Source organism: Rhinatrema bivittatum, chromosome 16 (assembly GCF_901001135.1).
Source record: "Rhinatrema bivittatum chromosome 16, aRhiBiv1.1, whole genome shotgun sequence".
Lineage (NCBI taxonomy): Eukaryota > Metazoa > Chordata > Amphibia > Gymnophiona > Rhinatrematidae > Rhinatrema > Rhinatrema bivittatum.
Genome location: NC_042630.1, coordinates 11,645,048 through 11,789,226, shown reverse-complemented (window position 1 = coordinate 11,789,226; position 144,179 = coordinate 11,645,048). Strand labels below are relative to the sequence as shown.

The following is a 144,179-nucleotide window of genomic DNA, read 5'->3' as shown; positions in this document are numbered from 1 at the left end:
TATGAAACATTAAATCATTAAAACATTAAGGCAAGTCACACTTTGCTGCCTAACCTTAGGGAGATATTTTGTAAAAGCTCACATAAGTTTTTCAGGCTGTTATATGCATGCTTTACAACAGTTTTCAAAGTAAACATATCCTCACAGTGGATAATGCCCTGACTTTGTGTGGGTAAACTTGGGCGTGCCTGGACATGTACACATGCAAGTTTTAACAGATTTGAGTTTTCTCGGGGGTCCAGGTGATGTTAAAATGAATGAATGCAAAATATACCCAAAGTTTGGGTTTAATTTTCAAAGCACTTATGCGTGTAAAATTTGCACATACGTGGATTGTAATCACTATTTTCTAAACATCACAATTATGCTGTGATATGGAGCATGCTAGGGTGGGCATGAGTTACATGCATAAGTGGCTGTTTTATAAGAGAGTTATATGCATACATCTGGCAGCTTACATAATTTTTACACCTGCAAATCATGTTGTATAATTTTCATCAGATTTGTTTACTGTGTACTACTGGTGGTAGTTCTGGTTAAACTGGGGGGAGTTCTCGATGACCTGGAGAAGGACTGGGCGAAATGGTGGTGGAATCTGAAAACGTTAATTTCAATTATGTGCACATTTTCTAAAATATACTGACTTCCATACATAAATCGGGTTTTATTTGAGCAAGTGCCACTTTTTTTCACATGTAAAATATAGGTGCATATATATTTTAAATTGGTAAAAAAAAAATGTGCGTTCAACCTATTGAAATACTCACTTTCAATGCATTGCATGTATGCATGCATAAGCATACATATGTATATTTTATAATATGCACATATCTGACACACGTGGGTTTTAAAATACTATTGTATATCTCCATGAGGCCATATATGCGCATATACTGTATGCAGCCACGCCGAGTTGTTTGAAAGTTATCTGCCCTCTGTACACAATTGAAAGTCTGTGAGGGCAGTTTATTTTTTAGAGGTTTTATAGGCTATCATTCCATGTGAGAATCACTAGATCACAATGGTTTACAGGTTAAAACATTCATAATTATAGTTCTTTAAGGATAATATTTTAAATAATTTATGCAAGTATGTTCACCGAGAAAACTGGTGTAGCTTATGCACGTATTTGCTGGCAATCTTTTGCGAGTTGTTACCCTGACAGAAGGCAAGTTTCAAAGACACATGCCTGGGTAAAAGGCATTTTACATGGGGCAAATTAATTAGCTCTCTAATAATATCTCCCCATCCATGTGGCTAGAAGTGTGCAAGCCGTCGCACAACACACAAATGTTCAGCCATATTTAGTGGCAGCACTCCCGTGAGCATGTTTAGATCAGGGAAGGAAAATTGCACATGAGGATTGCATTTCCAGATCTAGCAATGTGATTTTTCACGAAAAAAGTAGCCACACCGGGAATACATTTCCCTTATAAAAGTAACCACAAAAGAGTTTGAAAATTGGCCGTAGTGTTTCAGAGGAATTTTTTTTTTTTTATCACTAAGACAAGCCTACTCCCAGTCCTTCCCTCTCCATCTTCATAATTTAAATTTTGATACTGTACCTATGATAAGTTTTGTCGCCTGTTCAGGGTCAGCCAGTGCAGAGGAACATATTGCTGTGGAACAATAGTACGGACAATTGTAAATTACAGTCAGATGATACAGGTGCAGAGGAAGTCATAGTAGCATTAAGATTATTCTTAAATTTTGTCATCACTGGGAGTTAGGGAGCTTAGTCGTGGGCACAAGGGATCCACAATGGTTTGCTCTTAAGTATCAGGATTTTTTAAGTATCAGGATTTTTTAGCAAATCTAGTAAGGTTGAACAGACAATTTTCTGCTGTTTTGTTTTGATTTGTTAAATAAAACAATTACATTTTTCCCGGTTATTGAAAACTGAGATGACTGGAAGATGGTGACATACCCCTGAGGCAGGGTCATTGGTTTCGAAATGCAGGCAAAGGGTCATGCAAGTGACTATGTGGAAGAATCAAGAAGCAAGAAATGGAATAAGATTTTTGCTAAGTATCTCTTAATTTGCAATACAAAATGTAGCCGTATGATTATAATGAGGCAATTATCCTATGTGTTAAGTGATTAGCTGTATATGCAGCTCTCCTTGCCATGCACTTTATTTATTGTTGATATTTGTCCCTTTGAAGTTTTCTAAATTTGATAGTAGAGTGATCTACTATTGATTTTTTTTTGTTCTTTACTTGTATCATTTGTTTTTTAAATTTTAGCGTACTCCTACTTTTTAGTTGCACTACAATCCAACTATTGTGTGTTAACATGAATTGGTGCGGACAAAAATTTATTTTAGTGCAAATTGGTGCCAAACTTGCTGTCTGAAATGCAGTGATCTATAAAGCATTAAAGAAGAAGGTCTCCGATTCCCCTGACGCAGATTTGAACTTGGCCCATGTTGGGATTATGGACTATAAAATTACAGGGAAGAATGACAACAAAAAAGTAAATTCTAAGGGGTAAATTTTAAAAGCCTGATGCACGCCAAAGCCGGGAGATATGCATAGAAGTCAGGCTGGGGGGCGCTGCGCGGATTTTAAAAGGCATCTGCTTGTGCACATATCTTCGCACGCACAAAATGTTTGTTACGAAAAAGGGGCAGGGCATGGGCATAATATGGGCAGGGCATGGGTGATCCGGGATTTATGAATGAAACATATACTTACGCCCACAAGTGCACATCGGGGTCCCCTACTGCTTAACTTTTCTTCTGCTATGGTTCGCGTGTAGGTCCTAAAACAAACAAAAAAAAAAAAAAGCAAGGCTAGTCAGTGGGGTTTTAAGGGTAGGAGCTAAAAGGATAAAAGGGAGGCTGTTTAACTAGCGGGGGGGGGGGGGGGGGGGGTTAGAGAGACCTATCCTTTATCTGAGCAAATGAACTGGGGACAGTGGTAATTGTGTCGGGACGCAAGTATACTAAAATCTCCCCACTTACACAGCCAAGGAGGTATTTGCACACACATGCGTGCATCCATATAAAATTGTGCGCAAATATACGCACATACAGCCTATTTATACCATGTGAGCATATATTATAAAATGGCCCCATCCTTGGCGTGTGCTGGCATACAGACATACATGTGTGCCTATGTGAAGGTATAAAAGTTACCGTGCAAGGGTTTTATGTGAAAATATATATAAAAAAAAATAAAACATTTTAAAAATTTTGGAACTGATATTGGACTGATGATTATTGAAAAAGCAAAGAAGGTTGAATAACTGGTAGTGCTTAGTATAATGGTCCATCCAATAGTTATTTACCTATTGCATAATTTTTATTGTGTGGGTGGGATCTGACAAAAATAATAAGACGCTTTTACATTGGTATATACTTGCGAATAATCACATAGGCATCTTTCCTATGATGATAAGTTTGAAACAACGGCATGGGAGCCCATGTGCATGCATCTGCTGGCTCATGTGTGGCATAAAATAGGCTGAACGTGCGCACATGTGCGTGCAATTTTAAGGAGGCGTACGCATATGCGCGCAAATACCGCCTCTTCTGTGTAAGCAGGGAGAATTTAATAGAAACACTCCCCGATGCAATTACCAATTAAACCACTTCATTCCCAGTTTGCCCAGCTAAGGGTTAAGACTTTTTTGTTTCAGGACTTACGCGCCATCCACAGCAGAAGTAAAGTTACGCGGTAGGGGACCCCAGCGGGTACCTGTGCATGTATTTATGCACACATTTCTTGGACTTCTCTCGTCAAGTCCATGCCCTGCCCCTTTTGGGACTTTTTCATTTGTCCACATACTGGGAGACATGCGCGTACACAGGCAGCTTTTAAAATACACTCGACATACCGGCCCGATATACTCGCATATCTCACAGTCTTGGTAAGTGTTGGGCTTTTAAAATTCACCCTTATGTTTTTAAAAGCGCAAAAGTTGTAAAAATGTCAGTGTTGGGTCTACGGCAGCACTCTGGGTCAATCAATCCCAGCTTCTCACAGCCTTTTGAGTCTGGCTGCTGACAGAGGTGCAAAATAAGTGAATGCAGATCTGTAGGGAGGAGTGACAAATGTAAATGAAGCATCTACACTGGTTCCTCCTCTGATTCCCTCCAAAAATCTTTTTCTTTTTTTTTTTTAGGCAAAACCTAGCTTGATGAACTCTCAACCTAACTGCAATCAAGCTGGGTAGACAGAACATGGTACAAATCTTCTCTTCTTTCACCTTCCATCCCCCCAAACCACATTAAATCTTCACAGATGGTAACTGTGCTGTTTGTACATCTCACTGTGCAGGTTAAACTGCCCACTAAACCCCAACTACCCCACAAACCTCACCCCGAATTATTAGTGCCGCCTCTTATAGAGATATAAAAAGGTTACTTTTATGTGAGTCTCTACAGAGGCACTCTCTCGCACTCTCTTTTTTCTTTCTTTCTTTTCTGTCTCTCTGCCCAAAATGCGATAAAAGCCTGTCCAGGCACTTCACAGTCTGCGATGTGAAAATATTGCGGGTGCGGAAAAATTAACTCACGTTGCAATAATTAAAAAAATTACCTTAACCATGTCCCTTTTTCTATCACGGGTATTATTCTAGTGAAATTTATAGCAAAATTATGAATATAGGCCTAAGTCCCTTATTAATGATTTAATAAAAAGAGAGGCCCAGTCACTATTCACCCAGTTCTGGGAAGGAGGAAGCCGAGCCTACCTTCAAGGTAACAGAGATCTTTCTCAGGTTTCTTCTTCTGTAATTTATTGTTATTGAATTTGCTGTCAAAGAGTTCACTGCTCACGAATGCTCCAAGCAAGGGGTATCCAGCCTCATGGGGGGTGAACTGAAACCAGGTTCCTGGGAACACACATGAAATATCCATGGAAGGGATTTACTTTGAACTGTTGAAAAAAACATATCCTTCAAAGCAATAATCTGACAACAGGAATATAAGTGGTCTTGAAAGTCCACATGCTACAACATCTTCATAAGAACATAAGATGGGTCAATCCAAAGGTCTATCAAGCACCAGCAGGGATCTTCTTAGTGTAGTGAAATTTATTATCATAACCTATGAAGCATTCTGCTTTTTCCAGTATCGATACAGCTGCTCAAACTCCTGCCAGTCTTACAATTATCAGGTGCAATGTGTTCAGTCCTGGCTTCCTTCACTTGCTATTCTACATATTTTAAATCACAAAAGAAGATATTCACAGTAACACCTTCAAAATAAATATGCATAATAAACATGCAGGTGCAAACTGTATATCACAAAATGATTTTCTGGTTAGGTTGTACAATGACCTCCTCAGTTCTTTTAATGTGAAAAACCACTAAAATTCTTTCAAAGGAAGATAAATAAGAAAATAAAAACCAAGATGAATTTATCAATAAAGAAGTTAAGCAGAAGGAAATGGGGACCAATGCTAAAATAATATTGAGTGATTATTTTTTTTAATGTCATCCCAAACTATTCTGTGGTACAGAGCAAAATCCAGACTTCATCAGTATGAGTTAGAAATGGAGATTGAACTAAATGTCTCTTGAATGGCAAGGAGTTAGGGTGATGGTTTGTGCACACTCAGTAACTATCCAGATCAGAGCCATGCACTCAATGAGTAACTAGTTAAAAAAAAATCACAACTCTAGATGCATCACGAACCGACTCTAGAAGGTTCGTGATGCATCAGGTCGGAGTTGAACAGACTCTAGGTCTACAAGTATATCAAACCCAATGCTAACCAGCTTGTATATCCCTAAAACATAAACAAGTGCTATTCCTTTCATTTTCAATTGCTTTTACAAATATACATCCTCAGACATAAGATGTATGCTAAAGTTAAATGGATAAATATTTGTTTCATGGATATTACTTGAATGTTCTAGTATGTTACCCTACCTCCTCTCACGTCCCACTATAAAATAAAATAACAGGTGACCTTGTGTTTTACCTGCATTATTCCTGCCTTTGATATTCAATTGTTGTTTGTCAGCAGCGGAATAAATGGGATACGGGACACTTCCACTTTCACAGAGAGCCCGGTGACTGGATATCCCGTTCTCAATAATCTGGCAAGGAACACAGTGCATGACAACTCTGCATCCTAATCTCATAACAGTATCAAGAAAAAGGTCGCAGTGTAAATAGGAATGAGCCGAATGGCTTGAGGCATTCAGTCTCCACAAAGGAGAGTATATTATGCTCTTGATTTTCAAATCCTGCCCTTTAAAAAGTGAATTATATATGTCAGGGTACAATTTACTGTGCATACACACTGCTTGGACTCATGAAAAGAATTAGGACCGAAGGTGAATCTCAAGAAAATCTTTCCGTTCTTGCTTTGAGCATGTTTTTGCCTGCAGAATTACTGTTTTCATAATTTTTAACCATAATGGAAAATGTATGCATCGCTCAGATGTGCACAGTTTCAAAATTCTGCTGGTGAGCAGGTTTGCAGTTTTGGGGAGTCTACAGAGAAACGAAGGTCAACCAATATGAAACAGCAGCGAGGCTTTGATTATGTCATGAGCAACAATTGGGGGAAGGCGGCACATTTTCTAACTTGGGCCGCAGGCTGACCTCGCCACACTTCCCAGTGAGAGAAAGAAAGAGCATAAAAGAACAAGAGAGGACATTTGGATAGCTTCAATACTGAGGGTCCAAGGACTGGCAGCCATATTTTGCTGTCATCAGCACAAACAAGGGCCTAATTTACAGGCTGGGGAAGAGTCTGATAGAGGCAGGATAAAATGTTCCACTTCTAAAACATCATCCACTAGGTGCTAAGACTTTTTTGTAACCAAAATCCCAATACAGCTGCAAGGAGCATTCCTGTTTCCTCACCAACCATTAAGGGCTATTATATTGGAAAGACAAATGCTTCCTACTAGTGCCATAAACAAAATCAATTTACATGGTACAAGCTGAATAGATGGGGTTTATACTGTATGACGCTAACTTTCATACCGGTGCACAGGCTTACATGTGCGGTGCGTTCCTTGGCCCGAGCCCAGGGAGGAGGCCATTTTATAACATACATGCGCATATGTGCACATGCTATAAAATAGCCATGCCCTGCACGCAAATCCTGTTTCAACCATGTAAGTGGGGGCTTTTAAAAGGGACACACAGGTTTGCTTTACCGGTAAAACTGGTTCATCCACAGTTCACCCAGTTAGCAGCTATCTTCGTGAAACCCCCTAGTCTGAATGTCTTTACTCCCCCCCCCCCCACACACACACACACTTAGCCCTAACCCTTCAGACCACACACATTTGCCTAGTCTTTTATTTTTTTAAACTAACACAACATCCATAGCAGTAGTAAAGTTATGCATCAGGGGGCCTCGGCGCGCACCGTATTGCGTAAGAATTTATGCACGCACATTTTTGGTTCCTGCCCCGAAATTCCCATGCCCTGCCCCTTTATGAAAACCTCTCTAATTAATGCACACATCAGGCTTTCAAAATTGACCTTTATGTGTTTCTGAGAAACAAGAAGCATTAAAGAGACCATGCCCCACTTACTTCTTTAGTAGTGTAGTTAACAATACCATAGGCCCAGAAGTGTGTTAAAGAGTAGTTGTCCTGCTCAGCTGCTTCTAGGAGTTTCTCCAGACCTTTTTTGGCATCAAAACTGAGGCTAGCCAACTTGTCACACATCTCTGTGGCAATAGAATCCAGGTTCTGTGTCCAGTCACCCTTTTCGTAGAGTGATGCCATACACCTGCAAACCAGGCAGAGGTATAGAACAAAAGGTCATGTTAAGTCACTCATACAACAAGCTAGCCACATTGATGTCAATTGAACGCTTAAAATGTTTTCCAAAACTCCTTGGGAGATGTCATATATTTTTTGTTGACAGACCCAATAATTTTTAACTTCAACAATTGTGATGGTAGGAGAAACCACATAATTAGCTTGACGCTGCATAATTGACAACCTGCCACAGAATCAACCTTCCTGAAGATTTCCCACCTCTTAATTCAACCTTTTCAAGAAAGCTAAAGAGTGCCTGCTTTCAGTCTTATCTCTCTCAACTGCTGATCAAGCCATTCTCCTGATAAACAGCCTACAGGGAAGAGGAATGGTGATGCTAACGTTGAAGTAGATGAAAGAAGAGACATTCTGCTCCCTAATCCAGCCCCATTTCTCCCTCATCCTTCTCCAGTCCTGAAGGGAACAAGGAAGGGAAGGGTGAAGTTAGAGTGAAAAGAGAAAGCAATAAAAATATTTGATCACTCAAAGATCTTTTAAATCAAACCAAAGATGATTTTGATACAATTCCTGGATGGAGTATTGCCCCTTTAAAAGGATTTCATCTATATGCAAAAATTATTGCACTTGTATATGTGGCCAATCTTACACCATCTGCAGAAATCTTGATGTATTTTGTGGAGGTCTGCAACTGGTGTCACACAGCTGGCAGAGTGAACATTAATTTAAATTCATAGAAGCCTTGATAACTGGCACTATTGTTGACAAGTCTCAAACTGGTTAATTCAACCTTTTTATGTCTGCTACCATGTGTCTGATAAATGCTTACATGTATTTCTGTAAAATTAACAGCATGTCAAATTGTTGATATTGAGGGTATTTTAGCATACCTAAGCTTATATATTAAGAAAGATGTCAAGGACTTTCTCAAGAAAATATGAAAAGGATGGTTGCACTATCATAAGTCATGAGAAAAGTAACATTTCACTGAAAAATGTTTGTAATATATCTTATCGTGATAAATTGTTCATGTTTGCAGTTGGCACATTTTCTATTTGTATATAGTTTGAATATTGTTTAAGAACAAATAATACAAATGTTTTCTTTAAGAAAAATTGACTTTTTTAGCACAGTCAGGGCTGTGAAACTTTATACAAAATTATGCAAATTTGCCCCAAAATTGCCATAGTATTTCGAAAAAATCTGCCACAGAATTTGTTAACTCTTGCTGCAGAATCTTGAAAAATCTGCCATAGAAAACCAGGGTCTCTGGGTTATTTAATTGATTTATAAAGAAATTTAAGAAAACAAGTTCAGACTTCCTTCTACCAATCACCTTGAGCAAATCTCTTCCAGGCTATTTGCTTTTGTTTCAATCATTGTTCTGCAATTTATATGAAGAAAATCACTGGGATAATTTATGAAGGCAAAGAGTTTTGTGCTTAAATCTAAAGTTATGTGTGTAATGTTAGTCATTCCTGACTATAAATTTGCCTCAATCAGATTCTTAGGATATGCTTTTGGAAGAGAAGACACAAGTCCTGCAGATGAGAGGGGCTTATCCACAACTAATGACAATATGGACTGAGGTTCCTCAGGGCTCATACCTTTCACTCTTGGTTTTTTTTTTTTTTTTTTTTAATATTTGTATGCATCCTACAGCTGTTTTATTTTTCAGGGACTGGGTGTCACTGCACATATTTATGCAAACGACATCCAGTTTCTGGTGCCTATTGATTGAAATGCAGCTGAAAATATTGATCTGTTTAGTAGTTATTTGACAAAGATTTATTTTTGGGTGAATGCTAGTAAATTGGTTTTGAATAAGGCCAAAATATACATTTTGGAAATAGGGAGGTTGTTTGAAGGCTTGTACCATTAAATGGTACACTCTGTATTGGATGGCCCTATTAAAGAGATTTTAGAGAGTGTTAAAAGCTCGGGGTCAAGTTAGGCTCCAGTTTTTCATTGGTACCTTGTGTTTCTTAGTTGGCACGGTGAGCTTTATGGGTGGTCACACAAATGAAACTCTACTTAGATAATTTTGCTTTCTGGACAGTGGTTTCATCTTTAATACTTGGGGTATTAGTCTACTGTAATGTTTTACTGATAGGGAAGACAATTATAGTGATCAAGAAGTCCAATGTATTCAAGATAGTTTGGTTAAGCTAATTTGTGGAAAGATTAGAAGTGAGAGTATACTGCTCTATTATAAGTTTACCGTCATTAGTTATCTTTGTACATAAGAACATAAGAAATTGCCATGCTGGGTCAGACCAAGGGTCCATCAAGCCCAGCATCCTGTTTCCAACATAGGCCAAACCAGGCCACAAGAACCTGGCAATTACCCAAAAACCTAGAAGTTTTAGGAGAGAATAAAGTTTAAATTAGTAACTCTGGTTTTTTGCTATTTGTGGAGTAATGGCCCAAACATCCTAGATGGATGTTGGAATGATATGTTCCAGGTCACGCCTTGCAGTCTTCACAGGGCTTTTTACTGTCAACTTCAGCAAAATATGGATCCAGACTGCAGCATTTTCATAAAAGTGCTTTTACAAGCATTTTTCCACCATTATTTATTTATTTATTTATTTATTTATTTAAAGTCTCTTCTATACCGATAGCCGTTCGCACATCGCATCGGTTTACAAAAAACAAGAACTTTTGGGCAGAGCCCTTACATATAACCGATAGAAATACAATTAACAGGGAGAGTAGATAATACTGAAAGGCAACGCAAATTAATAAATCAATAAATAGATAGATAAAGAACTATGAACATGAGTAACAATGTACAATAATCAGTGGTCATAAAGCATAAGGCATAAATCGGTGGTCATAAGGCATTCCTAGTCATAGAGCATTTTTAATCGTAGATCGAAGAATAGTTTACAGAGGAGTTTTATGAGGTGGGCGGTATCATGGGGTAGGCTTGCTGGAAGAGCCAGGTTTTCAGTTTTTTCTTGAATTTGGGAGTGTAGGTCTCCATGCGTATGTCATGAGGCAAGGAGTTCCATACGGAGGGGCCGGCGAGAGAATTATGGAATATGTTGCCAAATTTGAGTACTATCAGAGTTGAAAATGATCAAAAATTCCAGAAAAATATCAAGGCTTTTCTGTTCCCTAGTGTCAGAGTGGGTGGAGCAGTAGGGGTACATGGTTTAGCAGTAAAGAGGATAATCATGTTTGTTTTAATATTTTTATGGATGTTATTCTATTGTAAACTAGGGATGTGAATCGTTTTTTGACGATTTAAAATATCGTCCGATATATTTTAAATCATCAAAAATCGTTAGAGCCGCGATACAATAACAATTCCCCCGATTTATCGTCAAAAAATTGTAAATCGGGGGAAGGGGGAGGGCGAAAAAACCGGCACACTAAAAAAACCCTAAAACCCACCCTGACCCTTTAAAATAAATCCCCCACCCTCCCGAACCCCCCCAAAATGCCTTAAATTACCTGGGGTCCAGAGGAAGGGTCCCGCTGTGATCTTCCACTCTCGGACCTCCGGTGCTTGTAGAAATGGCGCCGGCGCTACCTTTGGTTTTTCCATACGGAAAAACGATTCGCGGCAGGAGATCGCTCCCGGACCCCCGCTGGACCCCCAGGGACTTTTGGCCAGCTTGGGGGGGCCTCCTGACCCCCACAAGACTTGCCAAAAGTCCAGCGGGGGTCCGGAACGACCTCCTGCAGTCAAATCGTGTTGTCTACGGCCAGCGCCATTTTGCGCAAATTTTAAATAGCCAGGAAGGACGCGCGTACATCTGAAAAGGAGTTTGGTGCATCTCAACCAGAAAGATCCAATGGATTTTTGCAAGTCCTATAAGGGAATTAGTTTTTATCCATCCCTGGTGGGAGGAGAAATTTGATTTGGTATTAGACATGGGGCACCTGTCTGGTGTGGATCAGAACATCATATGGATGTTAAAGAGAAGGGGACTAAGTACTCTCCGCATGCCAGTGAAGACTGAGAGGATACATGATGAAAAAGGAATAACATAATTGGCACATCTGGATAAATGAATGAGAATGGGAAATTGAAGTACCATATTTCAGAGAGAGAGAGTCCCATCCATCAATTTTGGGAGGGAGCTCGAAAACTAACCCTAGATTTGGAAGGGATAAAGAACAGAAGATCAATTTGAATAAGATTGTGGCGTTGCAAATTAATTGAAGAATTAAGACTGTACAAACATTTGTTAATAAACATTTTCAGCAGTTGCACTTAATTATCAGTAACGTTAAGTTGAACCACTATCAATCATCAGTCGGATTTTTGCTGCACTTTATAAACTGTCTTAACAATCAATGTTCAGGGCCTTGGGAAGACGTCTTTTCTCTCCTACCCTCCCCCTCCCCACTCCCCCCCCCCCACCCCTGACAGGGAATCCTGGACTGTGAGCAAATATAAAGGTGCCCTATGGATTCCTAGGGAGGACATTAGCCCAGGGGTTACAAAAATAACGTGATGAACTTTTTGGGCTTTGGCCACTACTGTTTTGGTTTTTTTTTAAAATGAGGGTAAGGGCACCCATTTCTGCTTTACTGTTGAGGGCTGGCAGCGCATTGTTAGGGTTCTAGCACCGAGTCACATCCCACCCCTCAACTAATTTGTTAATTTTATGTGGTATTCTGAACCATGAAACAGGGAACCTTGGATATAGTCTCCTTACTCACCACTTGCATGAGATCTTAGACAATTCACTGATGCCTCCCTGTGATCCAGATTAGATTGCAGACTCTTTAGAGAAAATGCCATGCTATGGATTATCTTGTGTATCACTTTGTGTGCTGATGATTCATTTTTAAATAGCATTGTGAACGCAATACCTCAAGCACATACCATATTGATCCTGAGCATCCAGGCAGATAAGTTACAGCATCCAAGAGGTTTTGGTTTTTAAGTTCCCACAAGCTCCCCAGGGTACCAAGTGATGCAGTCAAACCTCCACCAGACAGCAGAACAGCAATTTGTGGAACATTGTTCTGGTGAATAAAAATCAGATGGAAAGTTAGACTGTGTCAACAGATAATGACCTAAAGACCCTTGTTCTTACCAATTTTCCTTATCTGCTGCAGTATAGCAGAAGTTACTCCATCTCTGGTTTATTCTAACACCGCTCCCAAATGAAGAATCCTCCTGTGTTTGTCCCATACTTTTTTGTATTCTACTACTAAAGCACTGTTTTATCCCAGATGTCCCTTTAAAAATTACCCCAAATAAAGGAAAAAGCTTGACCTGACCTGAGACATTAGGAAAGCCAATACCAACAGTCCCAATTGTAAAAAAAAAACACCCCCCCCCCCCAAAAAAAATGTCAAATATTCCTCCAAAGAAAAGCAGCGAAGGAAGCTGGTAAAGTAAATGAGCGCACAACTTTATGAAAAACAAAAAAGTATGCGCATCAAGATCCTTCCAGAGAAATCTGAGTGCAACGAACAGATGAATCCTTCCTCCTAGAACCATGTTATGATATTACTATAATTAGGTAATGGTACCGGATCCACTTTCAATCCAAGATTTCTGAGGCAGGCAGACGCTTTTGCCTTCCTGTTTTCGATGGCCTTCTTTTCGCCATCCGAGAGATCTGAGGAAAACCGTATTCCTTCACTCCTGAAAGTCAAGGCAGTTGCTTGTCAAATGCTGACCCTCTGGATATGATTAAAAGCAAATTAACTTCTAAAAATGGAATAAAGTGGACATTCTGAACCATGCTAGAAAATTGTTTTATTGCTTCCTAATTTAAAATCCTGGTTCAGATGGGGGGGGGGGGGGGGGGAATAATGTGCTCTGATGAAATCAGAATCAAAAAGAAATTTAACTCTGACTTTGGAAAAATAATCATTTAGAGGCCAGTGGAATAAGGTGCATTGCAGTTCATAAAGGCATTAACGTGTACAAATAAGAGCAAATAATGTGCACTATTATTTGCAAAGTGTTGCACATATTAAAGCTTTCATACAAAATTGGGGCATTTTTGTATACAGTGTAATGAAATTTAAGTGCAATTTTTCTATGTATGCGAATAATATTTCCTGAAAATTGTGTACAAAATTCCATTATGCTAAATTTTGCAAATCTCTCCCTTCCAAAACTCAAAAGACTCACTGAAACATTTGTTGGATAGTTTTTGCCTCCAACCAGCAGAGGACCTCAGAGGGCCTTGTGGTCTGCCATCTTAGACCTCCCAGCTCTGGACTGCTACCCTAGACAATTCTGGCTGGTTTCCCCACTCTATGGCCTGTACTTCCTGCAGGTGGCCATGCTGTTCCTGTTTGGTTTAAATGTTTTCTGTCTTCACAGTCTGCACTCTGCCAGAGTTTTGCTCTACTCATGGCCTGTCTGTATTGCCTTATGTCATATCCTTATTCCTGACTCTGGCCTTGTCGCTCTAATCTGTTGCCTTACATTGGTTCTCCACTTAGTACCTTGTGTTCTATTTTTATTGTGTCTCTTTTTCTGGTTTCTTAGTCTTGCTCTTGTTCTCTTGCCTTATGGCCCTAATTTCAGGCTTTACGTTGGTACCACTTTAGGTCCTCATGTTCTGTGTCTTTATTTTGTCCTGTTTTGCTCCTGTTTCTGTCTGATCCCATTTATGTTTTTTTTGTTTTCTGAGTGTTGTTTTGTTTATTGGGTACCTTTCTGATCCCGACATCTTTTAGTTCCTGGGGTGAGTGTTCCCTGTCTAAGTGTTCCCTGTTGACCTCCAACACCTGAAGGCTCAACCCAAGGGGAAGACGGCAATTACAGGCCGCAGACTCCCTGTTCTACTCTAACCTACCTCTCGTCTGCATTCAATCTCTTCCTGTTTCTGGGTCATAATAGTAGACATAAACTCTGACATCATGTTCAAATATTCCAACATGTACAGACAAAAGAAAATTTAAAAAAAAAATGTTTTCGGAACATTAATAATTTTTTGCCTTTCCCCTTTGTCAGAAACATTATCAATTTTGGGGGGGGGGCAGGGATTTGTGTTTTTGTTCTTAATATTCAGGGCAGGAGAGCCTGAAAATGTTGGAAACATAGTTCATTGTAGTAAAACAGTGAATGATTAGCAGCAGTACAACATATAGTAAGAAATGTCAATGAAAATTTAAATATACAAAGGAAAGAAAAAGTTCAGATGCTTGCCCAGATGTTGATCCACCTGTAGAATTTCCGCCTGGAAACTGAAAAAAAATAAATTGCAATGCAATATTATTAATTCAGAACATTGGATTGATCTGAGCACAGTTCATTCAGCGGGAAATTGGCGATGCAGTTTACTCAGGTAAAGAAATGTCTAGATGGATTGATTGGCCTGGCTTAAGATTGTGCCCCCTGACAGCACACACATTATTCATTTAAGGTCACACATGGATCTATCCCCAGGAAAAAGGGTATTCCTGGGTTCAGGGGTTGCGGGGAGTTTTAATCAAGGGAGCAAAAAAGCCCTCGTTCATTTGATTTTCAAATATAAATGCCACCTGCACAAATAGCAGTTAATTATATGCCGGAACTTGTGATGTCTGTAGCTTGTAGCCAATTTTCCAAGGGAATTTTGCAATGAAGTAAATCACCTTCAGCTATCAATGAAAAGGTATGCACCAAATACACAATCAATCAATCAATCAAGAACCCCTGATAGTTTCCCTTGTAAAATTGTTTGAAAGATACAGGCGATAAAAGTGCCCGCCTACATCCTGAAACACCACAGCCTATTTCAAAATTGCCCCAACAGCTTCTGGAAAATTTCCTGTTTCACAAACATTGGCTGTTTTTGGGATGTTTGTTTCTTTTGTAAAAGGAATTTCGCCTAATGACAGCAGTAATTCCATTCTCATTTATTGTCAGCTAACGTCCCGCCTGCACTCCTTCCGCTTCGCCTCTGACTTGCTCTCCTTCACCAGAGGCAGTGGTGATTTTTCTGCCAACCCCGAATCATTAGGCCTTTGACCTGCAACCTTTACAATTTGCTTCCTTTTTCTCATTGGGGAAAAAGTGCAAGGTGGAGGCTGCAGCTGATCCTAAGCCGGTATCCTCTTTTGTTCTTTTTTTGTTTTCTTAAAGAAAATTACCACCGAGCCGAGGATTATATTACCAGCAGCTTCTTTATCCTTAGAGTTTTAAGCCATGTCCTGTGTGTAAAAGTCAAGGACTTAATTTTATCCAACATATAATCGAATAATGATTCCCCAGGTTAGTTCATCAGCTCTGAAGTGAGATCCGTGTACATCATGATGCAGCGGTGCATTTGTGCACTATCTGGGTCAGTTGAGGTAATCAACAACAATGTCCATGACTGAATAAATGATTCATTTCTTTCCAACTACTTTGGTTCCTATTTAACAAATCTCACACCCTTACCACTACTATTACTACTTTTAAGGCTAATAAGAATAAGAATAAATACCAGGAAAGATGTCATTTTTGCTCATAGTTGTTCCTGATACAGGATTTGTTTACTTTTCTAATAGAGAATCTGTCCAACAAAATGAAAATCAAACTGTTAAAGTGCAGTGAGAATTCAAGTAGCAAAATATTCTATATTGATTTTCTTTTCAATCAGTTCTATGATATATTTTGTCGCTAACTTATCGCTTGGATTTCCTGTGCATATCAAAGGCTATATTTCGTACAAGGTGGCTCTCAACTGTTAGTTTATGAAGGAAAAAATGATTTCTGCCATTCTAATCTTGTAACAGTAATTAACATCTGGAATTCCTACTTAGATCATTATAATGCAGTTAAGAATTTCACAACCTAGTTAGTTGTGAGATATGTTTTCAAAGCAACAAGCTAAGCATCTAAGTGGGGTTAGATGGCCAAAGATAGAAAACCACAAAAGTGGGAGTCTTCAAAATATGAAAGCAGTCATGCATCTTTCAATATATTGGATATGAAATTGTCCAATGTCCACAGGTCACTGTACCATATATTTAGCCATCTAACTAACCACCCTCATATGGTTGTCTAATAGAATTTTTCACAGAACTAAACAGACTAAATCCATCTAAACTGGAACTCCTCTGGCTCAACTGCCAAGATCACCCCTTACAAGTGCTTCCCTCATTAGCAGGTACCAACTTACATCCTGAAACCTCATATTGGAACTCCACATATCAAAAGTAGTAAACTACTCCTGCATCAGATCCACCAACTATGTAATTTCCTGGATAAATGCAATCTTGCTACTGTAATCTATGAGTTAATCACCAGACAGAAATGGAAAAGCATTGGGGATAATGTTAAGAAAGGCAGCTAGTAGACAAATTACCCAACTAGAGTTAGCCAGATAACTTCAATTACTTCTGGGGGAGGGGAGAAAGTGAGATTTTATATTTAGCAGGGAGGAAAGGGGAAGGCTGGAGGGTAAGACCCGGTAGTGCTGCTATTTATTTTAAACATTTGAAGGGATTGGGACTATCCTTGCCAATAGATATGTTTTTGTGCTGGGAGGTAGGAATTAGACTGGAAAGCCTGTGACAGGTTGTTTTTTTGTTGTTGTTTTTTTTAATGGAGAACTACTAACCTGGTCATTATTTAGGTATTCCCCTAACAGGAGTGGTACAGGACTTCAGAACAGAACAGGGCAAGGTCTTCCGCCTGGCCAGCCTCCTCTCCTTTGGGTTAAACATTCAGGTTCTGGGGGCCAGCAGGTCTTTCTTGTCATAGTACATACATGATAGTGGCCAGGCAGGACAGGAATTGGAGACAACACTGGAGAAGAAGGCAGGGCTAGAACTGAGGACCAGGACTGGAACTGGAGTCAGACAGGAGCTGGAGATGAGAGCTGAATCAGGAGGTGAAGCTTGCAACTGGAGACTGGAACTAGAGGTCCCTGGGAAGCAGGAAGCCACAGGGAGAACCAGGCAGGAGAAGACAAGGTCTTGACAAAACAAGAACTGGACAGGACAAAGCTAGGACTGGGCAGAACTACAGGAATAGGTCAAGGGGAAATACAGGCACAGGTAACCAGGAACTAAGCAAACAAGGAAGCAACTAAAAAGGAGGTCTAAACAGGATATAGAGAATGGTACAGCGAGACTAGAAGGCTCAAAGAACACAAGGCAAGACAAGATGTACAAGGAGGCCACAGGACAAGGGGAGAAGGCTGAGAATGGCACTGGACAAAGCAAAAAGGCCAAGGAGGCCACAAGGCAAGACATGGAGACCAAGGATTCCACAGGACAAGGTGAAGCAAGAAGGCCACAGAAGCCATGCAATAGCAAGGCAAGGCAAAGTGGGCCAATGCAAGGAGCCAAGTTGATTCGATGAAGAGGCAGCGAGTTGTGGGAGAGGTAGGGCTAAATAGGACTAGCCTTGCTGCATCAGGGTAAAATCAAGGAGGTGGCTAGAGCTGTGAGGACCTCTGGTGTTGGGGAGACTGCCTAGTAGCCAGGATCTTTATACCAGGATATTTTTTGAAGATATCCAGATAAGTAGCAAGATATCTGGCCACACAAGGCCAGACAACTTAACCGGTTATAGTTGAAAATTGACTAAGATAGCCAGATAACTTTCTTCCCCAAAATAACTTCAGACCACTTCTTTTTATCCTGCTAGAGTTTAGTTATAACCTAGCCGAATAGGGAGCTGACTAAGAAAACCTTGCCATTTAGATGGATAACTAAGTTATTCGCCTAAATGGCATTGACCTCACTGAAATTTCCTGCTTATACAAAAAAATGTTTAAGCCATCTATAGACAGACAAAGCACTCCTATTACATGGTGCTGTAGGAGTCCCAGGTTTCCTAAAATGTTGCTTCACATGTTTTTCAAATTCTTGACTCTTTACAGAAGCTTTCTCATTAGTCACACCTGAAATAAAATAAGAAGCTAGAACTCACACAGTCAATGGATCACCAGCATATAAAGAGAAGAGGCCGGGATTTAAAAATAAATGGTATATAAATGTGAGTTTAAGACTGTGCATTTACATACAAAATCAAGATTTATTATTGTATATTATCAGTTGTAAATCTGATTCATGAAAGGTGTTACTTCAACAGGTAAATTTAGCACAGATTAATGGACGAGCGTTTAAAACTATAAATAGCTTTCAGTTTAAATTAATTTACAAACCTTTAAATGAAGTCTCTTGTTTCTTTCTTTAAAATTATTTCTATTCCATTTCCGGGCTCCAGAACTGAGATGCGTCAATTGCTGATCAGATAAGTAAATTCTATCCTTCCGGATTTATGCCCCAAATTCTATTCTGGAACGTGCTGCTTGTCATAGTAGGAACTTGATGTTTGATGTCTTGGCTTTCTCTTCCAGGTGTCCAGGAATTCCGCCATTTCTTCTCTGACGTGAGTATCCAGTTTTGTGTGCTTACTTCATCAGTGTATCTAGATTGGGTTCAAATTAATCATCTTTATAATCTGTCTGGCCCTATTTAAGTTGTTTCATCCTTCCCATGGCAGGCGCCCATGCATGCACGGTTCCCAGAGTCACCATGCGCATGTTATAAAATCGGCTACCCGTGCATACATGCGCACCTGATTTTATCTCAGTACGTAAATGTGCACGTGGATGCTGACTCAAGCCTGCAAGGGATGGGGGGGGGGGAGGTTTGTTTAAAACACGCAGCGATGCAATTGGGCCTTTGCCCAATTCCCTCCCAGTCCACTCCAATAAAGGAACAGACTGGGAGGGAACTTTCCTATCCCCCTAACTCACCTTCCTCCCTTTTCTCCTCTCTATCTCGACCCCTAAACCCACCCTAACTAACCTATTTTTTTGTTGTTGTGGAACTTACTTCGTCTGAAGAGCTGAAGTAACTTCCACATGCTGGACAGCTGCCAGCGCGTGCTTCACAAAATGGTACTGCCTCCACCACGGGCCCTCCCCCAGGCCGCCCCTTTTTAAAAGCCCGGCATTTCTGCGTATACTGGGAGATAACGTGCTTGGCTGGGCTGTTTTGAAAATGCACTTGTACTGCCCAGCTTTTAAAATCAGTCCCTGTCAACTTGATTAATAGCAGTTAATGGCCTTCTGCTCCAAGAATTTATCCAAACTTTTTTTAAACCCGGCTACACTAACTTTTCTAACCACATCCTCTGGCAACAAATTCCAGAGCTTAATTATTCATGGAGTGATAGAATTTTCTCCAATTTGTTTTAAATGTGCTAATTGCTAACTTCATGGTGTCCCCTAATCCTTCTATTATCCAAAAGAGTAAATAACCAAGTCACATTTACCCATTCTAGAAATCTCATGATTATATAGACTTCTATAGTATCCCCCATCAGCCGTCTCTTCTCCAAGCTGAACAGTCCTAACCTCTTTAGCTTTTCCTCATAGGGAAGCTGTTCCATCCCCTTTATCATTTTGGTAGCCCTTCTCCATCGCAATTATATCTTTTTTGAGATGCGGCAGCCAAAATTGTACACAGTATTCAAGGTGCGGTCTCACCATGGAGCGATACAGAGGTATTATGACATTTTCCATTTTATTAACCATTCCCTTCCTAATAATTCCTATCATTCTGTTTGCTTTTTTGACTGCTGCAGCACACTGAGCCGACGATTTCAATGTATTATCCACTATGATGCCTAGATCTTTTTCCTGGGTGGTAGCTCCTAATATGGAACCTAACATTGTGTAACTACTACATGGGTTATTTTTTCCTTTATGCATCTCATTGCATTTCTCCACATTAAATTTCATCTGCCTTTTGGATGCCCAATCTTCCAGTCTTGGAAGGTCCTCCTGCAATTTATCACAATCCGCTTGTGATTTATCCACTCTGAATAATTTTGTATCATCTGCAAATGTGATTACTTCACTCATCATATTCCTTTCCAGATCATTTATAAATAGATTTCAAAGCACCGGTCCCAATACAGATCCCTGAGGCACTCCACTGTTTACCCTTTTCCACTGAGAAAATTGACCACTGAATTCTCTCTGTTTCCTGTCTTTGAGCTAGCTTGTAATGGATGAAAGCACTTCGCCTCCTGTTCCCCATTCAGTTCTAAGGCTCATATTTTGCAGTGAATTGAGGATGCTCCTTTATATAACTTGAGGAACGTTCAGTGTGATCACACTGATCACACCATCAGTCAACCATCACACACTGTAAAGTGCAAATCTGACGTTCTTACTTGCAAGCACTGGTCAATTCATGAAGATATTCAAGTATTTCCTGAGGCAGGAAGATTCTGAAACATGGCTCATGTTGGGGACATTTTCAACAAGATAAGTGATTCTTTATTCATCTGGTATTTGTTAGTTTCAACATCCTCAGTGAGGTTATGTTCAACAATAATTTTCAGCTCACAATGGTTTCACTGGTTTGACGCACATATTTCTTCAGCGTTGGTTAGATACATATGAATCTTCAGCATATAAGTTTCACTTACCACTTGGGTTATCTTAATTGCAACTTTCAAATACAGAAAAAAATGACAAAGCTCTATGTTATGGGACCGATGATTAAATTTGAGGGCTAGTAACTATGTGTTATGTTGAGAGCTTTTAGGAATGCGATTAGCCCATTGTTATGAGGTTCCCATACTCAATCTTTAAGTTTGACTATGATATGTGTGACTGATTATTATACTACGATACATAAGGTGGTCATGGATATTACAGTTGTGGTATTATAACGCTAGAGGACTTATTTTTGTCTTTGATATATTATTTTTAGGGATGCCGTAATGACATGTTGTTTTGTTTTGCTTCACATCCAAAACAACACACATAAATTTCTGCATTTTAGAAAGTGCCATGCATCAGCTCATCCTGTCAACCCATGAATACATTTATTTAGAGAGTTTTAAAGCTAGAAAAAACCTTACAATTTATGTATTGTCACAACTTAGAAGCAAGGCTCAGCAGAAGTCATCTACGGTTTATCTGAGATTCAACAAACATTCTTTTCAAGCCTTTGTGTAAATTCTAAAACAGCAGATCAATAGGATGCCAATATCTTTATTTGATTAGAACCCTTCCATGGCAATAAACAATGACCCTCTCTAATGGAGAGATGCAATAAATGATAACCACAAGTTGTACAAGTAAGATTGGTAATGAAGATTCCTGTTTTGTGCACAATTACAATCTAAAAATCTGATTTATTAGGCTTTTTTTTCCCCCCCGTTCTGTCTTTATGGGAAGAAAAAGCTTAACAAATCAAGCCTTAAGCCAGATAAAAGGGAGATCTAGAAGGGACATGAATAATTACAGGAATGGTTTTGGCACATATCAGAAATGTTAAGCTTTTTCTTTCTTCAAACTTACTTTTATAACATGCTGCCCCCGGTACAGTCTAATCATTGCATTAGACATGAAACGTTAGAAGTGCCCCCAAAGCATGAAGGCTAATGCTGGTTGTTCTAATCTGAGAAGGATCAACAGCTACCAGATTCAGGGATTTGTTCCCTTTTCAGCCCTTTGGGTCAGGAAGGATTATTATTATTTTTTAATGTTTACCAAGGGAACAGAGGTGATTGAAATTCCTATGAGTTTCCTGCTACCCTCGGCATATCCATCAATGCTTGAATTTAAAGGGTTGCTGCCAGATTTTTGTTGTTTTACCTTAACATATGTAACTATATTCAGACGTTTAGTATATTATGTAAATGTGCATTTATTTGCAATGTGTGACAAAATAAATGGGATAGATTTTAAAAAGGTGCGCGAGGGCATACATGTGCGCGCGCCACCCGGTGCGCGCACATGTACACCCGATTTTATAACTTGCGCGCACAGGTTATAAAATCAAGGGTCAGCACGTGCAAGGGGGTGCACAGTTATGCAACTTGCATGTGCTGAGCCACGCTGTCTTCCCCCATTCCCTCCCAGGCTGCTCCGAAATCAGAGCGGCCTGAGAGGAAACCTCCCTTCCCCCTAGCCTGACCTTCCCACCTCTTCCCCCCAGCCCTACTCTAACCCCCCCGATCTTTATTTTACCTTTGGCGCCTGCCTCTGAGCAGGCGCAAGTTGCGTGTGCCAGCCGATTGTCGGCACACGATCTCTGTCACAGCGGCAAATAGCCGCTGTGCCAGGAGCCGCTGATGCCGCCCCTGCCCCACCCACGCCCCTTTTTTCAAGCCCCGGGACTTGCACGCATCCCGGGGCTTTACGCGTGCCGCTGGGCCTTTTGAAAATAGGCCCGGCGCGCATAGGTCTTTGAAAATCTGCCCCAATATTTGTAACTATATATGCTGCTGTTTGTAAAATTATGTAGGAATAAGCATATACCCCTACATATTTTTGTACGTGTCCATATATCCACATAGAGTATGTACAACATTTTTTCTAGGTATGCGCATCTATGTGAGTCATGTAATCTTCATGTATGTAGTGAGGGGAGCGAGAGAGGTCAACTGAAGTCCATGGTACTGCACCAGAAATGAAACTGACAAAGACTAGGTGGGCCTTTGGGTCCTTCTGTGCCATCTGATTCTCAGCTTCTATGTGTGATGAGTCACGAGGGGAAAGAGGAGAGTGCTGGACACAAAACGTAAGCTAAAAACTTTAAAACATGTTGAGGAATGAGTGTTAAAATCAAGTTTGAGGTGGCAGCTGACAGATGGGACTTCACCTGAACCAGATGGTCTGTCAGACATCAAAACCAATGAAAGTAGTAATTAAACAATATGGAGGGGATTTTTCTTAAAGAGGCTTTCAACATTGTATGGCTATAAATAATTAGTTTGTATCTTCTAGCGAGTCCTTTCCTTTGAGAATTAATGAACGGAGTGAGCATTAAGAAAAAGGTTGCTGTTTCCAATTTTTCTACTGTGGGAGAAAACTTTCCAAGAAGGAAGCAATAGGTTTTTGCAAATAAAACTAGCTATGTCTGACATTTTAGGTTCTGATCTTGGAATTCAAGAGCGATATGGCAAGATTTCGGCCTGGTAGGGGTTTGAACAAAATCCACTTATCTCCCCTGAAAGTTTCAAAGTTTCCCCACAGATTTCAGGGAAATCTGCTCCAAATCTACAGAAATACCAGGCAGCTCTACAAATCCTGCCAAATTTACCAGTGCCCATGTCAGGATTTGCTAGCAGAAGGTCTTTCTTTTTAAAAGAGGGATTTTTTTTTTGTCAGAATGGTTGAAAAACGTATTTACAGTATTTTCCCCATCCCGACTACTTCTTTGTATTTCTCAGAATGTATGTAGGCAAACCAGAAGAAATAATGCAGAGTAAAAGGCTTTGGTCGAGACAGTAAGGAGGAACATTTTTACTTTAAAGAAGCTGAAAAATAATTTGAAAGCAGGAAGATCTACATTTTCACACCATGCATGCAAAGATCTCGTGAAAGAATTTGTTACTAAAACATCAGGGGCTTTGGGGTTCTTTTTTTCCATAAGCTATGGAACGATTTGGAGAGGTCCAAACCAATTAGTACTTTTGACATTTCTTCTGAATTGCGTCCTTGATTTTCTGGATGTTGTTGCTTACGTTCTTCCTGGACACATCTATCAGGGCGTTGACTTCCTCCTTGGAGTATTGCAGGCGGAAAAACTTAAACTGGAAATTCTGCTGCTTTACTTTACCTAATCAGATAGAAACAAGCAAGCAACAAGAGCATGAGAAACTTTGAATCAGCAGTGATCAGATTCCTGTGTCTTTTGACCATGGTGGGGAAGGTTGCAGAATACTGTAAAAATTGGCAAAACTGGTTCAGGCGTACATCCACTTCACAAAAGAAGCATTTTAGGAAAATCTCAGTTATGGGGAAATTAAACTGATGGAGCCTACCAAGTGGAAATTTTGTCAAAGATAAGTTGCTGTGTGTCTAATTTTCCCAATATTTATAGGCTCGCCTTATGTCTAACAGAGTAATGCATCCTGATAAGCTTGCACAAGACAATTGGAATAAAAAGGAGGACTTGTGTGAGTGTTATCAAAAGCTCATCTGATTCAAATAAAGTTATCACACATCCTGCAGAGGTCAGAATTCCTTCAGGAAATTAATTTTCTTGTAGGACACAGTAAATCACGGTACCAAAGAGCTAACCTTCTTATCAAACTATAAAACACAATTGAGTAAACTAGGTGTCCTGCAAAGTATGACAGTTTTATTCATCAATATGGTGGAGAATTGAGTTTGGCATTCATATTTTGGTTAAAATCTGCTTTTGGACAATGACATTCCATAGATACTAGTTTTTAAACCTTGTCGGCTAAGTTACGATGTATATTCATAGCCCTGGCTATGGGGCTGAATACATGCATATAACTGAGTGCTTACCTGGATAAGTCTAACTGGCTAAGATTAGATCTGCTCTTTGGCACGTCTAGCTTAGCCGTACAACATATGCGGCTAAGTCCGAATAACGGGAGTTAACCGCATAAGTTGTACAGCTAACTTAGTTCACTCCGATCTGCCTACTGCCTGCCCATAACTTATGCGGCTAACCTTTTAGCCATATAAGTGACTTATACAGCTAAGCGGTGGCTGCTGAACACAGGCGCATATTGAGGGGCTGTTACTTAGCTGCAGAAGTCCTGCTTATCTGGCTAAATAGCTTTGACTATTGAGCTCAGTGATTTTAGATATATCATCAACACAATAAAAAGTATACATATTTACTGACACCCCCTCATATATACATGCAAAGATGAAAATAATAATATTCAAAACTTGTTTACAGCAATAAAATAAACCTAGTTTGTAATCCATCCTGTGTATGATATGGAAGTGGCAGAATATACATTTTTTCAAATAAATAAGCAAGCAAATAAATAAATACCGTATATACTCATTTTTAGGTCAAGAAATTTATGCCAGACAGCACAAGAAAGCTGGCTCAATGCATGTGTACTATACTGTATTTGTGCACAGCTCCCCCACCCTCCCAATCCCCCAAGACTCACCAAAAGTCCCTAGTGGACCAGCGGGGGGCCCAGGAGTGTTCTCCCGCTCCCGAGCCATTGGCTGCCAGTAATCAAAATGATGCCGGTGGCCCTTTGCCCCTACCATGTGACAGGGGCTTGTCAATGGCACCGGTAGCCTCTGTCACATGGTAAGGGCAAAGGGCCACCGGCACCATTTTGATTACTGGCAGCCGATGTCCTGAGAGTGATCTCCCGCTCCAAGGCCCTCTGCTGGACCATCAGGGACTTTGGGTGGGTCTAGATGTTAATAGTAAACAGATTTGTTTATAGCATCTCAGAGTACACATCTTTTTTCCCTATGGCATGACATGATTATTACAACTTGAAAAATATGAACAGGAAAGGATTTTGGAAAAAAGCTCATGACAAGAGAAAGGGGAAATTTTTCTATAAATTCACTATTGTGCAGAGATCCTTAGAATAAATGAGAACAAACCTTCACTGGTGACCCTATTGAAGAGAGGAATGTGGATTACAGTTGGGACGTTTTCACCTTCAAAAATGTAACAATCTTTGGGATTAGACTTGTCATCTGGATTTATCTCAATCTTGGGAAAGGGTATGTTATGTGTTTTGCAGTAAACTGCAGTTTCCTTAATATTCTGAAGGAATGAAACAGGGAGAAGCAGATGTTAGAACAAGTCTTTCACAGCTATCATTTGAAAAATGGATTAATGAGGATGCCACACCATAAGGAAAAAGAAGAAGCAATCTTGGTTTTGGAGAGGCCTGGGAGGGAACGGATGAAGGCCATGTGCATCGGCGCCCGCAAGATGCACTAGTGTGCACCCCTTTGCGTGCGCCGACCCCTGATTTTATAACATGTGCACACCTGCGTGCACATGTTATAAAATCGGGCGTCCATGTGTTCATGCCGAGTAGTGCGTACACATGGACATCCGCGTGTATCTTTTAAAATTTACCCTTAAGGTTCAGCTGGCCCATTCCTGCTGAAAATCTGATTTACTGTTTATACTTTATGGTAGGAATTCTAACATTTGCCCATTACCAAAAAAGGATCCGAGAATTCAAGAGAGATGATGATTTGCACATTTTGCCCTTTTCTTAGAATGCAAGGATACGGTAAATTGATTGCATATCCTCCATCAATAAAATACCGGATTTCCTTATCTGTGATGTCACTGGGCATGGATCCATCTAAAATAAATAAATAAAATTGTTTGATAGAAAATTCAGTCTTAAAGTGATGACTGTTTTGTAGTAGGCTTTAGGGATGTGAATCGTGTCCTCGATCGTCTTAACGATCGATTTCGGCTGGGAGGGGGAGGGAATCGTATTGTTGCCGTTTGGGGGGGTAAAATATCGTGAAAAATCGTTAAAAATCGTTAAAAATCGAAAAATATCGAAAAATCGAAAAACCGGCACATTAAAACCCCCTAAAACCCACCCCCGACCCTTTAAATTAAATCCCCCACCAAATAACTTAAATAACCTGCGGGTCCAGCGGCGGTCCGGAACGGCAGCGGTCCGGAACGGGCTCCTGCTCTGAATCTTGTCGTCTTCAGCCGGCGCCATTTTCCAAAATGGCGCCGAAAATGGCGTCGGCCATAGACGAAAAAGATTGGACGGCAGGAGGTCCTTCCGGACCCCCGCTGGACTTTTGGCAAGTCTCGTGGGGGTCAGGAGGCCCCCCACAAGCTGGCCAAAAGTTCCTGGAGGTCCAGCGGGGGTCAGGGAGCGATTTCCCGCCGCGAAGCGTTTTCGTACGGAAAATGGCGCCGGCCATACGCGTATGGCCGGCGCCATTTTCCGTACGGAAAATGGCGCCGGCAGGAGATCGACTGCAGGAGGTCGTTCAGCGAGGCGCCGGAACCCTCGCTGAACGACCTCCTGCAGTCGATCTCCTGCCGGCGCCATTTTCCGTACGAAAACGATTCGCGGCGGGAAATCGCTCCCTGACCCCCGCTGGACCTCCAGGAACTTTTGGCCAGCTTGTGGGGGGCCTCCTGACCCCCACGAGACTTGCCAAAAGTCCAGCGGGGGTCCGGAAGGACCTCCTGCCGTCCAATCTTTTTCGTCTATGGCCGCCGCCATTTTCGGCGCCATTTTGGAAAATGGCGCCGGCTGAAGACGACAAGATTCAGAGCAGGAGCCCGTTCCGGACCGCTGCCGTTCCGGACCGCCGCTGGACCCGCAGGTTATTTAAGTTATTTGGGGGGGGGTTCGGGAGGGTGGGGGATTTAATTTAAAGGGTCGGGGGTGGGTTTTAGGGGGTTTTAGTGTGCCGGCTCACGATTCTAACGATTTATAACGATAAATCGTTAGAATCTGTATTGTATTGTGTTCCATAACGGTTTAAGACGATATTAAAATTATCGGACGATAATTTTAATCGTCCTAAAACGATTCACATCCCTAGTAGGCTTATTTAGTAGAGCACCCAAAAGCTGACAGAATAACTCTACTATCAGGTAATCAACTAATCAAGGCAATGCATCTACTAAATGTAGATGACTGGAAACTATCTTAAACACAGTCAGAAAATATCATATCTCTAAGAAGAAGAATTGTAATCATGGCTATAGAACATTTCTCTGGATCATCATCTAAAATGTAAATACTGAATGGATATTTATTTATTTATTTATTTGGAACTTTTTTATACCGACATGTACAAAAGAACATATCAGATCAGTTTACAGAGAAACGAAAAACAGCATAAAGCGAATGCATTACATCGAACAAGGGATACAGGTAACTGGGAACAAGGGGAACAGATAAATATTGAGCTCCTCCAGAGAGTGAGTAACTGTTAAAAAACTGTTATAAAACACCAAACAAAGTCACATTTCTCTGAAATCTAACTTGGAAAACCAAAGCTAACTTCGCTAGAAGATGATGTCGGAGTGAACAAAACCAATGAAAAACTGGGTGGTGATGGACCAAAGCGTGAAATTAGGGGGGGGGGGGGGGGGGGGGTGAAAAGGAGAGAAGACAATAAAACAGAGGTGGAGGTAGAACTAAAAGTTTAAAATTACAATTAAAGATTAAAATTAAAATTAAAATTAAAGTAAAATTAAAAAATTAAAACTAAACCTGTCTGCGACGCTATGTCTGGTTCAGAGGACCGAGACGTAAAAACTGAGAGCTGGTCCGGAAGTTAGCGTGTCTAGAAGGAAGGATGGGTCATCTGAGAATGAGGAAAGGCTTGACTGAATAGCCACGTTTTGAGTCTTTTTTTGAAGGTTGTCGTGCATCGTTCTTGCTGGAGATCCAGCGGGAGTGCATTCCATTGCGGAGGACCAGCTGTAGAAAGGGCTCGTTTCCTAAGAGCGGATTTGGCAGGAGGGGTGTAGAGCGTGTTACTGTATGCATATCTAACCGGTCTGGAGGGTGTGTAGGGATGAAGAGGGATGTTAAGATCGAGTGGAGTGAGATTGTGCATGGCTTTGTGTATAACCAAATTAACCATTAGGACTTTGTACAGAATTCTAAATTTGATAGGAAGCCAATGAAGGAAGGTTCCGCAGGATAGCTGTTATGTGCTCGCTTTTGTTGATTTTGGTCAAAATCCTGGCCGTGGCATTCTGCAACATCTGCAAGGGTTTGATGGTGTTAGCTGGGAGCCCGAGAAGAAGCGAGTTGCAGTAGTCAATTTTAGAAAAGATGATGGATTGAAGAACTGTCCGGAAGTCTTGGAAGTGTAGGAGGGGTCTCAGCCATTTTAGGACTTGTAATTTGAAAAAACAATCCTTTGTAGTGTTATTGATGAATTTCTTTAGGTTCAGATGATTGTCTACGATGATGCCGAGGTTTCTCACTTGGGAGGAGAAGGTTAGTTGGGCGGTGAGGTGATTGTTGGCTGTTACGTAGTTGTCGTCCTGGGAGATGAGGAGGAGTTCTGTCTTGTTGGTGTTAAGTATTAAGTTGAGGCTTGTGAGAAGGAGGTTGATAGATTGTAAGCAGGTGTTCCAGAAGCAGAGGGTTTTGGGAAGTGAGTCCTTAATCAGGATGAGTATTTGCACATCATCGGCATATATGTAGTGAGTTAAATTTAGATTCTAAAGGAGCTGGCAGAGTGGGAGGAGGTAAATGTTGAAGAGGGTAGGGGATAATGAGGAACCTTGAGGGACTCCCAGGGTTGAGCTGACAGGGTGGGATTCTTTGTTGTTGATTCTGACCTTATAGGATCTGTTGCTAAGGAAAGACTTGAACCAACAAAGTGTGGTACCCTTGATGCCGATGTCCGCTAGCCGATCCATTAGAATTAAGTGGTTCACCGTGTCGAATGCGGCTGATAAGTTGAGGAGAATGAGAAGACAAGGTTGTTTTTTTTCCAGACTTAGGAGAATGGTGTCTGAGAGAGAAGTTAAGAGGGCTTCTGTGTTTAGAGACTTGCGGAAGCTGAACTGAGAAGGAGCTAAGATTTTATTTTCGTCCAGATATTCCGCAAGTTGCTTATTGACTATTTTTTCCAATAGTTTAGAGATTACTGGAAGGTTAGCTATAGGGCGGAAGTTAGCTGGATCGGCAGGGGACAGATTAGGTTTTTTCAGTAGAGGTTTGAGAATGGCAAGTTTTAGGGCGTCTGGAACTAGGCCCTGAGCTAAGGCGCAGTTAATGATCTCCGCAATAGGCTTGGCGATGGTTTTTGGGATGGTCCTGAGGAGATTTGAGGGGATCTGGTCCGATGGGTGAGAAGCCGGTTTGTGCTTCTTGAGTAAGGTTTCAATCTCTAGAGATGAAGAAGGCTCAAATGTTTCGAGGCTAGAGCTTTGTTGTAGAGAAGCCGAATAAGAGGGAGGAGGCTGTCCATTTTTGTATATTAGTGGGGATAACAGGTTGGTGATTTTTTTCTTGAAGTACAAGGCGAGCTCTGAGGCTTTGCTGGCAGCTTGATCATCCGGAATAGATGGGGGAGATGATTTGGTGAGGGACGAGACATATGAAAACAATGCTTTGGAGTCGAATATGAAATGGTGTTTTTTTTGCGAAGAAATCTCTCTTAGTTCGGAGGATGGAGATCCTGTAGCAGTGCATAAGGGATTTGTACGTGGCCAGATTTCTTGATGAAGGGTTTTTTCGCCAGGTGTGTTCTACTCTTCTTAATTCTTGCTTGAGAGATTTAAGTTCTGGGGAGTACCAAGGTTTCCTTTTGTCTGGGTTCGAGTGTAGAACTTTAGTCGTTATGGGCAGGTTAGGTCAGCTACTTTATTAGTGATTTGGAACCATGAGGAGGTAGCCGAGTCTGCATCTGAAAGGTCTAGCTTGACAAATTCTTTGGTTAGATGTGAGCTGAGGTTGTCCGGGTTGCACAGTTTCCTGAATTGGACTGTGGTTTTATGTGGCGGTTAGGGAGTGGCTTGATTGATTTTCAAGACTGTGGTGATCATATTGTGATCAGACCATGGGATCGGTGAGCAAGTTGGAATGGAGGAAGGAGTGAGGCCTTCATTTAAGAAAATTAGGTCCAAAGTGTGTCCTGCTTTGTGTGTAGGACCGTTAATGATTTGTTTGAATCCCATATAATTAAGCGTGGTGAGAAACATTTCGCAGTTGGAAGAGTGAGGAGACGAATCGACGTGAAGGTTGAAGTCTCCCAATATTATAGCATGGATATCTGTGTTGATGTATTTGGCTATGTGTTCAATTAGTGGGGAAGGGTCTGATTCAAGGCGCCCTGGAGGGGCGTAGGTTAGGCCGATTTGCAGAAGCTTAGATTTGAATACGGCGAATTCCAGAGTAGAAGTTGAGGTTGAATATTGAAGAGTTAATCCTAGCTCTTTATTTGCAGCTAATAGAAGACCGCCGCCTCTTTCTTTGAGTCTGGGGATAGAAAAGATAGAATCGGGAGTTGGCTGATTAACGCTGTGTCCTCGGGTTTCAGCCAGGATTCGGTAATTGCACATAAGTCTGGTTTGGTTTCTAGTAGATAGTCATGGAGGAGGTGAGTTTTTTTCGAAAGGGATTGTGCATTGAGAAGGGTTAAAGAGAAGAGCGTGAGGCCCAAAAGTTGATTCAGTGGTAAAATCATGATAGGAATTAGCCTTTTGTGTTGAATGATGGGAAAGGAGGTGTTATTTGAGAGGGTTCTACAGAGGTTGTTGATGATGGGAATTGCGAAGGTGCACATACTTAGGTCTTATTGGAGGTGTGGTTAGCGGGGAGAGAAGAGGGGGTGCCCAGTCGAAAGGAGGTGGAGAAGTAGAAAGGAACAGACCTGAGGTAGCTGGGATGAGCGCCAAATTGTAGATTTTAGATTACGATTGCCAATGACTGCACTAAAGTGCTGCACTAAGGGGAGCACAAAGGGGCAGGCCCCTTTGTCGTGCTCCTTCAGCACGTGACGCCCTGCGCATGATGCCCGGCGCACGACGCCGGGTAGATGGGCTGGGGATTTAAATCCCCTGCCCGTCTCTCTTTGATGATGCAGGAAGCACGCCCTGTCCTGATTTTCTGCTGCTGTGAGGTTACTAGTGGAGCAGTCTGTGGTAAGTGCGGCTAATTTAAGAAGGCCTTACCCCCGACGGGCTTCAGCGCTGGTTGCGCAGGCCTCGGCTGCCGCTTCCGTCCCTGTCGTCTGCGGTCCATTCGGGGAGTGCGAGAGGTGAAGAAAGGACGCCAGGATATTTGTTTAACTTGTAGGTGCTGAAAAAGCGCAGGGTCAGGCAACAAAATGATTAAAGGATTTAATAGACTCTCTTAGGAAGACCTGATAAAGGTTTTCAAAATCATGGGTGGTGTGGAGCAAGTTGATAGGGAACAGTAATATACTTTTTCCTGTAGTACACAGACTAGGGTATGCTCTATGAAACTAAATAGAAGCAGATTAAAAAAATAATCCTAGAAAGTACTTTTTCAGTCAACTCATATGGAATTTGTTGCCAGAGAATGTGGTTAAGCCAAGTAATTTAGCTGAAATTAGAAACATTTTATTTTTTTTATTTATTTTATTTGTATATTTTTATATACCGTTGTTTGGTACTGGCCTTCACAACGGTTTAGATGTATAACAACAAAACATATAAAGTTTTACATGTGTAACGATAGAACATATAGAGGATTACAATCTGTGATTGATACAGTGGTTTACAGCTAGAAGACCTTGGAAATTTACAAATTGTGAAATAGCAATAAAACAAAAAATAAATAATACAAAGGTAATATATAGTATTATGCAGTGACTATAAAATAGGATCCTTGTGAATGACTCAGAGAAGGTAAGGTGAAAGAGAAAGTAAGGGGAGACTAGAATAATCATCTGTTTTCCTGGGTAATAAGGGGAAAAGAGAATCGGATCTTCAAGAAACAAAAGATCACTAAGAATCTTAGAACTTTTTTACTATATACAGTAAAGATCTGGCTTGTTCGAAGGACTGAGGATGGAGGGTGTGTTAGTTGGTAATTGTATTCATGCAGTTTATCCTATGCCATCTCTATAAGTTTGTTGGAACAGCCATGTTTTGAGGAGTTGTTAAAAAAGTTTTATATTGCTCTGCAGCCTTAGGTTTTCGGGTAGTGTATTCCATAGGGTCGGGCCAGCCAGTAAGATTGCTCTCTCTCCCATATCATAGTGAGTTTGGCTGCTGTGACTGTGGAGATTACTAATAAGGCCTTATTTGCTGATCTTGTGCTACACCGTGCCGTGTGTAACTGGATTACATCATTTAGCCATTCGACTTCCTTCCCATATATAGTTTTGTGAAGAATGGATAGTACTTTGAACTCTATCCATTTGTCGATGGGAAACCAGTGAAGTGCTTTTAGGATGGGGGTGATGTGTTCCATTTTTTTATGAGCAGTTAGGATTCTAGCTGCTGCATTCTGTAAAATTTGGAGGGATCATGTAGTTGATTTGGGTAGACCTAACATCAGCGAGTTACAGTAGTCAAAGCTTGTAAAGATCAGGGATTGTAGTATGGTTCTAAAGTCAGTTTGGTTTAGCAGTGGTTTTAATCATTTCAGTATTAAACGTTTGTTGAAGCCTTCTTTAATCTTTGTGGATATGTGTTTTTTGAGATTTAATTCTGGGTCTATCCATATACCAAGATCCTTCACTTTATCACTTAGTTTGATGATAGTATTGTCGATTTGTATGATGTTGTCTGTGTTGGGTGTAGAAGTTTTTCTTTGCAGGAGTATGCATTCAGTCTTGTCCATGTTGAGACAGTCTCATTTGGTTTAGGAGTTTTTTTATGTCATTGAGATATGAGGCTGAGAGTTTGAATGCTTTCTCTAGTGTGTCTGTCACCGGTATGATAGGTTGGATGTCATCGGCATAAATAAAGTATGTGATGCCGAGACTAGAGAGGAGTTGACATAATGGGAGGAGATAGATATTAAACAGTGTGGCTGATAATGCTGAGCCTTGTGGGACTCCGGTTTCTAATGGTATTGACTCTGATTTGGAGTTATTAATATTTACTTGAAATGATCTGTTATGGAGAAAGGATATGAACCAGTCTAATGTTGTCCCAGCCAGGCCAATTTCAGCTAATCTATGTATCAGACATTTATTTATTTATTTTATTTATGAACTTTTTATATACCGGCATTCATAGGACACATCATGTCGGTTTGCAAGTAACTTAGAAGAAGGAAATTACAATGAATGAGGAAAGGGGGCTGGCGATAAAGGGTAACCAAGTTAATAGGAAGAGAGAATGAAGGGTAACCAAGTTAATTACAAAAAATCAAAAGACACAACACATGCAAAGTGCATGTCATTACTGGGTTAACAGTATACACATATGTACAAAGTGCAAGTTATAACTGGGTTAACAGTATACACATTTATGTATACACAGTATACACATTTATGGTAGACCGTGTCGAAGGCCACAGATAGATCTAGCAATATGAGGATGTAGCATTGGCCATTATTGAAGCCTCTTATAATTGTATCTGATAGGGTGAGGAGTAAGGTTTCTGTGCTAAAGTTTTCCGGAAACCATGTTGCACTAGGTATAGTATGTTATTCTGTTCTAAATGCTCATTGAGTTGTTTAAGTACTACCTTTTCGGTTATTTTGGCGAGAAGGGATAAATTTGAGATGGGCCGATAATTATTAAGCTCTGTAGGATTAAGGTTCTTTTTTTTAAAAATAGGTTTGATTATAGCGATTTTAGACTGTCTGGAAATGCTCCTTCTTCCAAAGATTTGTTTATGATGTTTGTGATTACTGGGTGATGGTATGGGACATTTCTTTTAGGGTGCATATTGGGATGTTATCAAGATCATGGTTGGCAGGGTTTAGGGATTTAATTAGACCTTCTATTTCTGTGGTCGAGACATATTTAAATGTGGACCATGGGATTACGTCTTTCCTGAATAGAGCTGAGGTTTTGAATACAATTTTGAGAAGATGGATCAAGTAAATATTATGTAGCCAGGTAACATTAGGTGTCTCCATCTCCTGCTTATGACAAGAGCAGCATGGAATGGGATTTCCTATTTGGGATTTGATGGGTATTACGAGTGACCCAGAATAACCACGGTTAGAGGCAGAATGCTGGGATCAATGGACCATTGCTCTGACACAACTTGGCAATTTTTCTGTCTCATCTGTCAACCTTCCATTAAACATATCTGTTGGTATATTATTATTAATATTATTAAAAAATGCATTACCCACATGCTCTACAATTCATATAGTCAGTGCAGTTTCCATTAGAACTATATTCCTCATCTATATGACTAAAATTTAGGCAGATGTAATTATGGGGGGATGACTATTGTTAATGAGAATATTTTTGTGTGTAGGGCTTCTAACTTACTCCAGGTCAACCAAGAGTCTGATTGGGTTATGGTTTTGCAATTACCATCTGATTCTCATAAGAAAAATATGACTACATTTCTATGCATCTAATGGTGACAAAAGTGGTGCTCTTTGTCCTTGTTCCCTGATATTCATTCCTGAGCCTCACCCAGCTAACCTGATTAAGTGTTGCAAACCCAATCCTTTGGCTGCCAACCGCTCTCTATTCTCTATGCAGGCACCGCAAATATTTTCAATGCTCACTGCCAACACGGGCAGTCCAGAGCAAGTCAGAAGCCAAGGGACGAGCTTCCTCTGCTTCCCCTGGTGATCTTGGAGAAAGGATTGGAAGGAGAGAAAAGGGCAAAGACCCTTTTTCAGTTCCAGCCCTTATAAGTGATCATTGATTGCTGGTGAGCTTGGTTACAGTGCAGAAGTCTGGATTGGGCAGCATGGTTTGTTGCATGTCTGACCATTTGAAAGGTATGCTACATGGCCATGCACCTTATAGAGAAGTCTGCTGTGCCAGATATCCAGGTTATTTTTGGTCTCTGGGGAGTGGAATGAGAAAATGGGAAAATCTTAGAATCTGGTGAATAGCAGCTTTCAAAAAATTAAATGTTCATGAGAAAAACAAGAAAGATGCTTGTTATTGTTGCCTCTGTGCTTCACCTTTCAGGGCTTTCAAATTAATTCAATATCTGTTGAGAGAGTTCTATGATTTAAAATATATAAGATACATGAGTTCTAGAATGTACCATCTGGATAAGGAGTGGTTTATGTTAACTTGACCTTTCATTAAAATATCCATTCCATAGAGAATATTCATTCCCTGGAAAAGAAAGGAGGTGAAACCTATAATGGTCAATAAACACAAGGAGGTCCATATCCAGAGACATTTAGCCAGATAAATCACTAGTTATCTGGCTAAATGAATATTTGGGCACCTTTCTAGCTAATGTTTAGCCAGTTATATTACTATCTGACTGAAATTTTGCCAGGTCATTTCAGGAGCAATTTGGGGAGAAGTTACATTAGCCGGATAACTATCTGGACAGTGATTGAATAGTTATCATTTCTTCAATGTCAGGACGCTTTTAAAATTTATTAAAAACCATTTGTAACCTGTCTACCATTCTGGAAGTGGACACAGGGGCAATCTGGAAGGGCCATGGACAATACAAGGCCCCCATGACCTCTCGGGATTCCCATTCAGGAGGGAAAGTGCACAGTTCAGGGCCTTTATGGTTTGTACTCACGGGGCTCTTCCTGATCGCCAGTGAAGCACTTCAAAAAAGACCATGTCCGCACCGGCTCTGTTGTTGAAAAAAAAAAATGTTTACTGACTGATGGCTAGGAAATCAAAATCTGAACAAGATACACTTAGAGAAGAGCTCCACAATAGTAAATCAATCCAAGAAAAATCACAAAAATAAGTGCATTCTCTTTCAACTCTTCACACATTTTTCCTCAAAACAGATTAGTTCTTTTGGATGGGTATCCCTAGGGATGTACAGAGGGATGCCATACGTTGCATTCGGGATTCGTATTTGTCGGGGGCAGATACGTTGCATTCGGCAAGGGGGTCCCTGATACGTTTATACGTTAATTCCTATTCATTTCCCCACTAAAATTAAATTAACTACAACCCCCCCAAAGACTTGCCAAAAGTCCTTGGTGGTCCAGGAGGGGTCTGGGAGTGATCTCCTGCACTCGGGCCGTCGGCTGCCAGTAATCAAAATGGCGCCGATAGCCTTTACCCTTACTATGTCACAGGGGCTACCGGTGCCATTGGTCAGCCCCTGTCACATGGTAGGAGCAGAAGATGGTACTGATGGCCATGTGACAGGGGCTGACCAATGGCACCGGTAGCCCCTGTGACATAGTAGGTCAAAGGCTATCAGCACCATTTTGAAACCGGCAGTCGAGGGTGTGAGTGCAGGAGATGGTTCCCAGACCCCCACCTGGACCACCAGGGAATTTTGGTAAGTCTTGGGGGGGTCAGGAGGGTGAGGGGTTTGTTTAAATTGGCTCCTTTAGATGGCCGAATAATTTGGCAAAGATTCATTGTATTCGTGGGGAATCACGATACGTTTCACTTCCCCACGAATACAACGAATAGGGCCCTATACATTGCGGATTCCCAATTCATAGGGAATGAATGCACACCCCAGGTACCCCTTCCACCTAGGGCCCTCCTGTACCTGTTTGGTAGGTATAATATTCTCTCTGTTTCTGTTGAGTCTCGGGCTGATTGCAGCTGAACCAGTCTTTGATTCTGATGAACTTTCTCAGGCAGGTTTGCCCTTCCTCTGGCACCACCCAGCCCACCAACTCTCCAGGTAAATTCTCTTTCACCTTAGTGCTCCCTCTTCACTCTATCAGACTTTTCCACATGGGGTGTCCTTTCTCTGACTGTCCTTAGCACTGACATCTCGAGTTTCCTGAACCCACTCCATCAACTCCACGACTTCCAGGAACTCCTCACCTCAAATACGTCTCCTCCACTCCCATAGGACTCCAATGCTTAGAATCCCCTCTTCACTCCCCAGGCCATTCCAGTGAAGAGATAATGTCCCTCAGGTGCCCTCCACCAGGACAGATTCCTGCTCCCTCAGCAATAAGATAAAGCTTATTCCTGACTCAATATCTCACAAAAGCTCAGGGATTTGTTGGATTTGAAACCTCTCCCAGTGGAGAATGGTATACTACACTAATACGTTTACATGTACACTGATCACACTTATAGAGGCAGGGTCTAGATGAAGATCTCTGTCTCACTCTGCTGGCAGGATGACCTGCTAAGGCCATAATTTCCATTCTAGAAAAGGGAAAACACAGTTACAGGGGATAAAATTTGACAATCTGGTATATCGTTATGACTGGATGTTTGTATGACTGATGTTTCTCCCAGCTGCACATTTTCTCATCTCTAGCAACAACTAAAACCCACCAGGAAGCAGTAAATATGCAGGCAGCTTTCTGATCATTGCCATTTACACTAAGTTCTTGCATATAGAATACATAAATACCGTTCCAGCCACCACACCGCTGAAGACCATGCAGCATATCATACTGCTGATACTACTGGGTTTCTGAATGGTGGCTTTGGTCTGCAGGTAGTTACTGAATGGTTGCTGTATAAGTCAAACGTTGGTGTATAGAAACTTGTAATCCTATAAAGAGAAGTGAAGGTGCCTACCCAGCCTCCCCCAACCAAGAATTCAATGGGATTCTTGGATGAATTTGGACTTCTGTAAATAAGCACTGTCCTCACTTAAACAGCAGTGCCCCTATCTTGAAAAGTAAAGTCAAGGACAATAAATGTACAAAAAGCATGGTGAAACAGTTAGATACAGATTTTACTTACTGCTCCTGTAGAGGAAGTTATCTGTGGTTCCCCAGATCCAACCGCACAAGCATATCACTGTTTTAATCAGTAGCTTAGATACAGGTATCAAAAGACCTGTGAAGAGAGATAAAAAAATGAAAAAAAAAAACCCCCAACTCTACCATTTCAGATTTCCAAAAAGATAAAGTGCAGGAAGACTGAAAGAACAAAAGACAGTGGTAAATCTATGGCAACTGGGAAAAAAAGATTATAATAAAAGCTATGTAAAATAATAATTGTGCACCCCATATTCAGTAAGCCAGTTAGTGGAGAAGTTATCTGGCTATGGTTAGCAGGATAGCTTGTCCAGTATCGGCAGCATGATAAATGCCCTGTAGTTATCTGGCTAAAGTTAGCTGGATAGCTTGTCGTGTGTATTTAACGGATGAACATCCCACTGAATACTCTGCTTAAAGTTATTCAAGTAACTGTAGTCGGGAAAATTAAAAACACCCTCCCCCCCCACCCCCCCCCCAGCACTTTCAATGATACCTCTGCAAGCAGCAGTGCTGGAAGTGCTGGGAGCAGAGAGAAATGGGCACCTCGCTCCCAGTAGGGGTATCGGGGAGGGCCCGAGGGAAGCAGGATTGTGAGAATATTTGGACTGCAGGTGGGTTTGTTGGCAGAGGTGGACCTGATCTGCGACACCTGGCATCATTTTTTGTTATTCAGGTGGGGTTGGGGGTGAAGGATGAATGGCTCAATGGGGCCAGTAGAGATTTTATTAGGGATGTTGGGGATTATGCCAATATCTTTACTATTTTTTGCTATTAACAGTGGTACTTACCCAGATATGTTTTGATGATGTCCGGGTAAATAAATAGGAAGTTATCCAGCTAACCTAGCTGGATATATGTGATATTCAGCTAGATTAGCCAGATAACTCAACCTATCGCTGGAACAACACCCCTTTATTATCTGTCAATATTATGTCTGATAAGTCATTATTTGGCTTTCATTTAGCTGGATAAGTGGCTGAAAATGCTAATTTGTCATTTACATGGAAAACATTTCAGTTATCTGTTGGTTCAGTTTGCTGTGGCAGTCAAAAAAGCAAACTGAATGTTGGGAATTATTAGAAAGGGAATGGAGAATAAAACGGAAAATGTCATAATGCCTCTGTATCGCTCCATGGTGAGACCGCACCTTGAATACTGTGGACAATTCTGGTCACCGCATCTCAAAAAAGATATAGTTGCAATGGAGAAGGTACAGAGAAGGGCAACCAAAATGATAAAAGGGATGGAACAGCTTCCCTATGAGGAAAGGCTGAAGAGGTTAGGGCTGTTCAGCTTGGAGAAGAGACGGCTGAGGGGGGATATGATAGAGGTGTTTAAAATCATGAGAGGTCTAAAATGGGTAAATGTGAATTGGTTATTTACTCTTTCGGATAATAGAAGGACTAGGGGGCACTCCATGAAGTTAGCATGTGGCACATTTAAAACTAATCGGAGAAAGTTATTTTTCACTCAGCGCACAATTAAACTCTGGAATTTGTTGCCAGGGGATGTGGTTAGTGCAGTTTGTGTAACTGTGTTTAAAAAAGGATTGGATAAGTTCTTGGAGGAGAAATCCATTATCTGCTATTAATTAAGTTGAATTAGAAAATAGTGCTGTAGATCTCAGAAGACTAGGGATGTGCAGAGGGACGCCATATGTTGCATTCAGGATTTGTATTCATTGGGGGGCAGATACGTTGCATTCGGCTAGGGGGGCCCCCGATACGTTTATACGTTAATTCTTATTCATTTCCCGGCTAAAATTAAATTAACTACAATCCCCCCACCCTCCTGAACCCCCCAAGACTTACCAAAACTCCCTGGTGGTCCAGCGGGGGGTCCAGGAGCAGGAATCCCCCCTGTGACATAGTGAGGGCAGGAATCCCCCCTGTGACATAGTGAGGGCAAAGGCTATCAGCGCCATTTTGATTACTGGCAGCCAACGGCTCGAGTGCAGGAGGTCGTTCCCGGACTCCTGCTGGACTTTTGGCAAGTCTTGTGGGGGTCAGGAGGGTCCCCCAAGACTTGCCAGGTCCCTGGTGGTCCGGGAGCGATCTACTGCACTCGGGCCATCGGCTGCCAGTAATCAAAATGGCGCTGATAGACTTTGCCCTTAATATGTCACAGGGGCTACCGGTGCCATTGGTCAGCCCCTGTGACATAGTAGGTCAAAGGCTATCGGCGCCATTTTGAATACCGGCAGCCGAGGGTGTGAGTGTAGGAGATGGCTTCCAGACCCCCCCACTGGACCACCAGGGAGTTTTGGTAAGTCTTGGGGGGGGGGGGGTCAGGAGGGTGGGGGGGGGGTTGTTTAAATTGGCTCCTTTAGACGGCCGAATAATTCAGCAAAGATTAGTTGTATTCGTGGGGAATCGTGATACGTTTCACTTCCCCACGAATACAACGAATATGGCCCTATACGTTGCGGATCACCAATTTGTAGGGAACGAATGCACACTCCTACAGAAGACTATGCACCATGATCCAAAAATTCATATGGAGGGGGAGGAGGGCTCGCCTCAGCTATGCCACGTTGATGTGCCCTAAGGAGCGGGGAGGATATGGCTTGCCAGATTTTCGGCTTTATAATGCCGCCTGCCAGTTGCACTTCATGGGGGAGTGGCTTACTGACACTTATCACTACTGTGAGCCAGGGCTGCTGTGCTGTATGACTGCCCCTTGGTCCCCCTTGAGCCTTCTCTAGATGCCCGAGAGGGCGTGGCGAGTGTTGGCCTTCCCCAGGGTACTGTTGCACCCCTGCCTTCGCGCCTGGCGGTGGTTATGCTTGTAGGGAGGTATGGCAGGGTTAACCTCGATGCTGATGCCATTTTTTGGAAATGTGGGGTTTACGCCGGGAAGGGATTATAGCACTCTCTTCCACTTGTGGGTCCACAGGGGGGAGATGTATGCTTTCCATTCTTATGACCACGAAACGCATATATTGTTGCACTATGCTACTTTGGCTGCTAATTATCAATTACCTCACAAACATTTTTTTGCCTATTTGCAAGCAAGGCATTATTTGACCTCTTTCCAGTGGACACCGGAGGTCTGGATGGCGGAATCTGCATTTGCTACCAAGGTGTTCGACACGGCTCTCCTCACCAATACTATATCCGGATGGGTCAAGCTTGGTCAGGCCTTGCGAATGGAAAGTCGACTGGCTCATTTGGCGACCAAATGGTCTACGGAGCTCGCCATGCCCCGCACCCCGCAATACCTGGAACAGTGTTTTACAGCAATGCACAGACAGGTTCCAGACATTGGTCTTCGGAAAGTCCAGTTTAAACTCTTGCATCATATTTACTGCACTGATGTTCGTCGCTTCCAGATGGGGTGTATGGATTCCCCTCTCTATATAAAGTGCAGGACTGATGAGGGCACGCTTCTACATCGCCTCTTTCATTGCCAGACCCTGACCGGTTTCTGGGGGTCAGTGGCGGATGTCATTTTGCAGTCCGTTACCCTACTGCCTGACACTGGACAATTTCTGTTGTCCAGCCCCCAGGCCTGTTCTACTAAAAAATGTTGCTCAAAAGACAGATTTAGCAGAGTGGCTGTCCTTCTGGCACGTCACACGATCCTCTTTGACTGGGCAGCCCCTGATTTATCTCCATCTGTCTTGGCCTGGTCTCAATGGATGGCTTCATTTCTCCAACTTGAACGCTTGGACTTTGTTTTGGGCAAGCGGAAGCCCGACAAACTGTACTGGGCCTACTGGAAAGCCTGTATTCCCCTGTTGCCGGCAGCTGTTCAGGAAGGATTATATGCCGGTGGCTATGTATCCGATTAGTGCAACTCCGGGTTTCTGTAGGGGGAGGGAGGGGGGTAAGAGAGTGGTGGTATGAATGGAGTGTGGTGTGCATGGGGATGAGTGGGTTGAAGGTGTTGGAAAGTTTGGTGGGGAAGGGGCCTGTGGGGGAAAATGGTAAAATGAGTTGGGATTGAGACGTGATGGAGATTTCATTGTTTGTATTGTGTAATGCATAATTTTGTACCGTATTGGTTGTTACGTATACTGGCTATGCTTGTTGTAGTGCGGGATTCCATGTTTGTTCTTGTTTCATCCCAATAAAAATTATTTTGAAAAAAAATAGAAAATAGCCACTGCTATTACTAGCAACAGTAACATGGGATAGACTTAGTTTTGGGGAACTTGCCAGATTCTTATGGCCTGGATTGGCCACTGTTGGAGACAGGATGCTGGGCTTGATGGACCCTTGGTCTGACCCAGTATGGCATGTCTTATGTTCTTAAATGGCTTTTGAATATGTATCTCATAGTTTATCCAAGATCAAATGGGTTGCTAAGAAGTCTGTATCATGATGAGGATGTCATAGGACAGCTTGACAAAGCAGATGCAGCATAAACTCAGTTTAACTTCTATTTTTAAAAGGAACTCCAAAATAAAAAATAAATTCCATATTTAATTTTTTTTAAACATTTATAGCCTGCCTTTTTCAGCAATGCTGTACAAGGTGGATGACATTATTAAAACATCAAGCAACGGATAATTAGACTTACAATATTTATTTATTTATTTATTTTTAATTTTTATATACCGGAATTCCTGTATACAATACAAATCAGTCCGGTTTACATGGAACGAAAAGATAGCCCTGGTCTGGGAAGTCAGATCAGGGTTTTTTTACAAAGAACATTGAACAATAACAATAAATCCTTAAATATTGCATATATGCATGGGAGAAAAATAATAAAGTAAGATAACTATACAGTAAAACTAAACAGGAAAAGAATGGTTAGCATCTAACCCAATGACAACCATGAGAAACCATGTTCTTATTCAGTGGTGAAGCTTATTTTCCCAATTAAACTGTGCATGTACTTCAATTGGATTAGATTTTGGGATAAGCTGCCAGTGCACTATGTGCAAAGGTCCATGAAGCTGGAAACGTGCTTTTATGCTCCCACTAACCTTTAAACTCCACATGAAGAAGGAGGTTCAGTATGGAAGCCAGATTTGTCTTTTCTTGCCCATCATTTAAACTCCATCTATTATTCATCAGTTTCACCAGTAGGTAGGAAGCTTTATTCTTTACCACTATTGAAACAAAATCCACAGTGAATTGAGATGGGAGCAAGGACACACGGCATTAATGTTTTGCTTGAAATTAGGCTAAGCCTCCTACCACTCAGGAAGTCAGCAGATTCTCTAGCACAGCCTTGCTGTCATCTGAGCCTTCATTAATAACCTTCTGCAGATTCGAGGCAGATGAAAAAACTTCAGCATGTTTTTCTACGAGTGTAAAGAAAAGTAATCCATGTTGGTTAGCGTTTCAAATATAAGTCAAGATGAAGCTATAATGCTATTAAATCTATTCATGGGGGCGGGGTCCATAAAGAGTGACATCATTACCCCAACCATGACCACCTTTTCTTCTCATATCACTCTCATCATTGCCATTGAAAGCACCATGTCCATCTTCACTGCCTTGAACATCATTAGCATCAATATAATTGACTTGAATCTCCAACTATTGCCATATTTCGAGCATAAGTGAATGTGGGAGCTACCAGTATCTTCTATTAAAATATCAATAATGGGCATCTCTCTCACTGTTATTGAATGATATCTACTGAGGGTTCCTAAGATGCAGACTTTGTAAAGTTTGTTTTGGCATCCTACACATTTCAGAATCCCGGTCGGGCAGCAACCCTTGACTGCAGGAAAGATTCTTTTTCCCTACCTTGAGAAATTTCTACTATAATTACAGCAGATTGATTGATCTCATGCAATAAATGTTTAAAAGCGAACTAAGAGTGAAATATATTGCCTTCTAAATTAGCATAATATATAAATGATATAAGAACATACCAGGCACTTCTGACGAAAGACCAGCATCCAGTTTTGGAGGTGGTATATACGGAGTTACCACGCGTTCGTAAAGTTTTTCTTTAAAATGAATATAAACAATAAATTTATTAAAAGATAAATCCAATCCTTCTCTCCATCTGTAACAACTACAGAGAATAGAGATGTGCAGCCAAAAAGATTTCGTTGCATCCGTGATACATGTTCGTGGGGGGTCAATTCTGTTTCATGCGGAACTATGGAGAATTCCATAAGTTGTCGATCTGTAAATACGTTACTACGGCGAGTTAAATTAGTGTCCCAGCTAAAATTAAAATTAACTACAACCCCCCACCCTCCTGACCCCCCCAAGACTTACCAAAACTCCCTGGTGGTCCAGCGGTGGGGTCCGGGAACTCACTCACACCCTCGGTGCTAGTTTCATCATGGCGCCGATAGCCTTTGCCACAGGGGCTACCGATGCCATTGGTCAGCCCCTGTCACATGGTCATCGGCGCCATCTTGTGCTCCTACCATGTGACAGGGGCTGACCAATGGCACCGGTAGCCCCTGTGACATAGTATGGGCAAAGGCTATCGGCTCCATTTTGAGTCCTGGCATCGGATGGCAGGTCGCTCCGGGACCCCCGTTGGACCCACAGGGACTTTTGGCCAGCTTGGGGGGGCCTCCTGACCCCCACAAGACTTGCCAAAAGTCCAGCGGGGGTCCGGGAGTGACCTCCTTGCACGCCAGCCGTCTGATGCCAATACTCAAAATGGCGCCGATCGCCTTTCCCCTCACTATGACACACATAGTGAGGGCAAAGGCGATCGGCGCCATTTTGAGACTCAAAATCGCTGTCCGATGCCAATACTCAAAATGGCACCGATCGCCGTCATAGTGAGGGCAAAGGGAGTCTATTAAACTAGGGTGGGGGTTAGGTCCTATTCCTTAACTGGTTGAACTGGGAACACTGGTAATGGTGTCATCGTGCATGATTTGTAAAATCCGCCCACTTACGTGGTAAACGCATCATTTGCGCACCTAGGCGTGCGGCCACTTAAAATTGGTCAAACATGTCCATTCGGTCAGGCTATTTTATAACATGCACGCATATACGCGCATATGTTATAAAGTAGCCATGTCCCTGGGCGCGGGCCGATGAACGCACACACAAGTGCACTTGCGCCTGTTTAAAAGTTACCGTCCTTCCATACATGTACCTGTTTTATAATACTCGCATATCTGATACATGTGGGTTCCAAAATACTATTGTAGATCTCCGTGCGGCCGTATACACGCATAAATGCAAGCATATGGAGTTGTTTGAAAGTTAGTTGCTGTCTATAAATATGTGTGGGTAGTTTTTTGGTGAAAATTTTCTAAGCAACTTATATTCATATTGGCGGGCTATCATACGCAGGCCATTACCATGACCAAGGGCAAAATTGATAGCCACATGTCTGGGTAAAAGACATTTTTACATGAAAAAACTAATTAGCTCTCTGATAATTACCCTCCCTCTTTGTGGTTAAAAGTGTGCTCGTATTCGCACAACTCTATACACGGTATTCTCCATGAAAAAAGTATCCACAAAAAAAAAAAAGCAAGGGCATAATCCATTGATCACTTGTACCTGCAGCAAATCTCAAAGCAAAAGAATGGGAGTACATTCCCTCTGAAACTTGATAGAAACTCCTGTGGTTAAAGGTTCCCACAAACTTTCTTCCAATGCAGAGAGTTTGAAAATCGGTCCATGTGTGTCAGAGGAAATTTAATTATGTTTTATCACTAAGACAACCCTACTCCCAGTCCTTCCCTCTACATCTTCATAATTTAAATTTTGATACTGTACCTATCATAAGTTTCATCGCCTGTTCAGGGTCAGCCAGTGCAGTGGAACATATTGCTGAAAATAGTGACAACAGTACAGGACACATGTAAATTACAGGCAGATAAAACATGCACACACACACAGTGGCATATGATACGGTTTGGCAATATAGGAGTGGAGGAAGACACAGGTGCATTAAGATTATTCTTAAATTTTGCCATCACGGGGAGTTAGTGTGCTCACCCTCAGGTAGATGGGATCAACAATGATTTACTCTAAGTATCATGATTTTTTTTAGCAAATTTACTAAAGTTCTGCAGTCAGACAATTTCCGGCTGTTTAAATTCGGTTTGTTAAAAAATATATTTTGTTGGTTCCTTTTTTGGCAGGTAATTGAAAACTGAGATGACTCCAAGATAGTGAGGCACCTCTAAAGCAGGGTCATTGGTTTTGAAATGCGGGCTCTGAATTGGTTTTCATGGTTTTATGCAAGCGATTGCATCAAAGAGTCAATAGAAGTATAAAGACAATAATACGATTCTTGATAAGTACCTTTTAAATTGCAATAGAAAAACTTTTTTTTGAAAAATAGCATTTGTAGAAGCAGTAGACATGATTATAATTAGGCTTTTATCACATGTGTTAAGTGATTAGCCATATATGGAGCTCTCACTGATATGAAATTTATTTATTGTTGACATTTGTCCCTTGGAAGTTTCCAAGTTCAGCAATGGAGTGGTCAATGTTTGTATTTTGTTTGATGGTTCCTTATTTTTTTCTTTAGCATTTAGCACACATTTAATACTTTAGAGCACTACAAACCAATCATTATGCATTAACATGAATTAGTGCACACTAAATTAATTTAGGGCATGCTAATTCAAAATAGCGCATGCCGATATTTTTTGTGCATGTGGAGTTCACTCATTTTTCTGAACTGAAAAAAGCATGCACATCATTTAAATGTATATTTGTGAATAATTACATAAAAAACTTTTCTCTGTTTTTAAATGTTCTAAAGTTGTAAAAGTGTCAGAATCACTGCTGCAGGAAATATTGGAGGTCATGCAGCTATAGCAGCATTCTTGGCCAATTTATGCCAACTTCTCATGGCCTTTTTAATCTGGCTGCTGTCAGAGATGAAAAATTAGAGAATGGGTGTTCATATGTAGATTTGTGTGGAGGAGTGACAAGTGCTTAAAGGAGCATCTACCCTGGTTCCTCCTCCGATTCCCTCCAAATATCTTTTCTGTTCAGGCTGTGACAAATAATTTTCTTTTTCTTTTGTTCAGTGAATATTGCCCAAATATCAGCTGATATGATAATTGCTATTTGATTTAGCGCACAAATGCCCATAGTCTGGGCAATAAAATCCCAGACCTACAGGCTTTAATGGTAGAAGTGGATTTGGATATTGTTATTGTTACAGAAACATGGTTTACTGAGTCTCATGATTGGGTTCACTGAGTCTCATGATTGGGATACGGTCATCCCTGGCTATAACTTGTTTAGGAAGGACAGAAATGACCAAAAAGGTGGAGGAGTAGTAGCTCTTTATGTTAGAAACAATATCCAAGCAACTGAAATACAAGGGACATGGAGTAGGGAAGAAGCATTATGGGCTGTCCTAAAAAAAGAAGATGGTGTTTCCATTTATATCAGTGTGGTCTACAGGCCTCTGTCTCAAACAGAAGACCAGGACAGAAATCTGGTTGAAGTCATCCAAAAAGTGGGAAAGAAGGGAGAAGTGTTGCTCACTGGCGATATTAATTTGCCGGACATAGACTGGATAATCCCTTCTGTGGAATCTTCAAGAAATAGAGAGATAGTGGATGCTTGTCAAGGGGCTCTGCTCAAACAAATGGTTACAGAATTCACGAGGGAGGATGTGATACTTGACTTGATGCTCACAGATAGGGATAATATCTCAAATGTCTGAGTAGGTGCCCACCTGAGTATCAGTGATTATCAGACGCTATGGTTTGATATCACACATAGGATACAGAGAAGGCACACGAAGACTTGAGTTTTGAATTTCACAAATACAGATTTTGTCAAAATGGGAATGTTCCTAGAGGGAGAACTGGGAGACTGGGAGAAAATGGCTGAGGTGGAAGAACAGTGGGCGAAATTGAAAAGAGATATTACAAAAGCAACAAACCTATATGTTAAAAAAGTAAATGAGTAAGAGATATAAGAAACTAATCTGGTTCTCAACGGAAGTTGCTAAAAAAAAATAAAGGCAAAACCCCCCCAGCATTCAAGAAGTATAAAGGATCCCAAAAAGAGGAACACAAGAAAGAATACCTTTTGTTTTTTGTTTTTGTTTTTGTTATTAATGTCATATTGTTTTATTGTATTTCCCGCCTGAGTTCATTGTAAACCGGCATGATGTGCTTCACGAATGTCGGTAAATAAAAGTTAATAAATAAATAAATTAAATAAATAAATACCTGGTGAAATATAGGGAAATGAAAAAAGAAATCAGGAAAGCAAAGTGTCAAGTGGAAGAAAGAATTGCCAAAGAGCTAAAGAGAGGTGACAAAACATGTTTCATATATAACAGAGAAAGAAGGAAGATCCTAAGCGGTATAGTGAAATTGAAAGGTGACAAAGAACAATATGTGGACAGAGACGAAGAAATGGCAGAAATATTAAACAAATATTTCAGTTCAGTGTTCACTAAAGAAGACTCTGGAGAAGAACCATTGCTGATAAACAAGAATGTAGATGGGGAGAGAGTAGATGAAACTCTGTTTACAGAACAGAATGAATGGGAAGAGCTAGGCAAACTGAAAGTGGACAAGGCCATGGGGCCAGATGAGGTACATCCCAAGATACTGAGGGAGTTCAGATACGTGCTGGTGAGTCTGCTAAAGGACCTTTTCAATAGATCCCTGGAAACAGGAGTGGTGCCGTAGGGATTGGAGAAAGGCGGTAGTGATCCCGCTTCACAAGACTGGTAGCAGAGAGGATGCTGGAAACTACAGGCTGGTTAGCCTCACCTCGGTGGTGGGAAAATTAATGTAGATGCTGCTGAAGGAAAGGATAGTGAAGTATGTATAATATGGTGGGTTGCTGGACCTGAGGCATGGATTCATTAGGGGAATTTTGATTTGCTGATTTACTTTTTTGATTGGGTGACTAGAGAATTGGATCAAGAAAGAGCACTTGATGTGATTTACTTGGATTTCAGCAAAGCTTTTGATACAGTCCCACACAGGAGGCTTGTGAATGAAATAAGAAGCTTGTGAGTGAGCGCCAAGGTAGTGGCATGGATTACAAACTGGCTGACTGATAGGAGACAGCATGTAATGGTAAATGGAATCTACATTGAAGAGAGAGCCATGTTAAGCGGAGTGCCACAGGGATCAGTATTGGAACCAGTTCTGTTGAATATCTTTGTGAGCGACATTGCGGAAGGGATACAAGGTAAAGTATATCTAATTGTGCATGATAATAAGATCTGCAAGAGAGCGGACATGCCTGAAGGATTAGAGAGAATGAGAAGTGATTTTAAAAAGCTTGGTCAAAGATTTGGCAGTTGGGATTCAATGCCAAGAAGTTCCAAGTCATGCATCTGGGATGCAGTATTCCAAAAGAGCTGTATGTGATGGGGCTTGAAAGACTGATGTGCATGGCCCAAGAGAGGGCTCTTGGGGTGATAGTGTCTGGGAATCTGAAGATAGTGAAGCAATGTGACAAGGTGATAGCTAAGCTGGGATGCATAGAGAGAGGAAAAACCGTAAGAAAAAGGAGGTGATGCGATGATGGCCTTGTACAAGTCCTTGGTGAGGCCTTCACCTGGAGTATTGTGTGCAGTTCTGGAGCCTAAATCTCAAAAAGGATAGAAACAGGATGGAGGCAGTCCAAAGACAGGTGATGAAAATGGTGTGAGGTCTGTATCGGAAGACCTATGAGGAGAGGCTGAAGAATCTGAATATGTATGCTCTGGAAGAGAGGAGGTGCAAAGGAGATATGATACAGACCTTCATATACTTAAAAGGGTTTAATGATGTTTGACTTCAAATCTTTTCCACTGGAAAGAAAACAATAGGACTAGGGGTCATGAAATGAAACACTAGGGGGGTCAACTCAGAACCAACATCAGAAAATATTTTCTTCATGGAGAGGTGATGGAGGCTTCGAATGCCCTTCCAGAGGAGGTAGTAAAAAAGAGAACAGTCAAAGAATTCCAAGCAGCATGGGATAAATACTGTGGATCTCTAAAGGCTAGAGGATGAAAATGAGATAAGCATACGGGGGGGGGGGGGGGGGTTTACTTGCTGGTATGTTGGTTACTACCCTTAGCAGAAGGTATAGATATTACTACCCTTCACTGTAATGCTCTGATGCTTTAAATGCAACTGCAACATTACTCCCGACTTAGACAGTGGGGGAAAAGAGGAATTGGATTCAGAAGACAACCAAGGTCCCCGACTTCCATGGTGTGGGATACTGATATGCCAGACGTAAGGGAATAAGCACAGGACTGCTTCTACGGCCAAGTCTTAAAGGAAACGAAGAAAGCATGCATTGGGGTTAACTTCCTGGTGTGGCGGTTACTATCCTTAACCCATAAGCCTGGATACTTTTGACAGATCTCCAACATTTGCTCTCTGTTTCAATGGTACGGAAAAAAAGTATTTGGATATAGACAGCAGCCAGTGAGGGCCCCGACTTTTACGGTTTGAGAAACTGATAAGCATGGAAGTAACCTGAACAGAGCAGCGGTTACTACCCTTAACCAATAAGCCTTGATACTTTTGATGCAACTGTAACATCGCTCTCTGCTTCAAAGTAAGGGGGTGGGGGTGGAGGGAAAGAGAAATTTGGATCCAGGGACAACCAACACGAGCCATGACTTTTCCACAGTCTGGGGTACTGATGCGCAGACATCAAGGAAAAAAAACACAGGACTGCTTCTAAGGCCAAGTCCATAAGCTTAGCATGTCAAATAGCATTGACTTATACATGGGGGTAACATGCATGGCACAGCAGATACTACCATGGGAAGCTTGCTCGGCAGACTGAATGGACCTTTGATCCTTTTTGGCCATCATTTCTATGTTTCTATAATGTTTTGGTGGGGGTGGAGGGAGTGAGTAGGGAACAGGTTCATGACCCACAGAAAATTGGAATGAATCAAGTTCATTGTTACTTTCCCTAACTCAAAGGGTTTGCAGTTGAAGTCCCTCATTAGTAATTTAATAACTAGCAGGGCTCAATCACCATTCACCCAAATCTGGGTGGAAGGAAACCCTTCTTACCTTCAAGATAGCAGAGATCTTTCTCAGGTTCCTTCTTCACTAATTTACTGTTATTGAATTTGCTGTCAAAGAGTTCACTGCTCACGAATGCTCCAAGCAAGGGGTATCCAGCCTCATGGGGAGTGAACTGAAACCAGGCTCCTGGGAACACACATGAAATGTCCATAGAGAAGATTTACTTTATACTGGTAAGAAAACATATTCCTTAAAACAATAATATGACAGTGAACTAAGTGATCTTAATAGTCTATATGCTACATCTTCATAAGAACATAAGCTTTTCCATGCGGGACCAGACCAAAAGTCCATTAAACATAACAGGGCTCTTAATTTAGTGAAATTTATTATCATAACCTATGAAGCATTCTGCTTTCTCCAGGATTGATACGGCTGCTCAAACTCCTGCCAATCTTACAATTGTCAGGTGCAATGTAACACTGCCAAAATGCGTTCAAGACCTGTTGTTCCAGTCCTGGCTTCCTTCACTTGATAGTCTACATTTTTTAAGTCACAAAAGAACATATCCTCAGCCACAGCTTCTGTATAAACACATATAACAAATAAGCAGGTGCAAACTGTATGGCACAAAATATGTGTGTGTTAGTTTACACAATCTCTGATAAACCATTTTGAGTTCTTTTAGTATGAAAAACCACTAACATTCTGAAGGAATCAACACAAAAGAAGACAAACAGGAAAAGAGAAAACAAGATCAAGGTATCAGTAAAGAAGCAGAGTAGAAGAACATGAAGAGCAATGCTAAAAGAATATTGAGGGATTGTTGTTTCTTTTTAATTTCAACCCAAGCTATACCGCGATACAAAGCAAAACCTCAACTTCATTAGTATTAGGTTTTGTTGACCCAAATGGTAGAGCAACAGTCTTTCCTGACTCAGCCCGGGAAAGAGGTAGTCCTGGTGTTCCCGAAGATAGTCTAGGTGCCCCCATAGGCGGAGAAGCAGACAATGGGAATCCAAAGGCAGTCCAAATCAGAAGGCAGGCAGCAAGTAAGGGTAATTCAAAGGCAATCCAGGTAACAAGGCAGGCGGCAGACAACGGGAATCCAAAGCAGTCCAAATCAGAAGCAAGGCAACGAACTCCGGACAGCACCAGCACAAGTGAGCCTGTAGCTAAGGTAAGTGACTTGTGCTGGGCTGTCAGTTTAAATACTGCACTTTTCCCATGCTGGGCGCGGGGGTTGCCAAGAAGGATGCTTATAAAAGGAGAGGAGCAAGGCTGTGTCAGCTTGCACAGTGCGTCGCGGCGCGCAACCTCGCCGGGAACAGCCATGATCACAGCGAGGTACAGCAGCACAAGGGCACAGGTTTATCTCCTAACAGTACCCCCTCCGTAAGGCCCTCTCCCCAGTTTCTGAGGCCTGGGCTTCTGAGGAAAGCATGAATGAAACTCACAAATTAATTGAGGAGCTTGGATGTTCTTAAGTGGTTCCCAAGAGTTTTCCTCCAGACCAAAGTTTTTCCAAGAAATTAAATATTGAAATGTTCGTCCCTTTCGTCTGATGTCCAAAATCTCAACTTCGTATTGTGTGTCTTCCTCCGCTATGAGGGATGAATCCTGCTTAAGTTTTCTGGTCGGCCAGGATGATATTGCTGGTTTCAAGAGGGATATGTGAAATACATCATGAATATGGAGTATGGGGGAAGACGCAATTTGTAGGTGACCTCCCCGATCTGCTTATCAATGGGAAAGGGTCCCACAAAACGAGGAGTGAACTTCAGAGATGGCATACGTAATCGAAGGTTGCAGGTACTTAACCAAACTAAATCTCCAGGATGGACTTGGGGAGCTGGTCTTCGTTTCTTATCCACCTGTCTCTTAGCTTTAATTCCTGCCTGCTGTAAGAGGGCACGGGTGTCTCTCCACAATTTTTTCTGGTCTTGGATGGCCAGCTCCACAGCAGGGCAGATGGAGGATATATTAATTGGTAACGGTATCTGAGGATATCGCCCAAAGACCACATAAAAGGGTGAGGACCCATTGGCCTGACTATGATGATTATTATGGCAGAACTCTGCCCAGGGAAGCAGCAGGGACTAGTTGTCCTGTCGTTGGTTTACATAACAAAGTAAAAAGGTTTTAAGGGACTGATTAATATGTTCTGCCAGACCATTGGCCTGGGGATGGTAAGCTGGGGAAAATTCAAGTTTTATCCCAAAGTTTTTGCATAGGTTCTTCCAATATCGGGCTGTGAATTGTATACCTCTATCTGAGAGGATGTGTTGAAGTAGTCCATGAATTCGGAATATGTGTTGAACGAAAAGCTGGGCTAATTTTGAAGCCCAAGGTAGACCAGGAAGAGGGATAAAATGTGCCATTTTAGAAAACCTGTCTACTATGACCCAGATGGTGTTATTACCTTCAGATAGAGGCAGATCTGTGATAATGTTGGTAGCAATGTGAGTCCAGGGTTTGTCAGGTATAGGTAAGGGTTGAAGTAGACCCCAAAGTTTAATCTGAGGAGTCTTGTGAGCAGTGAAAATGGGGCAAGACTCAACAAATCTTTTGGTATCCTGTTTCCAATGTGGCCACCAATAATGGCAGGCCAGGAGTTCCTTGGTGCAATGAACCCCTGGATGGCCTGCCAACAAGACTCATGGGCCCAGCATAAAACCCTTTTCTCTCAAACGCTTGGGGACCACTGTTTTTCCAGGAGGAATAGAAAAGGTAGTGGCAATCATAATTTGGGCAGGGTCGATTATGTACTGAGGCAGTTCTGGAGTGTCATTGGGCAAAAAGCTTCTTGATAGGGCATCTGCTCTTAAATTTTCTTTGGCTGGACGAAAAATAATTTTGAAATTAAATCAACTAAAGTTTAGAGCCCAGCAGGCTTGTCGTGGATTCAGTCATTGTGCATGTGTGAGATATGCCAAATTCTTATGGTCTGTATAGATGGTAATGGTGTGTTTTGCGCCCTCCAGCAGGTGCTGCCATTCCTCTAGTGCCAATTAAATGGCCAGAAGTTCCTTATCCCCGATGGCATAATTCTCAGCTGGTGAAAATGTTTTTGAAAAGTAAGCACAAGTGACAAAATCTTCATCCTGTAGTTGTGGTAAAAGGATGGCTCTGATGCCCAGGGCAGAGGCATTCCACTTCCATAAAAAATGGTTTTGTAGAATCTGGACATTGCAAACATGGGTCCTTTATGAAGCTTTCTTTCAACAGTTGAAAGGCTTGAATGACCTCTAGACCCAAGTTGCGGATCTCTGCCCCTTTTCTTGTCATGGCCGTGAGGGACGCCACTAAGGTTGAGTAACCAGGAATTAATTGTCGGTAATAGTTTGAGAACCCTAGGAATCGTTGTAAGGCTTTCAATCCTACTGGTTGCGGCCAGTCCAGAATTGCCTTAAGCTTTTCAGGATCTATTTGTAAACCATCCTGAGAAATGATGAAGCCTAAGAAGGAGAGCTCTGTCTTATGTAACATACATTTCTCTAATTTTGCAAATAACTTATTTTCTCAAAGGCGTTGGAGGACCTGTCGGACATGGAAAATGTGTTGGTCCATGGATTTGGAAAATATAAGAATGTCATCTAAGTAAACTAGGACCTGAGAATAAAAAAGGTCTCGAAAAATATCATTGATCATGGTCTGAAAAACTACAGGGGCATTACATAGTCCAAAGGGCATAACCAAACATTCATATCACCTGTCATGTGTATTAAAAGCTGTTTTCCATTCATCCCCTTCTCAAGGTTGTAGGCTCCTCGAAGGTCTAATTTTGTAAAAGTGTTGGCACCTTTAAGCTGATTGAATAATTCCGTGATAAGAGGAATTGGGTATCGATTTTTTCGAGTGATGGCAATTAGGCCTCGATAGTCAGTACATGGTCGCAGAGACCCATCTTTCTTCTTAACAAAAAAGAACCCTGCCCCTGCTAGATTCTCTTGAATGTATTGATTCATTGCCTCTGTCTTGGGCTCTGAAAGCATGTAAACTCTTCCACGGGGAGGAGTTTTCCCTGGAAGAAGGTCAATACCACAGTCGTAATCATGATGAGGAGGCAGCCTCTCAGCCTGCTGTTTACTAAAAACATCCATGAAGTCTGCATATTGATTAGGCAGTCTGGATAAGGTAGATTTCATGCAGAAGAGATTGCTGGAGGGGGGTTTTATGGAAGACAAACAGTTTTTATGACCTTCTGAACTCCAGCTGGCTAGTTGTAAAGTCTCCCAGTCTATTCTAGTTTGGTGCAGTCTCAACCAAGGCAGGCCCAAAATAACTTGATTGACTGAGGAGGGTAGTACATAAAGATGGATAGTCTCATTGTATTTATTTATTTATTTATTTATAGAGTTTTATATACCATCGTTCGGTATTGCCATCACAACAGTTTACAATTTTATCATTTATTTAACATGGTTAGCGATTTTTCATAGGCAGAGTGTTCAATTAGTGGGATGGGTTAGTTCGTGTGATATACCTGGGATGGTGTTAACTAGAGTAAGAGGAGAGGATTAAACAACAAAATTAGTAGGAAATACATTATAACGATAAATTTTCAAGGGCAACAAAGGTATATATATAGAACAACAAATTAGTAGGAAATACAGTATAATGTTAAATTTTCAAGGATAACAAAGGTATAAATATAGAACATGGCTTCTATTATAGGTACAGTCATGTAGCATGAATATTTGTGATCTTTCAGAATGGTGTAGGGGAGGGGGAAGATAGTGTCAGTGTGAGTCTTGGTAGGCTTTGGTGAACAGCCATGTTTTCAGTTCTTTCTTGAAGGGTTTCTGGCTGGGTTGTAGTCTTAGTTCAGTCAGTAGTGTATTCCATAGTTGGGGGCTTACGAGGGAGATGGCACGGTCATATACTGATGTCAGTTGTGTGGTGCAGCGGGAGTGGGGGGGGGGGGGGGGGGGGGTGGATTGCCAGGAGTCCTTTGTTGGCAGAACGAAGGTTTCTGTGTGGTTCGTGTGGTTTAATCACGTCGCTTAACCAGTCGGTTCATTCCTCATGTATGTGTTTGTGTACAATGGTTTTGTGCTTTGTAATATTTATAATAATATTTGTAATAGTAAATGAAGCTTTGTGCTTCATTTACTATTTTTTCTTTTACGTTTTCTGTTAAGTAACCTTTTTTCAAGTTCCTACCTTATGCCTTTGTTAACAATTTTATTATAAATGTTCTCTGTATTTGACAATGGAAATATTTTTTCCTGCTTTTTCTGTTTTATGTAAACTGGTATGATTTGCATTTTAATGTAAGAATGTCGGTATATAAAAATTATAAATAAATAAATAATATTTTGTAGTCAATTCAGTATTTTATTGGCAGCCAGTGTAGGGATGTAAGAATTGGGGTTATGTGTTTGTGTTTTTTGGTTCCAGTAAGTAGTCTGGCTGCTGAATTTAGTAGAATTTGGAGGGGGTGGATGGTGGAGAGAGGTAGCCCAAGAAATAGAGAGTTGCAGTAGTCAAGAATGGAGAGAATGAGTAGTTGTAATACTGTTCTGAAGTCCTCTTGAGTTAGGAAGGGTTTTATGCATCTCAGGGTTAATAGTTTTAGGTATCCTCTTATTTTTGTTGTGATGTGATTTTTAAATGATAATTCGTTGTCTAAGATGACTCCAAGATTGCGTGCATGTGAGATCAGGGAGATTACAGTTATTTGATTCTCTATTATTAGGGGTGATGGAGGTGTTGATCTGATTTTTCTGTCAAGAATTATTATTTCTGTTTGATGTTTATTACAAGTTTCAATTTGGTTAACAATTGTTTGTTTGTCATGAGATAGGTCATTGTTTTCTTGTATGTTTTGTCCAGTGAGTTTTGAATTAGGATGAGTATTTGGATGCCATCCCGAGGATTTGGATGTCTCATGATGCAAGACTCCGGTAGTCATGGTAATGGGTTATGTTTTGCATGAGATTCTGTCATTAAGAGGTTGTCCAGAGACTAAGGAAATGGCAAGCGGCACCTTTAGTTGTTCAGTGGGAATTTGGAAATATTTTGGAATAGTTTTTCTTCAATAAAATTCCCAGTGACCCCAGTATTTATTTATTTATTTATTTATAAACTTTTCTATACCGATATTTGTAGCGACATCATATCGGTTTACATTATAACAGCAGATGGAAATTACAATGAACAGGAAGCGGGGGGCATACAAAGGAACAGAAAGCTTAGATGGATATGTCAAAATGAAACCAGATAAAACATCAACTATTTAAATAACAGGAAGAAATATACATGTGGTTATAGGTAAAATTATAGTTATCCAGGAAGGCCTATAAATCAATGGATTTCTGGGCAATAGAAAGAGCAATAGGAATTAATATCTGTTGAGAGGAAGTTGCTGGACCCAAGGAGGCCTCTCTCACCCGTCCTAGGTCCGGGTGTTTCCTGACTTTAGGGGACAGGTTTTAGCGTAATGTCCAGAACCAGCATAGTAGAGACCTAGGTTCTGTTGTCGTTGCTGTCGTTCTTCTGCAGAAATTCGAAATTGATCAATTTGCATAGGTTCCTCGGGGGAACCAGAAGACTCCTGAAGATTGGGTGAGATGAGTGGTCATTGAAATGAGGGTGCTAAATGCACTGGATGCCAAAAGGTTCTCTTTTCTCGCGCCACCTTTTGAAAGCAAAGATCCAGATGGATTGCTAGTCTGATTAAATCTTCCAGGGACTCGGGTGGGTCTCGGCCAACTAGTTTATTTTATCCGAAAGGCCCTGGTGAAAGATGGCGGTAAGGCTCTCTTCTCCCCATCAAAGTTCTGCGGGAAGGGTACAAAACTGGAAAGCTTTCTCTCCCACAGTCCTTGAGCCTTGATGAATTTGAAGCATGTCTGAGGCTGCCGAAGCAGAGTGCCCTGGTTCATCGAAAACCAACTGAAAATCTTTGAGAAATTGATTTAAATTTTTCAGTAGCCAATCGTCATGCTCCCAAAGTGGAGAGGCCCACGCCAAAGCTGAACCTTCCAAGAGGGAAATGATTAAAGTAACTTTGGTCTTGTCTGTGAGAAATAATGGAGCTTGCAAGGAAAAATGAATCTTGCATTGGTTAATGAACCCACGACAGAGGTTCGGATCTCCATTGCAATGTGGAGGAGGAGGCAAATGCAGAATGGCATTGGGGACAGGAGAGGCTGTGGGTGATGGAGGAAGTGCTACTGCTAATTCATCCATATGAGCTGCCAATCTGTCCAGAACTCTCATAACTTGATCCAGAATCCCCTGTTGTTGCTGGACTCGTCTTGTCTGTGGGAAATAATGGAGCTTGCAAGGAAAAATGAATCTTGCACTGGTTAATGAACCCACAATAGAGCTTCGGATCTCCATTGAAATGTGGGGGAGGAGGCAAATGCAGAATGGCACTGGGGACAGGAGGGGCTGTGGGTGATGGAGGAAGTGCTACTGCTAATGCATCCATATGAGCCGCCAATCTCTCCAGAACTCCCATAACTTGATCCAGAACCCCCAGTTGTTGCTGGACTCGTGTTGCTAGTCCAGGGATGGCCTACAGTGCTACCAGGTCCATGGACTTAGCTAGCTATTAGGTTTTGTGGACCAAAATGGTGGAGCAACAGTCTTACCTGACTCAGCCCAGGAAAGAGGTAGTCCTGGAGTTCCCGAAGGTAGTCTAGGCACCCCCACAGTTGGAGAAGAAGACAACCAGAATCCAAAGGCAGTCCAAATCAGAAGGCAGGCAGCAGGCAAGAGTAATCCAAAAGGAATCCAGGTAACAAGGCAGGCGGCAGACAACGGGAATACAAAGTCAGTCCAAATCAGAAGCAAGGCAAAGAACTCCGAAGGCAGCACCAGCCAAGCAAGCTTGTAGCTGAGGCAAGGGACTTGTGCTGGGCTGTCAGTTTAAATAATATACTTTTCCCACACTGGGCACGGGGGTTGCCGGGAGGGACGCTGATGAAAGGGAAGGAGCAAGGCTGGTCGGCTTGCACAATGTGTCGTGGCGTGCGACCGTGCCTGATTGCGCCGGATGGTCGGCAGCAGCGCGGGGGCACAGGTTTGTCTCCTAACAATTAGTATCAGTTAGGAAAAGGGGGGTAAACTAAAGGTCTCTTGAATGGCCTGGAATTAGGATGATGGCCTTGGGTACACTCAGTAAAAAGGTAATTTTCAAAGGCGTTACATGTGTAAATGTAACATACTATTGTAGCAATTTTAAAAAGCCATTTACGTGTGTAAAGTGCACTTTTATGGTATTATTTTACAGGCAATTTTCAAAAGCCCTCTTATAACGGTAAAATGCTTTTACACATATAAATCCCAATTTTAAGCATGCAAATGCTTTTTTAAAATGAGTCCCTAAGTATCCAGATCAAAGCCACACACTCAACGAGTATCCACATCATAAATCATAACTCTAGATGCAACGTGGATCTAAAATTTTGCAGCACTGACTCTAGCGGATTCAAATTCAATTCAGACGACATCAGATCAGAGTTGTGTATCCTTAAAACAGATACAAGTGCTATTCCTTTGAATTTTAATTGGTTTTACAAATATGTATATCCTGAGTCATAAAATGTATGCTAAAGTTAATTGAATAAACTCAAGAAAATATTTTAGGGGTGATACTTGAATGATCTAAAATCATACCATACGTCCTCCCTTCCTCACCATAAAATAACAGCTGTCCTTGTGTTTTACCTGGATCATTCCTGCCTTTGGTATCCAATCGCTCTTTGTCAGCAGCAGAATACATGGGATACGGGACACTTCCACTTTCACAGAGAGCCCGGTGACTGGATATCCCGTTCTCAATAATCTGGCAAGGAACACAGTGCATGACAACTCTGCTGGAGGCAGAGAAAACAAAAACTCTACTCTCAAAATCATGTCAAGAAAAAAGGACAAATTGCAAACAGGAACAAACCAAATGACTTGAGGTCTTCAGTGGTCCACAAAGGAGAACATATTATGCTCTAGATTTTCAAATCCTCCCCTTTAAAAAGTGAATAATATACGGCAGGGTACAATTTTACTCTTTATACACACTGCTTGAACTCATGAAAAGAATTAGGACCAAAGATAAACCTTGAGAAAACCTCTTGGTTTAAGCACATTTTTGCATGCACAATAAAAGGTGAATTTTCAAAGGAGTTATGCACGTAAATTTAACATACTATTGTAGCGACTTTCAAAAGCAATTTAAACGTATAAAGTGCACTTACATGGGTAAATCCAAAGGAGTATTCAATGGCATATATTCTAGCAATTTTCAAAAGCCCACTTACACAGGTAAAGTGCATTTACAATTGTAAAACCCAGTTTTACACATATAAATGTTTTTGAAAATCAGGCCCTCACTGCTATCCAACTTTTAATTCTAGTGGGAAATGCACGCATTGCTCATATGTGCACAGTTTCAAAAGGAAGATGATGGGCTCCGATGAGTCCGACTTATTCGCGCAATCCCCTGATTGATGCGCATGCTGAGCTTTTAAAGTTCACCTCATAGTGGGGATTCCCACAGATGCTCAAAGTGTATGCAAGTTCATTCTGAAAATTTGGGCTAAAATCTGCAGATAAAAATTATCCGGAGACTTTAGTCTATGCAGGCTGTTGAAACAATTACCCTCCCCCAGATACAACCTCATGCTTTCGTTGTCAGAAGTGAAGCTGACCCTGACTCGGCAGTCCGCCTTTAGAAATTTTGGGCCCGTGTGTGGAATTCAATGAGCTGTACAGAATTACCTGAGGTTTAGAAAAATGGTTAATGCTTTTTTCTGATATTAAGTTGAACTGAACATGTTTGAAAATGTGGAAACTGACTGTCTCAACGTTTGTGAGCAATTAAGATTTAAAATTATATATATATATATATATATATATATCATCGTTCACACAAAATTATGTTCCATTTTAATTGCTTTTGTTATTTATGGATTTTGGCAGGTAATTAAGTCTAAATATATAAATAAAATATCGATACAAGGTAACTGTTTCTAGTACTTTAAACCTCAACCTTGCAAAGTTAGGAAAAAAGTTAGGAAAAAAACTGCACCACACACACCATAGTGTGTTCAGATTCCCTTCTATTTCTTTTAGTTCAGCTGCATAAATAACTGATTACAGATCTTCATTAGTTAACAGCAAATCTCTGTCTATTGCCTATTCTTGATTCATTAGTAGAAAGTAATTTGCCTGTGTGTCCTGTTTGGTTCAATGATAGCAAATTTCACCTTTCAGAGATCAACAATTCTATAAGAGTCATGAGAATATTTGTGCAAAAATTATTTTTTGTTTAAGATGTCATTAGCCTTGTGCTAACGGAGCACTGAAGGAAAGACCTTCTGAAGGTCTGATGCAGAATTGCATCTTTGGATATTAGGGCTCACAGAAGATAGCCAGGATGAAAGCTGAATGTTGCACATTAATCACTCAGAACCCTACACCTACCATGGCTGCATTTTACAGTTCCGCAGGCACTGTTCTCTTCACACAAGCTGGTTTCCCATGGCAATTGAGTGCAGGCACTTTCAAATGCCTTCAGATTTATGATTTATGCATTTATGATTTATTTATTTGCATTTTATACTGCTTTATCATCCTTAGACCAAAGTTTGGTGACCTACTTGAAAGAGATGGTTATCTCTAATCAGTGTGCTAGTGAACAGATTTTCCTATCCCTAAGAAACAGCAGACACAGAATAAAAAGCACATGAGAGGACACTGGAAAGCTTGGTGAAGGTCCGAGGACTGGCAGCCATACTTTGCTGTCATCAACAGAAACAAAGGCAAAATATACAGGCCGGGGAAGAGAGTGATAGAGGTAAAATGTTCTACTTGCTGTCATTAACCACAGCTTATCAAGTAACGTCAAATCCCCTTCCATCCTCTCTGTACTAAAAATGCCACACTCCGTCCCGTAATCTCTGGTCAGGAACTCAAAATTTACTAGATGTTCCTTAAGTCTGCTTGCTTAAATGAGACACGAGGGTGTGCTTTGTCCACAGCAGGCCCCGTCTTCTGGAACTCTCTACTGCTCACAGTCAACAAGATCAGTGAACCAAAACTGTTCAAGCGAGCGCTGAAAACATTTTTATTCAAGCAAGCATTCAAGATCACATATTAGCCTCTTCAGTTTCCATCTGTCTGTAACAAATCAATCATTTGAGGCTCCTTGCATATGATACCTTTTTCCACCCAAGTAACAGTTATTGTCAGCATGTTCTCTTCATTTTTTATTATTTATATTGTTTTTATTTTATTATTGTGTTTATGGCTTAGTAACCCACCTAGAACATTCTGAGGGTACAAGATAGAAATAATGCTAAATAAATAAATAGATAAAATATCATCCACGTAGCTGCTGACATTTTTGTAAATAAAATACCAACTCAGCAGCAAGGAGCATTTCTGTTTCCTCACCAACTATTATAAAGCTATTATATTGGAAAGAACAATAGCCTCCTAATGGCATACACAAAATCATTTTCCATTGTATAAACTGAATAGATGGAGCTTATATGTTGTTATGTATGGCAGCTTGCAGGACGTTCCCATAAGCCGCCACACTCACCCCGATGCTAGCAGCACCCAGACCCCCTCCTCCGTGGCAGACGCCATTGGCCTCCTCTCTTACGCGGAAAGGATGCCGCCAAAACCATTGCCTCCAGCGTCCCTCCATAGGTGCTCTTGTTGGCCCAAATGTCATGTCTTTTAAAAGGCCCATGATGGGAAACTGGCTGCGGTACCTCTCAAAGGCTCAGCCCTACAAAAAAAAAAGGCGCTCCTGATGTCTCTAACTTGCCTCAACATCAGGTCTCCTGCATCATTGTGTGTGGTGTGTGCATTGCTGCTCCTGGTACCTGCGTTACTGTTCCTGCTTCCTGCCTCGTCTCTCTAGCCCAGCCTGCCTTGTCCATCCAGCCCCGTCCGCCCAGCCTCCTTAGTCCCGCTTGATTCATCTCCCTGCCTTTCCTCGGACCGACTTCTGGATCTGACCCTTGCCTGGACATTGACCATTCTTGTTTGCCACTTGCCTCTGACCCCAGCCTGGCCCTGGAACTATGCCTATGCCATTGCCACTGCCACGGAAACTATTGCCTAAGGCCTGCCGGCCCCCAGAAAGGGGAAAGTGGTTGGTATAGGTTAACCTCCTATTCAGTCTTTCTTCTGCATAGCTCTGCCAGCTGTTGGTGAGGGCCTACCCCATAGGCTGAACCAACCTCACCACAGCAACAAAAGTCCACAGATATTTCATATGTGTTTTTCAGAAAACAGAAGCATTAAAGAGACCATGGCTATCAAAATGTTAATAACTTATGTAATTATGCCCCACTTACTCCTTTAGTAGTGTAGTTAACAATACCATAGGCCCAGAAGTGTGTTAATGAGTAGTTGTCCTGTTCAGCTGCTGCTAAGAGTTTCTTCAGCCCTTTTTTAAAATCAAAACTGTGGCTAGCCAACTTGTCACACATCTCTGTGGCAATAGAATCCAGGTTCTGTGTCCAGTCACCCTTTTCATAGAGATGAGCCATACACCTGCAAACCAGACAGAGGTATAGGACAAAGGGCTATGTTAAGTTACTCATATGACAAATTAGTCACATTGACTTCAATGGAGCTCTTAAAATGCTTTCCAAAACTCCTTAGGAGATGTCATAGATGTTGTTGAAAGACCCAATAATTTCTAACTTCATGGGAAGGGATACATCATCAATGCCCCTACCAAACAACAATTGTGTGATGGCTGCACAAACCGTATAATTAGCTTGATGCCGCATAATTGCCTGTCTGCCACAGAACCTTCCTGAAGATTTCCCACCTCTTAGCTCAATTTTTTGAAGAAAGCTAGAGAGTACCTGCCTTCAGTCTCATCTCTCTCAGCTGCTTTTCAAGCCCTTTCCCTGAAAAATATCCTGCAGGGAAGAGAAGGGGTACCTTAAGTTTCTCAGTTGGCACGGCGAGTGTATTTACAATTATGGGTGGTCAGACAACTGAAGCCCTACTTTCCAGACAGTGGTTTCATCTTTAATACTTGGGCTATTGAGTTGTCTTATTGATAGGGAAGCTATCATTGTGATCAAGAAGCTCCAAATTATTCAAAATAACGCAGCTAAGATAATTTATGGCAAAATTACAAGTGAAAGTGCTGCTCCATTATAAGTTTGCCTTCATTGGTTACATTTGCAGGAGAGAATAAAATTACTAACTGTGGGTTTTTTTTTTTTTTTTTCTTTGCTGTTTGTGGAGTAATGGCCCAAAAATCCTTGTTGGATGTTGGAATGATCTGTTCCAGCCCAGGCCTTGCAGCCTTCACGGGGCTTTTTTCTGTCAATCGGCTATTTAAGGTGGCAGGGCCTTCTCTATGGAATAATTTACCTGAGGGATACTAGGGAGGAACAGCATTTAATTTATTTCAGGAAAAAGTCAAAAACACGTTTTTATGTTAGCTTTTGGTAACTGATTGTTTTCCCCCCAAAGGTTTTGTCTATTTTAAAGTGATGCGTGTTTTATGATTATTGCTTGTAGTATTGTACAATTGAGTTTGTACAGCTAAAGATTATGTATGTATTCATGTAGTCCACCAAGAGTTTCAGATTGGTGGAATATAGATGCTTTCAAATACATAAATAAATAAATATGTTTTTATCCTTATGAACTGAGCAGTTGTTAGAGGAAACAATGTTTAATAAAAGCCCCTTGTGTGATAAATATTAAAAACTACACCTGAGAAAAGATGGAGTTTACCTCTTGAATATTGGGGCCTGTACAGCCTTTTTTTTAACAGTTCAATTTGGGTCACTTGTTTTTGGCTCATTTTCAACCAAATTTCTTTTTTTTTTTTTTTTGGATGGGGGAGAGGTTTGTATTTTGGAGTTATTCATTTTGGAATATAGCATGCACAGTTCACAAATAGTGCATGCTATTTTTTTGAAAGAAATAATTTGAAAACGTTCACATTTTTCAGAATGAGAACCTTTTGCTTCTGATGTCCCAAAATGAACTGAAAATTGGCTCATTCAAATCAGTTTCCTAATTTGAGTTATTTGAAAGCACATCCTTACCGATTAATAGGACACCTGCCACCTTTTAGCTAACCAGTTGAATCACTGTAACCAGACTAGGAGATTTTTGGCTCTCATCCTTTTTGAAACTTTTCCCTATAATACAAGTACTGGAAAAAAATGTAGAGAACCCTTCTGGGGCTCTCATAAAAGAGATGCACCACCATATGTAGGGAGAAGAATGTACATTTGGATTGGAGGGTAGTTCCCCCCTGTAGGATACTTACTTGGTGGCCTATGGAGTCCTAGGGAACACATTAGCCCAGGGGTTACAAAAATAACATGATGGAGTTGTTGGGCTTTCCCACTACTGGTTGTTGGGTTGGGTTTTTTTGTGAAGGTAAGGGCACCCATTTCTGCTTTACCATTGAGGCCTGGCAGTGCATTGTTAGGGTTCTCGCATTGAGTTGCATCCCGTCCCTCAACCATTTTCAGTCTGACTATATATTATGTGATTTCCTGAACCGTGCAACATAAACCTTGCATAACTCTCCTTACTCAGCACTTGCTATGAGATCTCAGACAATTCACCGATCCTTCCCTGTGATCCAGATTAGACTGCAGGCTCTTGGGTATCGCTTTGTGTGCTGATGATTCATTTTTTAATAGCATTGTGAACGCAATACCTCAAGCACATACCATATTGATCCTGAGCATCCAGGCAGATAAGTTACAGCATCCAAGAGGTTTTGGTTTTTAAGTTCCCACAAGCTCCCCAGGGTACCAAGTGATGCAGTCAAACCTCCACCAGACAGCACAACAGCAATTTGTGGAACATTGTTCTGGTGAATAAAAATCAGATGGAAAGTTAGACTGTGTCAGCAGATAATGACCTAAAGACTCCTGTTCTTACCAATTTTCCTTATCTGCTGCAGTATATCAGAAGTTACTCCATCTCTGGTTTATTCTAACACCGCTCCCAATGAAGGATCCTCTGTGCTTTCCCCATACTTTTTTGAATTCAATTACAAATTTTATTGAATTCAATAAAAAAGCTGTTTTATCCCAGGCGTCCCTTTGAAAATTTACCTCAAAAATGGAAAAAACTTGACCTGACCTGACCTGTTAGGAGTGTGATATACAATCTCAGTATTTCTATTTGTAATGAAAGCAAAAAAAATCAAATAATCTTCCAAAGGAAAGCAGCAAAGGAAGCTGGTAAAAAGTAAATGAGCGCACAACTTTATGAAAAACAAAAAAATAGGTGCATCAAGAACCTTCTAGAGAAATTTGAGTGCAATGAACAGATGAATCCTTCCTCCTAGAACCATGTTATGATATTACTATAATTATGTAATGGTACCGAATCCACTTTCATTCCAAGATTTCCGAGGCAGGCAGATACTTTCTCCTTCCTGTTTTTGATGGCCTTCTTTTCTCCATCTGAGAGGTCTAAGGAAAACCGTATTTCTTCGCTCCTGAAAGTCAAGGCAGTTGCTTGTTAAATGCTGACCCTCTTTTTATGGCAATTAAAAAAAAAAAAAATCAAAAAAATCAATGAACTTCTAAATATGGAATAAAGATGACATTCTGAGAAATGCTGGTAAAATTTTTATATTTCTTCCCATTTTAAAATTTTGGTGCAGAATGCGGGAAAAATGTGCTCTGACAAAATCGGCATAAAGAAAACATTTAAAATCTGATTTTAGAAAAAACGGTCATTTACGTGGGAATTTTAATACGCCGGCGAACACCAATAGTGGCAGATAAGCGCGTGGCCGGGCCGTTTTGAAAATGCACTTGGCGCCCACTTGGCCCGGCCACGCGCTTATCTTCTGGTATGTGTGGAAGAGCTGGGGGTCTGAAAAGGGGCAGGCCAGAGGTGGGGGTCTTGGCGGGGTTGGGTGTGACGGGGCCTGTCCCGGTGAAGTGTGCCAGGCAGCTGGCCTGCGCACAGAACTTGCTCCTGCTCCGTCAAGCAAGCGAGTTCTAAAACACAAAAATATAGCATAATTAAGGTGGATTTAGGGGTCGGGGTGGAGAGGGGAAAAGGGAGGTAGGTTAGTTACGGGGACAGGGAAGTTCCTTCCAGACCGCCCCTTTAGTGGAGCAGACTGGGACAGAACTGCGCAAAGGCCCAATCGCGTCGCCGTGAGTTTTTTTTTTTTTTTTACAAAATGCACTCCCTTGTGAGGGCGAGTCGGAACCTGTTGCGCACGTGAGTGTGCTGATATAAAAACAGGCATGCATACGCGCGCGGGTATTGGATTTTATAACATGCGCGCGGTGGCACGTGCATATTATAAAATCGATGCGTCCAAGTCGGCGCGTGCCGGGAACCTTGCGCACATGGATGCCAGAGCGGTCTTTTTAAAATGTACCCCTTAGAGTGTAGCAAGGTACATTGCACTCCACAAAGGCATTAATAATATGCAAAAAAAACCCAGTAATAATATGCACTATTATTTGCAAAATGTTTAACCCCTTAAGGCTTTTATACAAAATTGTGGCATTTTTATGCACAATATAATATTTACATGCTATTTTTGTATGTATGCAAACGAGCCTTACAGAAAAATAGAGTACAAAATGTAGATATACTAAATGATGAATTTTAAAAGCCTGGCATTCCAGGGCGAGGCCGACGGATCTGCAAGGGAACGCTTATGCGCCTGAGCACGCCCAGGTCTAGTGCCGCGTAAATTTACTTCTGCTATGGAGGAGATGTAAGTTTAAAGAAAAAGAAAACCAGACATATCTGAGGAGTTTTAAGGGCTGGGGTTAACTGGGGAGAATGAAGGCTATTAAACTAGAGGGTTTTGGAGGCCCTAACTCTCTTAACTGGGTGAACCAGTGGAAGAACTGGTGAAACTGGCAATGGCGTGGGCGCATGCCCCTTTTCAAAATCCCCTCGACGTATGCAGTGCAAGCAGGATTTGGTGTGCACATGTGTGCGCGGCCAGGCTACTTTATAGCACGTGTGCATATATGCTGATGTCCACGCGCCAATGTGCGCCCACGCGCCGGTTTGAAAGTTACCGACCCGATTTTGCAAATCCCCCCCCTAAACACCAAAGACTCACTGAAATATTTGTTGGGCAGTTTTTTGTTTGTTTTTTTTTGCCTCCTACCAGCAGGTGGACTCAGAGGGTCTTGTAGTCTCCCTACTTAGCCCTCCCAGCTCTATGGCCTGTACTTCCTGCAGGTGGCCATGCTGTTCCTGTTTGACTCAGATGTATTCTGGCTTCACAGTCTGCACTCTGCCAGAGCTTTGGTCTACTCATTGTCCAAGTTGGTATTAACTTATGTTCTGCCATTGTTCCTGACTCTGGCCTTGTCGCTCTAATCTATTGCCTTACTTACGTTTCTTCCCTTGGGACCCTGTGTTCTATTTTTATTGTGTCTTTTTTCTGGTTTCTTAGTCTTGCTCTTGTTCTCTTGCCTTATGGCCCTAATTTAGGCTCTTTAGGTCCTCATATTCTGTGTCTTTATTTTGTCCTGTTTTGCTCCTGTTTCTGTCTGATCCTATTTATGTTTTGGTTTTTTTTTTGTTTCTTGGGTGTTGTTTTGTTTATTGGGTACCTTTCTGATCCCTGTTCTTGAAGCAGCTCAGTCTACTCTTATAGGCACATTTTAGTTCCTGGGGTGAGTGTCCCCTGTCTAAGTGTTCCCTGTTAGCCTCCAGCCCCTGAAGGCTCAACCCAAGGGGAAGATGGCAATTACAGGCCGCAGACTCCCTGTTCTGCTCCACCCTGCCTCATCTGTTCCTGTTTCTGGGTCATAATAGTGGACATAAACTCTGACATCATGTTCAAATATTTCATCATGTATAGACAAAAGAAAATAAAAAAAAATAATTTTTTGGAACATTCATAATTTTTTTTACCTTTCCCCTTTGTCAGAAACATTATCACAATTTTTTAAATGTTTAGGGCAGGAGAGCCTGCAAATTTCAGAAACATATTTTATCGTGGTAAAACAGTGAAAGATTAGCCAGTTTTGCCGATTGCAACTGTGGCAGCAGTACATTATAATAAGAAACAAGGACAGTAAAAAGTTTAAAGATCAAAGAAAAGAAAAGTTCAGATGCTTGCCCAGATGTTGATCCACCTGTAGTATTTCCTCCTGGAAGCTGAAAAACAATTGCAATGCAATATTATTAATTCAGAACATTGGATTGATCTGAGCACAGTGCATTCAGCGGGAAATTGCCAATGCAACTTACTAAGCTAAAGAAGTGTCTAGATGGAGTGATTGACCTGGCTTAAAGCCAATCCATCTAGACATGGCCTGAGAGCACACACATTCTCTCAGGTCACACATGGATTTATCTCCAGTAAAAAGGGTATTCCTGGGCTAAGGAATTGCGGGGAGTTTAAATTAAGGGAGCAAAAAAGCCCTCGTTTATTTGATTTTCAAATATAAGTGCCACCTGCACAAATAGCAGTTAATTATATGCCGGCACTTGTGATGCCTGTAGCTTGTAGCCAATCTTCCAAGGGAATTTTGCAAAGAAGTAAATCGCCTTCAGCTATCAATGAAAAGGTGTGCACCAAATACACAATCAATCAATCAATCAATCAAGAACCCCTGATAGTTTCCCTTGTAAAATTGTTTGAAAGATACGGGCGATAAACGTGCCCGCCTACATCCTGAAACACCACAGGCTATTTCAAAATTGCCCCAACAGCTTCTGGAAAATTTCCTGTTTCACAAACATTGGCTGTTTTTGGGATGTTTGTTTCTTTTGTAAAAATACCAGATTTCGCCTAATGACAGCAGTAATTCCTTTCTCGTTTATTGTCGGCTAACGTCCTGCCTGCACTCCTTCCGCTTCGCCTCTGACTTGCTCTCCTTCACCAGAGGCAGTGATGATTTTTCTGCCAACCCCGGATCATTAGGCCTTTGACCTGCAACCTTTACAATTTGCTTCCTTTTTCTCATTGGGAAAAAGTGAAAGGTGGAGGCTGCAGCCGATCCTAAGCCGGTATCCTCTTTTGTTCTTTTTTTGTTTTTTAAAGAAAATTACCACCGAGCAGAGGATTTAATTACCAGCAGCTTCTTTATCCTTAGAGTTTTAAGCCATGTCCTATCCAAGATATAATAGAATAATGATTCCTGTGTTTGCCCCAGGTTAGTACATCAGCTCTGAAGTGAGATCCGTGTACATCATGATGCAGCGATGCATTTGTGCACTATCTGGGTCACTTGAGGTAATCAGCATCAATGTCCCTTACTGAATAAAGGATTCATTTCTTTCCAACTACTTTGTTTCCTATTTAACGAATCTCACACTGTTACCACTACTATTATTAGTAATAGCAATAACAATAAATACCATTCTTGCTCGTTATTCCTGGTTCAGGACTTGGTTACTTTTCTGGTAGAGGATCTGTCCAATGAAATAGAAATTAAATTCTTTAAATACAAAGAGCATTCAAATACCAAAATATCAAATATTGGTTTTCTTTTCTATCAGGTCTGTATTGTGTTTCATTGCTAACTTAGCACCTGGATTTCCTGGATATATCAAAGGCAATATGTCAAGCAAGGTGGCTCTCAATTGTTAATTTATGCAGGCAAAACATTATTTCTGCCATTCTAATCCTGCAACAGTAATTAACTTCTGCAATTCCTACTTAAATTATTATAATGTACTTAAGGGTATCACATAAAGGGCCGGATTTTCAAAAAGGCCCAATTCAAAAAGGCCCGGCGACATGCGGAAAGTCCCGAGATGCATGTAAGTCCCAGGGCTTACAAATAGGGGTGATCGCCAGAGGCCTGCAAAACAGGCCTCTGGCGATCACTTGACGTCAGCAGATCCTTTGGGTTCTTTCCTGGCTCATTACTGATGATGGTCGTTCACTTATTCAAGGTCCTGACCCTAGCTACATCATACCGATAACTTTAGGCACCTCCACTACACTAATTACCCCTCCTCTTCCAAACACAATGCTCAAGCAACCCTGTTGTGAAAGGGGCAACAAATCATCAAACATATACATACAGATACCATTAGCAGAACTGCCAGGAGGATCAAGTAGGAAAGCCACTTGTCCTGGGCAAAACAGCAAATGAAAGTGAGGCAGAGGCTCCAATGGGTTTTAAACCTCCCAACACACCCAGCCAGATCCATGACATCATCGCACAGGGCCCCACAACCAATCCCGGGCCGTGGAAATGTTTGTTTACTTATTCATTTAAAAACATTTTATTTTATGTTGGGTACCTGACAAAGTCATTGGTGTACCTCCAGGAGCCAAGCAGCATGGCCACCCCATCATCAGACCATGCCAGGAGGAGGCGGGGGCATGTGCACGTGCAAGTTGCAATGACATGCATCCGGCATCGTTGAAGCTTGCTGTGGGAGCCACCCCCATCTCCCCGATCCCTATCTCCAGCCAAGGCTGGACACTGCCATGAACTGGGTGAATGTCAGCGGCCACCTCTCCGGGTGTATGGGCGACCGGTTACTTGTGGCACCTGCGCATTTACTTTTGGGGGCACACAGTTCTAACCTGATGAAACTATAGTTAAACATATGTAGTCTTTTTTTAAAAAGACTGGAACAGATTTTTTTTCCTCTGACAGGAGGCTGGTATAGCTGGATTTAGCCTGTCTTTTTCATGTCTGAGTGAGGCTGCTTCAGACGGCTGCATGCCCTCAAGCATTTAGGTTTATATTTCTTTTTAATAATGAGAATTTTACTCACCCCAACAGAATTATGAACTTCACAAACCAACCATCCATTAACGTTACCTTTCTGGCTTCTCACAAAACACTACTACTCTTGATTCCATCACTTAACAAGAAATCAGTTCCTCCCAAACTCTAAAATATTTATAACTGCCTTTTTATGTATCATTTCCATTGCTTTTCCTATGCTTTGCTTTTAGAGACTGAGGATTCATTGCATTTATGTAAAAACACCATCCAAAGCTTTAGTATTTCTAAGGAAGCAAGGTTACATTTCTAAAGTCCCTCTGCCACTGTAACTGGAAACTGTAAACAAGCATGAGTCTCCCTCACTCCAAACAGCGAGCCACAACTTGCACGTAAATAAGTCTCCCGGGGGAAAAATGTGATGAGAAAAACCTATTGACCCTGGGACCCGTGACTTCACCTTTTGTCCCCGGGCGCTCGCCCACCTGCTTTTGCTTGAATGACCACTCTAACACGTATCTTGGGTAAAACTGGCCGCAGCTTTTATTTAACCAAATATAACAGCACACAATGTAACCATAACAACCCATCACCCCGGGCCAATACATATCTATATATCTATCGCCATGCGTTCTCCCGGGACCACGCCCACCCCGCGCCGCCTGCCGCGCTCCACGCAAAGCGACTTCCGTTCACCGGCCCCCGCCGCGTAGTAAGCAAGGGGCCCCTGTCTCCGGGCGTGGTCCCCCTTTTCTTCCGGCAATCTGCTTGTCAGCCCACGGCTGATCCCTTTACCCTAAGTCCTATTGGCCCGGGTAGCCGCCCCCAGCTGCGACATTGCGTCATTCAACTATTATCCCCATCTCCTCTCCTTATGAAACAAAACCACTTGTACAGGGTGAGACGGTGGGAAAACGGCTTTCTTGTAAAATGACCGGTTGCCATGAGGTTCCGGCCCTTTAAAGCCCAGCCTGCATCATCGGCCCGCGACGGCATCTCCGATGACGCCGGCCGCAGGAACGCCCCAAAAGGGGCGGAGCTCCAGTCCCCGGCATCATCGGGGCCGATGATGCAGGCCACTGGAATGCCCCGAGGCACCGCCCCTCTTCGCCGACGCTGCCCTGGAACGCCCATCACGGGGCTGGACCCTGCTCCCGACATCATCAGGACGCGCCGCGCCCTTGCAGCGCGCCCTGATGATGGCGCGCGGCGTGCCCGGCTGCCCTCCCCGAGCCCAGGTAATCCGTGGGCTCCGATTATTTATCGGGCCCACCTAATACTGCCACCTTTTTTTTTTGCCATAGGTGCAGGGCCAGATTTAAGATTACAGAGCCCATAGGTAGAGGACTGGGTGGGGAATTTCTCCCCTGGAAATCAGAGAGCAGCGGGGGGATTCCCAGTTTTTTTGGGGTATTGTTATCATTTGGCATCCAAGGCTCATGTCTATGTTGCCTATGCTTAAATCCAACCCTGCTTAGGGGCTCGATATTCTTGGGCATCCCCTTTCTGGCCTGATTTTATTAATATACTTTATGGCTAAACAAACCTTACTGGTTATTTTATTTTGGCTACAGGGGTTTATTCAAGGTATCTAAATATTTAGATTTACGTCTGTTTATTTTTACATTAGATCACTGGTGTCTGATAATGTCTTTTGCTTCTGGGCTTGTACCTGATATCACTGTTGCCCTGGGCCAGTGATCATATCAGCATTTAGCCACTGAAGCTTTCCCAAACATCTCCCATGTATCTTCTGAGCCTCTGCCTCTCTGATCTGAACCTTAAAGATGCAATGGCAATGGCTTCGTTAAGTTTGAATTAAATATTTTTCTTATCTGTCTAGTTAGATTTAATTTGTAATATATGTGTGCACAGATGTCTTTTACTCTTGCAGCTGGGGTATGGAGATAGGGTGCATTGGTTTAGGAGACCCCCTTCCTCTTATATCTCTGCCCAGTCAGATTTTCTCCTTCTCCTTGACTGAATTCCTACTAACCTAACTTTAATTAAATAAAAAAGAGGTTTTACCTCCCTAATAATGCCAACCTTCCCAAATTTAAGTGTACCTTGATGTGGTGTGGGATGTCTTATTGAACAGAGTATCTAAGTAGTCACAGTTAAGAATAATGTAATATCCCTGTCTTTTTTCTTTAAATGTCATGGAAAAAACATTCACTCTGGCTCTTCCTCTCTTACCCATTCTGTTTAAAGAGCAGAACCTCTGGATGATAGTATCTGATGATCCTAAGGTAACCAAGCAGGTGGATAAATTGATATGAAAAGCCAGAAAGATGCCTGGATGGCTAGGAGAGGAATGGTTAGAAGAAAAAAAAAAAAAGAGATAATATTACAGCTGAACAGATTTGAGGTGAGACTACATTTTGAGCACTGTGTATAATTGCACCTTCATAAAAATTTAAACTGGTTGGAATCAGTCCAGAGGTACAAAGATTTAAACATCTGTACTCTAGAGGAAATGCCTGATGGGTAGATATGAGAGAGACATTTACACACCCAGCCGGCAAAAACCTCACTGAGGAAACGCGCCCTTTCCACAGCAGGTCCCCCACTTTGCAATTCACTCCCTCCGGATCTCCGCCAAGAACCTTGCCTCTTGACATTCAAAAAGAAGCTAAAGACTTGGCTTTTCACCCAGGCATTCCCGGAGAGCTAAGGCTCGATGAAGTCGATGACTTAATAGACCCTGGTCCATCTATCATACTGTACATATGTTTTTGAGTTGTACTTTATTTCAGCTAATAGTCTTTGAATGTAGTCCTTTTTATCTCTCTGTAAGTTCTTTATTTCAACTTGTTCCAATGTATTCCGCCCCAGAGGCGACAGTTTCAGTTCCTTGTAAACCGGTGTGATATGTGTATTATACAGGAACATCGGTATATAAAAATTAAAAATAAATAAATAAATACGTACATAAATAAATACCTTCAAAGTTTCCATGCAAAGGAGGTGGCCTTTATCAAAGGAGAGGAGGTTATAGAATTAGGGGTCATGGGATAAGGACCTGCTTCCAGCTCAGCAAGGAAGTCCCTGCCTGAGGGGAATAGGATTAGGTGCTGCTTTGCCTTGCATCAAGTCAAAATGGGGACTGTAGTTGCCAAGAAGTAAGAACTGTTTTGGAGACGATTGCATCTTTTTCCTTTTTCACCACCTACTTACTAGCCTCTTTTTGGATGAGAAACTTTTCCCACTTTCCTGTCAGCGGGAAGGGACATTGACTCGGAGGGCGAGAGAGAAAAAACAATACTAAGGCGAAGAATATTTTTGTTGTGTAATTTTTTTTCCTCTAAGTTTCCCTAAGATACAGTACATTTTATTTGAACACCTCTTCAAGCTTCTTGCCTGTTCTTTTTCCTGATAAGAGACCAGTCCTTCTGAGACCTACTAAAATGATTGCTATTATGAGAAAGAGAAAGTGAGACTGTGTAGTGATCCCAAACGTACATACACCTAGGGCCCCAGAGGCTTGACTTCCTCCCTGTTGGTGGAACCCTGGCACCCGGGCCCTTGCGGAGATGCCGCCACCACTCAGTTTGCAGGTTAGTGAGTTGCATTGTTGTAAGGGTTGGAATCTCTCTGCAAGCCATTGATTATAGCTTTTTGTAAGCAGCTCCTTTGAATACTCCTCCGCATCTCCACCCTAAACATTAACATCGATGTATCATGTATCCTTCAAGTTACTGTGTTGATAAGTTTTGTTATTCATTTTACTAATCAGTTATCAAACATCCCACTCTCAACCTTTATGTAAGTTACCATGTTACAACATAAGTTACCATGTTACAATGTAAGTTACCTAATCACCAAATTACCATGTTACAGTGTAAGTTACCTAGTTACCAAGTAAGTTACCTAGTTACCATGTAAGTTGCCTTGTTACAATGTAAGTTACCTAGTTTCAATGTAAAATAAGCAGTTCCTGCCTTATTGGTTTCTTGTTTCATGTAAACCGATGTGATATCTCGATCGAATGTCGGTATATAAAAACAGTTAAATAAAGCAAATAAATAAGGAGCCCGTTTCCAACCTTTGGCAATTCATGTTACCGAATTCTTGGAACAATATTTAATAACAGTGTCCTCTGGGCTCCTGTCCCTCCCGACCAGCCCATGTGGCGAAACGCCTGTGTCGGGGGACCAAAACTTTACTCTGAATATCCTTGAATAAAGGTGGAAACATTTATCTTAAGTCTTCACTTGTATTTTTTGAGCTACTCATCATAAGGATCTGTGAAACTTCAGTGCTGTACCATTTCTACTGGTTAATTACCACTAACGTACACCGCTCATCGTCTCCACTTCCTATTAGCTGTAGCCAGAAAGGAAGTCATTTCCCAGAAAGCCTCAACCTCATGGAACAACCATCGCCATAAAGGGCCTCTGGCATAGAAATAAAAAGTCATGACCAAACGGAGATGCTGAGTGGGGGTCAGTCCTGACCTCCGTCTCAACCCAGGGCCAACAGTCGAGGCAGCACCAACATCCTCAAAAGATTAAAAAGTTAAAACAAGAACCGTGTGGCTTTGGTGCCAGCCCCCTTCCTCCCTCCCAAAATCCCACAATAAAATGCGACCCTGGCTGCCGATACCAATACTCCTGCCACCCCTGTGAAGTCAATACCTCAACTCCCACCCCCCTGGTCCCCCCCAAAATCCCTACAGTCAAACCCCCTACCACCCCAAAAAAGTGCAGCACCCCCCAACCCCATACTCTCCCCCCACCAGAACACTCCCATACCTTAAATTGGATCTTGCATTGGCACCCGGACCAGTTGGCGCCATATTCCAAAATGGCACAGACCTGACTTTGCTCCAGCCATGTGACTGGGGTAAGGTCTGGGGATCATCACTGCATGGTTCTTTTTTTAACTTTTAAACCTTTTGGGGATATCTGGCTGCCTCGACTGGTAACCCTAGGTCAAAACAGGGGTCAGCAAAGACCCCCACTCAACCTTCCCATTTGGCCATGACATTTTTTAAATTTTTCTGCTGCTTTAAATACGCGGTGGGAGCCTTAGGACCTGTGCTAGGGTCCTGAGCCTGCCGCAGCACATCTAACGCATTTCAAATAGGTGTAGATATTTTATTATGGCTGAACACCTCGGTTGGCCACGATAAAATATTTACATAAAATGGATTTGTAATGATCTTCCTTGCTTGCATTTGCATTATTCATGCATGCAAATCATATGCAAAGAAGGTCATTGCAATAGGGGAAGGTATCTGGGTGGGGAGATGCAAAATATCGAGTATATCATGCACTACCATGGCGATATCAAGCTATATATGCGATATAACATGCATTTGAGCTCTAACGTGGCTCAAATAACTAATTGCTGTGGACAATATCATGGACAAATTAGCTGGATATGTTTATCTGGCTAACTTGTTCAGCCATATAGCAGTTTAACATCAACCTTAGCAAAACGTAGTTCTATAATTAAAGAGTTGAAAATGCTTCTTTAAAGCCACTGGATACCTGGACTAATCCACTTAGCTGGATTACTATTTAGCCAGAAAAATAGTTATCCAGCTATGTGGCAGGCACTGAACGTGGCCAAATTTTCAAACATTCTCACTGAACTAAGTAAGTCCTTAATTATCCTGCTAAGTGGTAGGGATGTGAATCGTTTTTCAACGATTAAAATTATCGTCCGATAATGTTTATATCGTCTTAAATCGTTATAGAACACGATACAATAGAAATTCTAACGATTTATCGTTAAAAATCGTTAAATCGTGTTAGTGCGCACTAACTCGAGTTAGTGCGCACTAACTCCCCGTTAGTGCGCACTAACTCGAGTTAGTGCGCACTAACTCCCCGTTAGTGCGCACTAACTCGATTAAGTGCGCACTAACTGAAAATGATACAAATAAACACTTTCCAGGTCACTGAAGGTCAGTTAGGAATGAATATGTGTTCCTATTGGCTGGCTGCCCTCTTATCTATTGATGTTACCAAGGTTACCACTGAGGTGATGGTTGGGGGGATGGGAAATGGAACTGGAAACTAACGAACACCAACAGAAAATGAAACAAAGTGTTCACACTTCCCAGGTCAGTAAAGGTCACTTAGGAATGAATATGTATGTATGTATTCCTATTGGCTGGCTGTGCTCTTATCTATTGATGTTACCAAGGCTAATACTGAGGTAATGGTTGGGGGGAATGTGAAATGGAAACAGTTGGAAGCTTGACAAAAAAAGTAATGTAATGATCAGCACTCACGTGACTAGAACTTGTTTGTTTATTATTTTTGTTAGCAGGCACCTGAAATGCTAGTGCATGTTGAATTTGCCAATCACTGTGCATTTTAGAAAGGTGGTCCTGGCTGGAACTGTACACAGTTCAAATATATGTAATTGATTGTTGGTAAGTGTATTTTTTAAGTAGCCACACTGGCACAAGTATGTTTACTTTTCCTCCTACTTAACTCACTAGCTCAGCTTTGTAAGAAGGGCTTCTCTGCTTGTGTGTTGTTTTTGTTTGGTGTGAGGAGAGCAGAAACATCAGATCTTTATTCAATCTACTACAGTCATCTCTTACAGTGCCCTATCCCTATTAATACCAGGAGTGTTGTGATCTTCCTGCACACAGTGCCCTAACCCTGATACCAGTCTGAGACAGCTCCCTCCCTGCATTACTAGTGAGAGGCTGGCTTCACAGACAGGGGGGAGCTGCCTGACCCTCACTCCTGACTTCCCCCATGTCCCAGCTAGTGAATGGTGTGTGGGTGAGGGGGGGGGGAGGATGGTGAAGTCTGAGACAGCTCCCTCCCTGCATTACTAGTGAGAGGCTGGCTTCACAGACAGGGGGGAGCTGCCTGACCCTCACTCCTGACTTCCCCCATGTCCCAGCTAGTGAATGGTGTGTGGGTGAGGGGGGGGGGGGAGGATGGTGAAGTCTGAGACAGCTCCCTCCCTGCATTACTAGTGAGAGGCTGGCTTCACAGACAGGGGGGAGCTGCCTGACCCTCACTCCTGACTTCCCCCATGTCCCAGCTAGTGAATGGTGTGTGGGTGAGGGGGGGGGGGGGGAGGATGGTGAAGTCTGAGACAGCTCCCTCCCTGCATTACTAGTGAGAGGCTGGCTTCACAGACAGGGGGGAGCTGCCTGACCCTCACTCCTGACTTCCCCCATGTCCCAGCTAGTGAATGGTGTGTGGGTGAGGGGGGGGGGGGGGGGAGGATGGTGAAGTCTGAGACAGCTCCCTCCCTGCATTACTAGTGAGAGGCTGGCTTCACAGACAGGGGGGAGCTGCCTGACCCTCACTCCTCCGGGGTATTGTGATCTTCCTGCACACAGTGCCCTATCCCTGATACCAGGGGTGTTGTGATCTTCCTGCATGCAGTGCCCTATCCCTATTAATACCAGGAGTGTTGTGATCTTCCTGCATGCAGTGCCCTATCCCTATTAATACCAGGAGTGTTGTGATCTTCCTGCATGCAGTGCCCTATCCCTGATACCGGGATGTGTGCAAGAAGATCACAACACCCCCGGTATCAGGAATAGGGCACTGTGTGCAGGAAGATCACAACACCCCCAGTATCAGGAATAGGGCACTGTGTGCAGGAAGATCACAACACCCCTGGTATTAGGGATAGGGCACTGTGTGCAGGAAGATCACAACACTCCTGGTATTAATAGGGATAGGGCACTGTGTGCAGGAAGATCACAATACCCCTGGTATCAGGGTTAGGGCACAAGTTCTAGTCACATTGACTGATCACATTACTTGTTTTGTCAAGCTACCAACTGTTTCCATTTCCCATCCCCCATATACTGTCAGTAGGAAACTTGGTAACATGAATAAATAAGAGGGCAGCCAATAGGAATACATATTCATTCCTAAACTGACCTTAACTGACCTGAAAAGTGTCAAATTGTATCATTTTCAGTTAGTGCGCACTAACTCCCAGTTAGTGCGCACTAACTCCCGTTAGTGCGCACTAATCGGAAAAAACGATTTTTAACGATTTTTTAACTAAAAAATCGTGCCTAAGACGATTTTCTTGCCCTGCCACACGATTTCTATCGTTAAGACGATATGGAAAACGATTCACATCCCTACTAAGTGGCACTGAACATCGACCTCATTTTTTCCCCCAAAACAATTACTGTATTTCATTCTCATTTCACTTGCTCATTGTACCTATACATGAACAGGATTTATAGCCTTAGTCATTCGTCTTCCACTTACTTTTATCTCTTTCTCTTCTCACTTTTACAACGAATAATTGTAAACAAATTTTTTTAAAAAATCCCCCTGAATTTAATCACTTCCACATTTTCCATCCACCCACTTGATATGAATGCTATTGTGATTTAGGAGTCTTCCCGCTTTCTGATTGAATTGTCAGCAAATTTTACTCACCCTGAGAAGATGAAGAGCCAGCGCCTCTGTCAGCTTCACAAACCAACTCTTGACCAAACAACCTCTCTGCTTTCTAAGAATCCTCATGACATCGCCTACGAGTTACTAGTTCCTCCCAAGCTCTGACGTGTCTCTAGATGTCTTTGAATGTATCCTTTCCAATGCTGTTAGGGTCTGAGAAATACTGGCTCTTACTTAAGAACACCAGTAACATTACCAACCCAAAGTCCCTCCACCATATTAATTGTAAGCAGTGAATGAAAAAGCATAAGGCTCCCTTGCTTAAAACAACAAGAAACAACTTGTATACAATTGAGCATCCTGTGAGAGACATATGATGAACCTCTGGATACTTTACATGTTTGCCAAAAGGGTAGCGCTATATTTAAGATTACAGAGCCTTAAGGCAGAGTTGATTGATTGCATTTATCTAACGCCCATTCACGTATGTGCTCTAGGAAATATGCAATAGTTGAAAATACAAATAAAGCACTAAAAAGCAATCAGTATTTAAGCATTCCATATGACAGTGTTAATGTAGCACAGCAGCTCATTTTATACTTGATCTTCTCTAGCTGGCCCTGCATATTCTCTGACCCAATGTAATTTATGCTTTTATTGCTAAACAGACACTCCCGGGTTTACGCTGCTGCGGCTTGCTAAGGGCACCCAGCCATTTATATTTGCTTCCATTCATTTTTTTTCATATTAGATCCAGGGGGATGCCTGATGATGATGATCGCCCCCTTCCGGGATTGCCCGTGACGACATCACCACCGCCCTGAGCCGACAGCCGTAGCAGCATTTCTGGCTATGGGACCTTCTCCAATCAGCAACCACATCCCTCCAGACCCCTCTGCCTCTCTGATCTGAGCCTGGCAGAGGCTTCTCCTACTCACTCCCCCCACCCCCACCCCCTTTTAGTGTGCCTTTCTCTCTCTCTCCCTCCGTATCCCAGCAGCTGCCCCCAATCGCCGCTGGAGTCTGCCTTCCCAGCCACTGGTCTCGTGAGACAATCTAATTATTATTATTATTTAATCAGATCTCATTCCCAGCCCTGGGGACATGGCAGCCCCCATCTGCATTCTTCCCCCCCCCCGGCTCTGGACACTGCTGGGGGGCTCCGATAGCCCTCCAGTCCATTATGCCAGCCCTGTGCCAGCCTCGTCTGCTGTGCCGCCATCAGGGGCAATGGAGACCAAAAGGAGCATCGGGGCAATGGTCGGGCAATACCACATTTAATATTTTTCCCTACCCCTCTAAACTCGCATCTACCCCGCTCTTTGAAAGATGATAACCTGGCATTAACCGTCTTCATTAGAAAATCACCCCCCCCCCCCACCCAAATCACACAGCATGAAATCTTTCATTACTAAAAAGAGTCAACATAAAATTAGGGTGTTTAGTGAGCCTCACTCTGAATATCTTTCTCTGTTCTTGTTACGGGCCTGCCTTCAGCGCCGTAGGAATGGGAGACCTCAGACTGGAGACCTGTCTAACAACTTTTAAAAAGAAACTAAAGACATGGCTGTTCAGCCAAGCCTTCCCCACTACTAACCCCATTGCCTGATCTAGAATTGTCCAGCACTCACCTGTGTAAACAAATTTTCCATATTTCTCATGCATAGTATCTATTAAAGAGGTTGGCTCCTTGCCCCCTCTTCTGTGTATAGTATTTATTTTATTTATTTACTTTTCCGTTCACCCCTTCTTTATTTCTTACTCCAAGTTAAGGCATCCTTGTTATAATGTAACTGTATGCTCCGTATCTCTTGTTAATTGGTTAATTATATTTTCTGCTTAGTTCATTGTAAGCCGAGTTGATTTGATTTGCATCAAGAAAGTCGGTATATAAAAGCCTTTAATAAATAAATAAATAAAATCTTAATGAGAGCCTTGTTACCCTCCCCCCCCCCCCCCTCCCGGGTCAACAAACGTCCATGATCACATCAACCTTGGCCAACGGGCCTTATGGAGAGAAATTGTTTTACTTTCCCTTCTAACCATCTGCCAGTTACATCTGATTTTAAACTGGAATTCCCTACATTCATGGATTTTTTTTTTTTCAGATGTTTGAGGCACTCTGCATACAGGTAAAGGCCCTGCTTGCACCAGGCAGCGCTGACGCCGGCGTTGCATAAGCGCAGCCAAAAACGGTGGTGGGTCTTGCACCGACGTGCCGCGCCCACGCTGCTCTGACGGGCCGCCACCTGTTGTTCCGACTTCACCTACGGAAACTGGCGAGGTTATGGGTGCAACGTGCCACCCGCTGCCGCCGCAGGCCGGATCCAGCGCTTTCTGCTGCCGTGGGGGGGTGGAGAGGGTGGACCAATGGAAAACTGCGTTTAGTTTTGAATCATCACGGTTAATGTGCGGTGCTCACAACGGCCAGCAAAGGAGCAGCCTTAGCGGTTAGAGTGGGTAAGGCTAAGCCCCCCCGAAAAGCTGCGGTTGAAATCTTTCCCTCGCCCGAGGATCCTCCCCGTGACCTTGAGCAGGTCGCTTCACCTTCCATTGCCTCCGGTACAGCCTTAGTTTTGATTTCTCTCGGGCGGGGAAATAACCGCAGAGCCTGAATTGTAAACTCCCCATGAGTTTGCATTTGAAAAAAGGCAGATCATTAAATCTAAATTTGCTTCTGTGATGAAATGATTGCACACAGAGAGAGAGCAGGCCCAACTTCTACTGGGGAAAAAAAAAATAAATCAAGGGACGGTGCAGAGTTTTGTTTTCGTTATTGGTAGAAACCTCACCTGAGGGGTTTTCCTCAACATGGGCAGTTTTCATTATTGCCCTCCCCACCCGAATGGTTGCTAGCTACTCATATTATCAATAACTTAGAATAATATTTGGAAGTAGGATACTTGAGTTTTGCATGTTGCGTTTCTTCACCTCAGTGGAAGAGTTGGTCTTATTCGCTGAAGTTTCCAATTTGTCTTTGATCGCACATGTCACGAATGCTGCTTCGGCAACGGAGGCAGTTGCCTTCACTGCCAAATTTCGAAGCCTCCACTCGACTCCCCCCATACCTGATAAGTCACTGTTCACCGCCCCACTCCTTCCTCTTCATGCAGCTTTCAGGTAAAAGAAAGGGAGGGCATGGGGAAGAGAGGAGAGCAATGATTTTGTGCTTTGCAGTGACTTCTCCCCCCGCTGAGGTGACAGGGGGGAGAGAGAGGGGTCAATCAGGTGCAGACACCGCAGGCAGCAGGGGATTCAGCATTGGAGAGAAGAGGCTGAAAAGGAAGCAGAGCAAATTGTTTTCCCCCACTGTGTCAGCTCTAGCTTCACCCCCTCCTCTCCAGCCTTAGCAGGCAGTGTGTGGGGAAGAGGGCAATAGTGTGGGGAAAGAGAGAGGAAGGGAAGTACTGGGGGGGGGGGGGGTGAGGGAAGGGGAAGCGTGCAAGGATCAATACCTGGAGGTGGAGGAGGAGAGTTTGGATTGGCCATGGGGAGATGCTCGCAAAGAGAGAAAGTTGATACGAATTCCCCCTCCCCTGAACGCACGCTAATGAGGTGCGAGTTCAGCCATGCCCATCCCATCTCCAGCGACAGCCCAGCGCTTGGAGCCTGCTGGCGGGCGTCCGGTTCATGGCGTGCCCCCTCCCCTCCCCTTCGCCCTGGCTGTCGGTAGCAATAGAAAGAGCACATGCGCCGCCACGGACCCTGCAGCAGCCGCTCCCCCTCACGTTTCTTTGGTGATTACGAGGAGCCCTCGTGCAGAAGGGTAAGGGGGGTCACTGCAGGGTCCGCCAGCGCACGCCTATTCACAGGAGCCGGGTTTGCATCTTTCCTTCGCTGCCATGAACCCGGCTTAGGGGAAGAGGGCGAGAAGAGAACCAGAGGGGGGTGGGTGGGTGGGTGGGTGTTTTTTGTTTTGTTTTTTTTAGAAGGAGGGGACCTGGGCAGGGAAACCCTCATAGACCCTCCACTTGCCCCCTACCCCCTATTTTATTTATTTATTTTTATTCTATTTATTTTTATTATAAATATATAAATACAATAAAAAATAAAATAAAATACCCCCTATTGAGGAGGCCTGTGGGTTCCTGCCCCAGAGCCAGCCCCGATGCAACATTAAACAAATTTAATGAACATTTCTTAAACTGGACGAGGGAAAAAAAAAAAAGTTTAAAAAATGAGATGATTTGCGAGTCACAGCCTCTCTCACCCATCAAGGGAAATTCAGATAAAGAATTCTGGTCAGCCTACAAGATTTCATTTCCCTTGTATGCTAGGATACAAGAGATACAAGGTGCTTCCTGCACCTTCGAGTTGTATGTACACCCATGTGATATGTAAATCGAACACGGGTATATAAAAACAAACAAACACAAATAAATAAATACATGTGCATGGTGAAAACGAATTCTAACTAATCAAATCAAAATTTCTGCATTTTTAATTGCTGTTTTCCATTATTTTCCTTAGCATGAGAGCAATTCTTTTTTTTCCCTCTGGGCTGTTTTCATTCACTTAATAACAAAGAAACTCCTAGTGCTCAAGGTGTAGCACATACAGTATGTGTATCTTGAATATGTGCCACCTCAAAACACGTAAAACCAGTTTTCCCTCTCCATAATTCAAAATGTGTCTGCAGCTTGGAGGGCTGCTGCCTGATTGTCGTCACCCGGCAGGGAGGATCTTTGGCCCTGTTTCCCCTGATGACTCAAAGCCAGGCAGAGGCTGCCATCCAACGCCCCCGTACTGATGCAGAGAGATCCAGGACGGGCCATGGTGCATCTGATGCGAGGGACAGAGAGAGATGGACACCGACTGTATTTTTTTTTTTAAAGTGTTGCAGAGCCAGAAAGAATCTCACCAGCAGTCTAGGAGCTGCAAACCCTCCAGTGACTCGTCTGTGGGCTGCTAGCTTTCACTTACTTACACAATGCAAGGATAGCTGGCTTTCTCCCTGCTGCCCCTTACTTCTTCTTTCTCCCTTCGACTCTAAAATGCCTTGGGTCCAGGTTTAAGAACCAAGAAAAAAACAAATTCTGCCATTTGTTTCTTTTTGCACAATTTTTTGTTGATAGCGTCTCTCTTCCCCATCATCAAGATCTAAATTTCTAAAACTGGTTGAAAGGGTGAGGGAAATATCCACAGGAAAAAATGTTTGTTTGTTTTTTTGTTTTTTTGCAGAAGCAAAAAAAAAAAAAAAATGTACTGAAATTGTCCAGTCATTAAACGTAGCCCTAACGGGCAAACGTAGCTCATCTTCATAAGAATTGAAATGGGAGCCGATGTGTTATCATATATATATATATATATATATATATATATATATATATATATTTTTTTTTTTTTTTTTTTTTTTTTTAAATGACCAGGGCATCATAATGATATTTGCTATTTTGTACTGTGTCCCTTCCCATCTAAAACAACACGCACCAAATATTTCTGCATTTTAGAAATGCAGAAACAACACCCCCACCAACAACAAAACAAAAAAACTAAACTAAAGTAAATGAAAACAACATTTTTAAAAAGTACGTCGGATTTTAATAGATACGCACGTAGCCGCGCGTACCTTTTAAAATCCGGGGTCGGCGCGCGCGAGGCTGCGCAAAATCGGCAGCCTTGCGCGCGCCGAGCCGCGCAGCCTTGCGCGCGCAGCCTGCCTCCGTTCCCTCCGAGGCCGCTCTGAAATCGGAGCGGCCTGGGAGGGAACTTTTTTTTTGTCCCACCCCCCCTTTCTCTCCCTTCCCCTATCTAACCCACCGCCCAGCCCTAACTAGATCCCCCCTCCCCTACCTTTTTTCGTTCAGTTACACCTGCCTCTGGCAGGCGTAACTTGCGAGCGTCACCGGCTTCCTGCCCCGGCATAGGCCGCTGTGCCGGAGCACTCGGCCCCGCCCCCGGACCATCGTCATGCCTACGGCCCCGCCCACGGACCACCGCCATGCCCAGGACACCCCCTGAACACCGCCCCGACACGCCCCCGACACGCCCCCCCCCCCCCCAAGCAAAGCCCCGGCAGGATTTACGCGCGCAGGGCTTTTAAAATCTACCCCTAAGCTTTTAACCCTCAGTTCCCCCCAGGCTTTCTTGAATCCCGTGGCCAGGTTTACCTTTCCCTGTGAGGCTGAGCCATGCATTAACCCAACTTCTTCTTCATTTATTTACTTAAAATATTTCTGGCCTGCCTGACCACAGTTCTAGGTAGGGTTACAATTAAAAATATTCATAAATCAAGTAATTTAAAACATAAAAAGAAATCTCATTCAGAGAGTTTAAATCTAGAAAGAAAAGTGAAATTTGTGATTTGTCTCAATATTTATTTCCTCAGAAGCAACATTCGGCCCAAGCCATTTATGGGTTTACGTAAGATATCAGCAGACACTCCACTGCAAATCTTTGAATAGCAAAATAACAGTTCAGTAGGATGCAAGGGAAGGTATGAGATTAGAATCCCACCATGCCAGATAAACAATGAGCCTCTCCAATGCAGAGATGCAGTAAATGATAACCACAAGTTGTACAGGCAAGATTGGTAATCAAGGTTCCTGCTTTGCAGAACTTATAAGTTGACCATCCCATATACTAGGGTTTTTTTTTCCTCATTCTGGGGTCGATGCAAAAAAAAAAAAAAATATGCGCTGAAAGCGGGCGCTGAGTGTTCAGCGCTGAAAGCGGGCGCTGAGTGTTCAGCGCCTGCTTCCCAATGCGCCCCTAGGGCGCCATGTAATATTTTAATTAGGGATTGCACTGTCAAGGAGGCACATGGGTCAATTGCACAGCCCTAGCACCTTCTTGTCAGCCGGCGCCCAGGAGTGGTCGGCTGTCTGTGGCCGTCCGCCAGTTAAGAAAACGGACACCAAATTTATTGGCGTCCGTTTTCCTAATCGGCGCACAGCCATAGGTTCAGAAAACGGACACTGGTTAACTGAACGTCCATTTCTCGAACCTGACTGCAGGCACTTTTTTTTAAAAAATATATATTTTCTAAAATCTTTCGTTGCTCTGACTTAATATTTCCATGATATTAAGTCGGATGATGTACAGAAAAGAAGTATTTTGTATTTTCTGCTTTTCTGTTTCAACTTGTTGGGGCGCTCAGGAATTAACGCCTGCTCCAGGCAGGCGTTAATTCCTGAGTGCAAAAATGTGCGTACTGGATGCCCTTTTTTTTTTTTTTACTGCATGTGGAGTGAATAACTAATAGCCTCATCAACATGCATTTGCCTATGATGAGTGATATTAGTTTCCCAGCGCGTTGGACACGTGTGGTGGAGACGCTAATCCCCTTACAGCATAAGGGGCTGTGGGCGTGCCCACACAATCCGTGTCCAACTGCGGGTGAAACCGCGCACAGCCGAGCATCGCACTGTATTGCATCGGCCCCCCCCCCTCTGTGTTTTTAGGGAAAAATCAAGCCCGTCATCAGACTAGTAATGAGAGATCCGGAACAGAGATGAACATTGCAATAATTGCAGGAATAGTTTTGCCCCTTACAACATACAATAATGAAAAAAAAGGCTGTTTTAAGCATTTTAATTCTCTGTGCTTATTTTTAAAACATGCTGCCACCAGTACAGTCTAAGCATACCACTAAACATGTAAATGTAAGTTACAAGCATCCCCAAGCATGAAGAGATTTCTTTCCTTTTCAGCCTTTTTGGGTCAGGAAGGATTTTTTTTTTTTTTAAATTCAGGAAGGGAACAGAAAGGATTATAAAATTCCTTTGGGTTTACTTCTACCCTCAGGCCACTAGGGATGTGCATGCATAACATCCATTTCAGCGGGTGCACACTTACCTCGCTGACTTTCTAGTACAGGCGTGCACTTTTAATAAGCAGTTACACGCACACTCTCCGTTTCCTGCCTGTACTAGAAAGTCCGAGAGCTATGTGTGCACCCGCAGAAATGGATGTGACAAATGATCGTCCCTATAGGATTACCCATCATCAGCTCGTTACCCAAATTCTGGTTTCTTCTCAATGCTTGAACTTAATGGGTTGCTGCCAAATTTTTTTTAATGCATATAACTATATTTGGAGGTACGGTATTTTTTTTCCAAATATTTGTAAATATATACAACCACCAATATAATGCCACTGTTTGTAAAATTATGAAGGCATATGCAATTATAAGCAAATGCCCCATATATTTTTCTATATGTGTATATGTATCCATATATCCACATGTGCAACATTTTTCCTAGATTTATGGAGCTATGTGAGCCGTGTAAATATGTGCCTATGCATGAAGTGAGGGGGGAAAGCCAGAGAGTGCAGGACACAAAGGGGCGGATTTTCAGAGCCCTGCTCGCCTAAATCCGCCCAAAACCGGGCGGATTTAGGCGAGCAGGGCCCTGCGCACCGGTAGGCCTATTTTACATAGGCCTACCGGCGCGCGCAGAGCCCCGGGACTCGCGTAAGTCCCGGGGTTCTCCGAGGGGGGCGTGTCGGGGGGGGCGTGTTGGGGGCGGGCCCGGTCGTCGTGGCGTTTAGGGGGCGTGTCGGCAGCGTTTTGGAGGCGGGTACGGGGCGTGGCTACGGCCCGGGGCGGTCCGGGGGCGTGGCCGCGCCCTCCGTACTCGCCCCCAGGTCGCGTCCCGGCGCGCAACAGGCCCGCTGGTGCGCGGGGATTTACTTCTCCCTCCGGGAGGCGTAAATCCCCGGAGAAAGGTAAGGGAGGGGTGTAGACAGGGCCGGGCGGGTGGGTTAGGTAGAGGAAGGGAGGGGAAGGTGAGGGGAGGGCATTAGAGGATTCCCTCCAAGGCCGCTCCAATTTCGGAGCGGTCTTGGAGGGAACGGGGGTAGGCTGCGCGGCTCGGCGCGCGCCGGCTATACAGAATTCATAGCCTTGCGCGCGCCGATCCAGGATTTTAGTGGATACGTGCGGCTCCGCGCGTATCCACTAAAATCCAGCGTACTTTTGCTTGCGCCTGATGAGCCAGCAAAAGTACGCCTATTCGCGTTTTTTGAAAATCTACCCCAAAAGGTGGCTTTTAAAAGCCCGGCGTGTGCCAAAATCAGGAGGTACATGCACAAGTCGGGTTCACGCAGGCCCACCGAACTTTAAATGCCGCCCGGATGCACGCATATTTTTCGGTGTGCATACATCTCAAAAGTTTGGGGTTTTTTTTAAAAAAAGGGGATGGGTTGAGGGCATGGTCTGGGTGGAGCATGGGTTTTTCAAATGCTTACGCATCTAGGCGTGCACCCAGATCCCCTACCTCGCAAGTTTACTTCTGCTATGGAGAAGGTGTTAGTTAAAAAAGAAACAAAGAAGAGTCATTTCTGATGGGCTTAAAGGAGAGCAAGCTGTCAAATCAGGGGGTGGTTCGGAGGAACTAGATGTTAACTGGCCGGATGCACTGGTGAAACTGGCTATGGCTTGCACGTGAGTCCTTTTTAAAATTCTCTGACTTATGAGGTTGAATCAGGATTTATGTGACTAGGCATGCTGCTGCCTAAAATTAGTCGCATATGTGCGTGTACCTAGGGCCAGATTTTAAAAGGGTTACGCGCATAAGATAGGCGCGTAACCCTTTTAAAACCCCCCCTGCGTGCGCCGAGCCTATTTTGCATAGGCTCGGCGGCGCACGCAAGCCCCGGGACGCGCGCAAGTCCCGGGACTTGCCTGGGGGGGGGTGTGTTTTCGGCTCAGGGGTGTTTCGGGGGCGTGGCCGAGTGCGTAAGTTACTATTGCCCGGAGGCAGTAGTAACTTTTCAGATAAAGGTAGGGGGGGTCTAGATAGGGCCAGGGGGTGGGTTAGGTAGGGGAAGGGAGGGAAAGGTGTGGGGGGTGGAAGGAAAGTTCCCTCCAAGGCCGCTCCGATTTCAGAGCGGCCTCGGAGGGAACGGGCAGCGCGCGCAGGGCTCGGCGCACGCAAGTTGCACAAATGTGCACCCCCTTGCGCGCGCCGACCCCGGATTTTATAAGATACGCGCGGCTACGCGCGTATCTTATAAAATCCAGCGTACTTTTGTTCGCGCCTGGTGCGTGAACAAAAGTACGCGTACATGTAGAGTTATAAAATCTACCCCTAGTGTATTTTAAAAACATTGGTGAATGTGCGCATGCAGATTATAAAATCACCATGTCTTCAGCGTGCACTGATGCACATGTGCCAAAATATGCCCGTGCACCGTATTGAAAGTAATTGTACCTGCTAAAAAGTCCAGTTTGAGGACTGAGTGTTTAGTGCAAATTTGAGGCAGCAGTTGGTAAAATAGATGGGACATCGGACATACCAGATAGTCAATTAGACATCAAAAACAATGACAGTAGAAATTAATCAATTTTATGAGGACTTTTCTTAATGGGGCTTTCAACATTTAATGGCCGTAAAATATTAGCTTTTATCTTTTAGGGAGCTTTTGCTTTTTTTTTTAAAGAATTAATGAACCTACCCCTATATTCATGAAAATGCAGTATCGCAGGCCTAACATCCGTGATAAGAAAAAGGGGTGTGTTCAGGGTAATTTTAGAGGTACTACATCATGTGGTAAACTTATTCCACCCTATGATACTTCCTATTTTGTATCTTGCGGAGAGGGAGAGAGAGAGAGAGAGAGAGAATATATCTATAAGGACCTCATAGTAGCCAAGTATTTCTATCTCTATAGGAGGGACAGCTAATAGCTCAAGGTGAGGTGTTGGTGGTGGTTTAGGGGCCAGCTTTTCATGCATAGTGAGACGTACGAACAGAACAGTACACCTTGGTGAAGATTTGATGCCACCCTAGCTTGATGGTACCTAGGATACCATCAAGCTAGGGTGAGATAACATAGTACAAAATTTCATCTTTGTGAGACTTTCCTCACTCCAAATGACATCAAATCTTCACCAAGGTGTACTCTTTCCTAATCCTGCCCCTTCCCAAAATTTACATTTGTGCCATGTGATACTGCTATTACCTCATTTTGATGAATGACCCTGTTTGTGAGCAGCAAAAAATGTGTCAAATGTTTCCAATATGAAAAGAGAACTTTCTAAGAAGAAAGGAACAGGTTTCACATGTAAAACAAGTAATGTCTGGCATTTTAGGTTCTTATCTTGGAATTTAGGAGTGACATGGCAGGACTTTGGCCTGGTAGGCATTTGATGAATTTGAAAAATCTCGCCTAAAAATTTAAAATTTCCCAACATATTTCAGGAAAATCTGATCCAAATCTATAGAAATGCCAGGCAGCTCCACCAATCCTGCCAAATTTATCTTTGCTCATGTCAGACTTTGCCAGCAGTGGACCTTTCATTTTAAAAGAGGTTTTGTTTTTTTTTTGTCAGGGTGGTTCAAAACCTTGTTTACAGCTTTCCATGTCCCCAAATCATATTTCCCAGAATGCATGTGGGTGACTCCCAAGGGAAAACGCAGTTATCGGCCTTGTCCTACGATAGCGTGATTAAAAAATGTAGCAAGGAGGAACATTTTCACTTTGCAGAGGCTGAAAAGCATTTGAAAGCTGGAAGAGCTACGACTTTCTCAAGATGCATGCGAGGAGGACATGAAAGAATTGCTTACAAAAGCATGTGGGGGCTAGGGGGAGTTCTATTTTTTTTTCGCCATTGCTCTAGAAGCTTCCAAGCAGAGAACAATTTGGAGAGATTCAACCTAAATAGAACATTTCCTCAGAATTGCCTCCTTGATTTTCCCGGCGTTGTTCTTCGTGGACACCTCCATCAGGTCGTTGATTTCAGTCTTGGTGTACTGCAGGCGCACAATGCTATACTGGGCAGTCCGTTCCTGTACCATTCCTAATCAAGGAAACAAACATGCACAAGAAACGGGAGCATGAGAAAATTTTAATCAGCAGCGATTAGATTCCAAAAGCGTTTATTCCATTGAGAAGTATCTTCTGACCATGACGGAGAAGTAGCAGAGTGGTGTGTGTAAAAAAAAAAAAAAAAATAGACACAACGGATCCAGGCATACTGCCTCATTATAAAAGTAGTGCCTCGGAAAATTTTCATTTGTGGGGGAAAAAAAAAACTGGCAGAGCCTACTGTGAGGCAAATTGTCAAAGATAAGCAGTTGTGTGCCTAATTGTTCCAATATTTGTAGCCTTGTTCTATGTTTAATATAGGGATGCATCTGCGCAATTGTGATCAGAGGCCTGCTAAAGTTCTAGACACCACTTGAAATAAAAAGGATTTACACCTGTGCTTGTGTTCTTAAAAGCTCACCTGTGTCACTGGATAAATCTTAGGCTGATTCAATAAAAGTTAGCACAGCCTGCAGAGGTCAGCATTCCTTCAGGAAATTAATTTCCTTGCAGGACATGGTCAATCAGGGTTGCCATAGACTGATGCTTTTTACCTAGCCTTTAAACACTATTGTGCAAACTAGAGGCTCTATCAGATTTATAATCAATACAGTGGAACACTGAGATTGTCATTCGTGGGTTTTTTTGTTAAAAAACCTGCTTTTGGATAATGGTATTCCTTCGAGCAGTACCTTCAAACCATATCTGCGGTACTGCATTACGCAGGCCATGGTAACTCATCAGTGCACACTACAGACTTTTTTTTTTTTTTTTTTTTAATCTATTTCCAAGGGCAGGTTCTTCTCTCCAGGCCAACACTGCAGAACCAGTGTGTTCAGATTCCCTGGCAGGGTGGGAATCTTCGTCATTGCTCAGTGTGTCGCGTTAGGATGTATGGCATTTCAGGCTCTGGTTGGGGTCATGTTCTATGGTTCATTGCAACGGTTGGGCTATAGGTGAGGATTATAGGGAGGGGGGGAGGGGGGAATCCCTATAGTGTAGTTGATGAAGGCTTATCGTGCGATAGCTCAATTACAGACCAGTTCTGATTGAGCTCTAAGCCCATAAAGACAATGAATTAATCTGCAGGGTCCAAAAATAGCCCCCAAATCCTGCACCTCATTAAGTATGAAAAAACAAAATTAAATAATCAGCTATCATCATCTCCACTTATCTGTCACAGAAATATATGAAGGGGAGTCTATAAAGAAGGTGATTTTAGATACAGCATCAAAACTGTCAAAATTAACCTTATTTATTGACACCCCCTCGTATATACATACAAGGTTAAAAATAATAAAGTTCAAAATTAGCAATTAGATTACCCATTCTACCACATACATATACATCGATGCGATACCACCAGCTGCACTGAAAAGCAGCATCATGATCAACCTAGATTTACAAAAGAAGGGGCTGAATTAAAGGCAATTTCCGGCATATTTGAATACTTTTGCCTTCATGAATAAATTCAAAACCTTAACAATCGTTGTTTTTTTTTTTTTTTTTAAATTGGCATCCAAGCTTCTTTTATTACCTTCGGCAGTGCCATTGTGTGGTAATGCCTATGAAATGTGACTTGGGTCTTAATGGCTGCAGTTCACTCACTAGAATTGGATTTCTGCTCTGCGTTTGTGAGACGTCAAACTCTTTACAAGAGGGTCGTAAACCAATTTGGTGAAGCCCTTAGTGGAATCTAAGGCTCCATCAAATAGCTTTGCAAACCTTTTTTCTTTGAAAGAATGGGTGAAATTGGTAATGAATCCTGAGAATAGTCCACCAAACCTGATCCATTAAAAATTGCCTTTTCCGGGATGGATTTTTACTGCAAGAAAGATTTTTTACGGTAAGAAAATAAAAAAAAAAAAACATGATAGATTCATGGATTTTTTATGAATTTGAACTAGGCTGAAACCCACCCTGTCTAATAGGGTCATTCTTTATTTTGCGATGTGCCGGTATTGTGTGCAGAATTATTATAATTAGGAGGAGGGGAGGAGTGTGGAGGGGGATTTTTGGTAGAGTTATCTCCTGGTAGCACTGCGGGCGATAATGCTTTTCACATTATTTGCCGGCAGCGCCGCGGGAAATGACACCAGCTTTTCCAGAATGATGAATCTAGGGGTTAGTCTGTTCTTGTTATCGTGTTAGGTAGAGATTGATTTTTATCCTCTAGCTAGGTTTTAATGCCAAACAGACTTGTTTATAATATCTCAGGGACAAATCCTTTTCCCTATGGCACGGCATGATTATTATGACTTAAAAAACACAATTAGTTTAAAAAAAAAAACAACTCCTGCCAGGAGAAGGGGGATATTTTTCCATAAGTTCACCCCATACAGATATCCTTAGAATAAATGAGAACAAACCTTTACTGGTGACATTATTGAAGAGTGGAATGTGGATTACAGTTGGGGCGTCTTCACCTTCGAAGATGTAACAGTCCTTGGGATTAAAGCGGTCAGCTGTATCTATCTCAACCTTGGGAAATGGTATGTTATTTGCTTTGCAGTAATCTACGGTTTGCTTAATACCCTGAAGGATTGAGACAGAGAGAATCAGAGGTTAGAACAAGCTTTTCACAGCTGTCATTAAAAAATGAGTTAATGAAGATTCCAGATCATAAGCTTCAGGAAATGACAATCTTGGTTTTGACTGATTTGCATTTATGGACATGGGGGGAGGGCAATTCTCCTAAAAAAAAAAAAAAAAAGCAGCCATAAAAAATAAACATATATTTAATTTATTTATATAGTAGGGATGTGCAGAGGGACTGCATACGTTACTTTCGGTATTCGTATTCATGGGGGGGGGGCAGATACGTTGCATTCGGCAAGGGGGGGCCCCGATCCGTTCATGCGCTCCATTCTTATTCGTTTCCCAGCTAGAATTTAATTAATTATAACCCCCACCCTCCTGACCCCCCCCAAGACTTGCCAAAACTCCCTGGTGGTCCAGCAGGGGTCCAGTAGCCAACTACTGCACTCACGCTGTCAGCTAATGGTGCCGATAGCTTTTGCCCTTACTATGTCACAGGGGCTACCGGTGCCATTGGTCAGCCCCTGTCACATGGTAGGAGCACAAGATGGTGCCAGACATCCATTGCTCCTACCATTTGACAGGGGTCGACCAATGGCACCGGTAGCCCCTGTGACATAGTAAGGGCAAAGGCTATCGGCGCCATTTTGAATACCGGCAGCCGACGGCGTGTGTGTAGTAGATGGCTCCCGGACACCCGCTGGACCACCAGGGAGTTTTGGCAACTCTTGGGGGATCAGGAGGGTGGGGGGTTTGTTTAAATTTGCTCCTTTAGACGGTCAAATAATTTGGTGAAGATTCGTTGTATTCATGGGAAATTGCGATACGTTTCGCGACGCAATGAATACAACGAATATGGCCCTATACATGGCGGATTGCCAATACATTGCAAATGAATGCACACCCCTATTATATAGCAACATACCCAGGGTACCTTACAATAGCAGAATGGGCTATAGCCATTGCCTCCTCTTTCCTGGCTATGTGAGAAAACAAAGTTTATAGCCTGCCACACAATTGAAAAATCTGAAGTTCTCCCACCTCATAATTTAATTATCTGAAGAAAGCTACAGGGTGCCTGCCTTCAACCACAGCTCTCTATTTCTCTCTGCTTCCTTCTCTAGTCCTTCCCCTCACAAGCAACCTTGGGGCCGATGCAATAAAGTCGTGTAGAAAGCGGGCGCTGAACAGTCTGCGCCTGCTCTCTTAACGCGCGCATGGTGCCCCTAAAGTAGTGGCAGGTAACCCAATACAAAGGGAATTATAATAGTCAATAACTGTTCAAAGGCTTGTACAATTGTTTGGAAGTCTTTTGGATCAAATATAAACTTTAAATGATACGACAGCCAAAATTTATTAAAAAAAAAAAAAAAAACATTGAGAGTGCATTGAACTTAAGCTTTAAAAGGCAAACTAGAATCAAATAAGAATCCCAAGTTATGTGCAGTATACTTAAATGGGACTGAGATTCCACCTATCACTATTGTTTTAGCATGTTGCTTTTCCAAAACATCCTTTTGCTTAGAAAAACAAAGGATTTTGGTTTTCCCAAGATTTAGCATCAAGCGATTTTTCATCTTCCATTCAATAATGATTCTTAGCCACGGCATTCAATGCTGAGTTAAAATTATTATTCACTGGGAAGAATACTTGTATATTATCAGCATAAATATGAAAGAAACTGAAAGCTGGTCCAAAAGGGCATATAATGACCCTAAATAAATATTAGAAAGTGCGACCGATACTATTGAGTCTTGTGGAATACCTGATGCGATTCTGAACCAGGTGGGTGATGTACCACCAGCACAAATTTGCTTTTCTCTGCGTTCAAGATATGACCTAAAGCACTGGATTACTATCCCACCAACCCCTAGTGCTCTCAATTAGTTTAATAATATCAGGTGACTCACAGTGTCAAATGCAGAAGACATGTCTAAAAAGATGGCAAAGACCACATTACCTTGATCAAATTTGTGGACTAACTGGTTAGATACAGAGCACAATAATGTGTCAGTTCTATGGTGTTTCAGGATATCCACAACGAATACGCATGAGATAAATTTGCATGCATTGCCTCCATAGGACAGGCTTGGGAATATTGATCTAATATGTTTCCCAATACTTATAAATAAATCATTAAAAAAAAAAAAAAAAAAAAAAAAATTGAAAGTGCATGCTTCAATCCTTCACCACCTGCAACTCTGCCCCTGAGAATGCATCTTTGCAAAACATATAAAAATACACATTGAATCTCATCCACACATACTTTAACACGGACCAGCCCTGGACATCTTTTTAAGAAACTATTTACAAGCGGACAGTCATGCCTTACGCAGGAAAATGCTTTTAAAAATTTACCCCTGCATGATCAATGACTGCCAAAAGTTCAAGGATGGCAAGAAAACAACCGGCTTACAATTGACCAGTTCAGCTGGCCCAGGCCTACTGCAGATGTGATCCATTGTTAATTATATCATGTTAGGAATTCTAATATTTGACCATTACCAAATGAGGGTCCAGTGCTGGGAAGAATTCAAAAGATATGATGGCTTGCACATTTTGCACTTTTCTCAGAATGCAAGGATATGGTGAATTGATTGCAAGTCCTCCATCAATAAAGTATCGGAGTTCCTTATCTGTGATGTCACTGGGCATGGATCCACCTAAAATAAATAAAGATAATCTTTTGGTGAGAAATCAAGCCTTAATGAGATGACTATGCTGTGATAGGCTTATTTACTAATGCACCCAGAACCTGATAGGGTAAGTCAGTCTACTGTCAGGAAGTCAACTATTCAGAACAATGCAGTTGTTTCTGGTAGGTACTAAATGTAGATCATGAAAACTAAATTATATGCTTCATATTTATTTTTCTAAAAGGACATAGTCTGTACACATTACAGAGTTTAGTGGCAGAGTACATATAAAATCATTCATAATAACATCACTAAAACAAATTTATAAAAATAGCTAAAATACAAAAAAACAATATAGCCCAGTCTCTAAAAGTTAAAAAAAAACCAACCCATCCTATATGTTAAAACTTAATGGTCAAAAGTTCTCAAGGCCTTTTGAAATGTTCTGAAACAGGTAGATAATCATAGAGGCACTGGAAGCAATTTCCAAATAAACTATTTAAGTTTTAACTTATCCAGCTAAGTGCTGGCAGCTGAATATGTGCCCAGGATCATCAACTATCACTTTGCGAAAAAAAACAAAACCTACTTATCCAGCTAAATAGTTAGCAGGCTAAGTGGCAGGTGGGATGAGGGCATAACTGGGAGGGGAGGGGAGCTGAGCTAGTCAGTATAAGTTATCTAGCTAATTCAAAGTTAGCTGGACAGCTTATCTGGCAAAGTCTGGTTATCCCACAGACCTGCCCCTAAAGTTATCCAGATATATTTATTTGGCTAACTTGAGGATAGCCAGGTATATTCAGCGGGGTGCCCATGCCAATTAATATACAGGCTAAGTTAACCGGCTGAATATGGACATCTACATGTCGATTTGTTTAAACTGTAGGTGCAGAAAAGAGGCAGGGAAGGGTAACAAAATGATTACGGGATTGGAAAGGATCTGTTATGAAGATAGATTTGACAGATCAATGCTCTTTAACTTGGAGAAGAGAAGACCAAGAGGAGATTTGATGAAATCATAGGTGTTCGGAGGAAGTTGATAGGGAACAGTAATTCACTTTATGACAATAGTACACACAGGCTAGGGAACACTCAACGAAACTTAACTAGCGGCAGATTGAAAAATAATCCTAGAAAATATTTCAGTCAGTGCAAAATTAAACTATGGAATTTGCTTGCAGATAATGTGGTCAAGACTAGTTCTGAGCTTGAAAAAGATTTGAGCAAAGAGGCATCTATCATACATTATACAGTCGAATGCCATCTCCTGTTTACAGAAATGAGCAGCTTGGAATGGGGTTTCCTCATTGGGATCAGATGGGTATTTCCGAGTGACTCAAGCTAATCACTGTTAGAGAAAGGATGCTAGGCTCAATGGACCATTGCTCTGATCCAGTTGGGTCACTTTTTATGTTCTTGTGGTGTTTTCTCCTCCTTGCAACCTTTACCTAAATATACAGCGTCGGCCTGATTTTAAAAGGCCGGTGCGCGTTAAAACCGGGAGATATGAGTGTGGCTGGGTACCGCTAGGCACTGTCCCGCTGAGGTGCGTGCCAGCAGCCGGACGGCTCGTGCAACTTACTACCGCTCCGGAGAGCAGGTAAGTATTAAAACAACATAAAAAAGATAGTGGGGTTTTAGGAGTCGGGGTGGATAGGTGAGAAAGGAGGCAGGCTAGCTAGGGGGTTTAGAAAGTTCCATCCCGGTCCACTCCTTTATTGGAAAGGACTGGGAGGGAACTGGGGTTCTTATAAAATCCCTCCCCCCCCTTTATGCATGTGCCAATATAAAATCGGGACCCTTTGTCCTTGCTCCCCAGTATTCATTCCTGAGCCTCACCCATCTAACCTGATTAAGTGGTGCAAACCCAATCCTTTGGCCACCAACCGCTCTCTACTCCTTACGCAGGCACCGCAAATGTTTTCAATGCTCGCTGCCAACATGGGCAGTCCAAAGCAAGTTAGCAGCCAAGGGATGAGCTTCCTCTCTGCTTCCCCTGGTGATCCTGGAGAAAGGATTGGAAGGAGAGAACAGGGCCAAGATCCTCTTTCAGCTCCAATCTCTATAAGTGCTCATTGGTTGCTGGTGAGTTTGGTGACAGTGCAGGAGTCTGGATTGGGCAGCATTATTTCTTTACATGTGTGTGGCCATTTGGAGGTAGGCTGCATGGCTGATCCCTACTGGACCAGTCTCTGGGAAGGGTAATGATAAAAGGGGAAGGGGGCGGGGGAACGCTTGCCAAACGGCAGCATTCATAAAGTGAGATGTTCATGAGATATTCAGCACACAATTAAAAAATATATTTTTCATAGCTTCCTCCTCGCTTCATCTTCAAATTTCTTTGGTATTTGATGACAGCATGCTATGGTTTAAAATATGTAAGATATACTCTGAGTTGTTTAATGCATATATAGACATATGGATAACAAGTGGCTTATATTGGCTTGGTCTTTCATTAAAATAAATTCCATGGAATATCTATTCCATAGGGAATAATCAATCCCTGGAAATTAAAAAACAACATTCTGATATTGAAGAAATGATGGTAACATCTTGCATAAATGTTATGGAGCATTATAGGTTTCATATCCTTTCCTATTATTTACGCAAGATATTACTATGATTTCTAAATTTATTTAAAATCATTATTGCTGGTTGTTTGTATGACTGAGATTTCTCCCAGATGCATATTCTGTCATCTCTAACACAACTAAAACCCATCAGGGAGTGGCAGCTCTGCAAGCAGATTTCTGATGGGTGGCATTTACCATAAGCTCAAGAATTGCTAAAGGTATCGACGTTTTCCCTGGATTAATGTCCTGCTTTGAATTTATCGGCCAACAAGGAATTTAAGGTCAGCTCAGCTAGGGTTGCTCGATATTTCATTTGTAAAGCAAGCTCGTGTCTCTGAAACCAGGCCAATGCGCGTTCCCAGTGACAGCTCTACACTTATGGAACTCCTCTGCCTGTAACTTATCAGGCAAACTGAATGTACCAGGAATTTTAAAAGCCTTTTTGTTAAATCTGACATGTGAATGAATGTTCTACCAGAAATGGTCCTAATGATCCTGTTGTATTTCCATTGGCATTGTTATTGCCTTGTTTCTAGGTTTTTATTTAGTTATGAAAGTATTATCATGTAAATCGCCTAGTGCCTATGTGCTGGCAATCTGAGTGGTGGCTTTGGCCCCGTAGGCGGGTACAGATTGGTTGCTTTATAAGTCAAATATTGGTGTGCAGTGGCTGCTTCTCCCCTATAAAGAGAAAGTCCACACCCCCCACACTCCAACCAGAATTCAATGGGATTCCTGGATGAATCCGGGCTGCTGGAAATCGGTAGTAGCCTTCCTTAACCAGCAGGGTCCGGTAATTCAGCTGGAAAGGTGATGACGGAAAAAAAAGCACAAAGAGAATGTACAGCAACGAACTTATCAGGGGAAACAAATTGTACTTACTGCTCTTGTACAGGAAGTTATCGGTGGTTCCCCAGATCCAGCCGCACAAACATAACACTGTTTTAATCAGGAGCTTTGCTATAGGTATCACAAGACCTGAAAAGAGAGATTAAAAAAAAAAAAAATAAATAACCACTGCCATTTCAGACTTCCAAAAAGATGAAGTACAGGAAGGCAATGAACAAAAATGCAGTTTGTGATTCTATGGCAACTGTGAAAAAAAATGATTATAATGCAGAATAAGTAAAATAATAATGGTGAGGTCAATATTCAAAAGTCGTTTAGATGGATGACTCACAAGTAATGCACCTAAATGGCAAGTTGTGCCATATTCAGCCACTTCTCTGGCTAAATTATAGTCGGTTGTCGTAATCCGACCATGATTTAGCCACAGATAAAATAAGTCATTCCGGGAGTGTTCAAGGGAGTGCCAAAGTTATCCAAGTTTCAGATGTATCCAGCTAATCAGTTAGCTGGGATAGCTTTAGACCTGCTTCAGAGTAGGCCTAAAGTTGTCCGGCTTTGTGTGGCCAGATACCCTGCCACTTAGCTGCATATCTTCAAAAGATGTCCGGTTAAGTGGCCATCCATTTTAAAAGGAAAAAAAAACAAACAAACCATCCAAGGGCCTCCTGCCCCAATTCTCCCTCCCCCCCCCCCCCCACTAGAAAAGTCCAACCATCTACTTACCTGACCAATACCCCCAACCCCCCTGAAATGTTAAAATAAAACAGTTACTAACACTCGTCCAGCCTTCCTCCCTTCCTGCTAACTGAATACATCACCAAATATTGCATTCCCAGCCTCCCCATGATCCCACTCTCTCACTCAGCCAGTACCTTTATAGGGGCCCCTCTTCTTTATTACAGGGATCACAATATAATGTGATCCTAGGTACTTACATTATTGCTCTAATAATAATTCTTAAAGCATAAGCTTAGGCTTCGAGCATTATTACCAGAGCAACCCTGGGAGAACGTTCACTCCAGAGAGCTCCACCCTGGTGGGAGATGTTAGATTCAGAGTCTTAAGACCACAGAAACCAGTGGCAAATATGAAATCTCAGAGACCTGAGTAGGGGAGGATAGCGTCCATGAAACGGGGCTTAGGGAAACTTCGGCCTTGTCATGCTTATGCCAGTTTGAGTGGCAGATGATCACTGGACATGAGCATCGATGGGGCCAAAAAGCAAAGTAGATGTTGAAGGTAAATTAGATTTAACTTTCCTCCTCCCCTCCTCCCCATTAATGACAGCAAAGCTGATATAAGCTGTTGCCTTGCCAATGTTATAGGGCTTGAGAGGGGGGGGGAGGGGAGGAGGTGCCAAAAGATGATGTCAGCACCACAAAGAAAGGAGGGAGAGAAGAAGAGAATTCTAGTCTAGTTAAACAAATAAGTATGGGTGTAGCTTGCTTGTTGCGGTGGTTACTACCTCTAACTAATCCAGCTTGATATTTCATATTTCACTTGGATGCAGCTCTATCACTGCTCTCTGCATTAATGGTGGGAGTGAAAGGGAAATAGAACCAAGGGTTGCTAAGAGCCAAGAGAAACAAATAAGTATGAAAGGAAAGAAGTGTGAAGCTTGCTGGGCAGACTGGATGGGCCGATTGGTCTTCTTCTGCCGTCATTTCTATGTTTCTATGTATATAAGTTGCCCCATGGTCTTGGGGTATCTCTCCTTCTCAACTTCTACTTCCACCTCTTTCTTCTGGGTAATTTTCCCCAACTAAAACAATGCACGTACTTTTGAAATTACAAAAGTAGGTATATTTTTGCCACTACCACCCTCTGGGCATCTTCTTCTAATGCAGGTATAAGTAGTGTATCCAGACGAATTTTAAAGGTCCTATGCGTGCATCAATCAGGGGATGCACAATTAAGTCGGACTGGTGCATGCCGAGCAAATTTTAAAAGTCATCCGGATATGCACGTCTCTCCTGCTACACGCGCAAATAAAAATTCTTCAAGAAGGGTCTGGATATAGGTGTGTCAGGCCCCGGCTAAGACATGAGTTCTTAAATATTTACGCAGTGACGCGTGCCGCATAACCTTACTTCTGGATGGCATGTAAGTAATAAAAGAAATCAAGGCAGATCAGGAAGGTTTTAAAGGTTGGGGGTTAACAGGGGGGAAGGAATCTATTAAACTAGGAGTGGGGTTTGGAAGTCCTATCCCTTAACTGGGTGAATTGGGAATGAACTGATAAAACGGAAAAGGCGTTCAGACTTCCAAAAAGATGAAGTACACTTAAAATTGGGCACACATGTGCATGCAGCCTGCTTACTTCATAACGTGTGCGCATACACGCGTACATGTTATAAAACAGCCGCATCCCTGGGCGCAGGCCGACAAACGTGTGCACATGTGCTCCCACATGCCGGTATGAAAATTATAGTCTTACAGAACCAACTTACCAACAGCAAATTTTATGCAGGTAAAATGGATTTTATCTGCAGAAGTCACTTTGGAAATTTCTATGGATGTGAATTCATTAGAAACAAGATGAGAAATTTCAATATTTTTGTTTTATTTCATCTTAAGACGTGGCGGTTTAAACAAGCTTTTCCGGACCTATCATAAATGCCTCCTCGCCAACTTCAAGGATGCAGCCACACCAGTTATCTGTAAATAACTCTATATGATGTTAAATCATTTCTGTATTTCGCTCTTCTCCCAGTTCGATCCTCCTTGTTTTTTGTAACTGCAATTTCTTCTGCACAAGTTCCAGTTTTATTGTATTTTGCACCCCCTGTTCAACTGTAAACCGGCATGATATGATTGCATCATGAAAGCCGGTATTTAAAAACCATAAATAAATAAATAAATAAATAAATAAATAAATCTTTAAAAAAAAAAAAAAAACAGCATGTGCAGCCTACCTTGGGATCTCCCTCTTCCACCTCGTAAAATTATAATACAAAGCCCTGCTATGTCTTTTCCCCATCTCCACTATCCACCCAGAGCACGCCCCCAGCTTTATCAATAAGCGTAAGCATTTTCACAGGGCAGGAGTGATCCCCATAAGACGAAAACAGCAAAATAATTCTAAAGGGCATGGGATAAGCACTGTGGATCCCTAAAGGCTAGAGGATGGAAATGAAGAAAAGTGTGCCTGGGGGTAACTTGCTGGTGTGGCTGTTACTACCCTTAACCAATAAGCCTGATACTTTTCATACAACTCTCAACATTGCTCTTTGCTTCAACGGCAAGAGGTATCAGGGAGCTGGACTCAGACAGCAGACAACAAGAGCCCTGGGTTTTACGGTCTGCAAATCTGTTAAGCTTGGCGGTAACCTGCCCGGCACAGCAGATACTACCATAAGCTTGCTGGGCAGACCGGATGGACCATTTGATCCTTTTCTGCCGTCATTTCAAAGTCTCTATGCTTTAACCTGCCACATTGGTGCTCTGGCACCATTTTGAATAGAGGAACAGCAGGCCAGGTGCATATGAAGATCACCCCTGCCCCGTGAAGAGACTTGGTTGTCGGTAATCTGGGAGGTCCGGGTGGGTAAGGGAATGGAGAAAACCAGTGAGATTTTATTTTATAGAATTGTAATTTTTTTTTCCAGCGATGGGGAGAAGTGGGGAAGGCCAGGGTTGATTGTTTCATTTAAAAAAAACCCCAAAAAACAAAACCTAAATATATTTTTTAAATAAAATGAATTGAAAGCACTCATCAGCAAAATAAAATAAAAAACATTCCTTTGCACACCCCTAGAAATTGCCCTCATAGTGATATCTATCCAGAAGTCTGAAATAAGATTGTTATAGAACATGTCTTCTTTTTTTTGCTTGCTAACCATTCCACTGTACTTCCTTTCACTCTAGTGCTCGCCATCCCTATCCCTTTTCTCCCTCTATAGCAAACAAATCCAAGTATTTAGTCCACTGCTCTCATTTTCACACATTCGCCATCTTTTATCTTGCCTGTGTGTCTTGACTAGATTGTGAGCTTCATAGAACAATATATTCATCTGTACAGTGCTGCATAAATGGGTTGTAGTAGTAGTAGTAGTAGTAGTAGTTACTGCAAGTGGCTTTGAAAATTGCCCTATGTGAATTTATTAGATGGAATGGAATTGTTGACAGATAACAGCCTGGTCTGATTTTATGGACGTGCTATGGGTTTAGTAGTGCTGGTGAGAGTGGTTACAGCCCACTCTCACCAGCTCTAAGCGGTGATGTCATCATCCAAGCGGTGATGTCATCATCCATCACATGATCTCTCTCTCTCGTTGCCGCCTTTCACACTACCATCATTTCTAGACCTTTGTTCCACGATCTCGCCGACCTCCGCCTCCCAGCACGCAACTCTGTTTTTTTTGTTTTGTTGTTTTGTTTTAAAGTGACCATCTGCCCTTGCATCATGCTACTCCGCCCGGTCTACTTCCAGTGCCCTAGGTGGTCACCTATACCTCCTACGGGCCCTGGGATTTAGCCATTAACTGCAGCACTTTACAACGAAACAAGAAATTCCACGCAGAATTAATGGAGCTACATTCTTGAATGCACAATAGTTGTGAATCACAAAATAATCCATTAAACCTTAAATTCATCTGTTATCAGAACAGATTGTTTTCAGAAGTTTATACCTTTCATTAGACACAATCTGAAAAGAATACAGTTTCTCCAAGACCAAGAGGGCTACCAAAAAGTCAGCACCATGATGAGGGCATCACAGGTCACATTCATAAAGTAGGTGCAGCATCACCTAATATTTATTTTATTTTTTATAGTCCACCTTTCTCAGTGATACTGTAAAGGCAGATTACATTATTAAAGCATCAAACATTGAAATATTAAGACATAATGGGGCAGATTTTCAAAGGGTTATGCGCGTAACCCCTGAAAAGCTGCCCTTTTTCGGGGGTTCTAGGTAGGGCTGTGCGGCCCTGCCACTGTGCTCGGGATCGCGGGACGGCTGTTGGCTGGCGCGCGTAACTTCTTCAACAAAGGTAAGGGGGGTTCTAGGTAGGGCTGGGGGGTGGGCTTAGGTAGGGGAGGGGAGGGGAAGGGAAGGTGCGGGGGGGCGGAAGGAAAGTTCCCTCCGAGGCCGCTCCGATTTCAGAGCGGTCTTGGAGGGAACGGAAGCAGGCTGCGCAGCTCGGCGCGTGCAAGTTGCACAATTGTGCACCCCCTTGCACGCACCGACCCTGGATTTTATAACATGCGTGTGGCTGCGCGCGCATGTTATAAAATCGGGCATAGATTTGTTTGTGCCGGGTTGCGTGAAGAAATCTGCGCCCGCGCACAGGTTTTAAAATCTGCCCCAATATATACATTGACAAAAATAAGAAAATAATATACAGTAAAACTAGATTGGAAATGAAAAGGATATCATCTAAACCTATGACAATATATATATATAATTAGAACCATGAGCTACCATGCTCTAATTCAGAGGTTATGAATATTTTCCCCTTTATACCTTGCATACTCTTCAATCATCAATGGATTTTACTCAAAGCTGCCTGTGTACTAAGATAACCAAGGAATTGGATCGAGGAAGAGCACTCAATGTCATCTACTTGGATTTCAGCAAAGCTTTTGATACGGTCCCGCATAGGAGACTGGTAAATAAAATGAGAAGCTTAGGAGTGAGTGCCGAGGTGGTGGCCTGGATTGCAAACTGGTTGACGGACAGAAGACAATGTGTGATGGAAAATGGAACTCTCTCTGAAGAGAGAGCGGTTTTAAGCAGTGTACAACAAGGATCGGTGTTGGGACCGATCCTGTTCAGAATCTTTGTGAGCCACATTGCGGATGGGATAGAACGTAAGGTTTGTCTTTTTGCGGATGACACTAAGATCTGCAACAGAGTGGACACGCCGGAAGGAGTGGAGAGAATGAGACGGGATTTAAGTAAGCTGGAAGAGTGGTCGAAGATATGGCAGCTGAAATTCAATGCCAAGAAGTGCAGAGTCATGCATATGGGGAGTGGAAATCCAAATGAACTGTATTTGATGTGGGGAGAAGGGCTGATGTGCACAGAGCAGGAAAGAGACCTTGGGATGATGATGTCTAATGATCTGAAGTCGGCGAGACAATGTGACAAGGCGATAGCTAAAGCCAGAAGAATGCTGGGCTGCATAGAGAGAGGAATATCGAGTAAGAAAAGGGAAGTGATTATCCCCTTGTACAGGTCCTTGGTGAGGCCTCACCTGGAGTACTGTGTTCAGTTCTGGAGACCATATCTTGGAGGCGGTCCAGAGAAAGGCGACCAAAAAGGTGGCAGGTCTTCATCGAATGACTTATGAGGAGAGATTGAAGAATCTAAATATGTACATCCTGGAGGAAAGGAGGAGCAGAGGTGATATGATACAGACTTTCAGATACTTGAAAGGTTTTAATGATCCAAAGACAACGACAAACCTTTTCTGTCAGAAAAAAATCAACAGAACCAGAGGTCACGATTTGAAGCTCCAGGGAGGAAGACTCAGAACCAATGTAGGAAGATTTTCTTCACAGAGAAGGTGGTGGATGCCTGGAATGCCCTTCTGGAGGAAGTGGTGAAGACCAGAACTGTGAAGGACTTCAAAGGGGTGTGGGATAAACACTGTGGATCCATAAAGTCTAGAGGATGTGAATGAAGAGTGGGTGGCTCGCAGGAATGACGGCTACTACCTGGAGATTATACCCTTATTCAATAAACATACACACGGTTAATGTGACTCCAACATTGCTCTAAGACTCCAACATTGCTTTAAGCTTCAACAGCAAGAGGAAATGTGGATAAAAGGATTTGCATTCACAAAAAAGCGGGGAGTAGCTTGCTTATTACGGCGGTTACTACACCAAACTAAATAAGCCTGATAATTCACTTTCAATGCATATCCAGCATAGCTCTCTGCTTCAACAGCAGGGGAGAAAGACTGATAGTTCACGCATATCCAGCATAGCTCTCTGCTTCAACGGCAGGGGGAATGAAGAAAAGTGGATCTTTATACAGACAACATCCAACAAGGACTGAATTACATAGTCTGGGTAAACAAATAAGCATGGGTGTAGCTTGCTTATTGCGGCGGTTACTACCCCTAACTAATTAGGCTAGATATTTCACTTAGATGCAGTTCCAACACTGCTCTCTACATTAAGGGGCGGATTTTCAGAGCCCTGCTCGCGTAAATCCGCCCAAAACCGGGCGGATTTACGCGAGCAGGGCCCTGCGCGCCGGGAAGCCTATTTTACATAGGCCTCCCGGCGCGCGCAGAGCCCCGGGACTCACGTAAGTCCCGGGGTTCTCAGAGGGGGGCGTGTCGGGGGCGTGTCGGGGGGCGGGCCCGGTCGTCGCGGCGTTCCGGGGGCGTCGGCAGCGTTTTGGGGGCGGGTATGGGGGCGTGGCTACGGCCCGGGGGCGTGGCCGCGCCCTCCGTACCCGCCCCCAGGTCGCGGCCCGGCGCGCAGCAGGCCCGCTGGCGCGCGGGGATTTACGTCTCCCTCCGGGAGGCGTAAATCCCCCGACAAAGGTAAGGGGGGGGTGTAGACAGGGCCGGGTGGGTGGGATAGGTAGGGGAAGGGAGGGTAAGGTGAGGGGAGGGCAAAGGAAAGTTCCCTCCGAGGCCGCTCCGATTTCGGAGCGGCCTTGGAGGGAACGGGGGGAGGCAGCGCGGCTCGGCGCGCGCAGGCTATACAAAATCGATAGCCTTGCGCGCGCCGATCCAGGATTTTAGTGGATACGCCCGGCTCCGCGCGTATCTACTAAAATCCAGCGTACTTTTGCTTGAGTCTGATGCGCAAGCAAAAGTAGGCTGATCGCGCTTCTTTTAAAATCTACCCCTAATGGTGTGGGTGGAAGAGAAATAGAATCAAGAGGTTACTAAGAGCCAAGAGAAACAGATAAGTATGAGAAAAAAAAAAGTGTGAAACTTGCTGGGCAGACTGGATGGGCCATTTGGTCTTCGTCTGCCGTCATTTCTATGTTTCTGTAAGTGTAAAGGTCCATTCAGCTGCTAATGAGTTTTCAAGCACTACTAACCTCCAAACTCCAAAGCCAGAAGTAACTTCAGTGTGGCAGCCAGATGTGCCTTTTCTACTCCATCATTTGTATCCCATCTATCATTCATCAGTTTCACCAGCTGGGCGGAAGCTGTATCATGAACCACTATTGAAACAAAATCCACAGTTAAGTGAGATGGGAGTAAGGACACATGGCATTAACGTTTTGCTTAAAATTAGGCTTAAGCCTCCTACCATTCAGAGAAGTTATCAGATTCTCTAGCACAGCCTTGCTGACGTTTACGGGTCCATTAATAGCATCCTCAAGTTTCAAGGTAGATGAAAGAAATTCAGCATATTTTCCTATGACTGTAAACAAAAGTAATCCATGTGGGTCTTTTATTAAAATAAAAGTCAAGGTCAATATATGAAGCTTTAAAATCAATTTCTGGCAGAGGGGGTGGGGGTCATAAAGGGTGAAATCACCATCCTAGCCATCGCCATCCTCTCCTTCTCATATCACCCTCATCATCGTCACCGAGGGCAGCAATACCCATTTTCACCACCCCGAACAACTGACATCAATATCGCTGACTTGAATCTCCAACTGCTCCCTATAAATATCCCAAAAGTGGGCATCTTTCTCACCATCACTGAGAGACATCGCCTGGGGGAATCCTAAAATGCAGATGGTTTTAAAGTTTCTTTTGGCATACTACACTCCAGAATTTCTGTAGGGTAGCAACGCTGACTGCAGGAGAGATTCTTCCCTACCATGAAAAATAATCTGTATATTTTTTTTATTTTATTTTTAGATTTTAACAAATACAAATAAGTATTTTACAAAAAGAAATTTTGATAAGCATTGATTACAAACTTAAACCATGCAAATTTACATAACAGATTCCATTAATCTCAATGCCTTATTCATAATCACAACTTATAATTACTGGTGGGAGATTACGTTTTGAGGAGTTAAATCAGAAAAAAATTATGTAGCATTGGTATAACCCCTCCCCCTCCCCCAAAAAAAACAAAAAATACCCTACGGTGCTTACTTCATTTAAGGCTCTGTGGGTCCAACTGGTATGGGAAAAGAATCAATAAAAGATCTAAGGTGTTCTGGGGCGAAAAATATGTAGCAGTCATTCCCTAACCGGAGTCATTGTGAAGGAGCTGCTCCGATATTCCTGAATCTTGTGGAAAATTCCTGCTTCAGTGTCTTACAAAATTGGAATAATACATAGTAAGATGCTAGCAAAACACAAAGGAAAAATAAGGGTTTTTCCCTCCATACCTACGCAGTTATCTGAGCAGAAGCTTATTACCAACTTCACGACTCTGACTACGGGGAGAGAAGGGGGGAAGTAGCCTTGCTGCGGCTCCGACAGGAGGAGACTCGGAGCTTCCTGAGGCAGAGGTTTCCCTCAGCTCCCCCCCCGGCGAGCAAACCTCCGGCCGAGAGGGGCACATCATCGCCAGTGGACCTGCAGGAGACACCGACAGTTCATTTCGGTGACTCGAGGCTGCAGGGAGAAGGAAGTGTGGCGTCTGCACAGCTGGAGGCATCGAGAGTACTGCCAGGGGGGAACCCAAAGGCGGCTAGCCGGTCAGCAACGACATTTCCAAGCACCGGAGCAGTACCATCATTATCCGGTGAGTCAGTGGCGGCCCCTATTAAAAGCCGGCAGTGGTCACGCTAGGGGCTCTGTTGGAACTTACAGCGGCTTTAGCTGTTGAAGTTAAAACCGCAAATTTGAAACTGGAGCAGTTAAGCCTCCTCCTTGAATGCACGTTTGGGTGAACAACAGCAGTCTTTGCAAAGTGGAGAATAAAAAAAGTGGAAAAAATGGAAATGGAGGTTAAAAGTATACAAGATTTCAACCAAGCCACTATTAAGGGCAGGACGGCATTGTCACGAAGATTGGAACTTTTGGAAAATTGGAATCGGAGGTTAAATCTCAGGTTAATAACATTTCCTAGGATTATGGGGTAATTGTCCATTCTGACTTTTAAAAGGTACCTCCGAGAGATTCTTCAAATGACTGAGAATGACATTCTAATATTAAATAAAGTATACTTTATATCTGGATCATCAGATGAAAGGGAAGGAAATAGGGAACAAAATGTATTGGATCTAAATAATTTGACGATGTTTTTGGAATCATCTGTACTTGAAGACATTGATTGCTCTACTTTGATTGTTTCCTTAGTAACTGAAAATGATATAAGTAAAATAATGACTAGGTACTTTCGTAATTTAAATTCCCCTTTTCATGGGTCATTAGTCCGCATGTTTCCTGATATATCTAAAGTAACTCAGGAAAGACGCAGGGGCTTTCTCGCTATGAAACGGGAAACTGTTTCCTTAGGTGCTACTTTTTTGCTCCGTTACCCATGCAAGTGTGTTGTAATCTGAATTTTTAACCTGGCGGGCTGGCTGATCTCATGCAAGAAGTAGTGAAAAGGAAAGTAAGAATGAAATGCATACTATTTTAAATTAACATGAAACATATAATATGTAAATGATAAGAACATACCAGGCACTCCTGACAAAAGATTAATAGGCGCCGGATTCGTAGATGGTGCATAGGGATCTACCAGGAGCTCAAACATCTTTTCTTTAAAATGAACATAAACAATACATTTATTACAAGATAAACCCATCCTTTTTTTTTCCTTCTATAACATAAATAACAAGCAGTTTGGATCAAGCTTTACTTGGCTGCTTGTTGAGTTATCGATTTCCAGTGGCATTGTAAGGGGGGTTGTGCACATGCATGATCAACTATAGAGGCCAACCCTCTCATGCCCCATCGGCTTCCATCTTGAGCAAGGATGATTCAAGATTAAATTTCAGATTTGATCTGGGAAAATGTGTTGCCCTTTTTAAGAAGAAATCCTGATTGGTATCAACTAGTTTGGATTTGTTTGCAAAGGAAAATATGCTCAGGTGTATGAAACAATCATTAAAACATTAAGGCAAGTCACACTTTGCTGCCTAACCTTAGGGAGGATATTTTGTAAAAGCTTGCATATATTTGCAGGCTAGGGATGTGAATCGTTTTTCAACGATTAAAATTATCGTCCGATAATGTTTATATCGTCTTAAATCGTTATAGAACACGATACAATAGAAATTCTAACGATTTATCGTTAAAAATCGTTAAATCGTGTTAGTGCGCACTAACTCGAGTTAGTGCGCACTAACTCCCCGTTAGTGCGCACTAACTCGATTTAGTGCGCACTAACTGAAAATGATACAAATAAACACTTTCCAGGTCACTGAAGGTCAGTTAGGAATGAATATGTGTTCCTATTGGCTGGCTGCCCTCTTATCTATTGATGTTACCAAGGTTACCACTGAGGTGATGGTTGGGGGGATGGGAAATGGAACTGGAAACTAACGAACACCAACAGAAAATGAAACAAAGTGTTCACACTTCCCAGGTCAGTAAAGGTCACTTAGGAATGAATATGTATGTATGTATTCCTATTGGCTGGCTGTGCTCTTATCTATTGATGTTACCAATATGGTTGGGGGGATGTGAAATGGAAACAGTTGGAAGCTTGACAAAAAAAGTAATGTAATGATCAGCACTCACCTGACTAGAACTTGTTTGTTTATTATTTTTGTTAGCAGGCACCTGAAATGCTAGTGCATGTTGAATTTGCCAATCACTGTGCATTTTAGAAAGGTGGTCCTGGCTGGAACTGTACACAGTTCAAATATATGTAATTGATTGTTGGTAAGTGTATTTTTTAAGTAGCCACACTGGCACCAGTATGTTTACTTTTCCTCCTACTTAACTCACTAGCTCAGCTTTGTAAGAAGGGCTTCTCTGCTTGTGTGTTGTTTTTGTTTGGTGTGAGGAGAGCAGAAACATCAGATCTTTATTCAATCTACTACAGTCATCTCTTACAGTGCCCTATCCCTATTAATACCAGGAGTGTTGTGATCTTCCTGCACACAGTGCCCTAACCCTGATACCAGTCTGAGACAGCTCCCTCCCTGCATTACTAGTGAGAGGCTGGCTTCACAGACAGGGGGGAGCTGCCTGACCCTCACTCCTGACTTCCCCCATGTCCCAGCTAGTGAATGGTGTGTGGGTGAGGGGGGGGGGGGGAGGATGGTGAAGTCTGAGACAGCTCCCTCCCTGCATTACTAGTGAGAGGCTGGCTTCACAGACAGGGGGGGAGCTGCCTGACCCTCACTCCTGACTTCCCCCATGTCCCAGCTAGTGAATGGTGTGTGGGTGAGGGGGGGGGGGAGGATGGTGAAGTCTGAGACAGCTCCCTCCCTGCATTACTAGTGAGAGGCTGGCTTCACAGACAGGGGGGAGCTGCCTGACCCTCACTCCTGACTTCCCCATGTCCCAGCTAGTGAATGGTGTGTGGGTGAGGGGGGGGGGGAGGATGGTGAAGTCTGAGACAGCTCCCTCCCTGCATTACTAGTGAGAGGCTGGCTTCACAGACAGGGGGGGAGCTGCCTGACCCTCACTCCTGACTTCCCCCATGTCCCAGCTAGTGAATGGTGTGTGGGTGAGGGGGGGGGAGGATGGTGAAGTCTGAGACAGCTCCCTCCCTGCATTACTAGTGAGAGGCTGGCTTCACAGACAGGGGGGGAGCTGCCTGACCCTCACTCCTGACTTCCCCCATGTCCCAGCTAGTGAATGGTGTGTGGGTGAGGGGGGGGGGGAGGATGGTGAAGTCTGAGACAGCTCCCTCCCTGCATTACTAGTGAGAGGCTGGCTTCACAGACAGGGGGGAGCTGCCTGACCCTCACTCCTGACTTCCCCCATGTCCCAGCTAGTGAATGGTGTGTGGGTGAGGGGGGGGGGGGGGGGGATGGTGAAGTCTGAGACAGCTCCCTCCCTGCATTACTAGTGAGAGGCTGGCTTCACAGACAGGGGGGAGCTGCCTGACCCTCACTCCTGACTTCCCCCATGTCCCAGCTAGTGAATGGTGTGTGGGTGAGGGGGGGGGGGGAGGATGGTGAAGTCTGACAGCTCCCTCCCTGCATTACTAGTGAGAGGCTGGCTTCGCAGACAGGGGGGAGCTGCCTGACCCTCACTCCTGACTTCCCCCATGTCCCAGCTAGTGAATGGTGTGTGGGTGAGGGGGGGGGAGGATGGTGAAGTCTGAGACAGCTCCCTCCCTTCATTACTAGTGAGAGGCTGGCTTCACAGACAGGGGGGAGCTGCCTGACCCTCACTCCTGACTTCCCCCATGTCCCAGCTAGTGAATGGTGTGTGGGTGAGGGGGGGGGGGGGAGGATGGTGAAGTCTGAGACAGCTCCCTCCCTGCATTACTAGTGAGAGGCTGGCTTCACAGACAGGGGGGAGCTGCCTGACCCTCACTCCTCCGGGGTATTGTGATCTTCCTGCACACAGTGCCCTATCCCTGATACCAGGGGTGTTGTGATCTTCCTGCATGCAGTGCCCTATCCCTATTAATACCAGGAGTGTTGTGATCTTCCTGCATGCAGTGCCCTATCCCTATTAATACCAGGAGTGTTGTGATCTTCCTGCATGCAGTGCCCTATCCCTGATACCGGGATGTGTGCAAGAAGATCACAACACCCCCGGTATCAGGAATAGGGCACTGTGTGCAGGAAGATCACAACACCCCCAGTATCAGGAATAGGGCACTGTGTGCAGGAAGATCACAACACCCCTGGTATTAGGGATAGGGCACTGTGTGCAGGAAGATCACAACACTCCTGGTATTAATAGGGATAGGGCACTGTGTGCAGGAAGATCACAATACCCCTGGTATCAGGGTTAGGGCACAAGTTCTAGTCACATTGACTGATCACATTACTTGTTTTGTCAAGCTACCAACTGTTTCCATTTCCCATCCCCCATATACTGTCAGTAGGAAACTTGGTAACATGAATAAATAAGAGGGCAGCCAATAGGAATACATATTCATTCCTAAACTGACCTTAACTGACCTGAAAAGTGTCAAATTGTATCATTTTCAGTTAGTGCGCACTAACTCCCAGTTAGTGCGCACTAACTCCCGTTAGTGCGCACTAACTCGAGTTAGTGCGCACTAATCGGAAAAAACGATTTTTAACGATTTTTTAACTAAAAAATCGTGCCTAAGACGATTTTCTTGCCCTGCCACATGATTTCTATCGTTAAGACGATATGGAAAACGATTCACATCCCTATTGCAGGCTGTTACACTCATTCTTCACACCGGTTTTCAAAGTAAACATATCCTCACAGTGGCTTATGCGCTTAAGTGGCTTGTTAGAAGATTGCCCTGACTTTGTGTGGCTAAACTTAGGTGTGCATGTGTCATGTATGCGTGGCATTTCGAACAGAATGAGCAGATGTTTTCCCAGGGGCAAGGTCCGGGAATTGTTGAAAACAATGTGCGTTCAATGTCCAAAAAATGTTCCATCTAAGACTAGGTGGGTAGATTTTGGTGGATAGTTTTCTAAGTAACCTTATCAACGCAACTTTGCCTAGAAAATCGGTGTAACTTATGTAATTTATTTTGCCTGTGTTGTTTTACTTTGCTGTCAATTGTATTTTATATTAAAATTGTAATCTGCTTAGCATAACATTGTTTTAATATAAGCAGAAAAAACATATTTTACATAAACAAAATAAATAAAGAAATGTTGCTATATGCTGGGCTATCTTATGCCAGCTGTTTCCAATTTACCATGACTGAGGGCAAGTTTGAAAGCCATGTGCCTGGGTAAAGGGCAGCCTGCATGAATTAATTAATTAGCTGTCTGATAATTTCCCTCTTTCAATGTGGCTGGGCATGGACGTCATTGCACAACTCGCATATGTTTGGCCACGTATAGTGGTTGCCTTCCCAGGGGCGTGTTTCAAAGCAGGGAATGAAAACAGCACACGTCGGCGGCACTTGCAACTCTTCGCACCTGCACCATGTCTCAAAGCAGAACAACCGGATTACATTCCCTTTCAAAACTGTTGCAATTGATTTATTTCTGTCATCACGACAACTCTATCCTCCATCCCTCCCACCACATTTTTATAATTGAAATTTTGATACCGTACCTATTATAAGTTTCGTCGTCGCTTCGAGGTCAGCCAGTGCGGTGGAACATATTGCTAAAAAAAAAAAGTGAGAATAGTACAAGACACATGTAAATTACAGTCAAGATAAAACACACATACATACCAACAAGCACATTAAGGGGTAGATTTTAAAAAGGTAACGCCCGTAAATCCTGGGGATTTATGCTTGTGATCGGCCTTACGCGCGCCGGGCCTATTTTAAAAGGCCCAGTCATGCACGTAAATCCCCGGGACGTGTGTATGTCCCAGGGCATCAGGGAGTGGGCGGGCAGGGGGACGGGGAGTGGGCGAGTCGGTCCAGGGAGGGCACCTGCGCGCTGATGTTATAAAATTGTGCATCCATGTGTGCGTGCCGGGTGGCACATGCGCAACTTTATAAAACCTACCCCTTAGGTTATATGGTGTTGATGCTGTGTCAAAGGAAATGGTGAATATCTGGCAGCTGTTTAATTGTTTGTTTTGTTGCATTGTTTTTAAATAACTGTTTTTTAAAACCACTGTGTATGCTGTTTTGAACCCCCACCTTGAACTATGGAGGACGAAGGTAAAAAAAAAAAGAATTTAAATAAATAAAAGTATAGGGGTAGATTTTAAAAGGTGCGCGCAGGAGTAGATTTGTTCCCGCAACCGGGCGCGAACAAATCTACTCCCGATTTTATAACACGCGCGCGCTGCCGCACACATGTTATAAAAACACAGGGTCGGCGCGCGCAAGGCTGCGCAAAATCGGCAGCCTGCACGCACCGAGCCGCGCGGCCATCCTCTGTTCCCTCCGAGGCCGCTCCGAAATCAGAGCGGCCTCGGAGGGAACTTTCCTTCCGGCCCCCCCCCCTCCCACCTTTCCCTCCCTTCCCCTACCTAACCCACCCCCCCCCAGCCCTAACTAATTCCCCCCACCTTTTATTTTACAAGTTACTCCTGCCCGGAATGCCCCTGGGCAGGAGCTACGACCTCGGCCCCGCCCCTGGAACGCCTCCGATGATGCGCCGGCCACGACACGCCCCTGACACGCCCCCCAGGAAAGCCCCGTGACTTACGCGCATCCGGGGCTTGCGCGCGCCGCCGAGCCTATGCAAGATAGGCTCGGCGCGCGCAGGGGGTGGAAGGGGCAGCTATTCAGGGGTTAAGCGCGTATCTTACGCGTGTAACCCTTTGAAAATCTGCCCCCCCCCCCTAGTGCAAGCATCGTGAATTTTTCGTAACTTTGCTGCTTTGTTTGTTGGTTCCTTAATTGTTTCATTTGCTTTGTTAAATTTTAGCATGCGCCTAATTTTTCAGAGCACTACAGTCCAGTTATCTTTTTGTTTCCATAAATTAGTGCACACTAAACTGTTTTGGTGCATGCTAATTCAAAATATTGCATGCCACCGATTTTAGTGTGCTCTAAAAACTTAGCATGCATTCATTTTTTCCAAACTGAAGAAAAGAAAGGCACATCCTTAAAATGTATGCTTGTGAATAATTACATAGGCATCTTTCCCATGTTTTCAAAAGTACAAAAGTGTCAGAATCAATCCTGAGGGAAATATTGGGGTCTGCGCAGCTATGGCGGTAAGCTGGGTCAGTTTATGCCAGCTTCTTGCAGCCCTTTGTGTCTGGTTGCTGTCAGAGGTGCACATGCTTAGTGAATGGGCGTTAATATGCAAATCTGTGAGGAGAAGTAAAAAAATGTGAAATGGAGGTTCAATACTGGTTCCTCCTCCAATTCCCTCCAAATATCTTTATTTCTGGCTGTGGCACAAATAGTTTTCTTTTTCTTTGGTGAAGTTTGCCCGAATATCGACTGCTACGAAAATTACTATTTATTTTCTGGGGGGGGGGGGGGGGGGGGGAAGTGGGCGGTGATTCAGGACCCACACTAAACTGGAGTGAAGTGAGTCCATGTCTACTCTCCCTGACGCAAAGAGTTTACTAAGTCCCTCATTAGTGATTTAAGAAGTAGAGAGGCCCAGTCACCCATTCACCCAAATCTGAGAAGGAGGAAGCCCAGCCTACCTTCAAGATAGCAGAGATCATGCTCGGGTTCCTTCTTCACTAATTTACCGTTACTGAATTTGCAGTCAAAGAGTTCACTGCTCACGAATGCTCCAAGCAAGGGGTATCCAGTCTCATTGGGGGTGAACTCAAACCAGGCTCCTGGGAACACAAATGGAGAGGAATTACTTTGTACGGCTAAATAAACATAGTCCTTAAAGCAATACTCTGAGAGAGGGACAGATGTGGTCCTGAGAGTCCATGTGCTGCAACATCTTCACTCAGGGCTTCTATTGGCCTAACGATATTTATTATCACAAGCTATTGTTTTACACAGGATTGCTACAGCTTCAAGACCTGTTGCTCCGGTCCTGTCTACCTTTACTTGCTATTCTACATATTTTAACTCTCAAAAGGAAATATTCACAGTCACCCCTTCATGTGGACTCACATAACAAACATGCAGGTGCAAACTGTAACGCACAAAGGGACGGATTTTCAGAGGATTTACGCGTGCGGGGGGGGGGGGGGGGTGTTACGCGCCCCGGACCTATTTTATAAAGGCCTGGCGACGTGTGTAAAGCCCCGGGACGCGTCTAGGCCCCGGGGCTTTACAAAAGGGGGCGGTCTGGGGGTGGGGTGGGGCCAGAGGCCTCCAGCAGAGCGGTCATGTGCCGCTGTGTCGGAGGAACGCGTGCCAGCAGGCTGCCAGCATGCGCAAAAGGTAGAATAACTATTTTGTGGGGGGGGGGGGAAGGTTAGGGGAAGGGGTGGGAAGGTTAGTTTAGGGGGAGGGAATGGGGGAATACTGAGGGCACCCCCCCTTGTGCATGCCGACCCTCAATTTTATAACATGTGCCCATTCCTATAAGTATTTCAAACTAATCAGTTTGCCTATCCCTAGAACTGATTCAAGTGCTATTCTTTGACTTTTAATTGATTTTACAAATATACGTTTTCAGTCATAAGATGTGTGCTAAACTCAAGAAAATATCTATATTCTACGTATATGTCTCTCTCTCTCTATATATATATAATGTCTATAGTATATATATATAGATAGCTAGATATTTGTGAGAATGATTCTTCAGTGTGTCACGGGATATGAGCCCCTACACTGAGGTGAGATTGGCGCTGCCCAACTTGTAATCCAGCTGGGCCCCCCACCGTCAGTAGGCAGACTCGGTGGAGCTGGGACCAGGTCTGGGCTTCCCTTAAACCAACCTCCTCTGCCGCAGGTCAAGCCCTTAGATTCGGAGGCCAGCAGGACGTAGGCGGGGGTTCCGAGGATACCAGACAGAAAGAGTCAAGAAACAGGACAAGGTCAGAGCCGGACGGAAGGCAGAAGCATCATCGAGAAACGGGCAACAGTGGGAGCAGGCAGATAACAAGCAGTGTCAGGTTCAGACAGGGAACACAGCACCAAGGTGAGTCCAAAGGAAAGCAGAGACGAGGCAAGGACAGAGCTAGTTGAAGGGAGGGAGGAAAGAGGGCAGGGCAGGAAGGACGAGGCTGGTCAGGCTGGACAAGGCAGGGCAGACAGGAACTGGGCACCGCATGCAGGACAAGCAAGAAGGCAGGCAACATGCCCTGCACGGCAAGGCAGAAGATCCACTGGCGAGGCGCTGGCCGGGAGGGCCGGCCGGATTTAAATGCCCAGCCATCGCGGATGTCATCGGCGCACAGCTCCCTGGTTTTCCCCCCCCCCCGTGAGACCAGCCGCAGGGCTGTCCCGTGGTCATTGTAAAATGCTCTAGAGTCATACCCTGCCTCCTCCCTCCCCTCCTCAAAACAAACAAATAAAATAACGGCTGTCCTTGTGTTTTACCTGCATCATTCCTGCCTTTGGTATCCAATCGCAGTTTGTCAGCAGCGGAATAAAAGGGATAGGGGACACTTCCACTTTCACAGGGAGCCCGGTGACTGGATATCCCGTTCTCAATAATCTGGCAGGGAACACAGTGCATGACAACTCTGCATCCTAATCTCATAACATTGTCAAGAAAAGGGACGCCTTGTAAATAGGAATGAGCCGAATGGCTTGAGGTATTCAGGCACCACCAAGGAGGTCTGTAGTGTACATACATGCATATGGTATATTCAATGTTAAAATCCTGCCCTTTAAAAAGGGTATAGGGTACAGATTTGCTCTCCATACAAACTGTTTGAACTCATGAAAATAATTATAGGCAGATGTAAATCTTGAGAAAACATCATCCTTCTATTTTTTATGGAAATGTTTACTTCCAAAATTCTTACATCCCAATTGCTTCCTTCTCAGTAAGAAATGTATCGCTCACCATGGCCTTTAAAATGATCAAACTTTAAATAACCATGCCCCACTTACTCCTTTAACAGTGTAGTTAACGATACCATAGGCCCAGAAGTGTGTTAAAGAGTAGTTGTCCTGCTCGGCTGCTGCTAGGAGTTTATCCAGACCTTTTTTGGCATCAAAACTGAGGCTAGCCAACTTGTCGCACATCTCTGTGGCGATAGAATCCAGGTTCTGTGTCCAGTTACCCTTTTCGTAGAGTGGAGCCATACACCTGCAAAACCAGGCAGAGGTACAAACTAGAAGCAACAAACCAGCCACACTGACTTCAATGGAACTCTTAAAATGTTCTCCAAAACTCCTTAGGAGATGTCATAGATTTTTTTTGGACAGACCCCCATAACTTCTGTCTTCACGGGAGGGGACCAAACGAAGAAGATCGGTAAACACAGACATAATAAATGTAGGACAAATAAGACATGGTGTATATATGTCTATATTTGTTTATATTTGTAATTTGTTTAATCGGTTATAGATGTCTTATTTGTCCTATATTTATTATGTCTGTTTTTATAATAGCCCCTGAAGCAGCTCAGAACTGAGTGAAACTCGGCCTGAGTCGGGCATTTTATATCAATAAACTTCACTCGGTGTTTACAGATCTTCTTCGTTTGGTCGCTACTTGCAACTTTGGATCGGTTTCCGGTTTGTTTCTGCAGGGGAGGGGATACAAGTGCATAATTAGCTTGTTGCTTCGCAATTGACAACCTGCCATAGAATCAACATTTCCTCAAGCTTTCCCACCTCGTAATTCAAACTTTTGACGAAAGCTATACAGTGCCTGCCTTCAGATTCAGCTCTCTCTCTCTCTCTCTGTGCCCCTGATCTAGCCCCTCCCCTTACATACAGCCTGCAGGAAGGCTGGGAGCAAATGAAAGAAGAGGCAACTCTGCTCCCTAACCCAGCCCCATTTCTTCTGTTGCCCCTGCCCCCACTTCTCCTGACCTGAAGGGAACTGTAGGAGAAGGGTTAAGTTGGAGTGGACCGAGAAAGCAGTCAGTATGTTTGATCCTTCAAAGATCTCTTAAATCAAACCAAAGATGAGCTTGATATAATTCTTAGGTGGAGTGTTTCCCCTATAGAAGAATTTAATCTTTATGTAAAGGTTCTTGCACCTGCATATGTGACCAATCATATATAATCTGCAAACACTTTGATGTGTTTGTTAAAAGTCTGCAACTGGTGGTGTCTAACAGCTGGCAGAGAGGGTGTTAATTCATAAAAGCCTTGATAACTCAAACTTGTATAATTAATTCAACCCTTTTGGTGTCTGTTAATATCAGGTAGATATTAAAAGTTTAGCACGTGCAAAAACGGTCCCATACACGTGTATGACGGCTGCACACGAATGCCGCAAAGTACTTGCATCAAGAACAAGGGGGCGAGGCATGGGTGTTCATAACTCTGAATTTTAGGAACCCTGACTACAGTGCGCGTCAGCATGTTATCGGCATAACTTTACTGCTAGTCCTGAAGAGGAGCAAGTCTGGAGATCTTGAGTTTTAGGGATGCTAGCACAGAATGAGGGTGCTTTACAGGATGAAGAACCAGAGGGGTCTTCACAACTGCTGAACTTCAGAGACGAGAGAGAGAGAGAAAGAGAGAGAGAGAGCATTGTAACAGGGAGAAAAAGACTCAGGGTGGGTTTGAATCATAAAACACTTATCCAAACCTTTTTTAAACCCAGTTACACTAACTGCCGTAACCACATCCTCTGGCAATGAATTCCAGAGCCGAATTATGCATTGGGTGAGTGAAAATAAATTATTTACATTAACCTGTTCAAGTCTTTCATTCCCTCCCCCATGGTCAGGGTGCAAGGGTCTACAGCACTGCGCTTCCCCCCCCCCCCCCCCCCCCAAACCCACCCTGAGTTGCAAGTGCCCCTCTTACAGTGGTAGATATAAAGAGAGTCCTATTCTCCCTATTACAGTGCATATGATATAAAATTGCAGCGTGTTCTTTCTAAAATTAGCCAGTATATGCACATATATATTTTAGTGCATTTAACAGCATGACAAACTGCTGATGTTGATAGTGTATTTTAGCAGGCATAAGTTTATCTATTCAGAAAGATGTTCATATGAACATAAGAACATGCCATACTGGGTCAGCCCAAGGGTTCATTAAGTCCAGCATCCTGTTTCTAACAGTGGCCAATTCAAATCACAAGTGGCCAATCCAAATCACAAATATTAAACAGATCCCAAGCTACTATTCCTTATTGATTAATAACAGTTTATGGCCTTCTCCTCAAAGAATTTATCCAAACCTTTTTTAAACCCACTAAATGCCATAACCACATGAATTCCAAAGCTTAATTATGCATTGAGGGGCGGATTTTAAACCCCCTGCTCGCGTAAATCCGGGCGGATTTGCGCGAGCAGGGCCCTCCCGCGCCGGCGCGCCTATTTTGCATAGGCCGCTGGTGCGCGCAGAGCCCTGGGACTCGCGTAAGTCCCGGGGTTTTTTTAAAGGGGCGTGTCGGGGGTGGGGCCTAATGGCACGGCGTTTTGGGGCGGGGCCGGGGGCGTGGCGCTGGCCCGGGGGCATGGTCGAGGCCTCCGGACCAGCCCCCGGGTCGGATGATGGCGCGCCAGCAGTCCACTGGCGTGCGTAGATTTACGTCTGCTTCTAGCAGGCGTAAATCACGTAAAGGTAAGGGGGGGTTAGATAGGGCCGGGGGGGTGGGTTAGGCAGGGGAAGGGAGGGGAAGGGGAGGGCAGGTGAAAATAAAGTTCCCTCCGAGGCCGCTCTGATTTTGGAGCGGCCTCGGAGGGAACGGAGGCAGGCTGCACGGCTCGGCGCGTGCAGGCTGCCCAAAATCGGCAGCCTTGCGCGCGCCGATCCAGGATTTTATAAGATATGCGCGGCTATGCGCGTATCTTATAAAATCAGCGTACTTTTGTTGGCGCCTGGTGCGCCAACAAAAGTACGCGATTGCGTATTGTTTAAAGATCTACCTCTGAGTGAAAAATAATTTTCATCAATTTGTTTTAAATGTGCTACTTGCTAACTTCATGGAGTGCCCCCTAGTCCTTCTATTATCCAAAAGAGTAAATAACCGATTCACATTTACCTGTTCTAGATCTCTCATGATCTTATAGACCCCTATCATAACACCCCCCCCCCCCCCCCCCGCCAGCTGTCTCTTCTCCAAGCTGAATAGTCCTAACCTCTTTAGTCTTTCCTCATAGGGGAGCCATTCCATCCCCTTTATCATTTTAGTCACCCTGCTCTGTACATTCTCCAGTGCAACTATATCTTTTCTGAGATGTGGAGACCAGAATTGCACACAGTATTCAAGGCGCTGTCTCACCATGGGGCGAACTAGAGGCATTATGATAGCCACCGTTTTATTCACCATTCCCTGCCTAATAATTCCTAACATTCTGTTTGTTTTTTTGACTGCTGCAGCACACTGAGCTGACAATTTCAATGTATTATCCACTATGACACCTAGATCTCTTTCCTGGGTGGTAAATTCTAATGTGGAACCTTAAATCATGTAACTTTAGCAAGGGAAAATTTTCCCTATATGCATCACCTTCAACTTATCCACATTAAATTTCATCTACCATTTGGACACCCATTCTTCCAGTCTCATAAGGTCCTCCTGCAGTTTATCACAATCTGCTTGAGATTTAACTATTTTGTATAATTTTGTGTCATCTGCAAATTTGATTACCTCACTCATTGTATCCCCTTTCCTGATCATTTATAAATATATTAAAAAGCACGGGTCCAAATCCAGTTCCTCTTCTATCTAGCCAATTGAATCACTATATCCAGACTAGGAAATTGTTGGATCTCATCTCTTTTGAAACATTTCCCTATAATATGAAAAATGGAAAAATTGTAGAGAACCTTGGTTGGTCTCCACTAAAAAGGATGCACCATCAAGTGTAAGGAGAAGAAATGTATACTTGGATTGGTTGGTAGTTCCCCTAAGTGGGATACTTACATGATGGAGGACTGGTTTATAAAAACCAGAGGCACCATTATGTGCTTGTGGATTTTTAGTTGGCCTTTAAAGGAGGCAGGATGTCTCCTATTCTGCTTCTTATTTTATTTTTTGGTGAGGAAGGCCTCATGTATGGAGCCCTGGATTTTGGATAGGAGAGAGAAAAGTCAAATTCCACCCTCCCCCCTTATTTTTAAAATCCCCATTTTTGGACCCATTTGCTTGTAGGAGTCGGAAGTTTTATATACCCTTCCTAAAATTGAACTGTGAAACATGAAACCTTGGATATATTCTTCTTACTCACCACTTGCCATATCATCTCAGACAATTTACCAGTCCCTCTTTTTGATCCAGTTTAGACTGAAAACTCTTTGGAGGGAAGGCCATGTTATCGATTATGTTGTGTACTGCTGTTTGCGCTGATGTTGATACCTCCAGTACCTACCATGTCGACCCTGAGCATCCAGCTATGTAAGTTACAGCATCCAAGAGGTTTTGATTTTTAAGTTCCAACAAGCTTCCCAGGCAAGCAATTGTTGCAGTCAAACTTCCACCAGACACCACAACAGCAATCTGTGGAACATTATTCTAGTGAACAAAAATCAGATAAGAAAATTAGACTGTGACCGCTCATAGTTCTTAGCAATTTTCTTTTTCTGCAGACTTAGCCCACAAATAGTGAAAACAAGCTTGACCTGATCTGACTTTCTAGTAATGTGAAAAAACAATCTCAGCATTCCCATTCATTAAAGATTGCAAATATTTCTGCAAAAGCCAGCAGCAAAGGAAGTTGGTAAGTTAAATAAGAACACAACTTTATGAAAAACAGAATGAAATATGTGCATCTACTCTAGAACCTTCTAGAGAAGTCTGAATGCAGTGAACAGATGAATTCTTAACCCTAGAACTATGTTACGATTTTGGTAATAGTTATTTAATGGTACCGGATCCACTTTTATTCCAAGATTTTTAAGGCAGGAAGACACTTTTGCCTTTCTGTTTTCGATGGCCTTCTTTTCGCCATCCGAGAGGTCTGGGGAAAACCGTATTCCTCCGCTCCTGAAAGTCAAAGTAGTTGCATGTTAGATGCTGACCGTCTGGGTATGATAAAAAAAATAAATAATTTTAGAAAATGGAATAAAGATGACATTCTGAGTAATTGTTTATATATCTTCCCATTTTAAAATCCTGGTTCAGACTGAGGGAAAATATTCTCTGACAGAACCAGCAACAAAAAGTAATTCTTATCTGACTGATTTTTTTTTTTTTTAATGTAAATTTAGAGGTCAATGAAGTAAGGTGCATTGTGCAATGGTATTAACATGCATGCCCTTCCCCAGTAAATAATATACGCTATTCTATATGCTAAATGCTGCGCCCATTAAGGCTTTTATATAAAATTGTGGTATATTTGTACACAGTATAATGATATCCCCATGCTTATTTTCTACATATGCAAATGAGTTTTATAGACAAAGTATGCAAAGTGTTGATATACTAAATGTTGCAAAAATTATCTAAAATACTCACCAAGATATTGTGATTGTGTGCATGGGCGGGGGAGAGGGGGAATGATTGCAAAATTAGACCACAAAGCAAACCCTTCAAATAGTTGATTTGCATGATTTTGCAATGCAGCAGCACAATAACTATAAATTGATAATAAAATTTGTGCACATAGAACTACATGTGAAAATGTACTCTTTGCAAAGTAGATGAATCTTAAAAAGAGGGTTTTGCATGTTATGTTGTTGAATATCATTTATCATAAAAAAAAAAAAAACAACCCAGGCATTAATTGCTAATTTATCTTGTGAGGTTATCCTTCCAAAGTTTCTCTCGCTTTTGTACATTGGCCTCATTATTAACATATTTCCAAACATTATTTAGCTACTGAAATGTTCACCTCTAAATCTGTGCAAAACTAAGTACTTATTATTCAGCTTTGCCAATCATAACTGCAACAGCAGTACCACACCACCATAGTAAGAAATAATGACAATTCATATTTTAAAGAACAATGAAAAAAGGATCTGATGCTTGCCCGGATGTTGATCCACCTGTAGTACTTCCTCCTGGAAACTGAAAAAAAAAATTTTTCAATGCAATATTATTAATTCAGAGCATTAGATTGATCTGAGCACAGTGCACTGAGAGGGAAATTGCCAGTGCAATTTACTCAGATAAATACATTTCTAGATGAGTTTATTGGCCTGGCTTAGGTTTGCGCCCCTCAGAGCATGCACAGTCTTCCAGCTCACAAACACATTTATTCCCTAGAAAAATTAGAGATATTTCTGGGGATGGGGGAGGGGTTAAATCAATGGAGCAAAAGAGCCCTGGTACATTTTGATTTTCCCACCTGCGCATTTGCATATGTATGTAGGCACTTTTAATGCCTCTGCCTTGTAGCCAGTTTCCCAAGAAACCTAAACGATAATAGAGTTTACCTTGTTAAAGTGTTTGAAATATAACGGCGATAAAAGCGCTCACATACATTTTAATATACCACTAAGTATTAGGGATGTGAATCGTTTTTTGACGATTTAAAATATCGTCCGATATATTTTAAATCGTCAAAAATCGTTAGAACCGCGATACAATAACAATTCCCCCGATTTATCGTCAAAAAATCGTAAATCGGGGGAAAGGGGAGGGCGGGAAAACCGGCACACTAAAACAACCTTAAAATCCACCCCGACCCTTTAAAATAAATCCCCCACCCTCCCGAACCCCCCCCCCCCAAATGCCTTAAATTACCTGGGGTCCAGAGGAAGGGTCCCGGTGTGATCTTTTACTCTCGGACCTCCGGTGCATTGTAGAAATGGTGCCGGCGCTACCTTTGACCTGTCATATGACAGGTCAAAGGTAGCGCCGGCGCCATTTTGTTTTTTTGTCCCCGGACGTCAGGAGCGTAAGAGATCGCTCCCGGACCCCCGCTGGACCCCCAGGGACTTTTGGCCAGCTTGGGGGGGCCTCCTGAACCCCACAAGACTTGCCAAAAGTCCAGCGGTGGTCCAGGAACGACTTCCTGTACGCGAATCGTTTTTCCGTACGGAAAATGGCGCCAGCCATACGCCGATATTGGCAAGTCTTGTGGGGTTCAGGAGGCCCCCCCCCAAGCTGGCCAAAAGTCCCTGGGGGTCCAGCGGGGGTCCGGGAGTGATCTCCTACGCTCCTGACGTCGGGGGACAAAAAAACAAAATGGCGCCGGCGCTACCTTTGCCCTGTCATATGACAGGTCAAACGTAGCGCGGCGCCATTTCTACAATGCACCGGAGGTCCGAGAGTAAAAGATCATACCGGGACCCTTCCTCTGGACCCCAGGTAATTTAAGGCATTTTGGGGGGGTTCGGGAGAGTGGGGGATTTATTTTAAAGGGTCGGGTGGGTTTTAGGGTTGTTTTAGTGTGCCCGAGAGTGGAAGATCACACCGGGACCCCCCCACTGGACCCCAGGTAATTTAAGGCATTTTGGGAGGGTTCGGGAGGGTGGGGGATTTATTTTAAAGGGTCGGGGTGGGTTTTAGGGATGTTTTAGTGTGCCGGTTTTCGATTTACACGATTTACACGATATTTAAAAAACCCAAACTGCGACGATCCGATTCCCTCCCCCTCCCAGCCGAAATCGATCGTTAAAACAATCGATCACACGATTCACATCTCTACTAAGTATTCAAAATTGCCTCCCCCCCCCCCCCCCCCCCCCAGGTTCCAGAAATGTCCTGTTTCACAAACGTTAAATATCCTGGATGCTTGTTTCTTTTTTTTCCCACTTATTTGAAAAGTAATATCAGATTTTCAGCTAAAGATTGAAATAATTTGCCTGGCTTTCATTGGCTGCTAACATCCTGCCTTCATTTCCTTCGGCTTCGCCTCTGAGTTGCTCTCCTTCACCAGAGGCAGTGGTGATTTTCCTGCCAACCCCGGATCATTTTTGTTGTTGACCTGGAACCTTTATAAATTTGCTTCCTTTTTCCCCACTGGGAAAAAGTGAAAGGTGGGGGTTGCTGCTGATCCTGAGCGGGTATCTTTTTATTATTTTTTTTTTAATTGAGCAGAGGAATTAATTTCCAACATCTTCCTGATCCATAGAGGTTTAAATCAACTTGTGTACATAAAAGGCATGTACAGCAGTTCATTATTCTCCAAGATAGAATAATGTGCACTGTAATGGAGAAAGTACAGAGAAGGGCAACCAAAATGATAAAGGGGATGGAACAGCTTCCCTATGAGGAAAGGCTGAAGAGGTTAGGGCTGTTCAGCTTAGAGAAGAGACGGCTGAGAGGGGATATGATAGAGGTATTTAAGATCATGAGAGGTCTTGACCGAGTAGATGTGACTCGGTTATTTACACTTTCGAAAAATAGAAGGACTAGGGGGCATTCCATGAAGTTAGCAAGTAGCACATTTAAGATTAATTGGAGAAAATTCTTTTTCACTCAACGCACAATAAAGCTCTGGAATTTGTTGTTAGAGGATGTGGTTAGTGCAGTTAGTGTAGCTGGATTCGAAAAACGTTTGGATAAGTACTTGGAGGAGAAGTCCATTAATGGCTATTAATCAAGTTTACTTAGGGAATAGCCACTGCTATTAATTGCATCAGTAGCATGGGATCTTCTTAGTGTTTGGGTAATTGCCAGGTTCTTGTGGCCTGGTTTGGCCTCTGTTGGAAACAGGATGCTGGGCTTGATAGACCCTTGGTCTGACCCAGCATGGCAATTTCTTCTGTTCTTCTGTTCTTATGTACTGTAGTACAAAGTAGAGAATTGTATTTGTAACTATGTAATTTTTGGTTTTTTTTTTGGGGGTGGGAGGGGGTTTGCATTTTCCACACACTTTTGGAGCACTGTGAAACATTAACACTTCATCACTTTGATATTTACTTTCCCTGATATTTATTCCTGGTGCTATAGGAAAAAGTGAATGCAAACACTACTCCAAACCTTTTAATATCTCCCAGTGCGAGAATGATATATCACTAGATCTGCTCCTAAAATCTAAGGAGATCATTGTACCCACTGAACTTGTTATTCTCCAGGAATATATTTAACCTGGGCAGACTAGATGAGCCGATTGGTCTTTTTCTGCCATCATTTTCTATGTTTCTATGTATTAAGCATGCGCATCACTGTTTCCTGTGGAAAGGATCAAACCCCATGTTCTATCGTTAATAGGACGATGTGCTAAGCAGTGTTGAGTGATGCAAATATCATAATGTGAGCCAAAATCACCAAATATACACCCAACTTCTTTTGAAAATTTTGCATGTGCTATCTGCCCTTTTTTTTTTCACAAGTAATTTAGTTTTGGCAGTGCTAAATATTTGCAAAATAGTTTGTGGGGGATGAACGATAATGAAAATTGGCAACTTGAGAGACACAATTGTGTTTTTTTGTGCTAAAGACTGTGATTACACATAGGCTATGTCACACCCCCCACCCCCACCCCCCGCCCCCCAAAATACCACAGCAGACATGTCGGGCTACTCCGGAGGTCTTTTCCACAGTTCAGAACATCAGGTCTGAAGTGTTCCCTTGTGAGATCCTTGTAGATTATGACACAGTGATGCATTTGTGTACTGTCTGGGTCAGTTGAGGTAATCATTGTCAACATAAGTTATTGGGTAAAAGATTCATTTTTATTCAACATTTTTTTTCTTGTTTAACTACTCTCACATTCTTACCATTACTAATACTAGTAATAATAATAATAATAATAGCAATAAATACCAAGAGAGATGTCATATTTGCTTGCAGTTATCCCTGGTGCAGGACTTGGTTACTTTTACGGTAGAGGATCTGTCCAATAAAATGAAAAATAAACTGTTATAACGCAATGATTACTCAAGTTGCAAAATATCAAATATTAGTTTTGTTTTTGATAAGTACGACTTATCGTAATATCAGAATCTTAACTGTTAGTGTCTTGTTTCTTGCTTTAAAATAACTGACATTCCATTTCCAGGCTCAAGATCTGATATGCGTTGATTGCTAATCAGAAAAGTATATTCTTTCCTTCTGGATCTATTACCTAAATTCTATTCTGGAACAGTATAGTAGGGATTTGGAGGTCCATATTCAGTCGCAGTGTGGGTCAGCTGGTTAACCAGATAAACTTATCCAGCTAACCATGGAGCAATGACTATATCAGCATTTGGACATGAGAGCTTCCCCCAGCATCTCCCATGTCTCTCCTGAGCCTCTGGCTCAATGATCTCAACCTTGTAGCTGGAATAACAATTACTTCATTAGGTTTGTATCAAAGATCATGATTATTATTTTTATGGTGGGTGTTAAGCTGTAATTTTATCTCTGAAATCTTTATGGTGTATTGCAAAGAAAACAAACCACTATTACAATCACAAGTAGTAGGTAATCTAATAGGCTATAAAAAAACAAAATAAAGAACACTGAAGCCATCACTGAATAAATATAAACAAATATTAATTAATAAAAGCAAAACACAACTGTGCAAGAAAAACAAATATCAGCAGAAAAATTTGAAAATATACTAAACCATTCTGGTAAACTCCCACCATCCTGAAATGGTCCTGCATAGTAAGTAAAGGAAAGAAAACAACTCGAAACCCCAAATATCCCACTGAAAAGAAAATTCATGAAGCAAGTGTGGGCATCAACAAACAGCACACAGATCCAGTGCCACAGAGGACCCAAGGTGATACTGAAGGCCTATGCCTCAATAAAGGAACAGCTGTTTATATATATATATATATATATATATATATATATATATATATATATATATAAATATATATACCTCCAAGATTTCCATACAGAGAATACAGCCTCTATCAAAGGAAAGGAAACTCTATAATGAGGGGTGAAGGGATGAGAGTAAACTCAAGAGTAATCAAAAGATTTGGTTGTTTTTTTTCGCAAAGCTTGTGGGTGCTTGGAACTGCCTTCCATGGAGTGGTGGAATCAAGCTCAGTATTTTAATTCAAGTAAACATGGGATAAATGCAAAGGATCTCTGAGGGAGTAGTAGAGATTGTTGGTGTGATGAGCAGATCAGTTAAACCATAATGGTCTTTATCTGACATCACGTTTCTATGTTTATATTGTTCTGTATGGATTCCTTTTGATATTCGTTTTCAAAAATAGTCCTAACTGTGACTTCTCTTTTTAAAACTTGTAATGAGAGACAACACCAACAATTTTTCTATTTTAGAAAAAGTTATATTCCTTCATTTTTAATCTCAGTGGTTTGTTTTATTTACTTCCCAAAGATTGTTTAATAAGCCATGGCAGTATTTATTTCCAGACCCTAACACACGCGATAAACGTTTAGAAAATAACCCTCTTAGCCAGATAAGTCTAAATATTGACACTTTTCCGGCTAAGTTAGCTGGATAAGAATCTAAGCTCCAGAATGCCATTTCCCACCCACCGCTTAATCAGATAACTATTGAGCCAGATATTTATTCATTGAGCGCAGCCAGACATTCAGACAGTACCACTTAGCTGAATACATCCTTACTGATCTTGCTAAGTGGTGCTGAATTCTGAGCACATTAATTTTTTTTTCCCTGGAAATAATTCCTTCTCTCCCGTATCAATTGCTTTTAAACTAACAGAGCCCGAGACACTGTTCTTCCATTTACTTTTAACCAGTCGCCTCCTCTTACTTTTCCAGGAAAAATATTTTAAAAATCAGAATAAAGCCAGTCTCACACTTTCCATCCACACATAATTATAAATGCTATTGTGATTTACCTTTTGGTTGGTATTTTCAGCAAAGTTTACTCACCCTGACAGGGTTAAGATCCAGCATCTCCGTCAGCTTCACAGACCAACTGTTGACTAGCAGTTGGTTTGTGCCTTCTCACATTTAAATATCACTCCTGGTGACATCACCTACAAAAACATAGTTCCTCCCAAGTTTTGAAATGTCTCTAAGTGCCTTTTTATGGACTCTTCCTAGAGTTGATAGGGTCTGAGGAATAATTGTAATTACTTAAAAAAAAACAAACAAACATCAAAAGCTTTAAAATATCTACAGAGAGAGGAATAACACTCCCTCCCCCAGTTTCTCTCTATTTCGGAAGATCTAATCGTCACTGGGGATGTGCATTCATTTAAAATGAATGCGCAAAACAGGCTGATTCATTATATTTGGGGGTCCCGGAATGAATTGGGGGGGGGCACCCGGAATGAAACAAACCTTATTCGTTGCATTTGGGTCTCGTCCTGTGCTCTAGGCGAAGTCCAGCTTCGGGCCTAATCCCAGGCCCGAGCTCCAAAGTAGAGGTTGCAGCCTTTGCCCGAGGGTGATGCCGATGCCTTGGCCTAAGCTTAGGCCTGAAGCTAGGCCTCGCCTAGAGCATAGGATGAGACCCAGATCAGAATCCTCAGCATATCGCCAGGGTGCCAGCCTAGGCCTGGGCCGATGTTAGGGCCTTGGCTGACCCTCCCCTGAGCAAACTTTTCTAGTCCTATCCTCGCCCCTCCCCAGTGACAAAAAAAAAATCATCCCTGCTGGGAGCAAGGGTCTCACTCACCCACTCCCGGTGACTCCAGTGCTGCATCTGATAGGCAGTGCTGGAAGCATAAACTATGCTTAGTTAATACTTCCAGTGCTTTCAAATGTTAAGATGGTGGATCACGGTGGTATTGATAGAAATTTTTAAAGTCAAAATAGAAAATGGATGCAGGGGAAGGGAGACAGATGGAATTAATATATTTGAGCAGTTCTGGACAGACATTACATTTTGTATTGTATACATTTTGTATACATATTTTTTATATATTTTTTATATTTTTTATATATTTTATATTTTATATTATATTTTTTATTATATATATTTTTATTTTTTTTTTATTATTATTATTATTATTATTTATTTTTATTATATATATTTTATATTATATTTTATATATTTTTTATATATTTTGTATACATATTGTATACATTTTGTATTGTATACATTTTGTATTGTATACGGACTGATTTGTATTGTATACAGGAATTCCGGTATATAAAAATTAAAAATAAATAAATAAATAAATAATTTTACATCATTTACAAGAGGATGGGAGCTGCAGACCCTTTGATTTTTTTTTCCCCTTGTGTTAATACTTCTACAGCGTTACTTACCTGGATGTCTTTTAAAGATGTCTGGATAAGTTACAAGTTATCCGGTCACACAAGGCTGGATAAATTTAAAACCTAATTGGCTACATTCTAACATAGCTGGTTAGGTTTTAAAGTTATCCGAGTACGTGTAACCGGTTAACGTTAAGCAAGTATCTTCAGTGGGAAATTTCAGGGGTGTACAGTGAACACAATTTTGTTTTTGTTTTTCAGAAGTTTTTCCTACGAATTTCGGTTTGTGGAATTTTTTTTTTTTTTTTTCATTTCATTCATGTGAGAAAAATGAATCAAAAATTTTTTAAAAATCCAAAAATGGACAAAAAAATACAAAAATGGGGCCTCCCACCTACCCAGAAAAATGCTGGGGACCAGGATTCCCCCTGGCCCATACTTACCGAACCAGTGGGGATGAGGCCTAGGACTAAGCCAAAGCCTCAGCCTAGTGTAGGCCAAGGATATGGTAGGTTGCCAAGACTACAGACAGATAACTTGTCCATTAAGGGCCTCATTTTCCAATAACGCATTAGGGGGCGTTACCAATGCAAATGAGGCTTCTTTCGTGCAGTGGGGAAACAACGCGTGCGGCGATGTTTTCGCCATTCGCGAAAACATTAGCACCGCACGCGATGTTTTCCCAGTGTGCGATGATTCTTTCGGTGTTTCATCGCGTGAGAGAGAGAGAGAGAGAGAGAGAGAGAGAGAGAGAGAGAGAGAGAGAGAGAGAGAGAGAGAGAGAGAGAGAGAGAGAGAGAGAGAGAGAGAGCGCCTTACTATAGTGCCTATGCCCTAGACAGGTATTTTAACCCCTATGGGAGGGCCAGCTACTAACTCGAGGTGGGGATTAGGTATGAGCGTCGGGGGTTGGGGGCCACTTTCGCATTCCACATGAGACCTACGGACAGAACAGTGCTCTCTAGTGCAGATTTGCTGGCCGTCGGAGTGAGGACGCTCACTCCAAGAAGTGGTTTGGGCAACATTCTCTCCACCTAGCTTGTTGTTGCCCAGGTAGAGTGTCCATCAAGCTAGGTGGAGAGAATGTTGCCCAAACCACTTCTTGGAGTGAGCGTCCTCACTCCGACGGCCAGCAAATCTGCACTAGAGAGCACTGTTCTGTCCGTAGGTCTCATGTGGAATGCGAAAGTGGCCCCCAACCCCCGACGCTCATACCTAATCCCCACCCCGAGTTAGTAGGTGGCCCTCCCATAGGGGTTAAAATACCTGTCTAGGGCATAGGCACTATAGTAAGTCTCTCTCTCTCTCTCTCCCCGGGACCGCGATAACCCTTTAGTGGCCCCGTAACGCAAATCTCAGGGTTGTAGCTATTATCCGCGATAGCAGCCGCGCTAACACTGCGGCTGTTTCGCCGCACACGATAGCTTTGCATATGCTCTGCCCCAACTCCGCCCCCTGACAAATTTGCATTCGCAAATCGCGATAACAGCCGTTATCGCGATTTGTGAATTTATCGCGCGCGGTAAACTCCTTTGAAAATGAGGCCCTAAGTGGCCTACTGAATATTGGCCTCCATAAGTCTTTGTGGCAAATGATACAGGGGAAGTCAGTAGAGCCATGCCTTTTTCTTTTGCATCTTGGTGCATTCTTCCTCCTCTTTCTGCTTCTTTGCTCCTCTCACGGTGCTTTGGAGAACTCCTGCCATGCAGGAAGCCTGGTATCCCTTTGCACCTTTGCGAAGCCTTAGGCTAGTATTCATGCCACTTTTTGATGCCTCTTTGCCACAGTCTGATTACCTTGCAGTTCTTTCCCCCTTTTGATGATTTCTTCCCACAAATTTCATTAGAATTGATCAGAAAATCACTATTCTGGAGTAGAGATGTGCATCGTTTTTTGTGTTCGTGTCGTTCTTCGTTTTTCGGCCGCCATGGAAAATGTCGTTTTTTTTCAGTTCGGGTCTTTTTTTTTCGCGAAAAATCAATTTTTAGTTAGTGCGCGCTAACTCCCCATTAGTGCGCACTAACTCCCGTTAGTGCGCACTAACAAAAAACATTAGATTTTGTTACTTTTTGTTAGTTTTTGTTAACGGGAGTTAGTGCGCACTAACGGGGAGTTAGCGCGCACTGACTCCCGTTAGTGTGCACTAATCGGAAAAACGAATTTTTGCGAAAAAATGGGAAAATCCTGATTTTTTTCGGGCTCCCTGAAACATGCCGAATTGGACAATTTCGTTGCAATTTTCCAATTCGGCAAAAACGAATGCACATCTCTATTCTGGAGTCCACAGTAGACAGCCGTGATTTCCCCATGTCTTTTAATGGCAAACAAATAATCTAATGAAACAATTTTTTTTTCATATTGAAACTAATGAAACAGATTTGGGTCTCAACAAAATGAATGAATGAACCAAATTTTTTTTTTTTTCCTTTTGCACATCCCTACTGTTGGGTCAATCTCCCCAGCATGCTCATTGCGTCATGGATTGAATTTCTTTTACCTTCCCTTCAAACCATCTGCAACTGCATCTTAATTGAAATTTCCTGCATTATTAGATTTTTCAGGTGTTTGAGAGAGTCAAACATCAAGCCCACAGATAACTCATCAATCACAAGTTCTTCTATCATTTAAGAGTACAATCAGATAATCTTTTAAAAAATAATGTATTTTTAAAGAGGCCAATATTAAAAAAATAAAATAAAAAAAACTTCTGTTTAACTTATCCAGTTAAAGTTATCTGGATAAGTTAACCCAGATTTTCAGCGGGATAAATGTCCCATTGAATATCCCCAAACAAAGTTATGCATGAAAGCTTTGTCACCTAGCTGGCCAGATTTAGATGTCACTGTTAGGTTGAAAATTTATCCAGGAATGACCTTCCAAATGGGAGTGGAGGAGTAGCCTAGTGCAGCAGTGTGTCGCCAAGCACTGGCAGGTGTGTTGCGGCTCCCGGTCTTCCACTGCCCCGCTTGTGCTTCCCTTCTCCCTAGGGGTGGGGCCAAAGAATGGAGAGATGCTGCGTGCCACCGCTGGAGGCCAGGCTGGCAGGGCTGAAGAGAAGAGAGACCTGTGCGCCACCGCCCGCAGGGCTGAAGAACAGGGCTGCACGCTGCAGCCAGCGACTGAAGAGTGTAGAGACCTGTGCACTGCTGCCGCAGGCCAGGCCGGCAGGGCCGAAGAGCGAAGAGATCCTGTGTGCCGCCGGAGGTAAGGCCAGCGTTGGCTGATAAGCGGAGGCCAGGCTTATTGGGCCAAACAATGAGAAGAGGCTCCATGTGAGCTTGTGTGTGTGTGAGAGAGACAGAGACTGGTCACGGAGGTGACTGGTGTGTGTGTGAGGGACAGAGACTGGTCACGGAGGTGACTGGTGTGTGTGTGAGGGACAGAGACTGGTTAGGGAGGTGACTAGTGTGTGTATGTGTGTGTGGGAGAGACAGAGACTGGTCAGGAAGGTGACTGGTGTGTGTGTGAGGGACAGAGACTGGTTAGGGAGGTGACTAGTGTGTGTGTGTGTGGGAGAGAGACAAAGACTGGTCAGGGAGGTGACTTGTGTGTGTCTGAGGAAGAGACACTAGCTAGTGAGGTTACTGGTTCTGTGTGAGACAGAGACTGGTTGTGACTCGTTGTGGGCCCTAAGGAAGAGGACTGTGAGGACACAGCTTCAGCAGCCACTGCTGCTTCTGGTGAGTGCTATTGGCCTGCAAGGGAAAGGAGTATGAGAGTTGCTGGAGAGGGTAAGTAAAGGTGGCTTTTTATTTTTCTTGATTGACTGCCATTTTAATTATTGGGTATTATGTGATGTGTCTGCTGTTTTGAAATATTTTATTGATAGTTGGACATGTTTTTATAATTTTTATGAGTTTTTAATTGTTGGATATTATTCTGTTCATCAGCTGTTTTGTAACATTTCTTAGTATAGTTTTACAATTATTTCTAAGTAAGGATCTATCTATAGCAGCTGGGCTTGCTCTGTTTTCCTAATAGGAGGTGTATTAGTGTTTAGGGACTGGTTAAATATTTGTAGTGGTAAATTACTGTCTTTTCATAAGGAGGGGTATAGTGCCTGCCAGTAAAGAGAGTTTGTTTTGCTTTTACTGAGATGTCATCAGAACCAGAATCTTTTTTTGTAAGGTGAGTTGTACAGGGTAATGCCCTAGTTCTGCTCTGCACCCATTTTTGTGGGTCGAGGGGGTTCCTGAGGATACAGAATGTATATTTACATTTTGCCCCATGATGGTCACATGTTCAGTGTGTCACGCATGTGAGAACCATCTGTCAGGTGTGTCCCAGCTGAAAAAAGGTTGAGAACCACTGGCTTAGTGGTTAAAGCAGTTGGGCTGTAAACCAGGAAAAGCAGGGTTCAAACTCCACTGCTGCTCCTTGATCTTTGGGCAAATCTCAGGAGAATTATCAAGCCGTGATATTTTATAGCGGGAGGAACAAAATATCATGGGGGAGTGGTCCCATATTTTGTCACCACAAAATATTGTGGTGATATCACCATATCGACAAAAAAGAGACTGCAAGAATACATAATAGCGTCCTTTTTCACATGGGGGCTGCCATTGCTTTAAAGGGCAATGCAACCCTGAAAGCCCCCCACCCCTGACACACACACACTTGACTGTGTCACAAAAACCTTCCCGGAAGTCTTGCAAAACTGCCTCTCGAGGCGGCACAAAAGTGTTACTAAAAAGAATTTGCATCAAGTGTCATGTGGTGATGACCCACTCACCTTCCCAAACCCTTCCCCTTAGTATAAAATTGTCCTCCCCTACCATAGTATCCCCCCCCCAGGCATTCAATGTCCCTCCACCCTAGAACCTCTCCATCCATAAATAAAGTCCCTAGCATCTAGAATCCCTTCTCAGCCCTTACCCCTTGGTCCCCCCTTGTTTCAAAAAAATCCCTGGTAGTCTTTTACCACTAGAAGAATCATTCATGATGTAGTCATGGCCTGGAGCACGCTCTAGCCCCAGGCTGGTCAATGCCATTTTCCAAAATAATGTCAACCAGCCATTGCTCTTAGCACATCAACTAACTTGGGGCTAAGGAATGCTCCCAGCCGCCACTACACTATCAGGAATTATTCTAGAGCTAACATAGATATAATAAAAGGATGTTCACAATATCTTCAATCAAAATGAAATGATCAGGTATTGTATCCTTGTCAAAAAAATATGTTAAGCATTAAATTGTTTATAACTGAAAAAATTTATGATCAAAAATATGAATTTTTGTTCCTAAACTCATAAAGGTGAATTTTAAAAGCCCAGTGCGGGCATGAATCGGGAGACCGACCTTATTTTAAGGAGCGCCCAGATAGGCATGCAAATGCCATGGCACACACACCTCATAAATGTCCAAAAACAAGTGGGGGCATAGGTGTTTCAGGGCCTGGCCAAGAGACGTGCACGTAAATACTTAACGCGCCCCAGCACATGCCGAGATCCCCTGCCGCGTAACTTTATGGGTGACGTGTAAATCATAAAATAAAAGGATTGAGACATTTAAGAGAGGTTTAAAGGGTCTGGGGTAACTGGGGAAGCATAGGTTATCAAACCATGGGGGAGTTGGAAGACCTAGCTGTTAACTGGACAAACTGGTGGATGAGCTGGTAAACTGGGAATGATGTGGGGAAGCGCCCCTTTTAAAATCTCTGACTAATACGGTAGAAGCGAGATTTGTTGCGCTCACGTGTGTGCCCATTTCTAATTTGGCGCACATGTGCGTACAGTCAGGCTGTTTTAAAGTTGCACACACATATGCATGCATGTTATAAAATAGCCTCGTCCCAGGGCGCAGGCCAACGCCTATGCACCAAAGTGTGCACGTAAGTGGTTTGAAAGTTATCACCTTAATGCACAGTTACAGTAAAAGCTCATTATTGGAATTGTGTCTACTGATAGCACTAACACAGCCACAAAACACTACTACAGTGGCAGTGTTACTAGGCATACATGGTCTAATACGTGAAACCAAATCATTTATAAACTGCATGGTTTTTAATTTAATGATCTCCATACCTATGATAGCACCACATTTTTTTACCATATACCTAAAATATACATAAATTACCTTAAGAATTTTGCAAAATTCTCATCACAAGATTAGCTTTGATACGTCCAATAAACAATTTTAATATATAACGTAGGCAGATATGACTGTCTTGGAGCCCCCCTCGCATTCTCCTTCTTTCCAATAACATGCAATGTAATAATGGATTTATGAATGCCGCAGTTTATTAACATTAACATCAACAAATCAAGCCTGGCAAAAAAAAGCACGACACTACTTCCCCCAAACACTGGTCTCAGGGGAGTGTTCCGCCATGTCCCAGCAGAATACCGCCAACAGCCACCAAGGCTTCTCATGCCACTCCAGTGCTTCACCGCTACATGTTGAATCCGCCCTATCCATTATCTTCCGGGGAATAACAGAGATTGCCCAGCCTAGACTGTGACCTCACCATCCCTTTCGCTGCCTTTTGAGGCAGTTTCACTCCCCACCCCCCACCCCCGGTCACAACATGAATTCCAGTCTCCAAACATCAAACATCTGAACATGCATCTGAATTAGCCTGGGCTCGGGTTGCCCACCCCTCTGACAAAATAGCACATTTTTTTTACAAGTGGGAAAACAGCTCCCAGAGAGGAATACAGCAGGAGGAAAAGAGAATGAAAGATCGTCTACCCAACTACCCTCATAAGATGCAATCAATCAAAGGTATCCCAGGCCTCAGAGAGGACATCAAAGCAACCAGCTCTCCACTCCTCCTCTATCCCCTGCCAGCCACACCACCCTGAACCAAGCCCTCAAACTCCCCGGACTCTCATGAGAGGGCAAGGCAGGCCTATAACCGGGTAAAGGATGGCAGGCTGCGACTTGACTCTACCAGCGATTATTTACTTTGAATATAAACGTACCAATATTAGCAACAAGTATACATTATAAGAATCATTTAATATTTACTCTGTAATTAAATTGTCTGATATGTTTGTACATGAGGTACAGAAAATAATCCTTGTGCATTTGTGTTAGGGGTGTCTGGAGACAATCATTTTGCTTTCTTTTGTGATTCATTCCATTATTTGCTTTGCGTCATTTTGTATTATTTATTTAATATTTATTTCTATGCCGGACTTCACGAATAGAATTCACATCAGGCCGGTTTACATGGAACTTAGGGGATAAACAAGTGTAACCAAACAAGAAGGCTGAAACAAGCAAAGTTACATAAAACAAGGGCATTGAACTTGGGGGCTAAAGTAGACAGGAAGAAAGGTAGAGCGGAATTAGCAACAAATAAATAATATAAAACGGGTTATGAGATTGGTAATTATCTCATTCCTTGGGCTGAGTCCGAAGTGTCATTTTGACTAGGGGAAGGCTTGGAGGAAAAGCCACGTCTTCAGTTTTCTTCGAAAGGTATGAAGGCAGGGTTCCAGTCTTAGGTCAGTCGGTAGTCTGTTCCAGAGGACAGGGCCTGCTGTGGAGAAGGAACGATCTTTGGTGGTTTTTAGACGGGTGGATTTTGTGGGTGGGACTTGAAGGGTTCCTTTATAAGCTTCTCTGATGGGTCTTTCGGACGAGCGGTGTTTGAGAGGGTTCTGAAGGTCTAGTGTGAGCTGTTGGTGGATAGATTTGTGGATTATAGTGAGAGCTTTATATAGAATTCTATATTTTATTGGCAGCCAATGTAGGTTTCGAAGGATGGGGGTAATGTGAGCACGGCGGTTGGTACTGGTTAGGATTCTGGCTGCTGCGTTCTGGAGCATTTGTATAGGTTTTGTGGCTGAAATGGGGAGCCCCAGGAGTAAGGCATTGCAGTAGTCTGTTTTCGAGAATAACATGGATTGAAGGATGGTTCTAAAGTCCTGAAAGTGGAAAAGGGGTTTGATTCTTTTTAGAACTTGAAGCTTATAGAAACAGTCCTTGGTGATATTATTAATTGATTTCTTTAGATTCAGATGATTGTCTAGTATAATTCCTAAATCTCTAGTTTGAGAGATCTGTGGGTCCAGAGCTGTAATGTCGGTGTTGGTCGAGTGTTCAGGGGAGATAAGAAGGATTTCCGTCTTGGATGCGTTTAGAACCAGGTTCAGGCTAGAGAGGAGGCTTTTTATGGACTTCAGGCAATTTTCCCAGTAGTCAAGCGTTTTTGGAAGAGAATCTTTTATGGGGATCAATATCTGAACATCATCTGCATAGAGGTAATGTGTTAATTTTAGGTTTGTGAGCAGATGGCAGAGGGGCAGTAAGTAGATATTGAAGAGGGTCGGGTATTAGTGCACACTATTTTGTTTACTGTACACACATTTTAATAAGCACTAAAAAAAAAATAGCATACACATTAACACAAAACAAAATGAACCTGCATATTTCTAATCTTTGCTAAGGCAAGTTAAAATGGTTTGTTGCTATTAAACTCCTGTGATGGCTACATATTTTTTTCTTTTCAATTATAGGAAACATTCGTGATACCACATAATAAAAAGAAACCGTAATAGTTGAATGTCAACATCAACAAACTCTTGAGTCTGTTCACTCAAATTAGTAACACAGACACACACAAACACAAAATATAATTAATGCCCCCCTCCCGGTCTTGTAAAACTTTGCCATAGACCAGCCGCTCTGCCAAACCTGCCCAACCCTGGTGCAAGAGAAGGCCAGCTAATCGTTGGCTTTCCTCTGGCTTTCTTTCAAAGGCATTATTATTGTCTCACCTTTTACAGGGGGAAGGGAAGAACGCAGTTTTGATTTTCCTCCTGTAATGCCTTTTCTTGGCGTCTCACAAAGCCACCTTCTGTTCTAGAGCATTTGTTCTGATAAATGTTTGCTTGTTGTCCGTTTATATCTTTTGAGATGTGAGGAAGAAAAAAAAAAAAAACAAAGGAAACATGAACCGTGTGGTTGTTTCCTGTCAGTAAGATTTTGAACAGGATGTTCCAGCAACTCAGTGTACACACATCTGTAGTAATCTCTATTAACAAATTACTTGCCTTACCCCTAAAGTCAGCTATTTCAGGAATTTAAACTTTGCTAAGCACACAAGCAACTTCTCCCCAGCAGGTAGATGGACATGCAAATAGCAACGGCTAAGAAAGACAAAACGTTTCGCCACACCAAGTGGGTAACATGCACATTTTTTTCATACAAAACCCATTCATTTAAATAATATTCTAATTGCTCCATGGAGTAACAATTTGTGAAACAGTCAGTGCAAAATTGCAGACTTTTTTTTTTCACAGAATGACTGAATTGCATCTCCTTGTAGTTAAGATTTGTTAACATAATTGGTTTTTGCTAAATTTCTATGAAGCCAATTTTCATTATTCTTCAGTTCGGGGTTTTGTTTTTTTTTAGCAATTTGGCATACATTTTGTGAATGGCATTCAAAAACAAAACTAAGTTTGAAAAATGGCAAATAGTGAGCCAAAACATTTCCAAATTCCTTCCACTTGTATCTTACCTATCCAATAAGTGGCTCCAAGCTGATTAGATGCACTGTTTGTTATGGGTTTTTGCACATAATCACATTTGTGAAGCTGTTATCATTTTAGCACTTCAGCTTCTAAACTTTGAGGGAATAGAAAAAAGCTTTGTAAGTCGCAGATGATGGATGGTGAGTTGCTCTTTCAAGTGCTGGTAATGGCTGACCACAAATTTGCTGAAAATGTTTTCAATCATCGGTGGTTGACTTATGATATCTGTTGCCACAGCAGGTGACAAAGGCTATTGGTAGAGATGACTTCTGTAATAAGAAGGTTTGGGTCGGTTTATGGAGCACAGAATCATTGGCCAGAGTGTTCTTGGCATCGGGACCTCCTGTGACCTCTGAGATGGGCAGCATGGAAAGGGATCTGGTTGTTTCTGGGGGACCTGGCTGCTATTGGGGACAGGTTGACTTGGTGGATCATTAATCGTATCCTGAATGGAACTTCCTGCTCTTTTATGTTACGACCTTATGGATACAATTTTCTATTCACAAGTGTTTTGGAAGCAGTGCACAGAATGAGGCTCATTGGAAAATCCATTGTGCTTATGCATTTGCATATCCTTCAACAAAGCAACAGCAACAACTGTGGGCTTGACACACCCTCTAGTATCTTTCCCTGTCATGATGACATTTTATCAGCTGCAGTGACTGCTTACCTGCTTACAAAATATCTTTTTATTTTTAGTTTTTTCAATGAAGTGGATGTGTGTGTGACACTTACTAAAGTGATCACTCTGTGTGTAACATTGAACAACATACAAAAAGAATGTACTACAGTACTATTTTAGTATTTTGCTCTGCTGACTAGTGCACTGCATGGTGCATGTATGCACACAAGCACACAAAAAAAAACAAAGAATGGTATAATGCTCTAATATGATTATGTGCGTGAGTAGTACATAGCACAGCCGTACACTAAATGTAGTAACAAAATCAATGCACAAAGTGGCTATACCTATGGTGGTGACTGGCACAGGCTGCTTTCTTTGTGGATGCACTGACTCTGGCTGGTACACACAGAGCCAGACACAGAGCGTTAAAACCGTCTCTCTATCTTGGGTACTGTGGTACAGCTAGCTATTAGAGCTGGCACTACACTGGTTTACAACAATAGTTTAAAATTAAATTAACTCACTGCAGCCAACAGCCTGCCTTTCCCCAGGAGGGGAGAAGGAGCTGCAAACACAAACCTTCCTCTTGGTCAGTGGCAATGACAATGAGATGTTAAAAAAAATTTTAAAACCTTTGCAAATGAACACAATGTGACAGCATCCAAAAGGATGAAATGTCTCTCTTTTTTTTAATTTTCTGATTATTAAGTTTTTCATTTACATAAGTACATAAGAACATAAGAACATAAGAAAATGCCATACTGGGTCAGACCAAGGGTCCATCAAGCCCAGCATCCTGTTTCCAACAGTGGCCA

The 144,179-nt window shown here is 42.6% G+C and overlaps 2 protein-coding genes and 1 long non-coding RNA gene across 4 annotated transcripts in view; 1 reads left to right on the top strand and 2 right to left on the bottom strand.

Annotated features, from left to right (window-relative positions):
• The window catches only part of LOC115077282 (cytosolic phospholipase A2 gamma-like), a 26,355-nt gene extending 11,806 nt beyond the window's left edge, over positions 1–14,549 (bottom strand). The window contains exons 1-6 of the mRNA XM_029579569.1: positions 14,484–14,549; positions 12,545–12,687; positions 7,510–7,708; positions 5,934–6,051; positions 4,699–4,839; positions 1,566–1,619 (exon numbers count right to left, since the gene is read on the bottom strand). Of these exons, the coding sequence (XP_029435429.1) occupies positions 1,566–1,619; positions 4,699–4,839; positions 5,934–6,051; positions 7,510–7,708; positions 12,545–12,687; positions 14,484–14,549 (721 nt within the window). The remainder of the gene's footprint in view (positions 1–1,565; positions 1,620–4,698; positions 4,840–5,933; positions 6,052–7,509; positions 7,709–12,544; positions 12,688–14,483) is intronic.
• Positions 14,550–18,962: 4,413 nt separating this feature from the next.
• On the top strand, positions 18,963–24,522 carry LOC115078072. The gene is made up of 3 exons (XR_003853062.1): positions 18,963–18,997; positions 22,957–23,157; positions 23,810–24,522. It is a non-coding gene; the product is annotated as an uncharacterized LOC115078072 (long non-coding RNA).
• A 66,782-nt stretch (positions 24,523–91,304) lies between these two features.
• Positions 91,305–142,111, bottom strand: LOC115078071 (cytosolic phospholipase A2 gamma-like). Of its 2 annotated transcripts, none has more exons than XM_029580691.1 (16): positions 141,981–142,111; positions 129,919–129,987; positions 126,233–126,270; positions 125,133–125,247; positions 124,634–124,776; positions 120,240–120,438; positions 119,721–119,838; positions 117,914–118,054; positions 115,898–115,951; positions 111,392–111,472; positions 109,107–109,220; positions 108,892–109,017; positions 100,911–101,006; positions 97,325–97,482; positions 94,651–94,816; positions 91,305–92,273 (listed from the first exon to the last, which is right to left on the bottom strand). In XM_029580691.1, exons 2-16 carry the CDS (start codon positions 129,931–129,933, stop codon positions 92,131–92,133), a joined length of 1,707 nt encoding a protein of 568 aa, XP_029436551.1. In that variant the 5' UTR covers positions 129,934–129,987; positions 141,981–142,111; the 3' UTR covers positions 91,305–92,130. The 2 variants fall into 2 exon arrangements, with proteins under 2 accessions (XP_029436551.1, XP_029436553.1); XM_029580693.1 differs by lacking the exon at positions 141,981–142,111 and adding an exon at positions 131,959–132,036.
• Positions 142,112–144,179: the final 2,068 nt, after the last annotated feature.

Coding starts and splice junctions, on each gene's coding strand:
- LOC115078071 (XM_029580691.1), bottom strand. Junction 119,839..120,239: donor TTAACTACACTGTTAAAGGA/GTAAGTGGGGCA, acceptor GTTCCCTGCCAG/ATTATTGAGAACGGGATATC. Junction 101,007..108,891: donor TCTGGCTTTGGAGTTTGGAG/GTTAGTAGTGCT, acceptor CTCTCTTTTCAG/GTCTTGTGATACCTATAGCA.